At 44.1% G+C, this 138534-nt stretch overlaps 1 protein-coding gene and 1 long non-coding RNA gene across 4 annotated transcripts; one reads left to right on the top strand and one right to left on the bottom strand.

Moving 5' to 3' along the window:
• Positions 1–16841: 16841 nt before the first annotated feature.
• On the bottom strand, positions 16842–77320 carry aldh18a1 (aldehyde dehydrogenase 18 family, member A1). Of its 3 annotated transcripts, none has more exons than XM_078564967.1 (18): positions 77262–77320; positions 69471–69586; positions 68066–68289; positions 67082–67231; positions 62141–62245; positions 61798–61950; positions 46122–46215; positions 43223–43347; positions 39650–39794; positions 38290–38363; positions 37506–37605; positions 34738–34958; positions 33219–33356; positions 26660–26855; positions 24218–24339; positions 23553–23739; positions 22539–22634; positions 16842–17791 (listed from the first exon to the last, which is right to left on the bottom strand). In XM_078564967.1, the coding sequence occupies exons 2-18, from the start codon at positions 69556–69558 to the stop codon at positions 17616–17618; spliced, it is 2394 nt and encodes a 797-aa protein (XP_078421093.1). In that variant the 5' UTR covers positions 69559–69586; positions 77262–77320; the 3' UTR covers positions 16842–17615. The 3 variants fall into 3 exon arrangements, with proteins under 3 accessions (XP_078421093.1, XP_078421092.1, XP_078421094.1); XM_078564966.1 differs by lacking the exon at positions 77262–77320 and adding an exon at positions 70320–70425; XM_078564968.1 differs by lacking the exon at positions 77262–77320 and adding an exon at positions 70320–70425 and having other exon boundaries at positions 46122–46212.
• Positions 77321–107038: 29718 nt separating this feature from the next.
• On the top strand, positions 107039–113764 carry LOC144694491 (uncharacterized). Its single transcript, XR_013579764.1, has 2 exons — positions 107039–108652; positions 111435–113764. It is a non-coding gene; the product is annotated as an uncharacterized LOC144694491 (long non-coding RNA).
• Positions 113765–138534: the final 24770 nt, after the last annotated feature.

Raw genomic sequence — 138534 nt, 5'->3', positions numbered from 1 at the left:
ATCTCCTAACTTCCTGTACTGAGCTTGCAGGTCCTCATCCCTTAGTTTACCTATGTCGTTGGTACCAATGTGTACCACGACCACTGGCTGTTACCTTCCCTCCCCAGAATGTCCTGCAGCCGCTCCATGACATCCTGGACCCTGGCACCAGGGAGGCAACATACCATCCTTGATTCACGTTTGCGGCCACAGAAGCTTCTGTCTGTGCCCCTAACTATTGAAGCCCCTATCACTATAGCCCTGCCACTTGTTTTCCTCCCGCCCCTCTGAGCAGCAGAGCCACCCACGGTGCTGTGAACTTGGCTGTTCCTGTTTTCCCCTGAAAGGCCATCCCCTCCAACAGTATCCAAAGCGGTATATCTGTTAGAGAGGGGGATGACCACAGGGTACTCCTGCACTACCTTCCTGAGACTTTTACTGTTCCTGTTGGTCACTCATTCTCTTTCTGCCTGTATAATCTTCACCTGCGGTGTGACCACCTTGCTAAACATGCTATCCACGACTTGCTCAGCATCACGGATGCTCATCAATGAGTCTACCCGCAGCTCCAGCTCCGAAATCTGGTTAGCTAGAAGCTGCATTCGCACACATGGTCACCAGGGACACTGCAAGCATCCCTCATTTCCCAGATCCTGCAGGAGAAGCATATCACGGGTCTGAGTTCTCCTGCCATGACGTCCCTCTCGATTAAGCTAGTTACTCCTTTAAAAAATACGCTATCTCGGGGCCTTATTTATGTTAGCTAGGAACCTTGTTTCTTGACTAATTAAGAAGTACTACTTTATACTTTTTTTTTAGCTCCTACCTCAGTATTAAGCAATGAATTACTTTAATAGATTGAAAAAAAACCTCACCAGGATTTACTCACCAATCAGCTGCTTTTTTAAAAAATCCACTTTCAGAAGAGTGTCCCTCGTAGGTCTGGTGCACTCCTGAAGGTCCTGCCTCTCCCTCTCTCTTTTTTTTGGTTTGAGTAGGAGGGAGGGATGGAAACACTACAGCAATGTAATGTTTGGGGCTATTCCATTCTTTGACAGTGGGTCCTCCTCGATTCCCTTGAGTTGCGGCGATTGCGCTGACGTCTCCCAGAATGCTTCTCAGTCAATTCTCACTACCGTCCTCTGTTGGATGCTCTTCCTCCTGTTGAGTGCAAGAGTCCTTCTCCTCGATCCCCTTCTGAGTTGCAGTGACTGCGCTGACTTATCCCTGAATGCTTCTCAGTCACTTCTCACTACCGCCCTCTGTTGGATGTTAAATCTTAACAAAGGAAACTATGAAGGTGTGAGTTGGCTATGATAGATTGGGGAACTTCATTAAATGGCATGACAGTGGATAGGCAATAGCTAATATTTAAGGAATAAATGTACGCATTACAACAGTTATACATTCCTTTCTGGCGCAAAAATACAACAGGAAAATGGGCCCAACCATGGCTAACAAAAGAAATTAAGGATCGTATTAGATCCAAAGAGGAGTGATATAAAGTTGCTAGAAAAAATAGTAAGCCTGAGGATTGGGAGCATTGAGAATTCAGCAAAGGAGGACCAAAAGATTGATTAAGAGGGGAAAAGTAGAGTATGGGAATAAACTTGCAAGGAACATAAAAGCTCCTTAAGTATGTAAAAAGAAAAAGATTAATGAAGACAAATATAGGTCCCTTACAGTCTGAAACAGCAGAATTTATAATGGAAACTAGGAAATGGCAGAGCAATTAAACAACTACTTTCATTCTGCCTTCATGGAGGAAGACACAAATAACTTTCCAGAAATACTAGGAAACCAAGGGTCCAGTGAGAAGGAGGGATTGAAGGAAATTGGTATTACTAAAACAAAAGTGCTAGAGAAATTAATGAGACTGAAAGTTGATAAATCCCCAGGATCTGATAATCTACAACCCAGGGTACTAAAGGAGGTGGCCATGGAAAAAGTGGATGTGTTGGTTGTCATCTTCCAAAATTCTGTAGATTTGGGAACTGTCCTGGCAGATTGGAGGGTGACAAATGTAACCCCATTATTTAAAAAAGGATGGAGGGAGCAAACAACAAAGATCGTATAGCCTAACATCAGTAGTAGGGAAAATGCTAGAGTCTATGATAAAGGATGTGATAACAGGACACTTAGAAAATATCAACGGGATTAGACAAAGTCAACATGGATTTATGAAAGGGAAATCATGTTTGAAAAATCTACTGGAGTTTTTTGAGGACGTAACTAGCAGAATAGATAAGGGGGAACCAGTGGATGTGGTGTATTTAGATTTTCAGAAAGCTTTTGACAAAGTCCCACATAAGAGGTTAATGTGCAAAATTAAAGCATATGGGATTGGGGGTAATATATTGGCATGGATTGAGAATTGGTTAGCAGACAGGAAACAGTAGGAATAAACGGGTCTTTTTCAGAGCTGCAGGTGGTGACTAGTGGAGTACCACAGGGGTCAGTGCCTGGGCCCCGGCTATTCGCAATATATATCAATGATTTGGATGAGGGAACCAAATGTAATATTTCCAAGTTTGTTGACGGCACAAAACACGGTGGGAATGTGAGCGATGAGGAGGGTGTTCGGCTTCAAGGCAATTTAGACAGGTTGAGCGAGTGGACAGATGCACTGTATGTGGATAAGTGTGTAGTTATCCACCTTGGTATGAAAAACCGAATGGCAGAGTATTATCTAAATGGTAATAGAATGGGAAATGTTGATGCACAAAGGGACCTGGGTGTCCTTGTACACCAATCACTGAAAGCAAGCATGCAGGTGCAACAAACAATTAAGAAGGCAAATGGTATGTTGGCCTTCATTGCGAGAGGACCTGAGTGCAAGAGCAAGGATGTCTTGCTGCAGATGTACAGGGCCTTGGTAAGACCACACCTGGATCAGTGTGCGCAGTTTCGGTCTCCTCACCTAAGAAGGGATATACTTGCCATAGAGGGAGTGTAGTGAAGGTTCACCAGACTGATTACTGAGATGGCAGGATTGTCATATGAGGGGAGATTGGGCTGACTAGGCCTGTATTGACTGGAGTTTAGAAGAATGAGAGGTGATCTCATTGAAACATAAAATCCTGACAGGGATGGACAGATTGGATGCAGGGATGATATTTCCTCTGGTTGTGGGGTCTAGAACATGGGGTCACAGTGTCAGGATATGGGGTAGCCCATTTAGGACTGAGATGAGGAGAAACTTCTTTACTCAGGGGTAGTGAACCTATGGAATTCTTTACCACAGAGGGCTGTGGAGGCCAAGTCACTGCATATATTTAAGAAGGAAATAGACTTCTGGAGTCTAAAGGCATCAAGGGGTATGGGGAGAGAGCGGGAATACAGCATTGAGATAGAGGATCTGTCATGATCATATTTAATGGCGGAGCAGGCTTGAAGGGCCGAATGACCTACTCCTGCTCCTATTCTCTGTTTCCATCTCCCAGGACATCACTGCAGGAGTTCCTCAGGGTAGTGTCCTCAGCCCAAACATCTTCAGCTGCTTCATCAATGAACTTCCTTCCATCATAAGGTCAGAAGTGGGGATGTTCTCTGATGATTGCACAATGTTCAGCACCATTCACGACTCTGCAGTAACTTATGTAATCCATGTGCGAATGTAGCAAGACCTGGACAATACCCAGGCTTGGGCTGACAAGTGGCAAGTAACATTCGCTCCACACAAGTGTCAGGCAATGTCCATCTCCAACAAGAGAGAATCTTACCATTGCCCCTTGACATTCAATGGCATTACCATCATCGAATCCCCCACTATCAACATCCTTGGGGTTTACCATTGACCATAAGCTGAACCGGACAAGCCATATAAATTCTGTGGCTACAAGGGCAGGTGAGAAGTTAGAAATTCTGTGGAGATTAACTCACCGCCTGACTCCCCAGAGCCTGTCGACTATCTACAAGGCACAGGTCAGGGGTGTGATCGAATACTCCGCACTTGCCTGGACAACTGCAGCTCCAACAACACTCAAGAAGCTTGACACCATCCAGGACAAAGCATCCTGCTTGATTGGCACCCCATCCACAAATATTCACTCCCTCCATTATCGACGCACAGTGGCAGCAGTGTGTACCGTCCACAAGATGCACTGCAGGAACTCACCAAGGCTCCTTCTACAGCACCTTCCAAACCCACGACCACTACCACCTAGAAAGACAGGGGCAGCAGACACATGGGAACACCACCACCTGGAAGTTCCCCTGCAAGTCACTCACCATCCTGACTTGGAAATATATCGCCGTTCCTTCACTGTCACTGGGTCAAAATCCTGGAACTCCCTCCCTAACAGCACTGTGGGTCTACATGGACTGCAGTGGTTCAAGAAGGCAGCTCACCTTCACCTTCTCAAGGGCAATTAGGGATGGGCAATAAGTGCTGGCCCAGCCAGTGAAGCCCACATTCCATGAATTAATTTTTTAAAAACTCATCCCCTTCCCATGGCACCTTTCCATGCAATCACAGGTGGTGTAACCTTGTTTCTCCTCACTGACCAAGGCCCAAACACTCCTTCCAGTTGAACGAGATTTTTACTTGCACTTCTTTCAGTTTAGCATACTGTATTTGCTGTTCACAATGTGATCTTCTTTTCATTGGGCAGATGAAACACAGACTGGGAACACCTTCGCTCAGTCACAAGTATGACCCTGACCTTCCGGTTGTTTGCCATTTTAATTCACCATCTTGCTCTCACACTCACATTTCTGTTCTCAGCTTGCTGCAATGTTCCAGTGAAGCCCAACGCAAGCTTGAGGAACAGCACCTCCTTCTGATTTAGGCACTTTGCAGCTTTCTGGAATCAACTTTGAGTTCAACCACTTCAGACTGTGAAAGCTGTCCTCCATTTTGATTTTTTATCCTCAAGTGCCAGTCTCTATCTTGACTTCATATTTTTGCTTTCAGACAGAGCTGACCTTTATTCTGCCATTAACAATTACTCTGGACCAATGCTGTTTCTTTACTTCAACCATTATCACTTCGTTTGCCTTTTGTTCCATGAATTCTTTGTCATTTCCACCCTCTTATCTGATCTTTCCTTTTGTTCTAGCTGACCCTCCTCCCTTTCTCAACAGAATAAAACCTGTCATATTTTGACCTCTTTAGTTCTGAAGAAGAGTTATATGGATTTGAAACATTAACTCAGTTTCTCTCTCCGCCTGCTGAGCTTTTTCAGCATTTTCTGTTTTTAATTCAGATTTTCAGCATCTGTAGGATTTTGCTTTTATTAATCATGATCCACATCTTATGTGGCTTATTCATTATCCCTCTTTACCCTCCTAAAATCTGCAATCTTTGAATAGGTTAACCATCCTGCTCCAATGCATTCGCTCCACTCTCCAGTTGGAGTGCCCTTGCTTAACTCCACCTTTACCTACCTAATTGAAGACAATAGATATCAAGAGAACAGAGCTAGGTGTCGAACTCATCTAAAGCAAACAAAAGCTGTTATCATAAAAGCCAAAGTGTAGGACAGATGATCACTGTTTCAGGAGACAGAGGCCTCTTTAGTGGTGTTAGGGCCATAGAAGAATTCTTCATAACTTGTATTTAAATGGCACTTTTTATTGTCGAAAAGCATCCCATGATGCTTCACAAAAGTATAACCAGACAAAAATCAATGTAGAGGAGATACAAGAACAGCTGTCTAAAAGCTTGGCCAAAGGGGTGGGCTTCAAAGACAGCCTTAAGAGAATGAGGCTGAGAGGTTTATAGATGAATTTGAGAGCTAAGGGATTAGTCAGCTAAAGACACAGCTGCTAACGGTGGAGAGCACAGAAATCTTGGGGCACTGTGGGGCCGGAGGAGATTACAGAGAAAGGGAGGGGAGAGGCCATGAAGAGATTTGGAAACAAGCATAATTTTAAATTGAAGGTGTTGCTGGACTGGGAACCAAAGTAGATCAGTCAGCACAAGGTCAATGGATGAGCGGGATAGTGCAGAATATCAGTTAAGAGTTCTGATGAAAGGTCATCAACTTGAAGACTTAACTCTTTTTCTCTTTCCACCAAAGCTGCTGGCCCTTTTATTATATTCATTTATGGGATGTGGGTGTTGCTAGTTACGTCAGCATTTATTACCCATCCATAATTGCCCTTGAGAAGGTGGTGGTGCTGAGTATATCCAGCATTTTCAGGTTTTATTTCAGATTTCCAGCATCTGCAGTATTTTTTCTTTTGTATGGTAGCTAGGAATATGTTTTTGTAATATGACAAATGATGCTGTTACTGGTAACACAATCAAAAACACTTGGGAGGTTTAAGGGTTAAGTGAACAGTCAACACAAAGGTTACGCAAGATGTTGCTGGAAAAGAACAGCATTTTACAGCTCAACTGTCCCTGCATCCCCATGAGCTATGATCTCACCTCATTTATACTGTTTCTAGTCAACAATTATCACAGATTACTGCATCCATAACTTTTTACCTATATTTCAAGTAAGAAATCTATCAAGATAATCCAGGTCTGTTAAGCATGTGTCTCTATTGTGATGTCTTACAATCTCGAGTTGCATAGAAAACATCACTGCATAGGTTAGAAATACATAAAGGGAGCTATGTTGTCAAAACAACAGTTTGGAGTGATAAATTGAATCTAAATGTAAGCCAATTAAAACTTTTTTATTCATTTATGGGATGTGGTCGTCGCTGGCTTGGCCAGTATTTATTTCCCATCACTAATTGCCCTTGAGAAGGTGGTGGTGAGCTGCCTTCTTGAACTGCTGCAGTCCATGTGGTGTAGGTACACCCACAGTGCTGTTCGGGAGTGAGTTCCAGGATTTTGACCCAGCGACAGTGAAGGAACGGTGATTTATTTCCAAGTTGCAATGGTGAGTAGCTTGGAGGGGAACTTCCAGGTGGTGGTGTTCCCATGTGTCCGTTGCCCTTGTCCTTCTTGATGGTAGTGGTAGTGGATTTGGAAGGTCTGTCCAAGGAGCCTTGGTGAGTTTCTGCAGTGCATCTTTTGGATAGTACACACTTCTGCTACTGTGCATTGGTGGTGGATGGAGTGAATGTCTGTGGATGGGGTACCAATCAAATGGGCTGCTTTGTCCTGGATGGTGTCAAGCTTCTTTTCTTGAGTGTTGTTGGAGCTGCACTCATCCAGGTAAGTGGGGAGTATTCCATCACACTCCTGACTAGTGCCTTGTAGATGGTGGACAGGCTTTGGGGAGTTAGGAGGTGAGTTACTCGCTGCAGGGTTCCTAGACTTTGAACTGCTGTTGTAGCTACAGTACTCATATGGCTAGTCCAGTTCAGCTTCAGGTCAATGATAACCCCTAGGATGTTGATTTTGGGGGATTCAGTGATGGTAATGCTATTGAATCTCAAGGGGAGATTGTTGGATTCTCTCTTGTTGGAGATGGTCATTACCTGGTACTTGTGTGGCCTGAATGTTACTTGTCAGCCCAAGCCTGGATATTGTCCAGGTGCATTTGGACATGGATTACTTCAGTATCTGAGGAGTCACGAATGGTGCTGAACATTGTGCAATCATCAGCGAACATCCCCACTTCTGACCTTATGATGGAAGGAAGGTCATTGATGAAGCAGCTGAAGATGGTTGGGCCTCGGACACTACCCTGAGGAACTCCTGCAGTGATGTCCTGGAGCTGAGATGACTGACCTCCAACAACCACAACCATCTTTCTTTGTGCTAGGTATGACTCCAACCAGCGGAGATTTTTACCCCTGATTCCCATTGACCCCAGTTTTTCTGGGCTTCTTGATGCCACACTCGGTCAAATGCGGCCTTGATGTCAAGGGCAGTCACTCTCACCTCACCTCTGGAGTTCAGCTCTTTTATCCATGTTTGAACCAAGGCTATAATGAGGTCACAAGCTGAGCGACCCTGGCGGAACCCAAACTGAGCGTCAGTGAGCAGGTTATTGCTAAGCAAGTGCAGCTTGATAGCACTGTTGATGACCTCTTCCATCATTTTACTGATGATCGAGAGTAGACTGATGGGGGTTAATTGGCTGGGTTGGATTTGTCCTGCTTTTGGTGGACAGGACATACCTGGTCAATTTTCCACATTGCCGGGTAGATGCTAGTATTGTACCATATTGGAACAGCTTAGCTAGGAGCGCAGCAAGTTCTGGAGCACAAGTCAGACCCCATAGCCTTTGCATTATCCAGTGCTTTCTTGATATCACGTGGAGTGAATGGAATTGGCTAAAGACTGGCATCTGTGATCCTGGGCACATCCGGAGGACGCCAAGATGAATCATCCACTCGGTACTTCTGGCTGAAGATTGTTGCAAATGCTTCAGCTTCATTTTTTGCACTGATGTGCTGGGTTCCCACATCATTGAGGATGGGGATATTTGAGCCTCTTCCTCCAATGAGTTGTTTAATCATCCACCACCATTCATAACTGGATGTGGCAGGACTGCAGAGCTTAGATCTGATCCGTTGGTTGTGGAATTGCTTAGCTCTGTCTATCGCTTGCTGCTTATGCGGTTTGGCACACAAGTAGTCCTGTGTTGCAGTTTTTCCAGGCTCGTAGCTAATTTTTAGGTATGCCTGGTGCTGCTCCTGGCATGCCTACCTGCACTCTTCATTAAACCAGGGTTGATCCCGTGGCTTGGTGGTAATTGTAGAGTGGGGGACAGGCCGGGCCATGAGGTTACAGATTGTGTTCGAGTATAATTCTGCTCCTGCTGATGGCCCACAATGCTTCATGTTTGCCTGGTCTTGAGTTGCTAGATCTGTTCGAAATCTGTCCCATTTAGCACGGTGGTAGTGCCACGCAACACGATGGAGGGTATTCTCAATGTAATGATGTCCTCGAAAAGGCTGTAAATCTCTGTACAAACATATTATTATTATTACATCTTGGCTAGAATCCTCAGGCTAGCGAGCGGGGGCGTGGCCCAATCGCCGACGTAAAATGACACGCGGTGACATCGGGCGTGCGTCCCGACGTCACCACGCGTCATTCAGATCTTCAGTTCGTGGGGAGGGGGGGGCACGTACCAAAGTTGGCTACGCACCCGCCGAACTGTCAAAGGCCTATTAAGGCCATTTAATAATCAATTTCAATAATTAACATGGCTGCCCGTCCAACCTTAAGGTTGCGGGCAGGGGAAGAGCCCAGGCGGCCTTTGCATTTATCATGAAACCTCATCCACGGCCAGGATGAGTTTTCATGAGGTTTTTAAACTTCAATAAAAATTTTTCATATAATTCATAGACATGTCCCAGCTCATGTGACACTGTCACATGAGGGGACATGTCTTAAACATTTTTTCTTTCCTTATTTAAATTTTTAAAAATCAAACTAATCGCCCTGAGGCAGCTCTGTGCCTCAGGGAGATTTCTGCCCTCTTTCGCACGCATGCACGAAAGAGCGCAGGCCTCGACTCAGCCCACTCCCCTAGCCCACACAAGGAGTACTCAGCGCTTCCGGGTACACGTCACGCTGGGCAGGCCTTAATTGGCCCGCCCATGAAAAATGACGGCGATCAGCTGCACGCCTGCCCACTCCCGCCCAGCACCCCCGACGGGGAGAAAATTCTCCCCGTTTCTAAAATTCTCATCCTTGTTTAAATGCCTCTGTGGCCTTGCCCCCTTCCTATCTTTGTAATCTCCTGCAGTCCTAACAACTACCTACATCTCTGCACTCTCCAATTCCACCTTCTTGAGCATCCCCGATTTTAATCACGCCACCATTAATGGCTGTGCTTTTAGCGGTCTGAACTCTTAAGTTCCTCCCTAAACCTCTCCGCCTCTCTCTTCACCTTTAAGAAACTCCTTAAATCCTACCTCTTTAACTAAGCTTTTAGTTATTGGCCTAATATCTCATGTGGCTTGTTTTCAATTTTGTTCCATAATACTGCTGTAAAGTGCCTTTGGATATTTTATTTTTATTATTGTGTTAAAGGAGCTATCAATTGGTTTGCAATCTTTAAAATTTTAAATACAAAATCAAAACGTATGGGTAATAATGTAATTAATGGTTTCATGTAGAATGATTTCCCATACTACTTCTCAATCTTAATCTCTAACATAAGATTCAGGCAACAAAGTTTAGGAGGAGTTAAAGCTTAGACGGCACAGAAAATGGGAGGCCAGCCATGAGAGCATCGGAATAGTCGAGTCTGAAAGTTAACAAAGACTCCAGGTCAAGGACACCTCTTTGGACTCTTCAGGAAATTAATTATAAGTTTAGCAAATGTTAAAAATCTGTTACATTGCTAATGTTGGTCCCCATCTCTTTTGTGTTGCTAAATTCAGACCGCAGATCCCAACATCCAGTATTGAATGGGTAGAAATTTCCTCCAATTAAATATTGGGAGGACTGAAATCCTTGTTTTTGGTCCTCACTCCAAACTCTGTTCCCTAACCACTGATTCCATTGCTCTACCTGGTAACTGTCTGAGATTAAGTCAGACTGTTCACAACCTTGCTGTCATATTTGATCCTGAGATGAGCTTCTGACCTCACAATCGCGCCATCTCTTAAGAAGACTGCCTATTTCCACCTCTGTAACATCCCCCGACTTCACCCCTTGCTCAGCTCATCTGCTGCTGAAACCCTCATCCATGCCTTTGTTACCTCTAGACTTGACTATTCCAATGTACTCCTGGCTGGTCTCCCACATTCTACCCTCTATAAACTTGATGTCATTCAAAATCTGCTGCCTATGTCTCAACTTGCAGCAATTCCCGTTCCCCTACCATCGCTGTGCTTGCTGACCTACATTGGCAATGTCTTGATTTTAAAATTCTCATCCTGGTTTTCAAATCCCTCCATGACTTTGCCCTCTCTCTGTAATCTCCTCCAACCCCAAAGTAATCTGCACTTCTCTAATTCTGTCCTCTTGTATATTCCCAATTATAATTGCTCCACCATTGGTGACCATGCCTTCAGTTGCCTATACACCAAGCTCTGGAATTCCCTCCCTACGCCTCTCTACTTCAGACACTTCTTAAAACCTAGCTCTTTGACCAAGCCTTTGGTCATCTGACCTAATATCTTCTTATGTGGCTTGATGTCAGATTTAGTTTTATAATTTTCCTGTGAAGCACCTCGGGACGTTTCATTATGTTAAAGGCGGTATACAAATTGTTGCTATTTGTCTAGCCAGTTTTTAGTCCATTTTAGGAGAATCTAACCCTTCTATAATATATCCATTCACAAGTCCAATTGGAAAGACTTCCCAGTAACTTACTCCAGTTTTCCACATTTTAAAAAACATCATAACATATTGCAAGATAGTAACCAAGAATGTTCTGATTAATTTTGATTCAAGTAGGGGAATTGGATAAATACCTGACAGAGAAAGAAAATCAGGGATTTTGTGAAGAGCAAGAGAGCGGGGCTAACTGATTGCTCTTCAAAGAGCTAGCACAGATTTGATGGGCCAAATTGCCTTCTATGAACCCAATTTTTTTTTAGAAAATGTTACACAGTTTATACACAATTCCATATGGCAATGTCAGAAGTTAGAGACTAGGACTCACCTCCTTACTCCACGTCCACAAGGCACATGTCAGCAGTGTGGTGGAATACTCTCCACTTGCCTGGATGAGTGCAGCTCCAACAACAAGCTCAACACCATCCATGACAAAGCAGTCCACGTGATCAGGACTCCCTCCATCACCGACGCACAGTGGCAGCAGTGTGTACCATCTACAAGATGCAGTGCAGGAACACACCAAGCCTCCTTCAGCAGCACCTTCCAAACCTGTGACCTCCACCACCTGAAAGGACAAGGGCAGCAGATGCATGGGAACACCACCACCTGCAAGTACCCTTCCAAGTTACACACCACCCTGACTTGGAAATATATCGCCATTCCTTCACTTTTACTGGGTCAAAATCCTGGAACTCCCACCCTAAAGCACTGTGGGTGTACCTACACCACATGGACTGCAGCAGTTCAAGAAGGCAGCTCACCACCACCTTCTCAAGGGATGGCAATAAATGTTGGCCTAGCCAGTGATGCCTACAGCCTGTGAAAGAATAAAATTGTGACCAAGCACGCATCGGTTTATGGAAACAATAACATATTCACCATTAACCATTCTGGAAGGTAATTAGCTAAAAGCAGTTTAGTTTCTCAGAAACACATTTGCTCAAAGGATAAATGGGGATTATCATTGACTGATTGCAGTCATTTTAAGCACAGACTGGTCTTGCCATCTGTGTCATGGATGCAGCTTGCTACTTCTTCCAGGTTTGCTTTCTGTGTGATGGAAACCCCTGGGTATGCTGTGTATAGATACTTCAAAACATTTTTTTGTCATTTTATTTTGGTGCCACCAGTGAGGGCTGGCCTAAGAACAGGACGCTTTGGAAGGCCAATTCTAAAAGGGAACATAAGTCATGGATATTGCAGACCTAACCCATCGCTCTGGGACACTGACTCTTATCATGGTCTATTCAAAATATAACTAAAAAGTTTTCCTCTATTTCCCTACCTGGTCAATTATTCCAAATATTTCTCACTTTCTATTCAGATAAGTTCTTGAGATCGGTTTAAATTGATTTTTCATGAATCTCCATGCATGTCCATGAGTAATCCAAAACTCAGTTGCTCATATCCTAACTCGAACCAAGTTCTATTCATCCATTACTCCTGCGCTCCTGTCCTACATCTGCTTTCAGTCTGACAATGCCTCGATTTTAAAATTCTTTAGTTCATACTCTAATCCTTTCTTGGTCTTATCTCTCCCAATCTCAAACAACCCTCCAAAATCCCTACACACTTTCAATTTTGGTCTTGTTTATTTCTTACTTCCTTTGCTCCACCATTGACAGCTGTGCTTCAGCTGCACGAGCCTTAAGCTCTAAAATCTTTTCCCTAATCACTTCGTGTCTCTTACCTCTTTAAGACGTTCCTTTGAACCTAACGTTTAACCAAGATTTTGGTCACCTCTCCTAATATCTCCCCTTTGGCTTCATGTCAAATTTTGTTTGATGAAGCTCCTGTGAGGTGCCTCAGGACATTTTATTACTTAAAAGTGCTATATAAATGCAAGTTCTTTTTGTAATCTGACACTGTGTGATTAAACAGGTACAACAGATCCACATTTATTAAAAAGTTTATTCTATAACAAATACAAAATATTTTAAAACCATCTATTGTTACTGGAATCTAGGCAGAGTAGAAATCAAACTGTATCCGAAACTCTCATACCCACTGCAGTAAGCACTGAAAGTCAGTACATGACCAAGAGGGAAGAGGCAATAGAGAAACAAATCACTTTTTAGGAGCTGTTGGCCAGTTAAATTATCTGGGAAATCTAGTTGCAGTTTGATGGATAGCTCCTTGAAGCTCTGGTGCAGTACTCTTGGTGCCATGCGTTCATGCATCCTAATTACCCAGATCAATTGGAGAAATTCAAATCCATCATTGCACTTCCACAAAACTACTTCACCATTAGTATCAGAAACTCAGTTCTCATGCCCCAATCCTACAAGATTCAGTAAACAACTCCTTACCAAAATATCCAAGAGACCTGACTGCTGCTTCTGTACTCGAAATGTGCGACTACAGAGGAATTTTTGCTTTGGACGCTGTGGCATTGTGTCCTTCAAAGAATCAGGTCTGTGACTTTTCAATGGAATCACCCAGTGGATAAGATTTAAATACTGCTTCTATTAACTGCACTCTCACAAAGGACTCTGGCTGTTAAGAGTAAATACTTCCATGTTTGGAACAGTTGTGGGTCATGCAAAAGAGGCTGTGTCCCCTTCTAGAATCCCTTCTAAGTTGTCAGCCTTGGCTCAGCAAGTAATGCCTTCGCCCAAGTCAAAAGGTAATTGATTCAAGTCACACTCATGAGATCTGAGCACAAAAATCTACGCCAAACTCCTATGCCATACCAAGGGAGTGCTGCACTACGAGAGGAGTCAGTTTTCAAAGGAGATGTTAAACCGAGGCCCTGTCTGCTCTTTCAGGTGTGTCAAAGATCCCATGGCACCATTTTGAAGAATGGCAGGGAAGTTACCCTTAGTGTACTGACTAATAATATCTCAACATCACAAAGGGAGATTTCCTGGTCATTATTACGTTTACGTTGGGGGGAGGTTGCTGTGTACAAATTGGCTACAGCATTCCCACATTATAACAGTGACTGTGCTTCAAAAGCACTTTATTGGCTGTAAAGCGTTCTGGGACATCTAAAGGTCATGAAAGGTGCTGTAGAAATGCAAGTCTTTCTTTCATGTGTTTATTCAGCACTCCAACCCCCTGGAAATGCTATGGTTTCATTCAATTGTGTGACTAACACAGGGAATCGAGTGGCATGTTTTTTGTCTTTTCACTTGCCCTAATAACCTGGGGCAGAATTTTCCTCCCGTCAGGGGGGAGGTTCAAGAGCGGGCATGTGGGGGCGCGCCTCCGATCGGCACCCCCGATTTTACCTGGGCGGACCAATTAAGGCCGCCAAGCGTGACGTCCGCAAGGAAGCGCTATGCGCTCCCTGTGCGGGCAGGGGGGATTTCCTAAGCCGAGAGTGCGGTCTTTCGCGCATGCGCGCCAAAGAGAGCACTCATCTCCCTGAGGCTAAGTGCTGCCTCAGGGAGATTGCCTACACATTAAAAAATATTGAAAACAGAAAAAAAAAATTTCCCTGACGTCCCCTCATGTGACACTGTCATGTGAGTTGGGACATGTCCATCACTTTCAGTTTCACTTTTATTAAAAATTTATAAATATATATGAAACCTCATCCCGCCCGTGGATGAGGTTTCATGCTTTTTCCAATGCCTGCCAGGGCTCCCGGCCTGCCCGCCAACCTTAAGGTTGGACGGGCAGGTCCACTAATTACATTAATTACTTTGTCAATGGCCTAAATAGGCCGTTGACAGGTCGGCGGGCGCACAGCTGATTCGGCTGACCCTCCGCCGACCTGAAAGTTGAAATGGGGCAGGGTGACATTGGGAGTCCCGTCCGACATCATCCCGCATCGTTTTATGCGTCGGCGAGCGGGCCCCGACCGGGAAATCCTGGCTCTGATTTCCACCAACTTCCCACAATAAATGGTCAAGCTTCCTAAGCTTAAGAGTTATAAAGTTTTTCCAGATTTAAGGGAGTCAGGCTGTAAGTTGGAGGATACCAGCTGGAGACTTTCCAAATTGATATTTCCGGATACATGAGTTTCTCAGTGATACTTGAATTATGCACAGGTTACTGACCCTGGAGAACTATTTACTTTCTATCCTTCTGATATAGGACTTCTATCTGCTCTCGAGTCCAGCCTTAAGGCCATTCGTTTTTAAGGTCATTTCGTAAGTTTCTCTCTGACATGGCATCATCAGAGCTTTGCACCAAACCCTTGTCAGGGGAACAAAAACAAAAATACCTGGAAAAACTCAGCAGGTCTGACTGCATCTGCGGAGAGGAATACAGTTGACGTTTCGAGTCCGTATGACCCTTCATCAGAACTAAGGAAATAGAGAAATGAGGTGAAATATAAGCTGGTAGAGGGGGGTAGGATAGATAGAGCTCGATAGGGGTCAGGGGAGCTTTGTTACTTTTCCCCCCCAAGGGTGGCATTAATAACATAAGATATAGCCTATACAGCCCTCCAAGTCTGCTACCCCATTCAATACAATCATGGAATGTCTTCAGCCTCAATGCCACTTTCCGACCCTTTCCTTATCGCCCTCAACTCCCTGAGTGATCAAAAATCTATCAATCTCAGCCTTGAATACGCTCAACAATTGAGCATCCACAGATCTCCGAGTTAGAGAATTCCAAGGGCAGGATTTTCCAGTCATCGAGCAGGCGCAGAGGGCAGGCCCGGGAGCGGCCGCGATTTCATGCCGGCTGGCCAATTAGCGGCCAGCCAGCATGAAAGGCAGGCTGAGAAGCTCAGCACTGCTGGGGTGGGGTGGGGGGGGAGGAGGGTGAGCGCAAAACTCTGCGCATGCGCGGGTGAGCAGGCAATGAAACCTCCCTGAAGGCAGGGAACTGCCTCAGGAAACTGAAGAATTGTACAATCAAAAAGAAAGATTTAAAAAATGTTAAAAACATGTCCTGACATAGAACTCAGTAACAGTAGCAGAAACATAATAAAAATGTCTAAAATTTAAAAAAAATTTTTTTAGAATTACTATTGGAAACCTCATCCCGCCCATGGATGAGGTTTCATAAAAAATCCAAAGGCCGCCTGGTCGATTTGTCCGCCCGCCAACCATAAGGTTGGACGGGCAGATAAAAATTGCTTTCAATTATTTGATTAAGGGCCTTAACAGGCCTCTTAATTGTTGGCAGGTACGCTGCTGACTGTCCCGTGTGCCCGCCGACCGACATATCATGCAAGTGCACGATGACATTGGGACACTCACCCGACGTCATCGTGCACTATTTTACGCCTGATCGAGTCGCGTGCACACCCACCCATGGGACGTAAAACCCTGCCCCAATTTTCTGAGTGAAGAATCATCTCCTCATCTCAGTTGTAAATGACTAACCCCCTTATCCTGGGAACATGCTCGCTAGTTCTAGGCTCTCCAACCAGGGAAAACAGCTTCTCAGCATCTATGCTGTCAATTCCTCTATTAATTTTATAGTTTCAATGAAATCACCTCTCAAACACCAGAGAATATAGGCCCATTCTGTTCGTAAGATAATCCTCTTATTCCAGGAATCAATCTAGTGAACTTTTGTTGCATTCCATTGCTAAGGCACATGTATCCTTTCTTAGCTATGGAGCCCAAAACCGTGCACAGGCTCCAGGTGTGGTCTCACCAAGGCCCTATATTAGTGCAGCAACTGTCTTATTCTTACTGCTTGCAATAAAGACAAACATACCATTTGCTTTCCTAATTGCTTGCTGTACCTGCATTTTAATTTCCTGTGATTCTTCTTGTGCCCCCTCACCCGGATGGTGTTAGATCTGTGCCTAACCAACCCCACATTCCCAGTGTTTTGCCAGATTAGGGACGAACGGCTTCCTTTCCTTACCTCTCCAAGTATCATGAGGTCAGGCTGTTCGCAGGAGTGGAGTAAAGTGCAGTTCAAACGAAACAACAGACTCATAGATAGGAAGCACTGGTGCCACGGACTGAATAATGGAAGCAACTTCAGAAATTCAGGTAATTGCTTAATCACATCAGTGTGATACGTGGACCCATTCACTATGATTTCAGAAGGAGTGCTTGTGTTGACAGCAATCTGATTGGTGTCATTTGGTATTTCTTCTTCAATTCTCACCTTCAAGCTTTTTGTTTGAAGTGTAATTCTCTAGTTTTTAACACACAGACTCTCTGTTTGATGAAGCTTGTCCTGGATACTGTCTCACTGCACAATAATCAGTTCACTTGTCACTTCAAGGAGAAAGTACCTAAGCTGTAAACACCATTACAAGTAGCAGAATGGAGTATTCAGAGACAGATGCTGGGAGCAGGCAGAGGAACAACCTCAGAAATGGATCTCAATGAAACCAAAAAAGTGGAGGGCATGTAGACTTAGCCATAGCTGATGCACAAGGAACACAGATACTCAGAGGTTCTGCTTATAAATGTACCTTAGTAAGAAAGCTGGAAAACAATGACTGACAGTGACAGGACATTCCCATGGGTAAATGTCTGTTGGTAGCATTTAAAGGGAAATGCTGGAGAGGTGATCAGCTGCTTGCAGGAAGTGATACCTTCTCCAATAAAGTGTTTTATGTTCTGTTCGGTACAGGTAAGTTTTCGTGTATGTAGCTCATGCTGCCTTGCTCTGCAAAGTCACACACTGCCTGCCCCTCCCCACGAAGCAGCCACTTGGTGGTCAGCAACCCTTCCAATCCCACTGGTCCACGGGCATGGATACGTGCAGTACTAATTCCAACTTCCGCACCTGAAATACAAAGAAAATGCAGCTTTGGACAAGAAGAATTTGATGTCTTCCCACTTAACAGTTGTGTAAATGCAGCTCCCCTCAGGAAGTTAGCAGTTCCATTATACACTGCAGGCCTGTACTAAGCGGGAGGGGGGAGGGCGCAGGGAGAGACGTGGGGTGTGGGGGGAGAGGTGGGGCGTGGGGAGAGAGGGGGGCGAGCGGGGAGAGGGGGGGAGCGGGGAGAGGGGCAGAGAGATAGAGAGGAAGTAGAGAGATAGAAAGGGGGTGGAGAGTGCCAGGGTGTATAGAGAGAGTGGGGGCAGAGAGAGAGAGAGGGGAGGAGAGAGGGAGGGAAAGGTTGTGGGGTAGCTCCGTTAATTAAGAATGACATTAATACAGTAGTCAGAGATGACCTTGGCTCAAAAGACCAAGATGTAGAATCAGTTTGGGTAGAGATAAGAAAAAGGAAAGATAAGAGGTCACTTCTGGGAATAGTTTATAGGCCCCCTAACGTTAGTTACATGGTAGGACAGCGTATACAGGAAGTAATAAATGGGGCATGTAAGAAAGGTACTGCAATAATCATGGGTGACTTTAATCTACATGTAGGTTGGACAAATCAGATTGGCAATAGTAGTCTGGAACACGAGTTCACAGAGTGTATTTGGGACAATTTCTTAGAGCAGTACATTCCAGAGCCAACCAGGGAGCAGGATATTCGAGAACTGGTCATGAGTAATGAGGCAGGATTAATCAATAACCTCATGGCTAAGGAGCCTCCAGGCAACAGTGATCGTAACATGACAGAATTTCAAGTTCAGTTTGAGTATAGGCCCAACATGCTGAACCTTTCTTCATAGGAAAGAATGCACTGCCTGGAAGTGTGGTGGAGGCAGGTTCAATTGAGGCATTCAAGAGGGCATTGGATGATTATTTAAATAGAAACAATGTGCAGGGTTACGGAGAAAAGGCAGGAGATTGGCACTAAGTTAAAAAGCTGAGAGCCGGTGCAGACATGATGGGCTGAATGGCCTCCTTCTACACCGTAACAATTCTGTGATAAGATAAGCCCCTCATTCAAGGAATGAGCCAAGTGAACATTCTCTGAACTGGTTCTAATGCAATTATATATTTTTTCAAATAAGGAGACCAAAACTGTACACAGTATTCTAGATGTGGTCTCACCAAGGCCCTATACAGCTGCAGTAAAACTTCCCTAGTTTTACATTCCATTCCCCTTGCAATAAATGCCAACATTCTGTGTCCCTTCACTTCCACTTGCTGTACCTGCATACTAACTTTTTGTGATTCATGTACCAGAACACCCAGATCCCACTGTACCACCAAGTTCTGCAATCTCTCTCCATTTAAAAAGTATGCTGCTTTCCTATTCTTCCTGTCAAAATGGACAAGTTCATATTTTCCCACGTTATACTCCATCTGCCAGATTTTTGCCCACTTGTGTAACCTGTTTGTTTCCTTTTGCAAACTCGCTACATCCTTTTGACAACTTATTTTCCTGCCTATCTCAGTGTCATCAGCAAATTTAGTTACCGTACATTTGGGTCCTTCATCCAAATCATTGATATAGATTATAAATAGTTGAGGACCCAGCACTGATCCCTCCACTAGTTACAGCTTGCCAACCTGAAAAATACCCATTCATCCCTACTCTCTGCTTCAGTTAGCTAACCAATCGTTTATCCATGTTAATATGTCACCCCTGCACCATGTAATCTTGTCTCGTGTGGTGACCTTTGACGTGGCATTTGATAAAAATACTTTCTAGAAAAACAAGTACACCACACCTACACGTTCCCCTTTATCCACCTTGCTTGTTACTTCCTCAAAAACTCTAACAGATTCATTAAACACAATTTCCCTTTCACAAAGCCATGTTGACTCTGCCTGATTAAATTATGATTTTCTAAGTATTCCATTGTAGCCTCCTTGATAGTGGATTCCAGCAATTTCCCTACGACAGATGTTAGGCTAACTGGCCTATAGTTATCTGCTTTCTGTCTCCCTTCTTTCTTGAATAAAGATATTACATTAGCTATTTTCCAATCTGATGAGACCCTGCCAAAATCTAAGGAATTTTGGAAGATTATAACCTCTGCATCTACTATCTTTGCAGCCACTTTTTTTAAGACTCTAGGATGCACGCCATCTGGTCCTGGGGATTTGTCAGCCTTTAGGTCTAATGGTTTTCCCTGCACTTTTTCCCTCCTGATGGTGATTGTTTGAAGTTCCTCCCTCCCGTTCACCTCTTGATTTTCAAGTATATTTGGAAAGTTTTCTACTGTGAAGAGAGATACAAAATACCTGTTCAATGCCTCCTCCATTTCCTTGTTTTCCATCATCAATTCCTCAGACTCACTCTCTAAAGGATCAACACTAGCTTTAGTTACTCTTTTCCTATTTAAATACTTGTAGAACCTCTTACTATCTGCTTTTATATTACTAGCTAGCTTTATCTCTATGCTTCGTTCTCGCTCCTTATTATTTTTTAAATCATTCTTTGCTGGTTCTGACCTTATCCGCTGGTACACTCTTAAGTTTGTACTCTTTGTCCCTTTCTGCCAGACTCTTGTTATCATTACCCAGTTCACTACTCTGCTCTATTACCTCATTGTTTCACTTTGATTTACTACACCTCCTCTCGCATGATCCCTCGCCTCCACTATTTAGGTTAAAGTGCTCTCTACCGCCCTAGTTACATGACTTACCAGAACACTGGTCCCAGCACAGGTTCAGGTGTAGACTGTCCCAATGGTACAGCTCCCACTTTCCCCAGTACTGGTGCCAGTGCCCCATGAATCGAAACCCATTTCTCCCACACCAATCTTTAAGCCATGCATCATGTCTCTAATTTTAATTTACCCTATGCCAATTGGCTCGTGGCTCAGGCAGTAATCCAGAGATCATTACCTTTGAGGTTCTACTTTTTAATTTGGCCCCTAGCTGCTCAGAGTCTCTAAGCAGAACATCTTTCCTAGTCCTATCTATGTCATTGGTACTATTGTGGAGCCTGTCCTGAACCCTGGCAGCGAGTAGGCAACACTGAAGTCTGGACAACACTGCCGTCTCAGCAACAGAGAACAGTGTCTAACCCCCCCCACCACTATACTGTCCCCAACTACCATGACATCCCTACTAACTCTGCCACCTCGCTGAATGGCTTCCTGTACCATGGTGCCGTGGTCAATTTGCTCATCCACCTTGCTTTCATCCATAAAGGCTGAAAGAACCTTGAACCTGCTGGGCAATTGCACAGGCTGAGAGTCCTCCTTCTACCTTCTGGATCCCCTTACCTGCCTCACTTGCAGTCACACCCTCCTGTTCCTGACCAAATCAGAAGACCCCATCCTAAGGGGTCTGACCACTTTCTGGAATTTTTTTTTTAATTCATTCATGGGATGTGGGCGTTGCTGGCCAGGCCAGCATTTATTTCCCATCCCTAACTGCCCCTGTTCAGAGAGCATTTAAGAGTCAACCACATTGCTGTGGGTCTGGAGTCACATGTAGGCCAGAACAGGTAAGGATGGCAGATTTCCTTCCATAAAGGACATTAGTGAACCAGATGAGTTTTTACGACAGTCAGCAATGGTTTCATGGTCACCATTAGGCTTTTAATTTCAGATTTTTATTGAATTCAAATTTCACCATTTGCTGTGGTGGGATTCAAACCTGGGTCTCCAAAGCATTACCAGAATACTAGTCCAGTGAGACTATGTAATGGCCTCCCCTTATGGTATGGGAAGCGCTTTGGGATGCTCAGACACAGCTGTGTGAATACAAATCTTTCTTTTTGAAATTCACACTTTGATACTTGGGTTCTATCCCAAAGTGAAAGTCGTTTTGCTCAGAAGAAGATCCCACAAGCAGCAATGACAGGAAATGACCAATTGAACTGGTGTTTGGTGGTGATGTTTGAGGGAGGAATGTTTGTCAGGACTCAGGACGAATTTTGTGACCTCCTTTTAGTACTTCCATAGTATTCCTTCTCAAACTTTTCTTCAGTTACATTAGATTGTGCTTCTTCAGTGTGTCTTCACAGCTCAGTGGTCAGTAATCTGGAACCATCTGTGCTCTACTTGCCTCACTTTTTACACTAGTTCAGCATCTGCTTCTTGGAGGGCACAGTGCTGTGGTGTTTGAATTCAATATAAATCGATGATAACCACAAAACCATTGTCGATTGTTGTAAAAATCCACCTGGTTCACTGATGTCCTTTAGGGAAGGAAATCTGTTGCTTACCTGATCTGGCCTACATGTGACTCCAGCAATGTGGTTGACTCTTAAATTCCCTCTGAACAAGGGCAATTAGCGATGGGCAATAAATGCTGGCCCAGCCGGTGATGCCCACATCCCATGAATGAATTAAAAAAAAATAAACAACATTGTGCACTTACAATTATGCAGTAAGATCACATACAGTGGTGAGATAAATGACCGGTTAGCCTATTGTTGGTGGCGTTGAGAGGAGGAACGCTCGCTAGAACACTAGGTTAACTCCCTCTTGCAGATCTTCAGTATTCACCTAAACACTGGAATGCACAGGCTTGACCTTGTTTTAATGCTGGGCTATGGAGAACTCTCAGTACTGCTCTGGAACATCAGTTTAGATTACACGCTCAGCTCCTGAAGTAGGACTTCAACCCACAACTTGTTAACACACACAGAGGGTGAAACCAAGTTCGTATGAGTCATTACTTCCCCATGCAGCTTTAAGTTTAAACTTTATCTTTGAGTGTGACTTACCAAGTCCAAAACGATATCCATCAGAGAACCGAGTGCTTGCATTCCAGAAGACACAGGCGCTGTCAACATGCTGCATGAAGTATTCAGCTGTCTCCTCTGGAAAACAAATTAACTTTCAATCATAAATTTAGCTCAGCTCCAAGTCAGCATAACATTGCAAGCCTGTCCAAATCTGCTTACAGTTGAGAGGGGTGTGAAATGTTTAATTGCTAAATGCATTTCTTCCTCATTGTTTGAGCACAATTCAGTGCTATGTCAGTGAATAATTTAATACAAAAAAACTTTGAACCTGGTTGTAACATTGATTTGAATAAGTCAGCCTGCAGCATGTTCGGGGGTGGGGTGGGGGGTGTGTTCGAAATTTGGGTGGGGCTCATTGGTATTGTCAGATTAATGCCTGGGTGAATTGAGCGTGAGGGGAAACCTGTTGTCCGCACGGAGCAGTCTGCACCCTTTGCATCAGGACTGTTTTGTTCCTCAAACTATCGATACAGCAGGGGAAGCAGATAAAACGGGGCTGATATGTCAGTTCTAGTTTACAGGGTTCCTACCCCTCTTCTCAATCCTACATCTCAGCCATTTTTTGGAATAGGTAATAGACCTTTCCACACATACACCCTCTTCTGATTTCAATTGCTGGCTCCTCTATGTTCTAATTCTGTTAAAGGGCTTGTTAAAGTGCTGGTTTGTTCTTCAATGTTTCAGTTTTGATGGAGGGCTGTACAGCTGAAACACTGACCATCAATTTTCATCAGTTGTATCCTTTAGCATTCTTCATTTCTTTTTCAGGTCTCTAGTATTTGCAGGAGACCTGAAGAAGAGTCATACAGACTCAAAACGTTAACTTTGTTTCTCTCTCCATAGATGCTGTCAGACCTGCTGAGTTTTTCCAGCATTTTCTGTTTTTATTTCAGATTTCCAGCACCTGCAGTATTTCGCTTTTATCTAGCATTTGATGGTTTAGTGTTGGGCATGAGGAACACAGAAATATTAGTATAAAGTGGTGTTACCTACCATTCTCTGTAACAATTGCATCAGTGTGAGAACTGCCATATTTATGTATGTGTCTGATTGCATCCTGCACATTGTCTACAACTTCAATACAACACTCCAGATCCCCGTATTCTAAACGAAGGGACTTCACTTCTGAGGGACTGAATGTCAGGTATGATGCAAACTTGGGCCCAGCATGAATTTTAACCTGTAAATACAAAGCATTACCATTCACTAGACATTGTGACATTGTTCTAAATTGATGGATCTCTTTTGCACAAATCATGATTGAAGGAAGAAAATAAATTTCCACATAACTGGATAAAACACAGCAAGTTTAGGGTTGTTATTGCAGGCCTAAGGTGAATAAGTCAGCCACTAACAGTCCTTTCCTTCTCAATATTTGCCCCATTCCCTCCAGCTGATTACACAGATCGTCACTGTAATATAGATCCAGGATTGGCAGTATCCATTCCATAACTTAGTTAAGTGGCCATTTTTCAGTTGTAACTGGTACGCAGCTGTCTGGCTATAGGGAGCATCACATCTGAGCCCAGTCCTGTCCTCATTCAATGTCCACATGAATAGGATGCCTGTCTCTGCTATATCAGCATTTCCCCAGTCCCGAGGATTTTAGTAAATCCTGTTTAATTTAAATGTATAATCATTTAGAATAATATCCTTACCTGTTCTACTCTCAGCATATCAATAATCTGGTCAAAGAAGGGCGTCCTCAGAAGATCTCTGTGGACTAACAGTGTCTCCAGAGCGTTACATGCTGCAGGGTAGTCACATTTGGAATCTCGGACTGGAAACAGAAACTGGTTTTATTAAACATTCAATATATTGTGGGCATTTACCTGCTCGGCCCACAGCCTATGACGGGAGCAAGCTGCCCCGTACAATCATGAGCAACTCACTGAATGGTATGCAGAACTCCTGGAACTCTCTGGGAACTGTGCTGTATATAAAGGGATTTGTTTTCCAGCTACTGGGCAGTGTTGTGACACCAGACACATTACAGAATGTTGCATATGCCAATAACAGCTTCAGAAATGAACAAGGTAAGTTAAGATACTCATTGAATGAATTTAAATCTATAGCCTTAGGAACAGAAGTAGCAATTATACATTTGGAAAAAGATTTGGATTGATTACGGAATTCAGCAGACAAAATGCAAAAGGAATTCAACACTGATCAATATGAAATATTGTATATGCAGTTAAAAAAAACCCTCAGCTCTGGAACTTCCTCTGAGTTATGAGGTATTGAAAACATGTCTGGGGAAACCTCAAATAGGAGACAGATATCGACTTGGATTCTACAGAACCTGCTAGACAAACAATTCTGAGTGTCCCACTGACCTGTTGACAATGCCCATACAAGTGAGCATACTGGAACCACCCAGATGTACAACGCTACTTTGCACAGTTCCACATAATTTGGCATCAGTCATGGCTCAGTGGGTAGCACTATCCTTGAGAAAGTTGTGGGATCAACTCCTGCTCCAGAGATTTGAACACAAAAATCTAGGTTGACACTCCAATGCTGAGGGAGTGATATCTTTCAGATGAGATGTTAAACCAAGTCCCTGTTTGCTCTCTCAAGTGAATGCAAGAACCTCAAGGCACTATTTCGAAGACGATCAAGGGAGTTTCTCCCTGGTATCCTGGCAAACATTTATCTCCCAACATTGCTAAAAGAGAGATTATTTGATAATTATCACATGGCTGTTTATGGGAGCTTCCTGTGTGCAAATTGGTGCCACATTTCTAACAATAGTACTTACACTTTGGAAGTACTTCATTCATTGTAAATGCCAATCTGTTTGTGAGACCCATCTACTGCTTCTTCAACACTATTCCCACTAAACTGCCCAGGCTCCCATGTTAGCTTATATTGTTATTGGTTCTCTTGCCTCAGGTACTGTCTGTCCTCCTTTAAATCTTCGTCATCACACCTCCTCAAACATCCTAACACTTGACCGCTCCGTCCTTGCAAACCTCCCCAACCTCCCTTTCCTCTACAAAGTCTTTGAATGTGTTGTTGCCCCCCAAATCCGTTCCCATCTTTCCCAAAACTCTATGTTTGAATTCCTTCAATTAGGTTTCTGCTCCTGTCACAGTACCAAAACAGCTCTTGTCAAAATCACAAATGATATCCTATGTGACTGCGAAAGGTAAATTTACTCTGCTCATCCTTTGACACAGTTTATCACACTGTCCTCCTCCAGCACCTCTCCACCATTGTCCAGCTGGTTGGAACATCTCTCAACTGCTTCCATTCTTATCTAACCAGTCTACCTGATCTACCTGCAATGGCTTCTCCTCCTAATCCCACACCATCACCTCTGGTATCCCCCAAGGGTCATTCTTGGCCTCCTCCTATTTCTCATCTCCATGCTGCCTGTTGCAGCATCATCCAAAAACACAGTGCCGATTTTCACATAAAATGCTGGTGCCACCCTGCTCTACATCACATCAAATCACATCTCTTGACACCTCATCCCCAATGTCTCTAAATTATCAGAGTGTTTATCCAACATCCTGTACTGGATGAGCAGAAATTTCCTCCAACTAAATACTGGGAAGACGGAAGCCACAAACGCTGCTCCTTAGCCACAAGCTCCATTTCTCTCCCTGGCAACTGTCTTGAGGCTGAACCAGACTGTTGCAACCTCGATGATGCTCCTCTCGCCTCCTTAAAACTGACCTCTTTGAAGAAGATTTTGGTCACCTGCCCTAATATCTCCTTATGTGGCTCGGTGTCCATTTCATTTGATAATGTTCTTATGAAGTACCGTGGGACTTTTTCCTAGGCACATGCAAGTTCTTGTTACAAAATCACTGGACCCTGAGACAGCTATATAAATGGAAGTCTATCTTTTTTTGCTATTGATTCACCACACTGCATGCAACCAGCAACCTTCCACCATGGTACTCAGAGACTTTGACACCCAATGAGTCAAGGGGAAAGTTAAAGGTTTTTTGTGGAGACAGGGGGATTGGAGGTGGCGTCATAGGACAAACTCCAATCTTTCTGTGATAATGTGCTCTCCAACCTGGACTGTCATACTTAAGAAAGGCCTGTTTTTCAGTCTGGCCCTACTGCCACCAGTTCTGACTCACCGATCTTGATGGCCTTTTCTAAATTAGCATTGGAATCCAGATACACATGGCAAATCCCCTCACTATGCCCGAGGACTGGAATGCCTTTTGATGCTTTTTGGATGTCTCGAACCAATTGGGAGGAGCCTCGAGGGATGATCAGATCGATGAGTTTGTCCAGTCTACAGAGATCTTCTACTTCCTCACGTGTGCTAACCTGAAATACGAAACACAACCCTTTGAGGATATACTCACCCGAAATCAATAGCTAACCCATTAGCCCATTGATTGTACAGAACGATAGAAAGTTCTGCACAGAAACACTGACCCATCAAATACACACTGGTGTTTCTCTCCATGAGTTACCCACCCAATCTCACTCCCAATCTCATCTCTCCTCCCAAATACCCTTTAAGATTCCACCCAATCCAATGCCACTTGCCTCACTCCCCACAGCCTTTGATATCCCAAGTCAAATAATTCCAATTTCAAGCAAATATTTAATTTTCTTTTAAAATATTTTGTTGACTCTGCTTCATCAATACTTTGTGGCAATGAATTACATATTCTATCCAACCTCTGTGTAAACATTTCTCCTAAACTTGCTACCCAGGAAGAACTTGCTATCCAGCCGAGGATAGAGAGGAGGTAACTGGTACACTAGAAGAACTTACAATCGAGAGGGAGGCATTGTAAAGACTATCTTTATTTAAAATAGATAAGGCACCAGGACCTGATGAGATACATCCAAGGATACTGAGGGAAGGGAGAGTGGAAATTGCAGAGGTACTAGTGATAATCTTCCAGTCTTCCTTAGACACAGGGGAGGTGCCAGAGGACTGGAGAATTGCAAATGTTACATCTTTGTTCAAAAAGGGGTGCAAGGATAAAGCTGGCAATTACAGGCCAGTCAATTTGACCTCAGCGGTAGGGAAACTTCTGGCAATTATAGTACGGGATGAAATCAAGTCACTTAGACAAGTGCAGGATAATTAAGGAAAGCCAGCATGGATGCATCAAGGGAAAATCATGTTTAACTAACTTGCTGGAGGTTTTTGAGGAGGTAACAGAGAATGTTGATAAAGGAAATGCTGTTGATGTGGCGTATATGGATTTTCAAAAGGCATTTGATATAGTGCCATACAACAGACTTGTGAGCAAAATTCAAGGTCATGGAATAAAAGGGAAAGTAGACACATGGGTAAGAAATTGGTTGATTGACAGGAAACAGAGAGTAGTGATAAATGGTTGTTTTTCAGACTGGAGGAAAGTTTGTAATGGAGTTCCACAGTTGGGACCCTTGCTCTTCCTGGTGTATATTAATGGCCTAGTCTGTGGTGTTTTTTTTATTCATTCACGGGATGTGCACTTCGCTGGCTAAGCCAGCACTTATTGCCCATCCCTGATTGCCCTTGAGAAGGTGATGGTGAGCTGCCTTCTTGAACCGCTGCAGTCCATGTCCTATAGGTACACCCACAGTGCTGTTAGGAAGGGAATTCCAGGACTTTGGCCCAGTGACAGTGAAGGAATGGCAATATGTTTCCAAGTCAGAATGGTGAATGACTTGGAGGGGAACTTCCAGGTGGTGGTGTTCCCACCTACCTGCTGCCCTTGTCCTTCTAGATGGTAATGGTCGTGGGTTTGGAAGGTGCTGTCAACGGAGCCTTGATGAATTCCTGCAGTGCATCTTGTAGATAGTACACACTGCTACTACTGTGCGAGGTGGTGGAGGGAGTGAATGTTTGTGGATGTGGTGCCAATCAAGCGGGCTACTTTTTCCTGGACGGTGTAAAGCTTCTTGAGCATTGTGGAAGCTGCACTCATTCAGGCGAATGGAGAGTATTCCATCACACTCCTGACTTATGCCTTGTAGATGGTGGACAGGCTTTGGGGAGTCAGGAGGTGAGTTACTCGCGGGATTCCTAGCCTCTGACCTGCTCTTGTAGCCACAGTATTTATATGGCTATGGTAATTTACATGATCAATGGTAACCCCCCAGGATGTTGACAGTGGGGGATTTAGTGATGTTAATGCCATTGAACATCAAGGGGCGATGATTAGATTCTCTCTTGTTGGACATGGCCATTGCCTGGCACTTGTGTGGCGCGAATATTACTTGCCACTTGTCAGCCCAAGCCTGGATATTGCCAGTTATTATAAAAGCAAAATACTGCAGATGCTGGAAATCGGAAACAAAAACAAAAATAGCTGGAAAAACTCAGCAGGTCTGACAGCATCTGCGGAGAGGAATACAGTTAACGTTTCGAGTCCATATGACTCTTCATCAAAACTAAGGAAATATAGAAATGAGGTGAAATATAAGCTGGTTGAGTGGGGTGGGACAGGTAGAGCTGGATAGGGGGCCAGTGATAGGTGGAGGCAAAGAAGAGATTGCCAAAGATGTCATAGACAAAAAGACAAAGGGGTGTTGACGGTGGTGATATTATCTAAGGAATTTGCTAATAATGACATTAAGGGTAGAAAGCAAAGCCAGTTATTGCTGCATTTGGACATGGACTGCTTCAGTACCTGAGGAGTCGCGAATGGTGCTGAACATTGTGCAATCATCAGCAAACACCCCCACTTCTGACCTTATGATGGAGGGAAGGTCATTGATGGAGGGAAGGTCATTGATGAAGCATGTCATGATTTCAAAATTTGTAAATGATACGAAGATTGGAAATGTTGCCAACTTTGATGGGGATAGTCTTGAACTTCAAAAGGACATAAATATGTTGGTGGACTGGGCAGACAAGTTCAATGCGGAGATTTCAACTTCCCCAATATTAACTGGGATAGACAAGGTGTGGAAGAATTAGAGGGGGCAGAATTCTTAAAATGTATCCAGGAGAGCTTTTTAAGCCAGCATGTAGAAAGTCCTACAGGAGGATCTTGCCAAAGTGGACTGGGAGCAGCTACTTGTAGGAAAATCTATGGGAGTCATTCAAAAAGGAAATAGTGAGAGTGTAGGGCCAACATGTTCCCATAAAGGCGATGGGTGGGACCAACAAGTCCAGAGAACCCTGGATGTTGAGGAATGTATAGGATTGGATAAGGCAAAAAAGAGAAGCTTATGATAGATATCGAGGGCTCAAAACAGCGGAAGCCTTAAAGGAGTATAGAAAGTGTAGGGGGTTACTTAAAAAATAAATTAGGAGAATGAAGAGGGAGCATGACAAAACACTGGTGGGTAAGATAAAGGAAAATCCAAAGGCATTTTATAGGTATATTAGGGGCAAGAGGATAACCAGGGAAACAGTAGGGCCCATTAGGGACCAAAGTGACAATCTGTGAGAGGAGCCGGAAGACATAGGTAAGGTTTTAAATGAGTACTTTGCATCTGTATTCACTATAGGGAAGGCTGATATAGGTATAGAAATCAGGGAGGGGGACTGTGATATAGTTGAACAAATTAGCATTGAGAGGAAGGAGGTATTAATGGTTTTAGTGGGCTTAAAAGTGGATAAATCCCCAGGCCCAGATGAGGAGTATCCCAGGCTGCTGTGGGAGGAAGGAAGGAGATTGCAGGGGCCCTGACATTAATTTTCAAATCCTCTCTGGCCACAGGAGAGGTGCCAGAGGCTACCCTCCGGACTTGCCTGCTCACCAGAAGCCCTCTGGTGAGCCCTTCTACCTGCCATTGTGAGCAGCCTTGCAAAAGCTGCCAGCGCTTCATTTAAACAGGCTACCAGATTGCCATTGGACCCGGCGGTCAGTGCACTCCCGCTGCCCGCCCAATCCCGCTATCCTCAGGAGTTGAGAAACACGCTGGGCGGGCCTTAATTGGCCTGCCCGCGTAAAATGGTGGCACGGACCCAATCACGGGTGGCAATCGGGTCCGCGCCCACCCGCTCCTGCTCGGCCCGCCTGACATGGGAAAAATTCTCCCCCTGAAGAACTTGTATGTTAGCTTTTTGTGATTCATGCATGAGGACCCCTAAATCCCTCTGCGTTGTAGCTTTCTGCAGTCTTTCTCCATTTAAATAATATTCAGCTCCTCTATTCTTCCTGCATAAGTGCATAACCTCACATTTTCCCACATTATACTCCATCTGCCAAGTTTTTGTCCACTCACTTAACCTGTCTATATCCTTCTGCAGACAAATTGTGTCACCCTCCCCACTTGCCTTCCCACCTATTTTTGTGTCATCCATAAACTTGCCGATAGTACATTCACTTCCCTCATCCAAGTCATTAATATATTGTAAATAATTGTGGCCCCAGCACTGATCCCTGTGGCACTCCACTAGTTACAGGTTGTCATCCTGGAAATGCCCCCCTTATCCCAACTTTCTGTCTTCTATCCTCTATCCATACTAATATACTACCCTCAAAACCATGGGCTCTTATCTTATTAAGTGGCCTTATGTGCGGTACCTTATCACATGCCTTTTGGAAATCCAAATATATTACATCTACTAGTTCCCCGTTATCTATCCTGCTTGTTACCTCCTCAAAGAATTCTAATACATTTGTCAGAATGATTTCCCCTTCATGAAGCCATGCTGACTCTGCTTGATTATATTATGCTATTATTATTTATATTATTTCTAAATGGTCTGCCATTACATCCTTTATAATAGACTCAAACATTTTCCCAATGACGTATGTTAAGCTAACTGGCCTATAATTACCTGTTTTTTTGTCTCCCTCCCTTTTTGAATAAGGATGTTACATTGGCAGTTTTCCAATCCTCTGGGACTTCTTCAGAATCTAAGGATTCTTGGAAGATTATTACCAGTACATCCACTATCTCTGTAACTTCTTCCTTTAATATCCTAGGGTGGAGCTCATCAGGTCCAGGGGATTTATCAGCCTTTAGCCCCATTAGTTTCCCTAGTACTTTTTCTCCAGTGATAGTTATTGTATTTATTTCCTCCACTTTTGCCCCTTGATTATTTAGTATTTTTGGAATGCTATTAGTGTCTTCTACTATGAAGACTGATGCAAAGTATTTATTCAAATCCTCTGCCATTTCCTGGTTCCCCAGTATTATTTCCCCAACCTCATTGTCTAAGGGGCCTATGTTCACTTTGGCCTCTCTCTTCTTATTTATATATTTAAAGAAGCTCTTACTGTCCATTTTTATATTACTTGCTAGTTTACCCTCAAAGTTTATTTTCTCCCTCTTTATTACTTTTTTGGTCATCTTTCGTTGGTTTTTAAAACTTTCTCAACCCTCTTGGCTTACCACATTGTTTTTTTCTCTTTGTCTTTGCCACATTGTGTGTTGCTTCTTTCGATTTGATACTATCCTTAACTCCCTTGGTTAATCATGGTTGGTTTATCCCCTTCCTAGAATCCTTCTTCCTCACTGGGATATATCTTTGTTGTGAGTCATGAACTATTTTCTTAAACATCTGCCATTGTTCATCAATTGTCTTTTCTGCTAAACTCCTTGCCCAGTCCACTACAGCCAACTCTGCCCTCATTCCTTTGTAATTACCCTTATTTAAGTTTAGCACAGTTGTTTACGACCCAAGTTTCTTACTCTCAAACTGAATGCTAAATTCTATTATGTTGTGGTCACTGTTTACTTGGGAATCTTTTACTCTGAGATCATTTATTAAACCTGCCTCATTACACATTACCAGATCCAAAATAGCTTGATCCCTGGTTGGATCCACAACATATTGTTCAGGAATCTGCCCCGAATACACTCTATGAATTCTTGCTCATGGCTGCCTCTACCAATTTGATTTTCCCAATCTACATGAAAATTAAAGTCACCCATTATTAATGTGCAGCCTTTTTTACATACCCTCATTATCTCCGATTTATTCTCTGTCCTACAGTATAGCTACTGTTTGGGGGCCTATAGACTACTCCCACTAGTGTCTTCTTCCCCTTGTTATTTCTTAGCTCCATTCTTATGGATTCTACATCTTCTGATGCAAGATCATTTCTTGCTATCGTACTTATTCCATCTCATAATAAAGCTACCCTGCCACCTCTTCCTTCCTGCCTGTCCTTTCAAAAAGTTACATACTCCTGAATATTTAGTTCCCAGCTTTGATCTCCTTGCAACCATGTCTTCGTAATAGCTATAAGATCACACCCATTAACCTGTATTTGTGCCGTTAATTCATTTATTTTGTTCCGAATACTTTGTGCATTTAAGTAAAGAGCCATTAATTTTGCCTTCTTACAATTCTTTTCCCCCTTTGACCCTATTTGCTGCTGTTTTTTTATGTTTGTATACTTTTCACAATCTCAGCATCCTGTTGACCTCAAGCGGAGTTTCAAGACCACGTACTTTCATCTACATCACCCACCTCAGCTGAAACCCTCATCCTGCCATTGCCATGTCCAGACTCAGCTATTCCTTTGTTCTCCTAGCTGGCCTTACATACTCTATCTTCACTACAATCTCAGCTTATCCAAAACTTTGCTGCCCATATCCTAAATTGCACCAGGTTCTATTCACCAATCACCTCTGTGCTTACTGACCTATATTGGCAGATGGTCAAGCAACACCTCGAATTAAAGACTGAGTTCCTAAATGCAATAGGATGAGTACCTCAATCAACAACATGGTCAGTTCCTAATCACTTAACCAAAAGTTTTAATCAGCACCTACCAAATGAACTGCATCCTTGACACCATGTATGGAAAGCGCTTCCTGGGTCAAATGGTGCAGGATGTGATTGCTGTGGGTTGCTTCTTTCCCTCCTTTCAGTAACAGGCCATTTCCACTTGCTATTGCCAGTGCAGAAACCTATAAAATGGAAATAAATACTTGGATTCCAAATCATTTTGAATTGCATTTGATTTAATACAGTGCTATCTGTCTAGACATGTAACAACAAATTTGCTCAGTTTGTTAAAATTGTTTCTTGTACACTGCCCACATTCCAAAAGGAAAAAAAACCCCAGCTCCCTTAGGGTACAGAACAAGCAGCTTGGGAGATTTTCCTACTTTAAAAATGCTATATAATGAAAGTTATTGTGTTGTTCAGCGGCAGCAGTGAAACTTTACCTATTTCTAAAAATTCTTAAAATATCATTTGGCTAAGTAACAAGCATGAGTACACTTGCTTGACATGAAGGGCTTTGTGGCATGCTGAGATGCTATATAAATTTAAGTTTCCTCTTATGTCTTATCATTCCTCAATATTAAATTCCAAATATGCAGAACAATCCTTGCTGTTCTATGTACTTCGGGTGTCCAGAATGCATATAGTTTACCAGATAGATGCCTTACCCAGAAACAATACAACCAATGATCTGTTTTCTATTCCTCTGTTAAAACTTGTTGGGAAAACAAATCTCTCAAAAACAAAAAGTCTAACACTAAATGTTCTCCAGCTATCAATTTTGAAGCCTCAAAATCTGTCAGGATTGGACATGAACTAGAGCTCTGCAGCACAATGGAGGCCATTCAGCTAGTCTGTGTCTGTGCTGGCTCTATGTTAATACATTACCCGGTGCTCTCCCGATAATTTCTCTTTCTCAGCTTAATTTTTCCTTAAAAAATGCAATGGTCTCTGCCTCAATGAATCCCTGTGCAAACTATTCCATGCTCCAATACCCATTGTACAAGGAAACCTCTCCTAACCCCGCTCATCATTTTCAGTGTTAATTTAAAATTTATGACCCCTCATCACCAAGCCCCCACCCCCAGAGATTTTCCCCAATCTCTATCAAACTCGTCATAATTTTAAAACCTTGATCAAATCTCCTTTGAGCCTAGTCTCAGCATTTCAAGTCTTTCATCACTATAGTCATCCATCCTTGGAATCAACATGGTGAATATACTGTGTATGTTCCCTGTGGTGTTAATTTTCATTCTACAATGAGATGCCCAAAAAGTGTTCACATTACTAGCAATAGCCACATCATGTGAATGATTTTTAATTTTATTTTAAGATTTGATTTTGGGATGAGGGTGATGCTGGTAAGGCTGGTATTTATAGCCCTCCCTTGGTTTACAAGCTCTGTACACAACCCACCAGAGCTTTCTTCCATAGCTCCTTATGACTCAGTATCTGTACTCTCCTGTATGGTATTCCTATATCTTAGTTTTACTACCACATATGATTCGGAATCTGACCCATTCTCCGCCTCCCCAACACATCCCATACCATATAGCTTTTCACCTGAGGGAGACAGTCTGGGCGAGATTCAAAAATCACCAACAGGACACCAATGGGAACAGTTATTTGCTCCAGATCCAATCCTTTTGCAACTCTGGTTCTCCGGATCAGCCGGCCCACACTGTCCTGAGCGGATGCTGCAATCTGATGCAGACCAATGGCCAAGCTGTTTAACTTCGCTGTAGTGAGGGACAATCGTTTTAACAGTGGCTGTGAAAGTCGACCTGCTCCACAGAAAGAGAAAAAGGTGTTTAAAAGTCATTTTTCATTATAATTCTCACCACGACTCTCTGAAGGTTAGTTATTACAAGCATGGTTTGGTAAGGAATCGATTTACTGCAAGCAGTGATCTATCTGATAGACAGAGCTAAGCGATCCAACAACCAATGAATCAGATCTAAGCTCTGCAGTCCTGCCACATCCAGTCATGAATGGTGGCGGACAATTAAACAACTCACTGGAGGAGGAGGTTCCACAAATATCCCCATCCTCAATGATGGAGGAGCCCAGCACGTCAGTGCAAAAGATAAGGCTGAAGCATTTGCTACAATCTTCAGCCAGAAGTGCCGAGTGGATGATCCATCTCGGCCTCCTCCGGAGGTCCCCTGCATCACAGTTGCCAATCTTCAGCCAATTCAATTCACTCCACGTGATATCAAGAAACAGCTGAAGGCACTGGATACTGCAAAGGCTATGGGCCCTGACAATATTCTGGCAATAGTAATGAAGGCTTGTGCTCCAGAACTTGCCCACGCCCCTAGCCAAGCTGTTCCAGTACAGCTACAACACTGGCATCTACCCAGCTATGTGGAAAATTGCCTAGGTATGTCCTGTACACAAAAAGCAAGATAAATCCAACCCGGCCAATTACCGCCCTATCAGTCTACTCTCGATCATCAGTAAAGTGATGGAAGGGGTTGTCAACAGTGCTATCAAGCGGCACTTGCTTAGCAATAACCTGCTCACTGACGTCCAGTTTGGGTTCCGCCAGGTCCACTCAGCTCCTGACCTCATTACAGCCTTGGTTCAAACGTGGACAAAAGAGCTGAACTCCAGAGGTGAGGTGAGAGTGACTGCCCTTAGCATCAAGGCCGCATTTGACTGATTGTGGCATCAAGGAGCTCGAGCAAAACTGGAGTCAATGGGAATCAGGGGGGAAAACTCTCCACTGGTTTCAGTCATACCTAGCACAAAGGAAGATGGTCGTAGTTGTTGGAGGTCAGTCATCTCAGCTCATCACTACAGGAGTTCCTCAGGGTAGTGTCTTCAGCCCAAACATCTTCATTGTTTCATCAATGACCTTCCTTCCATCATAAGGTCAGAAGTGGGGATGTTCACTGATGATTGCACAATGTTCAGCACCATTTGCAACTCCTCAGATACTGAAGCAGTCCATGTCCAAATGCAGCAAAACTTGCACAATATCTAGGCTCGGGCTGACAAGTGGCAAGTAAGATTTGCGCCACACAAGTGTCAGGCGATGACCATCTCCAACAAGAGAGAATCTAACCATTGCTCTTTGATGTTCGATGGCATTACCATCACTGAATTCACCACTATCAACATCCTGGGGGTTACCATTGATCCCCATCAGAAATTGAACTGGACTACCCATATAAATACTGTGGCTACAAGAGCAGATCAGATGCTAGGAATCCTGTGATGAGTAACTCACCTCCTGACTCCCCAAAGCCTGTCCACCATCTACGAGGCACAAGTTAGGAGTGTGATGGAATACTCCCCACTTGCCTGGATGAGTGCAGCTCCCACAACACTCAAGAAACTTGACACCATCCAGGACAACGCAGCCCGCTTGACTTGCACAACATCCACAAACATTCACTCCCTCCACCACTGACATACAGTAGCAGCATTGTGTACTGTCTACAAGATGCACTGCAGGAATTCACCAAGGCTCCTTCGACAGCACCTTCCAAACCCACGACCACTACCATCTAGAAGGACAAGGGCAGCAGATAGATGGGAACACTACCACCTGGAAGTTCCTCTCTAAGCCACTCACCATCCTGACTTGGAAATATATCGCAGTTCCTTCACTGTCACTGGGTCAAAATCCTGTAGCTCCCTTCCTAACAGCACTGTGGGTGTACCTACAACACATGGACTACAGCGGTTCAAGGCGGCAGCTCACTGCCACCTTCATAAGGGCAACTAGGGATGGGCAATAAATGCTAGTCCAGCCAGCGAAGCCCACATCCCATGAATGAATAAAAAAAAACTCTTGGTGCAGATTATGCCAGCAGCTCTCTGATTATCCTGGGTGACCATTCTTTGACAGTGAATTTGAACTTTAATATAATGTGAAAATATTGCTGAAGATTGGCACAAAGTGGAAGCACATACATAAAGAGACAGAGCACCCTGGTTTTGTATCATAATTAAATTAGTTAAACACAGGTTTGTACTGTACTGACTGCAGAATATAGAAACAATGGCCACAAAGGATTTCATTCTATGAAATTGGTGTGAGCAATCAATCTTACTATGTGTTGGTCTCACATCACTGCTTACACAGTTCGAAAGTTGAAAAGGTGTAAGTGAAGGGCCAAGGGCAACTTAGGTCACACTTATTTTATATGCTGCACAGCGTTGGGATACTGACTTCAACTGGATAATGAACTAGAATCGCCTGGATTCTATTTAAGTTTGGGAATACTCAGAGTGACAGATACACAAGGGCCCCTTGTTTTCCCAAGCCTCCCAGATTATATCACAGACAATAAAGTTAAAAATAAGCTCCTTGCTCTGACCCAAGGCCACTGCTTTCTCCACGTCTCTTTTGTTAGCTTTCAGGATCTCCTCTCGATTGTCTGTCAGGAGGTCAGCCAGCCGGTGGATGATATTAGCCCTCTGCACAAAAAAGAGAGAGGAATTACAATACAGATAACATGAAAGGCAGGTCATTAAGCCCAGGATTGTACCTGTGACACCCCAACTACCCCACGCTGAGGTCCATACTGTGGTCATACAGTCAAGGTGGGAAACATTGCAGAGGCTAAGCATTTCCTGGAAATAACACTGTACTATCCCTGTACATCTCCAAGTGCTTCATGTCCAAGCATTACTGAGTGTGATGTGGATGGGGTCAAACCTGTAACAGACCAAAGATTGACTGTGAGGAGGTTGTGCCTGATATAAAATGCATCTCAGCAATATTGTCTCATTCCTGAACATTCTGCCTGCCAATCCTCAACCCCCAACATACTTGTGAATGGGTGGGGAAGAGAGTGGATAATGGCAGGGGTGTTACTGTGCCATAATCGAAACTGTGGTCTCTCCACACCCTGAAGGAATCTAACTTCAGCCCCCATAGCCATTATCGCCTTCCAGCCAAAACATTGCAATTAGTTCTTGTACTGAGGCCATACAGACTTCACACGGTGAAATGTTGGGGTAAAATGAAAGGGGGAATGAACAGATGGTAACGCAAAATTCACAACAGGACCAACTTTAAAATAATTATAGACTTATAGAAAGCAGCTGTTGACCATGCCTGCCACAGACTGGGAAACAAAGAATTCAAAAGTCACTAACCTGGTCTGGCTGTAGAGAAGCCATGATCCGTCCATCAGTCCGTGCCATCTCTGCCTGTTGTTCAATGGTGGGGCCTATCAGAGAGAACAGAGACCACAATTACTAATCCTATCAGAAGGTTGATAAATTAAATATCTCATGTCCACTATCTGCGCATCACTATTATACAGCAGCAAAAAAAATGTCAAACCTAATAAACAATGCCCGCAAATTGAGATGGGAATTGGACACAGGCTGTCACTACGGCCCATGGCACTCACTGATCAGGCCTCCGTGTGAAGAATTGCCCCTCAATAGAGGATGAAGAAACAAAGGTGGAAACATGTCCTACTTTAATACATCCCACTTCAGAGACCAGACCCGTCATCCAGGCTGACACTTCAGTGCAGGACTGAGAGAATGTTGCTGTGTTGGAGGGGTCAGCTTTTTGATGAGATATTAAACCAAAAATCTGCTTACCCTTTCAGGTGGACAGAAAAGATCCCATACCACTTTTGAAAAACAGCAGGTGTGTTGGGCAATATTTATCTCAACATTATATTTCAACATTGACTTTATTTCAAAATTACATCATTAGCTTTGGGAAGCCCTGAGGTTGTGAAAGGTGCTATAGAAGTGCAAGTCTTTCTTTTTGCCTTTCTTTTTATTCTTTCATGGGATGTGGACGTCGCTGGCTAGGCCAGCATTAATTGCCCATCCCTAATTGCCCTCAAAAAAGTGGTGGTGAGCTGCCTTCTTGACCTGCTGCTGTGCACGTGGTGTAGGTACACCCACAGTTCTGTCAATTGACTTGTTTTTGGCGGTTTGATACAACTGAGTGGCATGCTAGGCCGTTTCAGAGGGCATTTAAGAGTCCACCACATTGCTTTGGGTCTGGAGTCACATGTAGGCCAGATCAAGTTAGGACGGCAGATTTCCTTCCCTAAAGGAAATTAGTGAACCAGATGGGTTTTTATAACAATCGACAGTGGTTTCATGGTCATCATTAGACCTTTCTAAAATTCCAGATATTTTACTGAATTCAAAATCCACCAATTCTCTGGATTACAAGTCCAGTGACAATACCACTGCGCCACTGCCTCCCCATGGAGTGAGTGTTTTTAAGGTACTGTCTATTGTGACCATGTGACAATTTTCTCATTGCTCATAAAGTATAATTTGTCTTTTTCTACTTTCTAATTTATACTTTCTATAATTGTTAACTCAACAACCATTTTGCAGAAACCCAAAACGAGTATGCTGTTTGGGGAGAGGGCATTATTTTCCTGAATCTGTAATTCATTGATGGATCCACTATGAATAGTTGAGGAAGGCGTAAATTTAACCTTTCACTTCTCACCACACACATTCACACACTCACCTGCGGGTTTGACTTCCGAGAAAAAAGTTCCAACTTTTTTGCCCTCTACGATGTCAGTGATTACGTGACCAGTCACCTTTGGGTGGGTCCCACTCGCTATGACCACAGAAGTCCCTCCTTGGAGAGCCCAAAGTGCTGCTTTCACCTGTAATACAGACATGTCGCATAAAGTATAAAGGGTGCCATACTTCAGGGTGTTAATTAAATTACCCGAGTGAAGCGCAAGCAGGTTACAGACAGAATACAGTTTCTAGTTGGTATCACTTATTTCAGAGAACAGGTTTATTGTTCAAATTTCTTCCAAATTGCTGATCATCCACTTGCACCATCTCTACCATACTTTACCTTCCCCGGTGGCCACATAAAAGTAAATCCCTTTTACTTTACAGCACAGGTGGCTGAGCAGTATCCAGTATTCATCAAATTCAGCCTATAGTCCAATTTGCAAACCAAGATGTACAGCAGAGAACAAAAATAAAATCACAATGGCGTCACCTCAGCCCAGAGGTCTTTACTACATGACCTCCAGCTGTCAACCAGTCAAGGCCTGTGGTTCAGGAAACAAATGGTCAGAACCCCAGTTACTTACTGACCAACAAGTGGATCCCTCTTAACTTAGACTAAAATTCAATCCACAGCAATGATAATTAGAAAATAACAATTCCACAATCTCATGTTTTGTTGTGGAGCAGAACCAGCAATCAGTACGTGCACAAGGAGACTGAGCGATCACCTGAAATCAACAGACAGGTCCAAATACCTCACTGCACATTCTGTTTGGGTGCCTGGTTACAACTTCCAGCTCTGAGCGTCCTAATACTCACTGTGCTCAGTGCTCCAGAACAGCAGCTCATTATGAACTGAGTGCACCGTTCTACTATTTCCCAGAGCATCTAACTTCAGTCAGACTGCATCCAAGGGGACCTCCAAGGGCTGCTCTAAAACAATTCTTTACAGAACTTGAAACAAAGATGCTCACCATGAATTTAGTTTTCTTCAATCCAGCTCAAACAACTCTATAGCTCCAAAGAGGAAGAGCATGCCCACTATCCCTGCAGTCTCTGCAAATTCACCAGGCAGCTGTGATACAGTACTAAATATGGTGTAAGATTTTCACTGTCTCTCAGAACTTAGTGTGGATCTTCAGCATACCAGCCATACACTGCCCAATTCTGCTCTGTTCAAATCCTCATTCCCTACCAGGTTACACAGTACTGACTGGACTGTCATTGAAAAAGACTATTGGAGAGAGAGAATTTTTTAATTCATTCATGGGATATGGGCTTCGCTTGCTGGGCCAGCATTAATTGCCCCATCCCTAGTTGCCTTGAGAACCGTTGAAGTCCATGTGCTGTAGGTACACCCACAGTGCTGTTAGGAAGGGAGTTACAGGATTTTGACCCAGCTACAGTGAAGGAATGGTGATATATTTCCAAGTCAGGATGGTGAGTGACTTGGAGAGGAGCTTCCAGGTGGTGATGTTCCCATGTATCTGTTGCCCTTGTCCTTCTAGACGGTAGTGGTCATGGGTTTGGAAGGTGCTGTCTAAGGAGCCTTGGTGAATTCCTGCAGTGCATCTTGTAGACAGTACACAATGCTGCCACTGTGCATCAGTGGTGGAGGGAGTGAATGTTTGTGGATGTGGTGCCAGTCAAGCAGGCTGCTTTGTCCTGGACAGTGTCAAGCTTCTTGAGTGTTGTGGGAGCTGCACTCATCCAGGCAAGTGGGGAGCATTCCATCACACTCCTGACTTGTGCCTTGTAGATGGTGGACAGGGTTTGGGGAGTCAGGAGGTGAGTTACTCGTCATAGGATTCCTAGCGTCTGACCTGCTCTTGTAGCCACAGTATTTATATGGATAGTCCAGTTCAGTTTCTGGTCAATGGTAACCCCCAGGATGTTGATAGTGGTGGATTCAGTGATGGTAATGCCAATGAATGTCAAGGGGCGATGGTTAGATTCTCTTGTTGGAGATGGTCATTGCCTGGCACTTGTGTGGCACGAATGTTACTTGCCACTTGTCAGCCCAAGACTGGATATTGTCCAGGTCTTGCTGCATTTGGACATGGACTGCTTCAGCATCTGAGAATCACGAATTGTGCTGAACGTTGTGCAATCATCAACGAATATCCCCACTTCTGACCTTATGATGGAAGGAGAATGAGGACTATTGGGGCAAGGTTGCATAAAATTGTCTTATATTTCCTTGAGTGCAGAAGATGGAGAGGTGATCTAATTGAAGCATTAAAATGTGAAAAGGATTCAATAATGTAGATATGGAGAAACTATTTTCTCTGGTGTGGTAATGCGGAACAAGCAACAATCTTAAAATTAGAGTTAGGTCATTCAGGAACAAAATCAGGAAGCACTTTTTTCACACAAAGGTAGCAGAAATCTGGAACTTTCTCTTCCAAAAGGCTGTTGATGCAGTGAGAGCTTTCATGGCTGAAAGCGATAGATTTTTGTTGGGCAAAGAAATCAAGGGGTATGTAGAAAAGGCAAGGGAAATGGAGTTAAGGTGCAGGTCAACCATGGTCTAGTTGAAGTTAGAGCAGGTTCAAGGGATTGAATGGCTAATTCTTGCTCCTAACAACTTCCTTACACTTAAGAGCTACCAAGCCACAAAACTGACGACACACGGTAGAGGAGAAGGTAATTGGATTACACATGAAGTAAACAAAGGTACAACACAAAGTGTAAACGATGAATAGATTATTCAGCAAGAAATTGAAATTCACGTAGCCACATGAGGTATACTGAAAGGCTGTAGGAATGACTGGATAAATAAATACACTGAAACCTTGAGGATGGGGAAGGAACACGGCAGACAACAAAAAAGAGGAGATAAGAAGCTTCTGAATCTCTGCTGTCTGGGTTTTTTTTTTTATTCATTCAGGGGATGTGGGCTTCGCTGGCTGGACCAGCATTTATTGCCCATCCCTAGTTGCCCTTGAGAAGGTGGTGGTGAGCTGCCTTCTTGAACCGCTGCAGTCCATGTGGTGTGGATATACCCACAGTGCTGTTAGGAAGGGAGTTCCAGGATTTTGACCCAGCGACAGTGAAGGGAACGTGATATATTCCCAAGTCAGGATGGTGAGTGACTTGGAGGGGAACTTCTAGGTGGTGGTGTTCCCATCTATCTGTTGCCCTTGTCCTTCTAGATGCTAGAGGTTGTGGGTTTGGAGGGTGCTGTCAAAGGAGCCTTGGTGAATTCCTGCAGTGCATCTTGTACATGGTACACACTGCTACTACTGTGCATAGGTGGTGGAGGGAGTGAATGTTTGTGGATGTCTTACCAACCAAGCGGGCTGCTTTGTCCTGGATAGTGTCGAGCTTTTTGAGTGTTGTGGGAGCTGCACTCATCCAAGCAAGTGGGGAGTATTCCATCACACTCCTGACTTATGCCTTGTAGATGGTGGACAGGCTTTGGGGTGTCAGGAGGTGGGTTACTCGTCGCACTATCCCTTCAATATTGAGAATGTTACAAACGTTGAAAGAAACTGAATCATTGAATGTTCACTATTTCTCCTGACTGCCATTCCAATCATATTCCTGTTTACAGCCTTTCTCCTACCTTAGCTTCCATGCCTCCAAGGCCCACTCTGGATTTTGTGCCAAAGGTGATAGACTGCTGGTCTCCAGGGTAAAAGGTATCGATAAGTTTAGCATCGTCCAATCCAGGCGGACTATCAAAAAGCCCTGAAACAAACAAACAAAAGCTCTTTTACTAACAAATTCTCAAAGACTCAATTCGTAAATACAAATGATCCAAAACCTACATAATTTGCAGAAGCAAGAACAAATATTGGAGTTTAATTTCAAAATTCTGATCCTTGTGTTCATAATTGCTCCATGGCCTCAGCCCTCCCTATCTCTGTAACCTCCTGCAGTTCCACAAGCCAGAGATCTCTGCATTCTTCCAATTGTGTCTATTATGCATCCCCAACTTCCTTCACTGCATCATTGGTAGCTGTGCCATTAGCTGCCTATGCCCTAAGCTTTAGAATTTTCTCCCTAAGCCGCTCTAGCTCTCTCTCCCCCTTTAAGATGCTTCTTAAAACCTACATCTTTGCTCACCTCTCCTAATGCCTCTTTATGTGGCAAGGTGTTAACTTTTAATTGATTATGCTCCTGTGAAGTGCCTTGGACGTTTTACTACATTAAGGCTAAAATTAAAATTTAACCACCAGACTTCCCCATCATGCAGAAGTGTGAGGTGATGCATTTTAGTAGGAAGAACAAAGACAGACAATGTAAGATAAGGGGTACAATTCTTAAGGGGTGCAGGAGCACAAGGACCTGGGTGTATATGTGCACAGATTATTGAAGGTGGCAGGGCTGTGGAGAGTGAAATTAGTAAAGCATATAGTATCTTGGTTTTTATTAATAGGGGCAGAGAGTACAAGAGCAAGGAGATTATGGTGAACTTATATAAGACACTCAGCACTTTTTTAATTCAATCACAGGTTGTGGGCTTCGCTGGCTGGGCCAGCATTTATTGCCCTCCCTAATTGCCATTGAGAAGGTGGTGGTGAGCTGCCTTCTTGAACCTCTGCAGTCCATGTGGTGCAGGTTCACCCATAGTGCTGTTAGGAAAGGAGTTCAGGGACTTTGACCCAGTGACAGTGAAGGAACGGCGATATATTTCCAAGTCAGGATGGTGGGTGACTTGGAGGGGAACTTCCAGGTGGTGGTGTTCCTATCTATCTGCTGCCCTTCCAGATGCAAGTGGTTGTGGGTTTGGAAGGTGTTGTCTAAGGAACCTTGGTGAATTCCTGCAGTGCATCTTGTAGATGGTACACACTGCTGCCACTGTGCGTCAGTGGTGAAGGGAGTGAATGTTTGTGGATGGGATGCCAATTAAGCAGGCTGCTTTTTCCTGGACAGTGTCAAGCTTCTTGAGTGTTGTGGGAGCTGCACTCATCCAGGCATGTGGGGAGCATTCCATCACACTTCTGACTTGTGCCTTGCAGATGGTAGACAGGTTTTGGGGAGTCAGGAGGTGAGCTCCTCGTCGCACGATTCCTAGCCTCTGACCTGGTCTTGTAGCCACAGTATTTATATGGATAGTCCGGTTCAGTTTCTAGTCAATGGTAACCCCAGGATGTTGATAGTGGTGGATTCAGTGATGGGAATGCCATTGAGCATCAAGGGCAATGGTTAGATTCTCTCTTGTTAGAGATGGTCATTGCCTGACACTTGTGTGGTGCGAATGTCACTTGCCACTTGTCAGCCCGAGCCTAGATGTTGCCCAGGTCTTGCTGCATGTGGACACGGACTGCTTCAGTGTCTGAGGAGTCACAAATGGTGCTGAACATTGTGCAATCATCAGCAAACATCCCCACTTCTGACCTTATGTTGGAAGGAAGGTTATTGATGAAGCAGCTGCAGATGGTTGGGCCGAGGACACCACCCTGAGGAACTCCTGCAGTGATGTCCTGGAGCCAAGATGACTGACCTCCAACAACCACAACCATGTTCGTTTGTGCTAGGTATAACTCCAACCAGTGGAGAGTTTTCCCTCTGATTCCCATTGACTCCAGTTTTGAGAGGGCTCCTTGATGCCACACTCAGTCAAACACAGCCTGGATGTCAAGGGCAGTCACTCTCACCTCACCTTGGGAGTTCAGCTCTTTTGTCCATGTTTGAACCAACGCTGCAATGAGGTCAGGAGCTGAGTGACCCTGACGGAACCCAAACTGGGCAGGTTACTGCTAAGTAAGTACCAATTGATTGATAGCACTGTTGATGACCCCTTCCATTACTTTACTGACGTTCAAGAGTAGACTGATGGGGCTATAATTGGCCGGGTTGGATTGTCCTGCTTTTTTGTACAGGACATACTTGGGCAAATCTCCACATAGCCGGGTAGATGCCAGTGTTGCAGCTATACAGGAACTGATGTCAAATCTTAGAGAGCTCAGAGTACTGTGTACATTATTGGGCTCACACAATAGGAAGGATGTTAAGGTTTTAGATACGGTACAGAGCAGATTCACTCCAATACTGCCTGGTATGAGGAAACAGGGTAAATAGAAGCAGACCATTTCCAGTGGCTGAGAGGCTGGAATGAGGGGCCATTGACACAAGATTAAATGTAAAAGATTTCAAATAGAAGACAGGAGAAACGCCTTCCATAACTTCACAACTCTCTGTGTGAAGTTTCGTCTGCTCTTTGTTTCAAATGTCTTACATTTAACCCTGTGTCCATGATACCTTGTCTGAACCCTTTAACCACCAGAAACAGTCTGTTTCTAATGCTGTGTCCAATGTCATAATTTTAACCTCCTCTATCAAATCACCCTATAATTGGTTAATTCAGCACAGACTGTGACCCTCTTGGCCCACGTAGTCCAGCTACTTACCAGCTGTAATTACTGAGTCAATGGCAGTGCCTGTGGTGTTACCGACTGACTCAACAGGCTACAGAAAAATGCTCGGACTGGCAATCTTGTCACTGGGCTCTTACCCACCTTCCACATCAGATAGGATAATCAGCATGTCTGCCCTCATCTCCACTGCAAGTCTTGCTGCCAGACTGTCATTGTCCTTGACACTAATCACCTGCTAGAACAGAAAAATTAGAATAAAGGACATGCTCTGCAAAATAAACCAAGCTGAAGTGCAGCCAGAAAACTTCAAGCTGAAAGAGAAACTGTTCCGAGGGCCTTAATCATCTCCCACTGTTTAATGCATCACAACCTCACTGGACTCTTACCTCACCACCTTATAGGAACATCAAGGGAATGGGATCTGGTCAGACTATAATCCTATAAAATGGATTCAGTGGACAAAAATCTACCAACTGAATTTTATCTGCACAATTATGAACATTGGATTTACTACTTAATGGCATTTTCACTCTTTGGCCTGAAGCATTCTTCACATCCTGAGTAATGGGCCCAAGTTAAGAAAAGGAAGGACCACAGAATTTTGGTTAACTCCTCTACAGTAACCTTTGCTGTAATTTTCCTTAAAGGTATTGCTTCTGGAAATCTCATGGACACACCCATGATTGTCAGTAAGTACTGATTCCCACTTTTCGACTTAGGGAGGGGTGCTACACAATCAATTAGGACCCTGTTAAAAGGTTCCTCAAATGCTGGAATTGGAATTAAAGGTGCAGGCTTAATCACTGCTTGAAGTTTTCCTATGACCTGACATATGTGACATGTTTGACAGAATTTGACTACATCTTATCGTAGTCAAGGCCAATAGAAAGGTTTTTGTATCTTAGCTTGAGCTTTCCTAATTCCCAAATGTCCAGCCATTGGGATTTCATGAGCCACTCTCAAAATTTCATTCCAGATGGTATCACTACTTGGTGCACTATTACCCACTTCTCATCTGCCTGAACACGAGGTGGTCTCCATTTCCTCATTAACACATTGTTCTTAATGTAATAACATTCTGGAATGTATTCTGCTTCTGTTTCAGAATAAGCAATGGTATAATTGCTTCAAGCCTGAATCTTTCTGCTGCAACTCCACTAAATTCAATAAACTAATCTCCTCAACCTCATCTTCTTTAATCATCTCCTCCTGAGTAATCTTTTCAAAGATTGATCCAGCCTACTGAATTTCAGCATCCTCCCCCGCCTTTTAATCTTTTAAATTCTCCCTCTTCCTGTTTAAACTTGTGTTTGTGATCTCTTCACCACACAATCTGGAAACAATCCAGGATGCTCTTTCTGTAAAACCTCTGTTGATTGTGTCTCAACAGGCTGCGTTATGACAGAAGGCATAGTCAATATCTGTGATCCAGCTAGATCATTCCCTAGAATAAATTGAACCCCTGCAATGGGCAATTTCTCCATTACCCCAACAATCACCTCTCCTGATTTCAAATCACTTTTTAAATTTACATTACACAATGAAATAGGTTCGACTTTGCCATGGGTTCCCTGGATTAATATTTTTACCTATAACAACCCTTCTGGACAATAGATGGCAGTATCCACAGTATCCCTTAAAATTTTGACATCCTTTCCCGCTCTTCTCTGCACATGGATATACTTTTTCACATATAAAATCTTTAAACAATCACTGCAATCAGTTTCTCATTTAACATCCAACAACTTGATCTCATATGTCCAGCCTTATTACAATGGTAATGTATCAGTTCCCTCCCTTCAACTCCACTTCCCACCTTTCCATCTTTAATAGACTGACATCCTTCAGCTTGATCCTTATCACTAACATTTTCACCATCACTAAGTTTTCTATATCTCCAACTTCTTTCCTGATTTCCAAATGACCCTCTTCCTACACTTAACCGTTCGTGTGAAATATCATACTTATCGGCTAAAACAGCAGCTTCTCTGAACTTTTTGCTTTGTCTTTCATTTAAATATGTCTTGATGTTTACTGGAATGCTATTTCTAAATTCTCCCATAATCATAACCTCTCTTACATTTTCAAAAGTCTTGTCTAACTTTAATGCCCTGAGCCATTGATCCCAGATTTTTTTTTTCTCTTGCAAACTCCACAAATGTCTGATGAGGTCTTTTCCACAAGGTTCTAAACTGATAAGCTTCAGGGACAAGCTCATAAGTATTTACATTACCTTCTTTACTACCTCGTAATCTGCAGACTGTTCCTCCGATAAACTAGCATACACATTCATTGCTGCACTTGACAAAACACTTTGTAATATGAGAGTCCAAGCATCTCTTGGCCAATTCAATTTCATAGATATCTTTTCAAATGAGGTGAAGCATCTTTCAACTCCATCCTCTGTAAATTTAGGCACTGACTGAAGATTTCTAGTTAAATGAAATTCCTCAAAGGAATCAAAGTCACCATCCGAATCACTATCTCTCCTTTCTTCCTTTATCCTAGGTTTCACTTTAGACAATTCATATTGCCTGGCTTCTTTCCCTCTCTGAAACTCTCTATCTCTTACCCCATCTCTTTCCTCAATTGCTAACCTCTCTCTCTGAAGTTCAAGTTTTCGCATTCCTAACTCTTGTAACCTTTTTATTTCATGCTCCTCTCTTTCCCATTGAAGCTTTTTTATTTCTATTTCTTTTGATCTGTCCTTTTCTTTTACCTTCTCTTTTCTTTCTAACTCGAGTTTTTTCATTTCTCTTTCTTTCTCCTTTTCTTCCAATTCAAGCTTTTGCCTTTCTCTATCTCTTTCGGTATCAAGCTGCTTCATTTGCAACTGAAGTCTTACTACCTCCAGCTGTGACAGACTAGTTATAGGTATCCCTTCCTCCAATTTTAAGTGCTGGATAAGTACTTTAACCATATCAGCCTTACGAAATTCCACTTTTATCTCCACCTGTACTTCATCTGCTAATTCTTTCAAATGAGTTTTAGTCAGAGATTTCAAATACTCCACAGATACATTTTCCACTCCCAGAAAAATCGTAGCAATTGCCAAAGCCATTTTGCAGTCCAACCACTTTAAAAGCCCTCAATATCAACCTCCTGAGTTCAGCATTCTTCTCGTACTCATATCCCTTGAATTCACAAACTCTAACCCAAACAAAGAATTTTAATAATCCCACAAAGAGCCCCCAAATTTGTTATGGCCACAGATGATGTTAATTGCTTCGCAAACCTAATCCCAGAGGGAAACTTGGCTTACGGACCATGATCTTTTTTTTTGTATTCTGAAAACGAGAAGGCGGCGTACCATTCTCAGCAGTGAGTAAGAAGTCCAGTAACAGTTTTAGGATTTTAAAAATTAAAAGTTTTATTAACAAGAATAAAAGAAAACTTAAGCACATAAGATTATAGTTGCACAATTCAAGGCCACCTGCTGCAATGTTCCAGTGAAGCTCAACGCAAACTGGAGGAACAGCACCTCATCTTCCGACTAGGCGCTTTACAGACTTCCGGACTGAATATTGAGTTCAACAACTTTAGATCATGAACTCTCTCCTCCATCCACACCCCCTTTCCGATCCCCCTTTTTCCAATAATTTATATAGATTTTTCTTTTCTCACCTATTTCCATTATCTTTAAATGTATTTCCATCCATTGTTTTATCTCTACCTTTTAGCCTACTTTAATCCCTTCCCCACCCCACCCACACTAGGGCTATCTGTACCTTGCTCGTCCTGCTTTCTACCCTTAATGTCACCATTAGCACATTTCTTAGCGAATATTACCACCGTCAACACCTCTTTGTCCTTTTGTCTATGACATCTTTTGGCAATCTCCACCTATCACTGGCCCTCTATCCAGCTCTACCTGTCCCCCCCCACCACACCGCCACTTAAACCAGCTTATATTTCACCTCTTTTCTATTTTTCCTTAGTTCTGATGAAGAGTTATTCAGACTCGAAACGTTAACTGTGTTCCTCTCCGCAGATACTGTCAGACCTGCTGAGTTTTTCCAGGTATTTTTGGGTTTTTTTTGGATTTCCAGCACCTGCAGTTTTTTGCTTTTACTCCCGTATAGATGTTTAACTATAAAAATTTAGTAATATTACCCAAGGTAAACTGCTGTCGCTTTAATAAAGGCATACCACATGACCTGTAACTCTCTTCCACTCTGCTGTGGAAAACCAAACTTCAGAATAAAACTGTTTTTTGCAGCCCAAGACTTTTCTGGCTTGAGACGTACAGATCCCATCTACAGTATCTCTAAAATACCCTTTTCTCCCCTTTCATCTCAGGTTCCATTGTTCTCACATCTGTTAGAAGCCTAAATCCTGCCAAATACAAGATCTTTCATGTTTCCATCTTTTCTTTGCTTTCGGGTCAATAAAATATATTCCCACTTCTATTTACCTATGGAACACCTGCAAGGTACAAACATGTTTCTTTACACCTCTGACTCCCCTTTGATATTCAAACAAACTCTCCACTTATCTAAATGTGCAAATCTTAGTTCTAACCTATTCACTTGTACCTCAAACCTAATCCTTTTCATGTTTTAAATCCCCAGACAACCTGCCTGCTATTAATCTCTGCCCAGCTTAATTAAATCTCTCTCTCTCACACACACAGTCTTCTCACAGAATAACACAATATTCCCCAAAAATGTAAAAAAATCAATTTCTCACAGTCTGGGGCCTCCTCTGGTAGGGGTAATTGTTGGTGCACAGGCAGATGTCTTCCTCCCCTTTCACCATGGCTCAAGATAGCTTCTGTGCTAACCTTTTTACTGGGCAACTTGATCCTAAGCTATCCATTATCACATCTTGCCCTTTCTCTCCAATCTCTTCTTTTCCACTGTCCCCGGCCTCTCATAATGGGTGCATTGTAGCCCCTACAACAAGTTAATTGCTAGTTTAAAATTACCTGGGCCTATGGTCCATCCACTAACCTTACAGGAACACAGAATTTAGCAGCAGGAGTAGGCCATTCAGCCCTTCCAATCTGCTCCACAATTCCATAAGATTATGGCTGATCTGGTTGCGGTCTCAACTTGACTTTCCTGTCTGCTCCTTGGCTCTCTTGTCTATCAAAAATCTGGCTAATTCAGCCTTGAATAAATTCAGTAACTCAGCCTTCACTGCTCTCTGGGGAGAATTCTACAGACTAATGACTCTCTGGGAGAAAAATTCACCTCATCTCTGTCTTAAAAGGGAGCCCTCTCATTCTTAAATTGGGCTACCTCATTCTAGTCTTCCTCCACAACATCCTCCTGGTGTCCATCCTGTCAGTTCCTTCAGGATCTTAAACAAAAACAGAACATGTTGGAAAAACTCAGCAGGTCTGGCAGCGTCTGTGCAGAGGGAAACAGAGTTAATGTTTCGAGTCGGTATAACCCTTCTTCAGAGCTGCCAGACCTGCTGAGTTTTTCCAGAATGTTCTGTTTTTGTTACAGATTTCCAGCATCCACAGTATTTTGCTTTCCCTCAGGACCTTAGCTGTTTCAATATCATCTCTCATTCTTCTAAACCCGAATGGGTATAGGTCCAACCTGCTCAACTTTATTTCATAAGATAAGCCCTTAATCCCAGGAATGAGTCCAGTGAACCTTCTCTGAACTGCTTCTAACGCAATTATATCCTTATACAATTAAGGAGACCAAAACTGCATATATCAGTCCAGATGCCTCACCAGCTGCAGCTGCAGTAAAACATCCCTACTTTTATATTCCATTCCCCTTGCAATGAATGTCAACATTCCATTTGCCTTCCGAATCACTTGCTGTACCTGCACACTAACTTTTTGTGATTCACGTACCAGGACACCCAGTTCTCCCTGTACCTCAGAGTTCTGCAATCTCTCTCCATTTAAATAGTATACTGATACAGTACCTCAAATCCAACTTTCCAAAAACTGGACATTCTTAAGCAGGCCACACAAGAATTTTAAACGAGTAAATAAATTCACTGGTTTGTTCGGGGAGTCGCTACATCAGCGTGCTGGCGTGTCGAGTCAGTTATCCACTTCACAGGCCTGATGTTTTGATTGGCTTGGTGACCCTTGACCCCACCCAACCCAGCTCGGAAAAGTTTAGTGGGTTATTGCATCGGCCCAGCTTTGCACACCCGTCGTTACCTGCGCTCTGCGTGGTCGGAATGACCCTTGACACCCCAAATGTTTTTTAATCATATCATTTGGTTTTCATGTGTTCCGTATTCACTGAATTAAGGGGTTTCAAATTCTTTCCCAAAATCTAGCAAGTTCCAAAAGCCAGCTTGAGCTTGCTCCCGATTTTGAGACTCTACCTGTACTGTTTTTCTATTCTTCCTGCCAAAGTGAACAAGTTCACATTTTTCCACATTATACTCCATCTGCCAAATGTTTTCCCACTCACTTAACCTGTCCATGTCCCTTTGCCTGATTTTCTCTTTCCCTTCTCTTGACAACTTACCTTCCTATCTATCTTGGTGTCATCAGTAAATTTAGCTACCATATATTCTGTCCCTTCATCCATGTAATTGATATAGATTGTAAATCGTTGAGGCCCCAGCACTGATCCATGTGACATTCCACTAGTTACGGCTTGCTAACTCAAAAAAGATCCATTTAGCTCTATTTTCTGCTTCCTATTAACAACCAATACTTTATCCATGCTAATGTGTTACCCCTCACATCATGACCTCTTACCTTTCATGTGGCACCTTATCAAATTTAAGATTTCACTCATCTTTGGGAAAGATTCTCAGAAAGGCAGACCTGCTGGAGATACATGGAGCAGGGAGAGAATAAATACAGCCCGGGGAGCGCGGCCTACATCACTCACCTTCGGGAAGAGCAGTCAGAGAGGTGGACCTGTCAGCTGCTTGGAACCAGCCCGCACTGAGTTCGAAAGGGGAGTGAAAAAAAAACAAATTGTGGTACCACAGGAAATAAGCAATTTGATTGTTTGGAGAATCTGCTAGCTGTTTGGTGAGTATCTGGTGAGTATCTAATAAGTGCTTAAGGTTTATTCTAAGTAAAACAAAGTAAACGTAAAAGTAATAAATTGAAGCCATGGCAGGACAGCTCGGTCATGTGGAATGTGCGTCCTGTAATATGTGGGAAATCGTGGATGTTCCCAATGTCCTAGACGAACACATGTGCAGGAAGTGTTACCACTGCAGAATCTTGAGCTCTGGGTTTCAGAACTCAAGCGGCGGCTGGAATCACTGTGGCACATCCGCGAGGGTGAGAGCTACGTGGATAGCACATTCAGAGAAATGGTCACACCCCAGGTTAGGAGCCTGGACATAGAAAGGGAATGGGTGGTCACCAGGCAGTCCAAGAAATCTAGGCAGGTAGTGCAAGAGTCCCCTGGGGTCCTGCTCACAAATCGGTTTTCCGTTTTGGAAGCTGGTGAGGACGCTGGCTCCTCAGAGGAGTGCAGTCAGAGCCAAGTTTATGGCACCACAAGTGGTTCAGCTGTACTGGAGGGGAGGAAGAGGAAAGGAAGAGCTATAGTGATAGGGGATTCTTTAGTTAGGGGAACAGACAGGTGTTTCTGTGGCCGTAGACATGACTCCAGGATAGTATGTTGCCTCTATGGCGCCAGGGTCAAGGATGTCATGGAGCAGCTGCAGGACATTCTTCTGGGGAGTGGGTGATCAGCCAGAGGTCGTGGTCCACATTGGTGCCAATGACTTAGGTAGGAAAGGGGATGAGGTCCTGAAAGCAGGCTTTAGGGAGCGAGGAAGGAGATTGAAAAGCAGGACCTCTAAAGCAGTAATCTCAGGATTACTCCCAATCCCACGTTCAAGTGAGTATAGAAATAGAAGAATTGAATGATTAAACACATGGCTGGAAAGCTGGTGTAGGAGGGAGGGCATCAGATTTCTGGGGCATTGGGACCGGTTCTGGGGAAGGTGGGACCTGTACAAACTGGACGGTCCACACCTGAACAGAACTGGGATGAATATCCTCGCAGTGAGGTTTGCTAGTGTTGTTGGAGGGGTTCAAACTCCCTGGGAATCTGAAGGCAAAGTCAGAGCAGGGAACGAGAGATGGAGAATTAGTGAGTGACTCTGAAAGATAGCAGAAGCACAGGTTAAAAAGTGTAGAGCACAGGGATTTGGCAGTGTTAAAAGGTATATATGTAAGGAGTAAATAAAGCCAATGAGCTGAGGGCACACATAGACACATGGCAACATGATGTCGTTGTTATAACGGAAACTTGGCTTAAGGAGCGGCAAAAATTGCAGCTCAATATCCCTGGATATAGTTTTCAGACAGGATTTGGGGGGCAGAGTGAAAAAGATGGGGGTTTAGCATTATTGGTTAAAGAGTCAATTACAGCTGTGAGGAGGAATGATATACTAAATGAGGCATCAAATGGGGACATATGAGTTGAGCTCAGAAATAAAAAAGAAGCAGCCACTAGGACTGCTAGGAGTATACTATAGACCCCAAATAGTGGAAGAGAGTTAGAAGAGCAAATATGTAGGCAGATTTCTGAATGCAAAAACAAAATAGGGTAGTAATGGTTGGGGACTTCAACTCCCCTAACATCAATTGAGATACAAACAGTGTGAAGGGCACAGTGGACACAAAATTCTTGAACTACATCATGAGAACTTCTTTAGGCAGCACATAACAAGCCCAACATGAGGGGGCGCAATTCTAGATTTAGTCTTAGGGAATGAAGATGGGCAAGTGGATGAAGTAGCAGTGGGGGACTATTTTGGAGATAGTGACCATAATACAGTTAGATTTAGCATCATTATGGGAAAGGGGAAAGACAGAACAGGAGTGAAAGTTCTAAATTGGAGGGGGGAGGGAAGACAAATTTATGAAGCTCAGAGGTGAGCTGGAGAGAATGCACTGGATTCAGCTATTAAAAGGGAAAACAGTGTCAAAACAGTGGGAGACATTCAAAAGCAAGATTCTACGGGCACAGTGGAGACATGTCCCCACAAAAGAAAAGGTGGTACTGTCAAATCTGGAGCTCCCTGGTTATCTAGGAGCATACAGGCCAAGATAAACCAGAAAAAGAAAGCTTATGACAGTCGTAAAAGACTTAAATACTGTAGGAAGCCTAGAGGAGTATAGAAAGTACAGGGCTGAAGTAAAAATGGAAATTAGAGAAGCAAAGAGAGGATACGAAAAAATATTGGCAGGTAAAATCAAAGAAAACCCAAGATGTTTTACAAGTACATTAAGAGCAAGAGAATAACTAAGGAAAGGGTAGGGTCTATCAGAGATGTACATCGTAACTTGTGCATTGATACTGAAGATGTGGACAGGGTTCACAATGAGTACTTTGTCTCCGTCTTCACTAAGAAGAGGGATGATGCAGGCATTCTAGTTAAAGAGGAGGAGTGTGAAACATTAGATACAATAAGCAAAGCGAGAGGGGAAATACTGGAGCGACTGACATCCTTGAAGGTGAATAAATCACCAGAGCCGGATGGATTTTATCCCAGGCTGTTTAAGGAAGCCAAGGAGGAAATAGCGGATGCTCTGAGGGTCATTTTCCAATCCTCACTAGATACAGGCGAGGTACCAGAGGATTGGAGGTCTGCAAATATTGTACCATTATTTAAAAAGGACGCAAGGGATAGGCCAGAAAATTACAGTCTGGTCAGTCTGACTTCAATGGTGGGCAAATTACTGGAAACAATTCTGAGAGACAGGATAAACTGTCACTTAGAGAGGCACAGGTTAATCAGGAACAGTCAGCATGGTTTTGTTCAGGGAGGATTGTGTCTTATTAACTTAATAGAATTTTTTAAGGAAGTAACAAGGAGGATTGATGAGGGTACTGCAGTGGATGTTGTCTACATGGGTTTTAGTAAGGCATTTGACAAGGTCCCACATGGCAGACTGGTCAGAAAAGTGAGACCCCATGGGATACAGGGGAAAGGGGAAAGTTGGATCCAAAATTGGCTCAGCGACAGGAAACAAAGGGCATGTTTTAGCAAATGGAAAACCGTTTCAGTGGTGTTCCAAAGGGCTCCTTGAGGGGACCCTTACTATATGTTGTATATATTAATGGTTTGGACATAAATGTGCGAGGTATGATTGGGAAATTTGCAGATGACACAATAATTGGCCATGTAGTTGATAGTGAAGAGGATAGCTGTTGCCTCCAGAAGGGTATCAATGGTTTTGTTGAGTGGACAGAAAAGTGGCAAATGGAATTCAATCCGGAAAAGTGTGAGGTAATGCATTTGGAGAGAGCTAACAAAGCAAGGGAATACTGAATAAACGGGAGGATATTGTGAGGGGTTGAGGAAATGAGCGACCTTGGAGTGCATGTCTACAGGTCCTTGAAGGTGGCAGGACAGGTGGATAAGGTGGTTAAAAAAAGCATATGGAATGTTTTCCTTTATTGGATGCGGTACTGAATACAAAAGCAGAGGTGTAATGATGGAGCTGTATAAAACGCTGGTTAGGCCACAGCTGGAATTTCGTGTACAGTTCTGGCCACCACATTACAGGAAAGACATAATTGCTCTGGAGAGAGTGGAGAAGAGATTTACTGGAATGCTGCCAGGACTTGAAAATTGCAGCTTTGAGGAGAGATTGGATAGGCTAGGGTTGTTTTCCTTAGAACTGAGGAGTGACCTAATTGAGGTGTACAAGGTTATGAGGGGCCTGTATGGGATAGACAGTAAAGACTTGTTTCCCCTACCTGAGGGGTCAATTATCAGGGGCATAGATTTAAGGTGACTGGTAAAAGGGTTAGAGGGGAAATGAAGAAAAACTTTTTCACCCAGAGGGTGGTGGGCATCTGGAATTCACTGCCTAAATCGTTGGTTGAGGCTGAAATGCTCAACTCATTTAAAGGGTACTTGGATCTGCACCTGAAGTGAAGGAACCTGCAAGGCTACGGACCAGGTACCGGAAAGTGGGATTAAAATGAATGGCTTTTTCATCTTTTTCTGGCCGGCACAGACATGATGGGCTGAATGGCCTCTTTCTGCGCCGTAACTTTTCTACGGTTCTATTTAAGTAATAGGGGAAGTGGTGGAGAAGTGGTATTGTCATTGGACTGGTAATCCAGAGACCCAAGGTAATGTCTGAATCCCGCCACGGCAGATGGTGGAATTTGAATTCAATAAAAAATCTGGAATTAAAAGCCTAATAATGATGATGAAACCATTGTCGATTGTTGCAAAAACCCATCTGGATCACTAATGTCCTTTAGGGAAGGAAATTTGCTGTCCTTACCTGGTCTGGCCTACATGTGACTCCAGACCCACAGCAATGTGGCTGACTCTTAAATGCCCTCTGAAATGGCCCAGCAAGCCACTCAGTTTTAGGGCAATTAGGATGGGCCATAAATGCTGGCCTAGCCAAACACACCCACACTCCATGAACAAATTTTTAAAAATTGGCAAAAGAAGCAACAGCAACATGAGGAAAAACTTTGTTTACACAGAACTGCCCGAGAATGTGATGGTGGCAGGGTCAATCAAGGCATCCAAGAGGAAACTGGATCATTTTCTGAAAATGAAGAATGCACAGGGCTACAGGGAGAAGGCCGGCAGTGGCACGAAGTGAATTGTTCATTCAGAGAGCCATGACAGACACAACAGGCTGAATGGCCTTCTTCTGTGCTGTAACCATTCTATGATAGTGAAAATCTGCCCATTGTGCCAGTTTTCACATGTACACTGATGACACCCAGCTCTGCCTCACGACCATCACTCTTGACTCCACCGCTGTTGATAAATTATCAGACAGCTGTATGTATGTAGCTTATCTGACATCCAGTATGGGATGAGCAGAAATTTCCCCTAACTAAATTGCACAGATCTTTAAAAGCTTTACTAATATAATTGAGTTTTTAGACAAAGCAACAGGGAAGGTTGATGAAGAGAATGCGGTGGGTTTTGCCTATATGGATTTTCAAAAAAGGCTTGGCAAAGTGCATTAAAGGCTGGTTAACAAAATTGAGGCTCATGGAATAGCAGCTTGGATAAATATCAGCTTAAGTACAGAAAACAGCAAGTTGTGTTAAATGGTTATCTTTTAGATTGCAAGAAGGTAGACAGTGATGTTTCCTAAAGTTCAGTGCTAGGACCACTGTCTTTTTTTGCTATATATAAATCACTTGGATATTGGAATACAGAGTAAAATTTCAAAATTTGCTGACGAAACCAAACTTAGAGGTGTGGCATTAGCATTGAAAGGGAGGGGGTATTTGTGGTTTTAGCAGGCTTAGAAGTGGATAAATCCCCAGGCCTAGATAAGATGTATCCCAGGCTGCTATGTGAGGCAAGGGAGGAGATTGCAGGGGCTCTGACACTAATTTTCAAATCTTCTCTGGCCACAGGAGAGGTGCCAGAGGACTGGAGGAGAGCGAATGTGGTACCATTATTCAAGAAGGGTAGTAGGGATAAACCAGGTAATTACAGGCCAGTGAGTCTAACATCAGTGGTAGGGAAACTATTGGAAAATATTCTGAGGAACAGGATTAATCTCCACTTGGAGAGGCAGGGATTAATCAAGGATAGTCAGCATGATTTTGTCAGGGAGAGATCATGTCTAACAAATTTGATTGAATTTTTCAAGGAGGTGGCTAGTTGTGCAGTTGATGTAGTCTACATGGATTTCAGTAAGGCTTTTGACAAGGTACCACATGGGAGAATGATCAAGGTAAGAACCCATGGGATTCAGGGCAATTTGGATCCAAAATTGGCTTAGTGGCAGGAGGCAGAGGGTGATGGTCGAAGGTTGTTTTTGCAATTGGAAGCCTATGACAAGTGGTGTACCGCAGGGATCAGTGCTGGGACCCTTGCTGTTTGTAGTGTACATTAACAATTTAGACGCGAATATAGGAGGTATGATCAGTAAGTTTGCAGATGACGTGAAAATTAGTGGTGTGGTAAATAGTAAGGAGGAAAGCCTTAGATTACAGGACGATATAGATGGGCTGGTAAGATGGGCAGAGCAGTGACGAATGGAATTTAATCCTGAGAAGTGTGAGGTGATGCATTTTGGGAGGACTAACATGGCAAGGGAATACACAATGAATGGTAGGACCCTATGAAATGCAGAGGATCAGAGGAACCTTGGTATATATGTCCATAGATCACTGAAGGCAGCAACACAGGTAGATAAGGTGGTTAAGAAGGCATATAGGATACTTGCCTTTATTAGCCAAGGTATAGGATATAAGAGCAGGGAGGTTATGTTGGAGCTATATAAAACCCTAGTTAGGCCACAGCTGGAGAACTGTGTGTAGTTCTGGTCGCCACACTATAGGAGGGATGTGATTGCACTGGAGAGGGTGCAGAGGAGATTCACCAGGATAATGCCTGGGCTGGAGCGTTTCAGCTATGAAGAGAGACTGGATAGGCTAGGGTTGTTTTCCTTAGAGCAGAGAAGGCTGAGGGGAGACCCGATAGAGGTATACAAAATTATGAGGGGCATAGATAGGGTAGATAGGAAGAAACTTTTCCCCTTAGCGGACGTGTCAATAACCAGGGGGCCAATAAGGTACAGGGCAGGAGGTTTAGAGGGCATTTGGGGAAAAATCTTTTCACCCAGACAGTGGTTGGAATCTGGAACACACTGCTGAGGGGTGGTAGAGGTAGGAACCTTCACAACATTTAAGAAGTATTTCGATGAGCACTTGAAATGCCATAGCATACAGAGCTACGGGCCAAGTGCTGGAAAATGGGATTAGAATAGATAGATGCTTGATGGCCGGCACGGACACGCTGGGCCGAAGGGCCTGTTTCTGTGCTGTATAACTGTATGACTCTAAGTGGCAGACAGAATTTAATACCGAGGTGTGGGAGGTGATGCATTTTGACAGAAGAGATGGGGAGAGGCAATACAGACTTAACAGCACAATTCTAAAGAGTATGCAAGGATTCTGGGGATTCATTTGCATCAATCTTTGATGGTGGCAGGACATATTGAGAGTGTGGTTAGAAAAGCATATTGAATCTTGGGCTTCATAAATAGAAGCATTAAGTACAAGGCTGAGAAGTTATGCTGAACCTTTATAAAGCTCTGATTGGGCCACAACTAGAGTATTGTGTTTAGTTCTGGTCACCATATGAGGAAGGATTTTAGGGTTGTTGAGAGGGTGCAGAGGAGATTTACCAGAATGGTTCCAGGGATGGGAGAAGTTAGCTACAAAGTTAGGTTGGAGAAGCTGGGCTGTTCTCCATAGAGTAAAGGAGGCTGAGAGGAGATCGATATAAATGCACAAGATTATGAGAGATTTAGATAAGGTAGACAAAGAAAAGCTGTTCCCATTAGCTGGATGGTACAAGGAATAGGAGATACAGATTTAATGTTTTGGGCAAAAGATACCGTGAATCTGTGAGGATAAAGTTTTTTTTTACGTAGTGAGTGGTAATGACTTGGAACTCGCTGCCAACAAGGGTGGTGGATCAGAGGTGATCAATGCTTTCAAAAGGAAATTGGATAGGCACTTGAGAAAAATAAGCTCTCAGGGTGACGGAGGTAGAGCGGAGGAACGGGACTGACTGGATTGCTCTACAGTGAACTGGCATGGACTCGATGGGCTAAATAGAACAGGTATGGTAGCATTGTGGTCATGATGTTACTGGACAGGTAATCCAGATGCTGGGATTAATCCTCTGGAGACACGAGTTCAAATCCCAGCATGACAGCTGGAGGAACTTAAATTCAATTAATTAATAAATCTGGATTAAAATGATCATGAGCCTACCAGATTATTGTAAAAATGCATCTGGTTCACTTTGTCCTTCAAGGAAGGAAATCTGCCGTCCTTACCCGGTCTGTGCTACATGCAACTCCAGGTCCACAGCGATGCGGTTAACTCTTAAATGCCCCGTGAAATGGCCTGGCAAGCCACTCAGTTGTAGGTGGATCATCACCACCTGCTCAAGGGCAACTAGGGATGGGCAATAAATGCCTTGAAGACCAATTACAAGAACAAATGGAACAAAAAGTATGGCCTCCTTCTATACCATAATAACCCAATGGCTCTAAATGGGAAGACCAAAGCCACTGTCTTTGGTCCCACCACAAGATCCATTTCCTTGCCATCAACTCCATCCTGCTCCCTGGAAACTGATCTGAGCCAGGCTTTTCACAATCATGTGTCCTATTTGATCCCAAAATGAGTTTCCAGCGTCATATCCAAACAATCATCATTACTGTCTATTTCCAACTCTGACTCTGCTTCACCTCATCTGCTAGTGAAACCCTCATCCATCCTTTTGTTACCTCTAGACATCCGACAATCTCCTGGCCAGCCTCTCATCTTCCATCCTACATAAACTTGAATTCATCCAAAATTCCGGCACTCTAACTTGCACCAAATTCCATTCACTCATCACCCCTGTCTTCACTGCCCTACACTGGATCTTGGCTATGCAACACCTCGATTTTAAAATGTTTATCCTAGTGTTCAAATCCCTCCATTCTCATCCCTCCCTATCACTGCAACTTCCTCCAGCCCTAAAATTCTCCGAGATATCTGCATCCTTCAATTCTAGCCTCTTGCACATTTCTGATTTTAATCACTTCTCCATTAGTGGCAATTTCAACTGCTGACACCCTAAACTCTGGAATTCCCTCCTTAATCTCTCTGCTTCTCATTCCTCCTTTAAGACTTCTTAAGCTATACCTCTTTGTCCAAGCTTTTGATCATCTGTCCTAATTTTTCTTGATGGCAAATTTTGTTAGATAACACTCCAGTGAAGTGCCTTGGGATGTTTTACTATGTTAAAGGAGCTATATAAGTGCAAGTAGTAGTAGTTGTTTTAAGAAAGGCTGCCCCCTTAAACCATCCCTGACAAATGCTTATAATTCTCCAACTCCACTTACCCCTTGCAGGTCACTGTTTGGTTCAGGAGGTGGAACCACAGCATCATTGGTATTGATTATTGGAACGATGTTCATTCGGAGAAGCTCATGAAGTGTGCTGCTCAAGTTCCGTCGTTTTTGCTCATCATGGAAATCTAAGTTTGTTACAAGAATCTGGGGATAAACAGCGAAGCATAATGTTCATTTCTTTTTCTCTATTCAAACCTAGTAATTTGGAAGGAACAAATCCAAATTGCAATTATTGAAACACAGATTATTCACAAACAGTTGTTAAAAAGTGTGGTGCAACAGTTTTAGCACAAGAATAATTTCAGGATAAACAAGAGACAAAACAGCAACAGACCTGAGCAGCACAAATACTGTACTGTGTGAACATTGCCTCGTACAGAGCCATTAAGCCACTCTGTCCAGCCGCAGCACAGGCACGAGCTTCCAGCACAGGAACTGTCTGTAAAGTTGAAATAAAACCTTTCATACACACACGGAATAGGTTGTTTGACCCAATCAGCCCACATTGGTATTTATTCCCTGCAAATGGAGCATCTTAATCTGATGTATCCATGTTCCTTGAGTTCACTTTCCTTCAGTCACCTAGCTATCTAAGATCTTTATGAATGCTGACCCTGGTGACTGCTTCAATCAGTTTTTTCAATTATGCATTCCACAGTTTCATGATCTTGTGCGTAAATGAAAAATCCTATTTCCTCTCTGAATCTTTTGCATTTAATCTTATATCCCTTACGTTCTTCAATCAGTGGCCTCTTTCTACTACATTTTCCCATCCTCTTCTTAATTTTAAATATCCTCTGTCAAATCACCCAATAATCTAACAAACACAATTATACCAAGCCAATTCTATGAAATTCAGAGCAGGCCTGAGGAGCTGAATGGTCTCCTCCTGTGCCAAATGTTTCTAAGTGTAGTTCAAATTATCACAAGAACTTGCATTCGTGTAGCACCTTTAATGTAGAAAATGACACGTATCATCAAAAACGGGAGTCAAGACAAAGGAGTTATTTGGAGGGGCAACCAACATTTTGAACAAAGAAGTGGCTTTTAACAAGGTTCTAAAAGATGGACTGAGAGGTTTAGGGAACAAATTCTAGAGTGTTGAGCCTAAACTGTTGGAGGCACTGCTGCCAATGCTGGAGAGTAGGGAGGAAGAATGCAAAAGAGGCAATAGCCAGAGGAGTGAAGAGTGCCAGGATGGGATTGTCAGGCTGGGTTACAGAGCTAGGGAGGGAAATGGACATGAGGGGGCTCAAAAAACAAGGGTGAGGATTTAAAATTTGAGCTGGTAGGGTCTAGAAATCAATATAGCTCCAAGAAGACAGGGGTGATGATGAAATAAAAGAAAGAAATGCTCAGAATACCCAGCAGGTCAGACAGCATCAGTGAAGAGAGAAATAGAGTTAACGTTTGAGATTGATGATTTTTCATCAGAAAGTTCAACAATGCAGATGAAAGGTCACTAGTAGGAAATGTTAATTCTGTTTCCTTTCTCCACAGATGCTGCCTGACCTGCTGAGTATTCCTAATATTTGCTGTTTTTATTTCAGATTTCCTGATTCTGCAGTATTTTGCTTTTGTAGGGGTGATGGTGAGCTGGACTTATTGTGAAGTAGGATATAGGAAACAGAGGTTTGGATGAGCAGGAATTTAAACAGGGTGGAAGATAGAAGTTCAGCCAAGAGAATATCGGAATAGAGAAGTCTTCATGTGACAAAAACATCGATTACAGTTTCAGCAGCAGGGGGACAGAGGGTAGGGGCAGAGAAGGGCAATGTTACAGAGTTGGATGTACGATGGAGAGAATGTGAGGTTGGTAGCTATGCTCGTAAAATGCTGAGGTTGCGAACAATCTGGTGCAGCCTGAAACGGTGGCCGGGGGGATTGGGGGGAAATGGCTAAATGGCTAGGGTATGGAAGCTTTACTGGGACCAAACACAATGTCTGTGCCATCCCAAAGTTTAGCTGGAGGAAACTGTGGCTCATCCAAGTCTGTGTAGCAGTGTGATAATGCAGAGATAGTGAAGACATAAAGCTGGGTGCAGTCAGCATACATATAAAGCTGCCCCATGCCTGCAGGAGGATTCGCCAAGGGGCGGCATGTAGATGAGGAAAAGGAGGCCAAGGATGGGGAACACTTGAGTTGAGTTACAAATCTCCAGGACCACATGGCTTCCATCCCAGGGTGTTAAAGTTAATAGTGAGAACATTGCAGGTGCCCTAACAATAATCTTCCAAAATTCTCTCAATTTGGGAACTCTTCCTTTAGATTGGAAAATTATATACGTCACCAGCTATTTAAGAAAGGTGAGAGGGGGAAACCTGGAAATTATAGACCTGTTAGCCTAACAGCTGTTAGAAAATTATTAGAATCTGTAGTTAAGGACAGGGTAGCTGATCAGAGAGACAACATGGATTTGTAAAGGGTAGGTCATGTCTGATAAACCTGGCTGAATCTTTTTTAAAGGGTTGACTAAATTAGTGGGCAGGAAATGTCTATGGATGTTATTTATATGGACTTCCAGAAGGCATTTGATAAAGTCCCTCTTAAGAGGCTGTTAGCTAAAGCTGGAGGTTTAAACTAAAGGTTTAAGCTAAAACCTAAAGGTTTTCAAGAACGTTGCCAGGGTTAGAAAAGTGTAGCTACGAGGAGAGATTGGATTGGTTGAGGTTATTTTTCTTAGAACAAAGAAGGCTGAGAGGTGACTTGATTGAGGTGTCCAAAATTATGAGGGGAATAGATAGAGTGGACAGGATAAAATTGTTTACCTTAGTGGAGAATTCTAGAACCAGGGGACATAGATTCAAGATAAGTGGCAGAAGGTGTATGGGGGACATGAGGAAGAACTTTTTTACGCAGAGGGTAGTGGGTGTCTGGAATTCACTGCCCAAGTTGGTGGTAGAGGCAGAAACTCTAAACTCTTTTAAAAAGTACCTGGATCTGCACCTTAAGTGCTGTAAGCTGCAGGGCTATGGGCCGGGTGCAGGAAGGTGGGATTAGAAAGGGCACCTGGGTGTCCTCGGGCTGGCATGGACAAGATGGGCCAAATGACCTCCTTCTGTGCTGTAACTTTTCTATGGTTTTATGGAACTGAAGGCAAATTATGACTTGGTTAAGAAACTGGCTGAGTGGCAGAAGACGGAGTTGGGATAATGGGCAGGTACTAATATTGGCAGGATGTGGCTAGTGGTGTCCCGCAAGGATCTGTGTTGGTGCCTCAACTATACACTATCCATTAATGACTTAGATGATGCAGTAGAAAACCACATTTCCAAATTTTTCAATAACACAAAGATAGGCAGCATTGTAACTGGTAGAGATGGAAACATAAAATTACAGAGATATTGATAGATTAAGTGAATGGGCAAAACTTTGACAAATGGATTTCAATGTAGGCAAATGTGAAGTCATCTACTTTGAACCTAAAAAGGATAGAACAGGGTACTTTCTAAATGGTGAAATGCAAGAAACAGTGGATGTTCAAAGAGTCTTGGGGATCCAAATACACAGATCATTAAAATGTCATGAACAGATACAGAAATTAATCAAAAGGGCTAATGGAATGCTGGAGACTAGAATCCAAAGGAGCAGAAGTCATGCTTCAGCTATACAAAGATTAGAACACACTGTAAACAATTCTGGATCCCACGCATTAGGAAGGATATATTGATCTTGGTGAATAGATTTACCAGAATGATTTTTGTTTTTTCTCGTTCATGAGATGTGGGCGTCACTGGCTAGGCCAGCATTTATTGCCCATCTGTAATTGCCCTTGTTACGTGTAGGCCAGACCAGGTAAGGATGGCAGATTTCCTTCCCAAAAGGACATTAATAAACCAGATTGGTTTCTTGTTGAATTCAAATTCCACCATCTGCTGTGGCGGGATTCAAACCCAGGTCCCCAGTTAATTACCTTGGGTCTCTGTAATACTAGTCCAGTACAATACAACGATGCCACCACCTCCCCTAAGGGTTAAATTACAAGAAGAAATTATACCAACTAGGGTTGTATTCCCTGCAATTTAAAAGGTTGAGGAGTGATTTGATCAAAGTTTTCAAGACATAAGGGGAACAGATAAGGCTGATCGAGAGAAACTATTTCTGCTGGGTGGGGAGTCCAGGACTAGGGTCATTGTCTAAAAATTAGAGCCAGACCTTTCAGGACTGAATTTTAGAAAACCTCTTCATGCTAAGAGTGGTAGAAGTTTGGAACTCTTCTGCATATTACAATTGATGGTAGATTAATTGTAAATTTTAAAACTGAGATTGATAAGATTTTTGTTAGCCAAAGGTATTAAAGATATGGATCAAAGGCAGGCATATACAGTTAGGTCACAGGTCAGCCACGATCTCATTGAATGGTAGAATAGGCTCAAGGGGCTAATCATCTCATCCTGTTCCTATCCTGATGATGTAACAACAAGGTGAGGCCATGTGTCAACCAAGTTTCAGTTAAATCCATGATAATACAATCATCCACACTGAGGTCATAAATGACAAAGACTTTGATTGCAAGTAAACAGACATTCTGGAAGGAAATGCAGAGAAGTGAAAGCATTGATCATCTGATGCAGCATAATTGGGTGACAAGGAGAAGAGAGGAGAGGAGTGCCCGAAAGGGACCAAATACAGGAAAACTGATATAGAAGAAATTAGCTTGGGTCTGGAGCAACAGCCAAATCTGTGCACGGAAACAGGGAACCAGGTTACATGAGCATGGGAGAGATTAGGAGATATGGCCTGGTGTAAACAGAGAACAGGGAGGAGACAATGGCTTATTAACACTGCTATCTGTCTTTGTAGCCAAATTCCAATCCATGTGGCTACAATCCTTTTAATATGGGGCCAGTAGTTACTTGTCGAAGCACCCTCTCTATCCTCCCCTGAATTCAGAGGAGTCCAAATAAAATTTATCTGATTTCTCCCTTTTGGATTATTTCTTTCTTTCAGCCATGTGCATGATGAGAGCCCCTCAATGCTCGCCACTCCCAAGAGTCGGGCATGGAGCACGAACTCACCCTGCTCTCTTTGCTCAATTCTTTTCAATGTTGACACAAAGCATGTAAATTGAACTTGATGTTCTTCTAAAAGGATGGTAGGTACTGACTGTGTGCAGCAGGTCAGACACTTGAATACTTTGCTTATATTTCTCAAAACTTTGTAGTGAGCTGAGAGACAAAATAAAAGCTAAACTGTGAGAGAGAAATCAACACTGTTTTCATATTTCTCCACATACTAAGTTGCTTTGAGTTGTAAGTCTTCCACTCAGCTCACCATGTCTTTCAGCTGGTTCTGTCCTGAGTGCAGTGCCTGTCGCACACTCTGTGAAAGCAAGATTTCATGTCGAAGGCGTTGCTTGCCAAAAGCCACGGCTCCACTCGTCACAATCATCATCTCCCGACCTTGGTTCTGCAGGACAGATACCTTAAGCAGCAACACAAAGAAAGTTACGAACTATTATTCTTGAATAAGCAGGTCATTTATGAAACAACATAGCACCTTTACTTACACAAAACACCTAAGGTACTTCACAGGAATGTTATAGAGTCAAAAAGTCATTTACTGCAAGGAAGGAGGCCATTCGGACCATTGAGTCCATGCCGCAGAGCAATCTAGTCAGTCTCACTTCCCCGCTTGATCCACATAGTCCTGTAGGTTAATTTCTTTCAAGCGTCCATCCAATTTCCTTTTGAAATCATTGATTGTTTCCACTTCCACCACCCTCGTGGGCATAGCGTTCCAGTCATTACCACTTGCTGCATAAAATGGTTCTTCCTCACATTCCCCTTCCATCTCTCGCCCAAAATCTTAAATCTGTGTCTTGCATCATGAGCTAATGGTAAGAGTTTTTCCTTTTCTACCTTATCCAAACCTTCAGAATCATGTGCATCTCTATCAAATCTTCCCTCAATCTCCTTTGCTCTGTTATCAGAACAAAATTGAGACTGAGCCAAAGGAAATAACAAAACTAGTGACTAAAAGCTTGGTCAAAGGGGTAGGTTTTAAGGAGGATCTTAAAGAAAAAGAGAGAGGTGGAGTCTACTCCATAATAATTATTCTGCAGCATTCGTTACCAATTGTCTCATCCTCTGGACAATATTTAAGTATTGGCTCTCAGTTATCTCTGCAATCACCTCCTAACCTTGGAACCAGCAGCAAAAGCTTCTCTTCCAAGTTTTTTTAAAAGTAGGAGTTCTCTTACAGCACGTTCACACATTAAATAGACTCACCATCCCTGTCACTGTGTTCTAATCTCACCTGCTCGACAATGGAAGCAAGCCGCCCAAGAGCGAGGCCGCACTCGTCACCTCGGGTCACCACCGCACTGCCAAGCTTTACCACAACGCGCTTGGCCTGCTTCAGCTCACTGCGATGGGCAAATGGTTTCCCTGGAGTGCGCCTTAGCGGAATAGTGAGAAATGGAACATTGCTCCAGTGGCGGGCAAGTGGTTTATAGGATGCTGATCCATAAGTTGGCCAGCCTAGAGAAAAGAGAGAGAAAAATTCAGATCATAATCTGGAAACAGTAGTCAAGAAACAAAAAAAAAAATCTTCCGAGAGTAACGTTATGTGAAACAATGGTTATGGTTCACTCTTTTCAATGTAACATCAGAACTACCATTTGAAAATGAATTTTTACAACTAGAAGGAAGAAATAATGGAAACCAAACCCCACCCCCGAACAGGTCTGATTTGACCTCTGATCTTGTAAAGCACTTAATGAGCAATTACTCAATTGGAACCATCATGACAGATAAAATCAAAATATTGCAAATCAGCAGGTTAGGAAAACAGAAGTTAATGTGCTAAGTGGCACTCTATCACAACTGGCACAGTAAAGTTGGAGAAATTGTTTAAAGGACTGACCAACAAAGATAGGAGAGTGAACGGTGCAGACCAATAGTTAAAGTATACACCACCTCCTTTCACACACTGTGGTTTCATAAAATAAACCCAACATCTGCAACACCAGTGTGAATGGGGAGCCCTGCGGTCCACTGAACAGCATACTCCGCACTTAATAACGGTCTGAAAATGCCTCCTTTAGGAGCTGGTTTCAAAACAGCCTTCTGCCTGTCTTACATAAAAACGTAAGAAATGGGATTATTATCCTAGCTCTTTTGCATCTGGTGGCTCAGGAATTGGTTCGCGAAACTTCTCACACAGATTCCTTGTAGGACAGTTTCAGCCAACAGACAGAGAAGGGATTCACATAAAAGAAAATAAAACTAATAAAAATAGAAAGTTCTAAAAACATACAGCAGGTGCTTCAGTTTCTGAAAAGAGAAGTTATTGTCTTGAAAGGCACTGCAATATTCACCTGTTTTTATTGATATTTCCCTGTGTGTTGTATTAATTCATTTAATGCAGCTGAGCATCATAAATAGGATCTGGGATCACACTCACATAGCTGAATAACCCTAAAGGTAAGTAAACTCCCCCCTTCCCCACAAATATTAGAGTCTGGAGGTCCTGTAATGCAGTGTTTAACTGTGGCCCTTTTAAACTCTAGTTAACCAGGGGAAATGCTTTAGAATTTTTAAATGTTCTGATACCATTCAATCTGGGTCACACTGAATCAAAATTCATCTTCTGAAGTGATTGTGACTCATCCCTAGCATCAGATCCAAAAACACAACAAAACTTTAAACTTAGTGCTCACATTTAGTTGGCCACAAGCCTGCTTTAGACAAGGTTGAGTTGAATGTGGCAGCTCTGAAGTGATTGATCAGGCCCATTTTACACAGCATGATGAGGAATGGGCAGCAACGTCAATACCTGCAATAGAGTAAAAGCAGAGCGTGAGCACAAACTATCCAGCAATGAACTGTCCAACTATTGTGCCACTACAGTAAATGTATTAACACACAAACTAAATGCTCAGATAATATTATGAATTAGACTTCTAATGTCAATGAGTTTTCTACAAATAGTTGCAGTATTCAGAGAGCAGAGTATTTAAAGCGAATTTTTCAGAGGCTGTGCAGCTCCCATTTTCTTTTTTTAACAGCGGAGAGGGTGGGGGGGTGGCAGTGATGGTGCAGCAAAGGAGGCCTTCCAGTATTAAGCAGATGTCTCTGAGGTAACACTTTAGAAGTATACAAGATGTGCAGTGGGATTAAGATAGTAAACCTAATCAATACGTCAGGGTGAGAAGTCACAGGTTTGGAGGCAGGTTTCAGAGAGAGATAACCATCAGATGGGTGAGGTGATCTGAACCTAAGCTTATTTAACAATCAGCTAGTTGCTGTGATGATGAAATGGTAGGGTCAGTATTCAGTGAGCAGGAGATTGAACAGGCCACAGCCTTCCTCTTGTGATCTATATATTGTTCGAAATATTATACAGCAGTGATTCACACAGAACATTGTTACATGCAAACATGCATTGAGTTTTAAAGGGTGAACCTGTGCACTCTTCCTTCACCTGCAGTATTTAAGAATTACTGTAAATTCTAATGACTTTTTATTGAGTGTATCAGCATTTTAAAAAACAATTCCACATCACCTACCAGAGATTTTGGCCTATTTTTTTCTTCTGCAAAGGTTTCTCCAATAATAATGTTAATAAAATGAACAGAATCCAGCTAACAACCTTCTTCTACTGAATGTTTGTGATGGAGTGGCACTTGGATTAAATTCAAACAAAGAAATTCAATCAAAAAAGTGCAAAGCAACACCTCCAAATCTAAGCAGCCAATCAGGCTATGCCTCTGAGCTGCTTCCTGTGTGTCAAGTGGAAGTGATTTCAAAGTCCTCCCACTGCCCAGTCAACAGCTGATGAAATCCAGCAAAGGAATTGCAAACATAGCCACGTGGGCCACTCCTAGAAAACGGGCAGCTAGCAGAGCTCACCAACTTTTATAAAAATGTCTGCATTTAACAATTATTTCTTCCAATCTAGCAGTGTGCAAGTTGATCTTTTTTCATGTACAAGGCAACAAAAAAAAATCAGGCAGGAACAAGATGGTCACAGAAAATGACAGAGTTCCATAGATTCAGCAAATAATGAAACCTTATGATTAAAAATACAATTCTTATAATATATTGTGAATTTCCCAACCTCACTTAATGAGTTCTAGCTGTGTCATAAAGCTCTTATAACAATTCTGCCTCAAAGTCCAATCTATTCTTCAAAAATAGAAAATGTAGGGAGAAAACAGATTAGTGTTGCAGGTCTATATATTTATACCATGATTTTGTGCTTCGGTCACAGACATATTGAAGCAGAATTTTACCCAAATTTATTTTCAACTCTGTGCTTTTTTTTTTACTTTTTGCAACCTGCATGCTTATCTTTCAATTTAGTTCTGATGAAGTTCTGAAAAAATTAACCATTTCTCTTTACAAATGCTGACTGGCGTTTGCATTTATAGCACATTGTTTTTATGCAATTTCCTTCCTAGTTTTAATGTTTCTGCTTTAAATCTGTAGATGGCGCCCAAGCTCTATCCCTCATCTAACTTGACGAAAAGCTCCATGTACCCTTATCCCAGCTCACCAGAGTTGCTAGCTATCCAGTTTTGGACCAGTGAAGTCCGTTTATATTCTTATTTCTGTCTTATGATGTGCAAGCATTGGGTATTCAAATGTTGCATTTTTTTTATATAACACCTTGTAAAATGTCTCATGTTGCTTCAAAGCAGTGTTAGCAACGAAAAAGACATTGGTAATGAACAAAAGGAGACGACATTGAGACAAACCAGGAGGAATAGTTCTCAGAGGGTTATAGATTAGAGGAAGTTACAAAGATGGGGAACAGCAAGGAAGCCATGATTTGAACAAGAGGATGAGAATTTTAAAATCAAATGTTGGGCTTTTTAAATTCTTTCACAGGGTGTGAACGTTGCTGTCTAGGCCATCTTTAGTTACCCTTGAGATGGTGGTGGTGAGCTGCCTTCTTGAACCGCTGCAGTCCATGTGGTGTAGGTACACCCACAGTGCTGTTAGGGAGGCAGTTCCAGGATTTTGACAGTGAAGGAATGTCAATATAGTTCCTAGTCAGGACGGTGCGTGGCTTGGAGGGGAACTTGCAGGTTGTTGTGTTCCCATGCATCTGCTGCCCTTGACCTTCTAAGAGGTAGAGGTCACTAGTTTGGAAGGTGCTGTCAAAGAAGCCTTGGTGAGTTGCTGCAGTGCATCTTGTAGATGGTACACACTACTGCTATTATGTGTTGATGGCGGAAAGGAGTGAATATTTAAGGTAGTGGATGGGGTGCCAAACAAGCAGACTGTTCTGTCCTGGATGTCAAGCTTTTTAGTGTTGCTGGAGTTTCATTGTTATGGCACTGCCGATGGTAAATGGCACAGCTGATGGTAAATGGCACAGCTGATGGTAAATGCCAAGTTGTTCAAGTCCCAAAGGGAAACTTGAAATACCTGCCACAATTTGTTTTGCAATTTGTATAAATTTTGAGATGGATGCCCCGAATTCAGTACTAAGACCACCAGTCTTATAGGTTTTTACAAAACTAGATTAAACATTTATTAAAAGAATAGACTTTAAATACATACAAAGATGTACAAATTACTGTGATAATTTCTAATTCCCCAAATCAATCTAACTGCCAGTTACATTTTCATTAAGGCAATAGTAAGACGCACAGATTTTAAAAGACCCAGGCAAAGAAGCATGATATCCTGAACAAGTCGACTTCCAAGTGAGTTTTCTTAACTTCAATCCTTTGAAGACAGTGGCTTGAGGCATAGATGCTGAAAGCTTTTTCACACATTTGTGAGATCTTAAAAATGCCTTCCTTTACACACAGCCCTTGCTCTTTCTTTATATGTATTTTCCTCTTTGAATGCAAATACCCATTGTTTCACTATGTCTTTGGACACTATTTCCCTGATAATAAAACCCTGTCATAACACTAAGTTTTACCAGTAACCTTTGGGAAAAATAAACACACCGTTTCTAAACTTCACCTGGCTAGGTGACACATTTCAATCCTCCTTTGAAAACAATCCTTGACGCCACAGTTAAATGTCACCTTAATGTCAAAGATAATCGCTCTCACCTCACCTCTTGAGTTAGCTCTTTTGTCCATGTTTGGACCAAGGCTGTAATGAGGTCAGGAGCTGAGTGGCCCTGGTGGAACCCAAACAGAGGGTAAGTGAGCAGGTTATTGTGGTGTAACTGCACTGTCGACGATACCTTCCATCACTTTGCTGATGATCAAGAGCAGTGGGATGGGGCAGTAATGGCCAGATTAGATTTGTCTTGCCTTTTGTGTACAGAACACATCTGACCAATTTTCCACGTTGTCGAGTATATGCCAGTGCTGTAGCTGTGCTGATACAATCCCATGAATCCAGCCTTACTTTGAAATCTGCCCAGTTTTGCACTCGCAAACACTGGCAACATCATCACACTAAGAATAAATCTTATTCATCGAGATGGAAAAGCCAGTAGGTTTATTTTATTTTACATTTGAAGTCAGATGATACACAAATATTTTAAGGGCAGTAGAATAAAAAGTGTAGTATATTACTTTGGCAAAGTACTGCTGCATCCCTTTAAAATAACTGCAATTGTATAGGTTTTGATGAGACCATGCCTTAAGTACTGTGTATAGTTTTCGTCTCCTTACCAAATGAAGGATATACTTGGCTTACAGGTTTCATTAGATTGATTCCTGGGATGAGAGGATTATGCTATGAGGAGAAATTGAGCGGATGAGGCCTATATTCTCTAAAGGAATGCTTCCCAAACTATTTTCCAATGTGACCTCATTTTGACACTTGAAAATTGAAGTGACCCCAGCAAGAACAAAATAGCAATAAAACAGCATAATAGCATTCAGTATATAATTATTAAAGTTCATGTATTATAGATTAACATGTAATAATACATCATGTAAATATGAAAGTCTGAGTAGTGTACAAATGTTATTACGTACTTATGTAGGTTTTCCAAGCTCTCCATATTCCCCGGTGACAGAAGACTCAGTGAAGGCCCTCTTCGCCCCCACCCCCACATTGTAACTAACCCCTCTCCGCGCACATACTCCCAAACCTGCTCTTACCCTGTTCACTCACTCAGTAGCCCCTCTTCCCAACCCCCCTCCCCACACTAACTCACTCACACACACACGTATACACACAGCAGCCCCCACTCACTCACAAACTCAACAGCCCCTCTTCCCAGCAGCCCCCACTTACTCAATAACTTAGCAGCCTCTCTTCCAAACCTCTTCCTTCCCCTACACATATACACACACCAGTCCCTCTCCCCTTCCCCCTTTAGGTCTAGTTACCCATTCCTATGAAGCAGAGTTGCTATCCTGGGTAAGGAGCCTGTACAGCAGGCAGACAGAAGCACAGTAAAGTTTGAAGCTGCCATTCATCTTCCTGGCTCAGCTGCATGACCTCCCGGTTTCCCTGCACTCTGGACACAGTCAGACTCTGTCAGCCTCTGCCTGCACCAAATCGGTGCACAAACATCCCGGGCCTCCTCAGCACTCGCTCCTAAGGTCAAAGGGCACTTCAGGGTCACTGCCCTTCCCTTGCTGATGGCAGCAGCAATCCAATGGCTCCAGGAATATCCCGGCAGAGCTCCAGAATGGGCAGTCTACTCGCCACAGTTTTCTTTGCTGCCTCAGAAGAGTGGAGGTCATGACCCAAAATGTGATTTCCATGACCCCATTAGGGGTCACGGCCCACAGTTTGGGAACCCCTGCTCTAGAATTTAGAAGAATGAGGGGTGATTTCATTGAAGCACCGAATTCCTAAGGGGGTTGACAGGGTAGATGCTGGGAGGATGTACATGGGGGTCACAGTCTCAGGGTAAGGGGTCAGACGTATAGGACCAAGGTTAGGAGAAATTTCTTCACTAAAAGGCTGCAAATCTTTGGAACTCTGTATTGCAGACAGCTATGGATGCTAATTGATGAGTACATACAAGTCAGAAAGCAAAGAAACTTCTGTAGCCAGGGAGTAGTGGGAGTATGGAGCTCGTTACAGAGTGGTTGAAGTGAATATGATATTAATGGAAAACCAGACAAGCAAGGGAGACAAGTAGATAGATGGTTATGATGATAAATTTAAATGAGGAAAAATGGGAGCACGCAAGATTGGAGCACAAACACCATAATGGGCTAGTTGGACCATATATATGTTTCTGTGCCATATATCCTATGTAATTCTACGTGATAATATTTTGAAAATATGGGGATCAGGCAGGAAGGTGGAGTTGAGGCAGTAAGCCATGATCTTACTGAGTGGCATATGCCTGCTCTTATTTTTTATGTTTGAAAATTCAATTGTAAAACACAAGCGTAGTTCAGTCAGAATGTTATTGTTGCTTGATTGTGAATTTTGCAAATTATAATTTCAAACTCATTTTCAGATCCCAGTCAGAAGCACCACGCATGAACTACCTGGGCTCCCCACCCCGCCCTGCCTCTCTCCCGCTCCCTCCCTCCCCCCAAGCTCTCTCTCCCTCCCTCCCTCTCCTCCTGCACCCCCCACTGGCCTCTCGCTCTCTCTCTCTGCCCCCATGGGCCGCTCTCTCTCTACACGCACGCCCCCCACCGGCCTCTCTGTCCCTGCACCCACCCCCTCCTCCCCCCATCTCCAGGTCTCTCTCTCTCCAACCTCCCGACCCCCAACTCCCCGGGTCTCTACCCCCCAACCTCCAGCTCTCAGCTCTCTCTCCCTCCCTTCAGCTACCCCACCCGGGTCTCTCTCTCTCTCACCCCCCAACAACCCCCGGTCTCGCTTTCTCTCTCCCCCCTCCGGGTCTCTCTCTCCCCCCCATGCCCCCCCAGCTCTCTCTCCCTTTCCTAACCCCTGGCTCTCTCTCTCTTCCCTTCCTCTGCCTGTATCTCTCTCTTCTGCCTTGGCTCTCTCTCTCTCTTCCCGCCCCCCCCCCCCCCCCCCGCCATTTCTCTCTCTCTCTCCCCTGTCCCTCCCACCCCGCTTCTCCCTCTCCTTCCCAACCCCCGGGTCTATAGCTCTCTTTCCTCCCCGCCCCCGGATCTCTCTCTCACTACCCCCCGCCAGATCTCTCCCCCTCCCCAACCCCAGCCGGATCTCTCCCCCTCCCGCCCAACACCCGCCGGATCTCTCCCCCCCACCCGCGCATCTCTCCCCCCCACCCCCCCGCGCATCTCTCTCCCCCCCCCACCCATCTATCCCCCCCCGCCCATCTCTCCCCCCCGCGCATCTCTCCCCCCCCACCCCCGCGCATCTCTCCCCCCCCCACCCATCTCTCCCCCCCCACCCATCTCTCCCCCCCACCCCCGCGCATCTCTCCCCCCCTACCCCCGCGCATCTCTCCCCCCCCACCCCCGCGCATCTCTCCCACCCCACCCCCCCCCGCGCATCTCTCCCCCCCCCACCGCGCATTTCTCCCCCTCCACCGCATCTCTCCCCCACCCCCCTCCCAGCCGGATCTCTCTCCCCCCCCCTCCCCGAGCCAGATCTCTCTCTCTCTCCTCCCCCCCTTTGCAGGATCTCTTCCCCCCCGCCCCACCTTGCAGGATCTCTTCCCCCCCACCCTTGCAGGATCTCTTCCCCCCCCACCCCTTGCAGGATCTCTTCCCCCCGCCCCTTGCAGGATCTCTTCCCCCCGCCCCTTGCAGGATCTCTTCCCCCACCCCCCCCCCCCTCCTCTTGTGCAGGCTCTCTCCCCCCCACCCCTTGTGCAGGATCTCTTCCCCCCCCCCCCTTGTGCAGGATCTCTTCCCCTCCCCCTTGCAGGATCTCTTCCCCCCCCCTTGCAGGATCTCTTCACCCCCACCCCCTTGCAGGATCTCTTCCCCCCCACCCCCTTGCAGGATCTCTTCCCCCCCACCCCCTTGCAGGATCTCTTCCCCCCCACCCCCTTGCAGGATCTCTTCCCCCCCACCCCCTTGCAGGATCTCTTCCCCCCCACCCCCTTGCAGGGTCTCTTCCCCCCCACCCCCTTGCAGGGTCTCTTCCCCCCCACCCCCTTGCAGGGTCTCTTCCCCCCCACCCCCTTGCAGGGTCTCTTCCCCCCCACCCCCTTGCAGGGTCTCTTCCCCCCCACCCCCTTGCAGGGTCTCTTCCCCCCCACCCCCTTGCAGGGTCTCTTCCCCCCCACCCCCTTGCAGGATCTCTTCACCCCCACCCCCTTGCAGGATCTCTTCACCCCCCCCCTTGCAGGATCTCTCCCCCCACCCCCCCCCCAAGCCGGATCTCTCTCCCTCCCCCCCCACCCCAAGCCGGATCTCTCTCCCTCCCCCCCAATCCGGATCTCTCTCCCTCTCCCCCCCCCACCCCAAGCCGGATCTCTCTCCCTCTCCACCCCCCCCACCCCAAGCCGGATCTCTCTCCCTCTCCCCCCCCCCACCCCAAGCCGGATCTCTCTCCCTCTCCCGCCCCAAAGCCGGATCTCTCTCCCTCCCCCTCCCCCTCCCCCCGGATCTCTCTCTCTCTCTCTCTTCGCTTCCCCCGCCCGGGCCTCTCTCTCTCTCTGACACACTCACCGTCGCCGGGTCTCCGGGAAGCCGCTCCCGGCTGCCATTGGTCAAGGGGCGGGGCCACGTGCCGCACGGAAAGGCGGGAAGCCCGGGGCAAAGGTCACGGCGGCAGGTGAGGAATAAACACCTGGAGAGGTAACGGGGGGGTGGGTGCTTGGAGATGGCGACGGTGTGGATTGAGCATTGGGTCAGAGTACAAGATTGACACACCTGATGCTTCACCTCCCTCCCACATACAGTAGTTGGGAGATGGTGGTGTCGTCTCTGGGCAAGTCATTCAGAGACCCAGGGTAATGCTCTGGGGACCCAGGGTTTGAATCCCACCTCAGCAAATGGTGAAATTTGAAATCAGTAAAAAATCTGGAATTGAAAGTCCAATGATGACCATGAAACCATTGTTAACAAAAATAAAAATACCTGGGAAAACTCAGCAGGTCTGGCAGCATCTGCGGAGAGGAACACAGTTAACGTTTCGAGTCCGTATGACTCTTCAACAGAACTAAGTGAAAATAGAAGAGAGGTGAAATATAAGCTGGTTTAAGGGGGGTTGGGACAAGTAGAGCTGGATAGAGGGCCAGTGATAGGTGGAGATAACCAAAAGATGTCACAGACAAAAGGACAAAAAGGTGTTAAAGGTGATGATATTATCTAAGGAATGTGCTAATTAAGGGTAGAAAGCAGGACAAGCAAGGTACAGATAGTCCTAGTGGGGGTGGGGTGAAGGAATCGAAATAGGCTAAAAGGCAGAGATAAAACAATGGATGGAAATACATTTAAAAATAATGGAAATAGGTGGGAAAAGAAAAATCTATATAAATTATTGGAAAACAAAGGGGGGGGGGGCGAATGGAGGAGAGAGTTCATGATCTAAAATTGTTGAACTCGCTATTCAGTCTGGAAGGCTGTAAAGTGCCTAGTCGGAAGATGAGGTGCTGTTCCTCCAGTTTGCGTTGAGTTTCACTGGAACAATGCAGCAGGCCAAGGACGGACATGTGGGCATGAGAGCAGGGTGGAGTGTTGAAATGGCAAGCGACCGGGAGGTCTGGGTCATGCTTGCGGACAGACCGAAGGTGTTCTGCAAAGCGGTCACCCAGTCTGCGTTTGGTCTCTCCAATGTAGAGGAAACTTTTTTTTTCCCAATAATTTATATAGATTTTTCTTTTCCCACCTATTTCCATTATTTTTAAATGTATTTTCATCCATTGTTTTATCTCTGCCTTTTAACCTATTTCGATTCCTTCACCCCACCCCCACTAGGGCTATCTGTACCCTGCTTGTCCTGCTTTCTACCCTTAATTAGCACATTCCTTAGATAATATCATCACCTTCAACACCTCTTTGTCCTTTTGTCTGTGACATCTTTTGGTTATCTCCACCTATCACTGGCCCTCTATCCAGCTCTACCTGTCCCACTCCCCCCCTCCCCCCACCCCCCTTAACCAGCTTATATTTCACCTCTCTTCGATTTTTACTTAGTTCTGTTGAAGAGTCATACGGACTCGAAACGTTAACTGTGTTCCTCTCCACAGATGCTGCCAGACCTGCTGAGTTTTTCCAGGTATTTTTATTTTTATTTTGGATTTCCAGCATCCGCACTTTTTTGCTTTTATGAAACCGTTGTTGATTGTTATAAAACCTATCGGGTTCACTAATGCCCTTTAAGGAAGGAAACCTGCCATCTTTATGTGGCCTGGCTTACATGTGACAGCAATATGTTTGACTCTTAAATGCCTAGCAAGCCACTCAGTTGTATCAAACCTCTAGAAAGTCTAAAAGGACTGGATGGCCTTAGGCACTGGAAAAGGCAGGGGCAAACTCAGCCCTGTCGTGTCTGCGAAGTCCTCCTTACTAACATCTGGGGGCTAGTGCCAAAATTGGGAGAGCTGTCTCACAGACTAGTTATGCAACAGCCTGACACAGACGACAAATTCAACAGGTAATAGGGAAGGCAAATGGAATGTTGGCCTTTATTTCAAAGGGAATGGAGTATAAAAATAGGGAAGTCTTGCTAAAACTGTACAAGGCACTAGTTAGACCACACCTAGAATACTGTGAATAGTTTTGGTCCCCTTATCTAAGGAAAGAAATACTGGCACCGGAGACAGTCCAGAGAAGGTTCACTAGGTTGATCCTGGGTATGGAGGGATTTTCTTATGAGGAGAGGTTGAGTAGGTTGAGCCTGTGCTCATTGAAGTTTAGAAGAATGAGAAGCGACCTTATTGAAACTTATAAAATTCTTAGGGGGCTTGACAGGATAGATGCTGAGAGGTTGTTTCCCCTTGTGAGAGTGTCTAGGACCAGAAGGCATAATCTCAGAGTAAGGGGTAGCCCATTTAAAAAAGAGATACAGAGGTATTTCTTCTTTGAGGGTAGTGAATCTTTGGTTTTCTTTACTGTAGAGACTGGGTCATTAAGTATATTCAAAGCTGAGATACATATTTTTAATCAGTAAGGCAATCAAGGGTTATGGGGAAAAGGCAGGAAAGTGGAGTTGAGGATTATCAGATCAGCCATGATCTCATTGAATGTTCGAGCAAAATGGATGGGCCGAATGGCCTACTTCTGCGCCTATATTTTATGGTCTATGACAGCACAAATTGAAGATAATCACAAAAAGAATTATAGGGAAGTGCAGAAGGAGGCCATTCAGCCCATCGGGTCTGCACTGGCTCGCTGAAAGAGCATTCCAGCTAGTCCCACTCCCTTGCCTTATCCCGTAACCTTGCACATTCTTTAGAAAGGAGGTTCCGCTGAAAGAATTTGAACAACTAGGAGCTAAATTAAAAGACAGAACATCCAAGGTAATAATCTTGGGATTACTACCTGAGCCATGGGCAAACTGGCATAGAGTAAGTAAAGTCAAGGAGTTAAATGTGTGGCTCAAAGATTGGTGTGGGAGGAATGGGTTTCAGTTCATGGGGCACTGGCAACAATACTGGGGTAGAAGGGAACTGTTCCAGTGGGATGGGCTTCACCTAATCCATCCTGGGACCAGTGTCCTGGTGAATCAAATAACACAAGCCCTGTAGAGAGGGCTTTAAACTAATTACAGGGGTTTGGGGGGGGGGTTCTGGAAAGGGGATATGTCGGCTTACAAAGCAAAAGGATATGGCAGCATTGCAGGGCAGCTATTTAGGTAATGATACCCAGAGTGTGACTGGAAAGGACAGAGTGTACAAACATTAAAAAAACAGCAGGAAATAGGGTCAAAGGGGGAAAAATATGGTAAAAAGGCAAAATTAATGGCTTTTTACTTAAATGCACATAGTATTCAGAACAAGATAAATGAATTAACGACACAAATAGAGGTTGATGGGTATGATCTTATAGCCATTAGTATGATAGCAAGATCTTGGTGTGCAGGGGACAATTTCAAAGTTTGCAAATGATACGAAGCTTGGGAGAGTTGCGAACTGTGAGGAGGATGGTGGCAGTGCATTCCAGACCCGAACCACTTGTGTGAAAAAGTTTTTTCTCACATCATATTTGCTTCTTTTGCAAATCACTTTAAATCTGGACACCATTTGTTGAGAACAATGTTATTCCTACGGGATGGCGGCCACTGCCTGGAAGTGTGGTGGAGGCAGGTTCAATCGAGGCATTCAAGAGGACAATAGAGGATTATTTGAATAGAAACAATGTGCAAGGGTACGGGGAAAAGGCAGGGCAATGGCTTTAGGTCATAATGCTAATTTGGAGAGCTTGGGCCAGATGACCTCCTCCTGTGCTGTTAAAATTCTGTGATTCTGTGAAATTCTGGTGAGTATGGCTATGTCAGGCTGTTGCTTGACTGGACTATGGAATAGCCCTCCAAATTTTGGTTCAGCCCCCTCCCAGCTTTTTTTAAGCTCTGAAGAAGTCATATGGACTCGAAACGTTAACTCTATTTCTCTCTCCACAGATGCTGCCAGACCTGCTGTGTTTTACCAGCATTTTCTGTTTTTATTTCAGATATCCAGCATCTGCAGTGTTCTGCTTTTATCTCACGTTTATCTCTTCTGAGTCTGAACCTGTGCGCAACTGCCTCATCTCTGCTCAACTGCTAATGGCGGAGACCCTGATGGCACAAAAGCCCTTCACTCTAAAATTCTTTTCTCACTGGCCTGCCATGTCTCCCCTTAAAACCTATCTCCACCAGCGTTCCTTTCACCACCTCCTGTCTAAGTTTCTATTTGATCATTGGAACTTGGTCGTTTCTTTTCAGAATTTTTAGTGCTTCAGTTTTAAATTAGAAAGCTGTACTTGCAGTTGGATTTTCATGGTGAGGGTGATGCAGTGAGTTGTCACTCAGATTTACTGTGCTATGGACAAGAGGATAAAATCATCCAAACAAAAGCAAACTACTGCATCTGCTGGAAATCTGAAGAAATCAGCAGGTCAGGCAGCATCTGTGGAGAGAAAGAGGGTTAATGTTTCAGGTTGATGACCTTTCATCAGAACAGTTCTGATGAGTTCTGGTGATGGATAAAATTCATCCCTCAGTTCACTCTCAGTAAATTTTCACCTCTATGGCTGTGAGGAGAGGTGATTTTATAAAGAAAATGTTTGACTCTTACACCAAATGGGAATAACAGAAATGAAACCTCATGAAAGATGGAGGGAGTGAATATATTTACATACAATCTATTTCTAAATGTGTGACCCACTGATGTCAGATTATTGGTATTACTGTCTAGAAGTTATTTTTAAGCATCTATATTTCACTTGTGAAAGAACTCAGTGTAAGGATCTTGGCTGCATCTAATCAGAAATCGAATCCTATTCTTAGGAATGAAGGAAATATTAAATGAGACAATAAAACTCACGCAGCTTTTTGGTAAATATGTTGAATAGGTATGAGCACAGTTCTAAATTCAACCGACCTCTGTGGAAACAGAGGAAACAGCTGGTTACAAAGAGGAAGAAAATTTACTCAGCACTGAAACTCTGAACTCAGTGGAATCAGAGCAACAAGTGAGAGTTCTCTCTTTTATGGGTAACATTTACTGAAGCACTCCTGTGCAGCTTTGCTAATGCAGAGATTTGAACAGGATAGGATAGCAAGGAGAATGTTTTTTCTATCCTTTGGTTTGTGGTTCATATGACTTAGATTTTGTTTGTTTCAACATTTCCTTCAGGACTTAGCATGTCACCAACAGCAGCAACAACAAGAACTTATAATGTCTTTAACATAATAAAACGTCCCAAGATAGTCTCAGTAATGGTGACCATGAAACTATTGTCGATTGTCGTAAAAACCCATCTAGTTCATTAATGTCCTTTAGAGAAGGAAATCTGCCATCCTTACCTGGTCTGGCCTACTTGTGACTCCAGACCCACAGCAATGTGGTTGAATCTTAACTGCCCTCTGAAATGGTGTGGTAAGCCACTCAGTTCAAGGGCAATTCGGGATGGACAGCAAATGGTGGCCTTGCCAGCGATGCCCACATCCCATGAAAGAATAGATAAAGATACTTTACAAGAACCACATAAAGAGATATTAAGTCAGGTGACCAAAAACTTCATGAAAGAGGAAGGTTTAAAGGAGAATCTTAAAGGAGGAAAGTGGGGTAGAGAGGTGTAGGAGGGAATTCCAGAGCTAAAGGCCTGGGCAACTGACGATGTGGCCACCAATATATTAAAATCTGGAATGATCAAAAGGTCAGAATTAGTAGAGCACTGACATCTTGGAGGATTGTGGGGCTGAAGGAAATAACTGAGATAGGTAGGGGCGAGGCCATGGGGAGATTTGAAAACGAGAATAAGAATTTTAAAATGAAGATATTGCTTGACGAGGAGCTAATGTAGGTCAATGAGCATAGGGGGATGGGGAACGGGACCTAGTATGAGTTAAGATATGGACAACAGAGTTTTGGATTACCTCAAGTTTATAGATATAGAATATGGGAGATCAGCCAGGAGTGCATTGGAATAGTAAAGTCTGGAGGTAATGAAGCCAGGAATGAAGGTTTCAGCAGCAGATGAACTGAGATGGGGTGACGTTGGCCAATGTTACAGAGGTGGAAATAGGTGATCTTAGTGATGGCGTGAATATATGTTCGGAAGCTCAGCTCTGGGTCACCTGACACCAAGGTTGCAAATGGGCTTAGTCTCAGACAGTTGCTAGGGAAAAGGATTTGTAAACAATGGCTTCAGCCCTGTTAATATTTAATTGGAAGAAATTTCTGTTCATTCATTACTGGATGTCGGATAAGCATCCTGAAAATTTAGCAACAGTGAAGGAGTTGAGGGGGGTGATGGTGAGATAGACTTGGGTGTCATCAGTGTTCATGTGAAAACTGATGCTGTGCTTTTGGATGATGTTATCAAGGGAAAGCATGTAAATGAGAAAAAGGAAGAGATCACGGATAAATTCTTGGGGGACAGTAGAGGTGACAGTGAGGGAGCAAGGGAAGAAGGCATTGCAAGTGATACACTGCCTACAATTAGATAGATAAGAATGGAACCAGATGAGCAGCCCCACCCAACTAGACAACTGGTGATACGTTAGAGAAGGATGGTGTAGTCAACCATATCAAAGGCTGCTGACAGATTGAGAAGGACAAGGAGAGAAAGTTTACCTTTATCACATGTGTAATTTTGAAAAGAGCCATTTCCGTATTGTGGCGATGTGTAAACTTGATAGAGGGGCTTCAAGCATGGAGCTCCAGGTTAGATGTGCATGGATTTGGGACATGACAACATGTTCAAGGAATTTGGTGAGGAAAGGACGGTTGGAGTTGGGACTGTAGTCTGCAAGGATGATGGGGTCAAGAGTTGATGTTTTGAGGAGACCATAAGACATAGGAGGAGAAATTAAGCCATTCGGTCCATCGAGTCTGCTCCGTCATTCAATCATGGCTGATAAGTTTCTTAACCCCATTCTCCCGCCTTCTCCCCGTAACCTTTGATCCCCTTACCAATCAAGAACCTATCTATCTCGGTCTTAAATACACTCAATGACCTGGCCTCCACAGCCTTCAGTGGCAATCAATTCCATAGATTCACCACTCTCTGGCTAAAGAAGTTTCTCCTCATCTCTGTTCTAAAAGGTCTTCCCTTTACCCTGAGGCTGTGCCCTCGGGTCCTAGTCTCCCCTACTAATGGAAACATCTTCCCAACATCCACTCTATCCAGGCCTTTCAGTATTCTGTAAGTTTCAGTCAGATCCCCCCTCATCCTTCTAAACTCCATCGAGTATAGACCCAGAGTCCTCAAACGTTCCTCATATGTTAAGCCTTTCATTCCTGGGATCGTTCTCATGAACCTCCTCTGGACCCTCTCCAGGGCCAGAACATCCTTCCTGAGATACGGGGCCCAAAATTGCTCACAATATTCTAAATGTGATCTGACCAGAGCCTTATAAAGCCTCAGCAGCACATCACTGCTTTTATATTCTAGTCCTTTCAAAATAAATGCCAACATTGCATTTGCCTTCCTAACTACCAACTCAATCTGCAAGTTAACCTTAAGAGAATCCTGGACTAGGACTCCCAAGTTCCTTTGCACTCCAGATTTCTGAATTCTCTCCCCATTTAGAAAATAGTCTATGCCTCTGTTCTTCCTACCAAAGTGCATGACCTCACACTTCCCCACGTTGTATTCCATCTGCCACTTCTTTGCCCATTCTCCTAACCTGTCTAAATCCTTCTGCAGCCTCCCCGCCTCCTCAATACTACCTGTCCCTCCACCTATCTTTGTATCATCTGCAAACTTAGCCAGGATGCCCTCAGTTCCTTCATCTAGATCATTAATATATAAAGTGAAAAGTTGTGGTCCCAACACTGACCCCTGCGGAACTCCACTAGTCACCAGCCGCCATCCTGAGAAGGACCCCCTTATCCCCACTCTCTGCCTCCTGCCAGACAGCCAACCTTCTATCTCTGCTAGTACCTTGCCTCTAATACCATGGGCTCTTATCTTACTGAGCAGCCTCCTGTGCGGCACCTTGTCAAAGGCCTTCTGGAAGTCCAAGTAGATAACATCCATTGGCTCTCCTTTGTCTAACCTGCTTGTTACCTCCTAAAAGCATTCTAACAGATTTATCAGGCACGACCTCCCCTTGATGAAACCATGCTGACTTTGCCCTATTTTATCATGCACTTCCAAGTATTCTGGAATCTCATCCTTAATAATGGACTCTAAAATCTTACCAACGACCGAGGTCAGGCTAATCGGCCTGTAATTTCCCATTGTTTGCCTCACTCCCTTCTTAAACAGGGGAGTTACAATAGCGATTTTCCAGTCCTCTGGGACCCTCCCTGACGCCAGTGATTCCTGAAAGATCACCACCAACACCTCCACTATCTCTTCAGCTATCTCCTTCAGAACTCTGGGGTGTAATCCATCTGGTCCAGGTGATTTATCCACCTTCAGAACTTTCAGTTTTCCTAGCACCTTCTCCTTGGTAATGGCCACCATACTCACCTCTGCCCCCCCAACTCTCTTGAATTTTGGGGATGTTACTCATGTCTTCCTCTGTGAAGATTGACGCAAAGGACCTATTCAGTTCCTCCGCCATTTCTTTGTTCCCCATTATTACTTTTCTAGTAAGAATATCAAACTGAAATTGGACATGATTAACTTCATATACTAATTGTGGAGTTGGTTTAGTCTTCCCTGAACTTGTCTCAGCATTTTCCCTGAATATCTTTATAGCCCACCTGTTGAAATAAAACAAAATATGAACTAGCCAGATGCCGCACTAAAAATGATCAAACCCCGCTATCAGACAGCTTTGTAAGTGCATATTGAACCATCAGTAAACCAAAGTCCACTTTCATCTCTTTGACATTGAAACGAAGGAACAGAATGATACTGGGATACTTTAGGACACTGTGGCATAGAATACCATTGACCACTGCGGTTGGGAACTGAGAACAATGTATTGGCTGTGCAGGGTGAAGTGGTCACTTTAGAATAAGTTGGAGAGGTTTCATATACACCATGGTGAATACATATCAGTATACCTTTGTGACACACTCAAATTTGTTCAGATCTCAAACAGTTTAGTTCATTGAAGACTAGTCTGGCATGCATTTTCAAAGGTATATACCCAGCTTCTGTTATGTTTTCAAATTTTCCAATTCAGTTTTGATAAGAACATTTTCTTAATTTTCTTCTGCGTTTTCTTACCCTGCCTGCAGCAGAGCTTTGTCCGTGTCGTTCTCTGCCAGCTGCTTGCTCCGCACTGCCACCTACTGTTGCAGTTCAGATACCGTGTCTAGATTTCCAAAAAGAAATATTCCTGGGATTTCTGGAAAGCCTTTTGCCTTTCTGGCCCCCTCGTGTGGTTTGCTTGGGTAATGTCTTTTTCCCTTTTGTAGTTTTACTGAGGGTTTTCTATTCTTTAAGCTCTTTGTGCTCCACAACTTGAAAATGAAAATATTCAAAGGCTTTTAATATTTCATCGAAGCTGGTTGAGGATTTATCAATACCTTGCATTAGGTTTACTTTTTCTGTAAGCTCACCAAACCAGTATGAAAAGGTATTAATCTGGACTTTTTCTAACTGTCTACTTAGACCTGATGTACTCCGATAGTTTAAAATTTCTCTTCTCAAGGATGCTCAATTTTGTGATAAAAACAAAAAACGGCGGATGCTGGAAATCCATAACAAAAACAGAAATACCTGGAAAAACTCAGCAGGTCTGGCAGCATCGGCGGAGAAGAACAAAGTTGACGTTTCGAGTCCTCATGACCCTTCGACAGAACTAAGTAAAAATAGGAGAGGGGTGAAATATAAGCTGGTTTAAGGTGGGAGGGGTGGGGGGTGGTTGTAGGGACAAGCAAGCAGTGATAGGAGCAGATAACCAAAAGATGTCACAGACAAAAGAACAAAGAGGTGTTGAAGGTGGTGATATTATCTAAAAGAATGTGCTAAATCCCTTAGCACATTCTTTTAGATAATATCACCACTTTCAACACCGCTTTGTTCTTTTGTCTGTGACATCTTTTGGTTATCTGCTCCTATCACTGCTTGCTTGTCCCAACAACCATCACCCCCCCCGCCCCACACTTCTCCCCCCCACCTTAAACCAACTTATATTTCACCCCTCTCCTATTTTTACTTAGTTCTGTTGAAGGGTCATGAGGACTCGAAACGTCAACTTTGTTCTTCTCCGCCGATGCTGCCAGACCTGCTGAGTTTTTCCGGGTATTTCTGTTTTTGCTCAATTTTGTGATTGATCTGAGCCTTGGATAAGTCCGAATTGATTTGGAAGTGTAGAATTCTTATCCCTGGTCAAATTGTTTAAAAGTGTAGGTTCTGCTTTAAGAGCTTGCAGAATTTCAAGACGGCGTTGCCCTTCTCTTGGAGACAAAGGGATTTCCTGCAGCTGCCAGTTTTGGCAGGTTCTGCTACAATGGCAATCACACTCAGCTTGAAAAAAAATTTCAACAATAGCAGCCTGCAGAGTTCACCTGGCTCAGCATTTTACATTAAAGTCACAAATTCATCAGATTCTGTCTTTTGCTTGCCTTTGGCCGGTTTAAAAGGTCGGAATTCTCCCGGAGTATTCCATTATTTATTTTTTCCATTTTGTAGTGAGCTTTGACGCCACACAGGCATGGGGTTGGGTGTCAGGTACGGAGTTTTTTTTCCAACTTGTACTCCTGACTTAAATTTTTAAAGATTTCTCTGAACTTGCTGTCGCCTGGAGTTTTAAAAGATTTAGCTCACCCTCCTGACTCTGCACTCTGGGGTTTGAAGCTGGACTTCCAAAGGAGCTGTAATGGAGGCTACTGCTGCAGTAAATAATTTTAAATGTCTGCCATCAGCTTCTAAGCCTTTCTTTGGAGCTCTTTTTTTGCAATTTTTCCTCCGCGCCTGTGCTTCTGGAGCTTCTTTTCAGGTCAGACTGCTTTGATGAATTTTTTTCCCTCAGTCTTTCAGCATTTTAGTTTTTCTCTGCGTTTTCTATGAGGTTTTGGATTTTTCCGCAAGCTGCCACCAGGTTGTAGGGTGTTGCTTACACCTCGGTAAGTTTGATGAAGTCTTCATAGTCTTTAGCAGGTTAACTGTAAGTCTTTATTAACGACGAGAACTATTTACAAATATACAGTAAAGGATACAAGCAAGGAACTGTCTCCATGTTTGGGTCTGCACACAGCTCTGTCCAACACCACACTGACCCTGGGTACAGGTCATGTGTTCTCTCATATCACTGTGGTGGTACTGTACTCAGTCCCATGTTAACCCTATATGTGCCAGACCCTTATACTACAGAAATGATTGTCGTAAAAACCCATCTGATTCACTAATGCCCTTCAAGGAAGGAAATCTGCCATCCTTAGCTGGTTTGGCCTACATGTGACTCCAGACCCACAACAGTGTGGTTGACTCTTAACTACCCTCTGAAATGGCTTAGCAAGCCAGTCACTCAAACTACTAAAAAGTCTAAAAGGAATGGAACCTGATGGACCACCTGGCATCAACTTAGGCACTGGAAACAACAACGGCAAACTCAGCCCTGTAACCCTGCAAAGTCCTCCTTACTAACATCTGGGGGCTTGTGCCAAAATTGGGGGAGCTGCCTCACAGACTAGTCAAGCAACAATGGTAAAAATAGAAAATGCTCGAAAAACTCAGCAAGACTGGCAGCATCTGTGGAGAGAGAAACAGAGTTAACATTGAGTCCGTATGACTCTTCAGAGCTAAAGAGAAGTAGAAATGTGATGGATTTTAAACCGTTTAAGAGGGGGTGGAGCAAGATAGAAGGGCAGGGATAGGTGGGAGCTAAGGAGAGTTTGACAAAGATGTCATAGACACAAGACAAAAGGAGTGTTAATGGTAGTGGTAAAGACTAAAGAAGATGCTGATAGTGGCATAAAGGAAGAAAGCAGAATGTGTTAATAGCAGAACAAGGGTCAGTACTCTGTGAAAGCACAGCATAGAACCAAATGACAAATGGCCCTGTTAGTGGGGAGGGAGTTTAGGGGGAAAGGAAAAGTAAAGTAATAAAGAAATAAATAAAAAATAAAACTTTAAAAATTGGATTAAAAAGGAGTAAAGATGGAGGACAGAGTTCATGGTTTGAAGTTGTTGGAGAGAAGTAAAAAGCGTCTTATTCACTGAATCATAACTTACAGACGATGAACAGAATTTTCCATTCTGGAAAGTAAGTCCGGTGGCGGGCAGGAAACTCGGCATCATTCCCGTTGGGTGGCAGGGCGGGTTCTCAAATCAGATTGTCCACTTTGCAGCTCATTAATTATGCATCAGGGAGGAGCTCATTGAATCTTGTTGCAAGGCAAGCAGGGATTCGTCCAGCCCACCGTTACCTCATGCGGTTGATGGTCCAGGCGCCATATTTAAACGGCACCCACAGACACATTCACTCTCTGCAGCCCAGGACTTGTTCTGGCGAATGAAGCAATGGTCCCAAGAAAAAACAAGCCCTCTGCCCCCAGGATCAGCAACATGCCCCTGGAGAGACTCCTCCAGGCAGTCCAGGACTAGCGGGAGGTCCTCTTCCCTCAGGATGGGAGCAGGAGGTCCACCAACAACACCATGCCAGCCTGGGAGCAGATCCCCAGGGAGGTTAGCGTATGTGGACCTCAGAAGAGGTAAGTCAATCTTCTCACTCCAAACTTACACTCCCATAAGGTCATCAGGCAGTCTAAGGGTTACAGTCCACAGGGATCTCACACACTACCAGCAGAAGGGACCTCAGCATTGATTGTCTGACAGACACTTTAACATCACCATCTCATGTAACATCCTGCACAAAATGGAGTCTTCAGCCCTTACTGGGGAGCACTCAGCACACACAGCAGGCATGCATGCTTCTGAACTGCTCTTTCATCCATACTGCCCACAGTCAATCCAAAAGGGAGGTAGGAGTGCCAGAATTGAGGCCACTCTCCCCTATGGGGAGCAGGCGACAGAGTTCACTGTAGAGGACACCACTGTTACTGAGGGGAGGCGAGATCGGTGTTCCCAAACAAGTCAGTGAGGTCCATGCAGTAGACATCCACCACACTTGTCAACGACTGAGTGACCTATAATGTAGATGCCTGTCGACCCATTGACTAATTATCTCTCTTCTCTATTCCAGCCAGCAACAAGAAAGTGCAGAGGCAGAACACCAGCCAGTGCATCAGCTCCAGCCCGCAGACCACTTCAAATGACGATCCTGAGGGAGCATCCGAGGAAGACCTGCCTTGAGTTCACCGGAACCCTCCAACAGATACACACACCTTGGTGAGATCTAGTTCTAGACCAGGCTCAGGGTCACTATCTAGTGAGCACCTCACAGCAGGGGGAGGCATTGACAGCCAAGGTCTCTGACACTGCTGGAGACCAGACCCCTGCTGAGTTTGAGTCTGTTCACGAGCCTCTGGAATTGGTCCTCAGAGAAAGATGGTATAGCAGGCAGGGTTGCCAGAGGCCGTCACCAGATTAGAACGAAGGCTGGAGGAGTCCATCCACGTTCTGCCTGATGTCGTGGCTCTGGCATGCGAGTGCATCGAGGCCACTATTGCAAGGGTGGTGGCCACTGGTCCGGCAGTTTCTGCCGGATGTGCACTCTGATCTGCACACCATAACTATAGCCAAGATTGTGATCCATCAGTGGCTAGGCGAGAGGCATACAGGGCACCTCAACCTCCCTCCAGGTGCCCTTTCTCCTCAAGGCGTCAGGGAGGATCCTTGGGCACCCACAGGGAGGAGCAGAGTCAGACGGACACACTGGGGCAATCCACACAGGAATCTCGAAGGTTGTCTAGCCGCTCGAAATCTCCACCTGTGATCCCATCAACCTCCGGTCAGGCCGAGGTGGGTGCATCTGCCCCAGAGCAGGAGAACCTTAGCAGGCTGGGGGCCTCCAGGCCTTGGAGGATGCCCGCCAAGGTCACTTCAGACAACAGCACTTAGCAGTCAGCAGGCTGCCTCCACCTCTGCTGTGGATGTCAGGGTTGCACCTAAACTTAGCAGCAGGGTTAGAAAAATCAAGAAGCACTGAGGGCACAACGGTGGCACAGTGGTCACTCAGTGTATATACTTTGCACCTTTGTAAATATATTTAGCCTCTCTCCATGTCTCAGCTGCTGAATGGCTCTTCCATGTGATGCAATGTTCCACAGTCACCCAAGGGTAACATGAGCCCCAACCCTCTCAAGTATCTCCCATCGTGTCCCTCAGGTTGATGTTGTCGCACTCAATTTCAGCTCAGTCAGTCACCTTAATGTCCACATAAGTGAGATGAACAAAGCCAGTTTGTGTATGAACATGGCAGTTGGACAATCCTTATGTAGGCCTTGAGTCAGAGGGTCATGTAACATGGCTTGAGTTTAGTTCTTGGAAGTTTATCTCTGATCCTGATGCAGCTGCACTGAAGAAGTCTATTCTCTGTGTGTGTTATAGCATTGATCACAAACCACCTTGGAGTCATTCCAAACAAGTGCACTTGTCAATGGCCTCCAAAGATGGTCAGGTTGGGGTGACAGCTTAATTAATCACTTAGCCTTTCTTGGCTGCTTGATGCGTTAACTTGGTACCGCCTTTAAGGCTGAATCTCATTCCCTTATTAATTTCCACTCTCTTCATTCATGATGCAGAGCCATGGAATACTTTTCACTTGGTAACTCTTGAACTGTCTGCTAGATGGCAATGTGTCTGTGATGTTATAGGTTTGTGCCTAGCCTCATGATGCTGGCCTATTACATGTGAGGATGCTAGTTTTCACCTGAAGGTCTGGCTAGCATGGTTTTACAGAAACCCTGTGCTAGCTTTCATAAGGGAAATCAACATGGATCTTTGAATGTGACAGTGCCATCAGCGTTCTAGGCTTCCTCGTGCACATCACACTCTGGTAAAATGAAAATGTAAAGGACTGTAATGGGATCGCAAAATCACACGCGCAAGGTACAGACCGTACCCAACCAGCCCGTGTTTGCATAACTCAAAACAGTGTCCAACATTAGATGTGACTCTGCAATTGGACAACGTTTGCTAATTAATCCTCAAGGCGCTAAGAATTACGCTGACAACCAATTTAAGATTGTCAGTTGAGCTAGCAGTGTGGCGTATTTGCATATACTGGACGCTACATATATTAATACACAGGGCCCTGTTCTTTGCAGACAGAAAGAACATGAAACTGTGCCTGTTTCAGCTAAACAAAATAAAAGTGACAGCCATTCACTGACTCTTTCCTCAGGACAATGCCTTGACCAATAAGGGTCATGCTGCCTGGTTTAAATTTCAAACAATGCTTGGCAGTGAACTGTCAGTCACCATCACTGGTGCATTCTCCATGGCAATGCCTTTACCAGTCAGAGTCCACTTGCCAACCAATTAGCACTGTCTTCACATACAGTATAAATTGTTGCATTCCCCTTATATTGGTATCCTTGTGAAGTGTCCTGAGTGCAAGACGAAAAAGTTTGACATGTCTCTTTTTTCAGCAATACTCAAATTCTGTACTACCAAATAACTATTTAAGGGTTTCACGGGCATGTCTGCTGTGTCTTGCTTGTGCAATGGCCTCATCCTGTGGGGTGTCATCCTCGCCCTCTTTGATATCACCCCTTTCCGTGTCCTCCTCGTCAAAGGAGACTTGCAGCTCGTCCATGTCTCCATGTGGCAACTCATCTCCCTTTGCAGCACCAGGTTGTGTAGGGCACAGCTAACCACAATGATGCAGGACAGCCTCTGTGGAGAGTACTGGAGAGCGCTGCCGGATCAGTCCAGACATCTGAAATGCATCTTTAACATGCCAACGGTATACTCAATTAAGAATTTCAGAATGAGCCACATTGTCACAACTTCACCAGTTCATCCTCCACCTCTGGGACGAAAACGACATCCCCCAGGATCTCAAGAACGTGACCATCATTACTATCCACAAGGAGGAGGACAAACTTGTTTGTGAAAACTACAGGGTGATTTCCCTCCTGTCCATCGCAGGTAAGATCCTGGCCAACATCCTCCTGAACCACCTTCGCTGAGGAGATCGCCCCAGAATCCCAGTGTGGCTTCCGACCATCCCGGGTACTGTGGACATGCTCTTTGTGGCTAGACAGACCCAGGAAAAATGTCAGCATCAAAATCAAGAATTGTTCCTCACCTTCATCAACCTGACCAAGGTGTTTGATTCTTTAAATCGTGAAGCTCTATGGATCGTCCTCCAACGCTTGGTTGCATGTTGAAGTTTGTCGCCATCCTGAGACTCCTGCATGATAACATGACCGCCACCGTCCTGAGTGGAGGATCTGAAACTGACACCTTTCACATCCAGACCGGGGTCAAACAAGGTTGTGTGATCGCCCCCACCTTCTTCACCATTTACCTGATCATCAATGTCCACCTCATCCGAGGTGAGCTACCACCTGGTGTCAGCATTCAGTATCGTCTGAACAGGAAGCTCTTTAACCTTGGCCGCTTCCAGGCAAAAACAAAACTCACCATCATGGACATATACGACCTTCAGTTTGCTAGTGACTGCTGTGTGATGGCTCACTCTGTACAGGAGATGCAAAGGACACTTGACCTCTTCAACACCTCGTATAAAAGAGGCTTGGTCTGTCCTTAAACATTGCCAAGACGATGGTCCTTCACCAACCTTCCCTGGGCAAGTTAAGAATCCCCCATGCCACCCATTTAGATGGGGTGGCTCTGGAGTATGTGCAACACTTCCCTTATCTCAGCAGCCACCTCTCCCAAGTGACTACTATCGATGAGAAAGTGCAACACCACATCAGCTGTGCCAATGCTGCCTTCAAGCTGCACCATTGTGTCTTTGACAATAGGGATCTTTGCAATTCAAACCTTCTGGTTTATAAGGCCGTTGTTTCGCTACAGTAAAGGTCAACACATGGACTGTCTACCGTCGCCACTTTAAGATCCTCGAGAGCTTCCATCAGATTACATCGAATCCTGGCGATCAAATGTGAGGACCACTGGATTAACGCGAGTGTCCTCGATGAAGCCAGGAATACTAGCATTGAAACCCTGGTCTTGCGGAACCAACTCCGATGGATGGGCCATTGTGTCCGGATGCCTGAAGACCACCTCCCTCACAGGTTCTCTTTTCACAGTTCTCCGTTGGCCAACACTCAAAAGGAAGGCCAAAGGAAAAGGTATAACGATACGCTGAAGGTCGCTACAAGCACGTAAGTATTAACACCACTGACTGGGAGGAGAATGCTGCCGATCACTGGACATGGCACCACCTGGTCCATCAAGGCGTCAGCCACTTTGAGGCTCAGCGACTCGACAGTGAGGTGGAACAATTGACGCAGAGGAAGGAAAATGAATCCAACCCGGGGCTGCAATTTCCATTCCCCTCCACAATAATGTGCCCCAACTGCGGAAGAACATGTGGATCCAGAATTGGGCTCCTCATCCATCTGAAGTCTCACCAAGCCTGATGGACGTCATCCCCGATTCTGAGGGACTGCTGATGACAGTGACCTCTCTGAAGCAGTTTGTGGCTGCTGAGCAGGTGTCATTAGCCATATCTTTTGGGCGCAGCCTTTATCATTGATAAGCCAACCCTGAATGCACTGAGGGCTTTCGAAGATCTGTGGCACCTAGGAGTGACTCAAGATGTAAGAGCCGTGCGAGCTCCCAGGGTACCTCGCACATACCTGCATTATCTGCTTTCAGTGATCTCAGTTCAGCTGCACATTGAGAGAGGGGAAGGGCCCATCACCGTCTGGCTGGGCTCAGGGAAGAGCCTAAACCTGAGGAACATGGGCCAGTGGAGCCTTGTGAAGACCCAGAAGCTGAGGAGGCGTTTGGCACATCCAAGCCAAATCTTAGTGGCTGCTGCCAGGAAGCTCTTAAGGCCACATGCGTGCAGTCAATGGTACCCTGCACGTGTGGTATCCTGGAGATCGCTGCAAATCCCATTGACCAGGCAGCCTCCCTGGCTTTATATGTGGTGAACTGGACCTAATTGTGTGCCTTATTGAAAAGGGCATCTATGACCTCCCTTATGCATTTATGACTCAAGGATTGCAGAGATCCCCAGTGGAGCCCTGGAATGAGCCGCCTGCAAAAAAATTGAGTGTGGTGGTCATCTTTAGAGCCATTGACAATGGATGGCCTCCCAGTCTGTGCTGCGTCAGATCCTCCTGAAGAATGTGGCAGATATGAACCACCACACCCCTTGACTAGTGAAGGTGTCTGCAGCACTATCTCTCGCTCATCTCCAAGTATGGGAGACATCTTCTGTAGATCCTGGGGCACATCAAATGCCTCCTCAGCTTCTGGGTTTTCATGGGGCCCCGCTGACCCATGTTCCTCAGGTTGCGGCACTTCCCTGAACCCTGCCAGGTGGCGATGGGCCCTTCTCCTCAGTCGCATCCAAGCCATGAAGGCGGCAGCTTTGGCTGCAGCCTGCATTCTGCACTCTTCCTTGTTTCTGTGGGCAAATAGATTAGAGACATAATTGTACCTTACCCTGCAATGATCATCTTCCATCACCAAGCTAAGAAGCCATTGTGAAGCACTTGGGCTGCCCTCATTCCATACATGTCATCCCCAGGTCTGCCCATGCAGCTAATGCACATTCATAAGGATCACAGATGGCTGTGCCCACTGCCACCCCCGCCCCTCCCATAACATGACAGCACATTCACAAAGAGCCTTGGATCTGGCTGAGTACAGCCATGTGCTAACAGCCTCAGTCAAGGAACTGTCAGGCTGCCTCTTTTTGACTAGACTACAGCCCAGCTTTGCACTAATTTAGTGACTGTAAACGTTCAGCCCTGTAAGCCCTGAACATCCCAATTTTAATGTGTAGAGTTGTCTGGAGCATGTTGTATTTGTCCTGAAGCTGTGCCCCCTTAATAATTTGATACTTCTTACCTTTCCACATTCCTCGGTGATGGACGAATAGTCAATCAGACCAAATCAATTGTTGCCCCAAGTTCTAATGGGTTCTTGCAGAATGTGCATCATGAGGTTCCCAAATCCTTCAAGTGGCATTTGACTCATCTTAACATCTCTCAGCTGAACCTTGATCTCCAGGTCTTCAGCCAGTAATTATTAGGGTGCCAAAAGTGCAGTCATTCACTCCTCCCACATGCCCTCAGACCCCTCTCCAGCAATTTCTTTTTGCAAAATTACTTTTCTACTGCATCATTCCATCGGCTGTCAGAATGGTGCTGCTACATTTCTACTTCGAGACCAGCTTACAACCTCATCCTATTACTGTCCAAGTCCTGCCTATCCTTCTTGATTCCTACCATGTCCAAGTTTCCATTCCTCTGATCACTCTCCTGCCTCCCCCTTTAACCTTGGAGTCCACCATCATTGGTGTCAATATTCCTCCCCTGAACTGTTTTCTCTCAATGTCCTCATGCCCCACGTCGTCCTCACCCCTTCCAACTTGAGGCCATATGCAAAGTGACCCCCCCCCACCCCGCCCCGCCCAATGAGACATCAACCACCCTCACCCCACTTGCACTTACCAGTTCCTCATTTACGGGCTGCAGATGCCTCCCCTGACCATGACAGTGCCATCTGCTAGCCAATACCAAGCCACCAACCCCCTTGATCCAAATGTGTGGAAGATTGACCACCCCCTGAATAGCATACTGTGCACGACTGAACTACACAGACAGGCCTTCTCCCTCCCTCGGCTGAGACCAAGACATGCGTGCAAAGCATAGCCCTGTAGCATGGTCCGCACAACCCCAGAACTGACTCACTTCTCTCCACTCTTCTCTTAGACCCTCCCCCATCAGGTGTCCATGTCCACAAGTTCCCTCCCTTGCTACACTCCTGCCACGATTCCTGCCGCTGGCAGGACCATAAAATTCTATGAATGTCCCAGACACCACCTACACCATCCCTGGGTATGCCCTGCCTCATTGGCAGGGCAGACCTACCATATGTGGCATGGTGGTATAGTCAAGAGGGTGTTGTCCTGGGAGTCCTCAGCATTGACTGCGGACCCTATGAAGTGTCATGGCATTAGGTCGAACAAGGGCAAGGAAACCTCCTGCTGATTACCATGTACCGCTCACCCCACCCCCCCCAGCTGATGAATCAGTACTCCTCCATGTTGAACACCAATTGGAGGAAACACTGAGGGTGGCAAAGGCACCATTACCAAGGGGTGGCTCGGTAGCACCACTACTGGCCAAGCCCTAAAGGACTCAACTGCTAGCCTGGGTCTGCAGTAGATAGTGAGGGAACCAACAAGAGGGAAAAACCATACTTCACTGCATCCTAACCAATCGAGAAGGACAGCGGCGGCAGGAGATAAAACTGGCAGTAGAGAATGAGGCCAGCAAATGGAGAGTGGACCTGCGTTAGAAGGGCAGCAGCGGCGGGAGATAAAAACCGGCGGCAGAGAGCCCCTTCAACCTGTTTCTACCTGTCAGAGCCGAAGTGTGACGTCAAAGGAAAACATGTAGGTGATTGGTGGGTATCTCCTCCCTGTCTCTTTTGATTGGCCAAGTGGTTTAAATCAGGAGATGTTATTACAGCTGAAGAGTACAGTTAAGAAATTCACTTTTAAAATATTTAACATCCAAATTAATTAATTAAATAGAATATAGATGGCTAGGCAGCCAATGTGTTGTGGTTGTAGTACATGGAGCTGGTGGACGCCGGTGTGATCCACAGCGACCACATCTGCAGCAAGTGTTGGCTGCTCAATGAACTTTGGCTCAGAGTTGATGAACTGGAGTCCGAGCTGCGGACATTGCGACACATCTGGGAGGGGGAGAGTTACCTGGACACTGTTTCAGGAGACAGTCACACCCCTTAGATTAATTACATCAAACTTGGACCGTGGTCAGGGACAGGAGGGTGTGACTGTGAGCGAGGCAGGTATGGGGATCCAGAATTTAGTTTTGGAGGATCCTCAGCCAGTGCCCTTTTCCAATAGGTATGAGATTCTTGCTCCCGGTGTGGATGAGGGCACAGACTGCAAGGAGGATGAGTGAACTGACCACAGCACCATGGTAGAGCGCCATTCAAGTGAGGGAAGAAAAGAGAAGTGTAGTAGTAATAGGGGATAGCATAGTTAGGGGAATAGATACTGTCCTTTGCAGCAAAGACAGAGAGTCCCAAAGGCTGTGTTGCCTATTTGGTGCCAAGTTAAGGACATCTCTTCTGGGTTGGAGAGGAACTTGGAAGTGGGAGGGGAAGGATCCAGTTGTCCTGATCCACGTAGGAACAGATTGCATAGGTAGGACTAGGAAAGATGTTCTGCTAGGGCCTATGAGCAGCTCGGGGCTAAATTAAAAAGCAAAACCACAAAGGTAATAATCTCTGGATTACGACCTGAGGCACGTGCAAATTGGCGTAAGGTAAATAAAATTAGAGATGCGTGGCTCAAAGATTGGTGTGGGAGAAATGGGTTCCGATTCATGGGGCACTGGCACCAGTACTGAGAAAGCTGTTCTGTTGGGACGGGCTTCATTTGAACCATGCTGGGACCAGTGTCCTGGCAAATCATATAACTAGGGTTGTAGGTAGGGTTTTAAACTAATTAGTGGGGGGAGGTTTCAATTGAAGAGAAGTTTTAAAAAATCAAAAAGAATCGAGAGAGCAGAGGTGCAGGGTAGTGAAAAGGCGAATAATAAAGCGTGACAAAAAGGGGCAGAAAATATAAGCAGAAGAGTGCAGCAGAAATTAGAACCAGAATGAGTAATCATGGTAAAAGTCAAAGCTTAAGGCTCTTTATCCAAATGCATACAGCATTTGTAACAAGATAGATGAGTTGATGGCACAAGTAGAAATAAATGAATATGACTTGATGGCTATTACAGAGATGTGGTTGTAGGGTGACTAAAACTGGGACCTCAATATTCAAGGGTATTAGACATTCCAGAAAAATATGCAAAAAGGAAAAGGAGGTGGGGTAGCTTTGTTAATAAAAGGAAGGCATGAGTGCAGTGGTAAGTCGTGATATAGCTTCAGTAGATTGTGATGTAGAATCAGTTTGGGTGGAAATCAGGAATAGCAAGTGGAAGAAGTCACGGGCGGTAGCCGTCCATAGGCCCCCAAAGAGTTGCCTCACTGTAGGACAAAGTATAAATTGGGAAATAATGGAGGCATGTAAGAAGGGTGCTACAATTGTCATGGGTTATTTTAATCTGCATATTGTTTGGACTAATCAGATTGGCAGGGGTAGCATGGAAAATGAATTTGTAGAGTGCATCAGGGATTGTTCCTTAGAGCAATACTTTGCAGAACCTACTCAAGAACAGGCTATTTTAGATCTAGTAATGTGTAATGAGGTAGGATTAATAAGAGATATCATAGTTAGCGATCACAACATGGTAGAATTTCAAATTTAGTTTGAGGGTGAGCAACTCTGGTCTCAAACCAGTGTCCTCAGCTTAAATAAGGGCAATTACAAAGGTATGAAGAAAGAATTGTCTAAAGGAGGCTGGGAAAATAGATGAAGGGGAAGGTCAGTGGATGAGTAGTGGCAGAAATTTAAGCAGATATTTTCTAATACTCTGCAAAAATTTATCCCGGTCAAAAAGAAGGACACGATGAGAAGGATGGACCACCCTTGGTTAACAAAGGTGGTCGAGGAGAGTATCCAATCGAAGACTAAGGCATATAAAGCGGCGAAAACTAGTGGTAGGCCAGAGGATTGGGAAACTTTTAGGAATCAACAGCGGATGACTAAAAAGCTAATAAAGAGGGAGAAAATTGATTATGAAAGTAAATTGGCAAGTAATATGAAAACAAACAGCAAGAGCTTCTACGGGTATATAAAAAGAAAGAGAGTGGCCAAAGTGAGCGTGGGACTCTTGGAGGATGCAACTGGAGAATTGATAATGGGGAACCGGGAAATGGCCGATAATTTAAACCAATATTTTGCATCGGTCTTCATGGTGGAGGACACTATAAACATCCCAAAAATATCAGATAAGCAAGGAGCTAATGGGAGGAAAGATCTTGCAACAGTCTCTATCACAAGGGACAAAGTATTTGAGAAACTAATGGGACTAAAGGCAGACAAGTCGCCAGGACCTGATGGCCTACATCCAAGGGTTTTAAAGGAAGTGGCTGCAGAGGTAGTGGAGGCATCGGTCGAAATATTCCAGAACTTACTCGATTCCAGGAGGGTCCCAGCAGATTGGAAAACCATCAATATAACACCCCTGCTGAAGAAGGGAGGGAGACAAAAAGCAGGAAACTGTAGGCCAGTCAGCCTAACATCTGTCATTGGGAAAATGCTAAAGTCCATTATTAAGGAAGAAATAGCAGGACATTTAGAAAAGCTTAACGCAATCAAACAGCATCAACATGGTTTTGTGAAAGGGAAATCATGTTTGACAAATTTGCTAGAGTTCTTTGAGGATATAATAAGCAGAGTTGAGGAAGGGGAACCGATAGATGTAGTGTATTTGGATTTCCAGAAGGCATTCAGTAAAGTGCCACATAAAAGGTTATTGCACAAGATAAGAGCTCACGGTATTGGGGATAATGTATTAGCATGGATTGAGGATTGTTAACACACAGAACACAGAGTCGGGATTTTTGGATCTTTTTCAGGTTGGAAAGACGTAACTAGTGGAGTGCCACAAGGATCAGTCCTAGACCCTCAATTATTTACTATCTATATTAATGACTTGGAGGAGGGGGCAGAGCGTAATGTATCCAGAGTTGTGGAGATCACTGCAAGTATTTAAAGAGGAAGTAGATAGATTTTTGAAATATCAGCGAGTTGAGGGCTACGAGGAGCTGGCACGAAAGAGGAGTTGAGGCATGGGGCAGATCAGCCATGATCTTATTGAATGGTGGGGCAGGCTTGAGGGACCGAATGGGCTACTCCTGTTTCTTCTTGTACCCGCCGCAGATGCATCTGACCATGACAGCGTAAGTAGGAGTGACTAACGGACAGTCCTTATGGAGACGAAGTCCCATCTTCACATTGAGGATACCCTCCATCGTGTTGTGTGGCACTACCAATGTGCTAAGTGGGATAGATTTAGCAACTGAAACCTGGACAACCATGTGGCGCTGTGGGCCATCAGCAGCAGCAGAATTGTATTCGACCACAATCTGTAACCTGCTATGACCAGGTGAGAAGGGGTGAACTGGCTTCACTATTCAACCTCCTCCATTGGTCAAAACAAAGGTTTAAGTTTCTTTTTTCTCCAGGATATGCCTTTTCCAAATCCAAATGTATTTAACTATTTCGGCCTGTAAGCAGTAAGGAGCCAATGAAACAAGGCTTCCTCGAGTCAAAGAGAGAGCAAAATTTATAAATCACTAAACCCGAAGAAAATAATAAAAACGCGACGTCAAGCATTCAGTCCTCATTCAAATATATGTGTTCTTTGATTGTCCTTGAGGCATGGGTTTTAGACTCTGTGGCCAATGATGGAGGAGCCCAACACATCAATGCAAATGATAAAGGCTGAAGCATTTGCAACCATCTTCAGCCAGAAGTGCTGAGTGGATGATCCATCTCAGCCTCCTCCGGAGGACCCAAAGCATCACAGATAGCAGTCTTCAGTCAATTAAAATTCACTCCATGTGATATCAAGAAATGGCTGAAGGCACTGGAGGTTGCAAAGGCTATGGGCTCTGGCAACATTCTGGCAATAGTATTGAAGACTTATGCTCCGGAACTTGCCGCACCTCTAGCCAAGCTATTCCAGTACAGCTACAACACTGGCAATGTGGAAAATTACCCAGGTATGTCCTGTACACAAAAAGCAGGACAAACCCAACCTGGCCAATTACTACACCATCAGCCGACTCTCGATCATCAGTAAAGTAATGGAAGGGGTCATTAACAGCGCTATCAAGCGGCACTTACAGCAATAACCTGCTCACTGATGCTCAATTTGGTTTCTACCAGAGCCACTCAGCTCCTGATCTCATTACAGCCTTGGTTCAAACATGGACAAAAGAGCTGAGCTGCAGAGGTTAGGTGAGAGTGACTGACCTTGACATCAAGACTGCATTTGACCAAGTATGGTATCAAGGAGCCCTAGCAAAACTGGAGTCAATGGGAATCATGGGGAAAACTCTTTGCTGGTTGGAGTCATACCTAGCACAAAAGGAAGATGGTTGTGGTTGTTGGAGGTCAATCATCTCAGCTCCAGGACATCACTGCAGGAGTCCCTCAGGGTAGTGTCCTCAGCCCAACCATCTTTAGCTGCTTCACCAATGACCTTCCCTCCATCATATGGTTAGAAGTAGGGATGTTCACAGATGATTGCACGACGTTCAACACCATTTACGACTCGTCAGATACTGAAGCCATCATTGTCCAAATGCAGCAAGACCTGGACAATATTCAGGCTTGGATTGATAAGTGGCAAGTGACATTCACGCCACACGTGTGCCTGGCAATGACTGTCTCCAAGAGAAAATCTAACGATCACCCCTTGACATTCAATGACATTCCCATCACTGAATCCCCCACTATCAACATCCTGGGGGTTACCATTGACCAGAAACTGACCTGGATTAGCCATCTAAATACTGTGGCTACAAGAGCAGGTCAGAGGTTGGGGAATCGGTGGCAAGTAACCCACTTCCTGACTCCCCAAAGCCTGTCCACAATCTACAAGGCACAAACCAGGAATGTGATGGAATACTCTCCACTTACCTGGTTGAGTACAGCATCACTCAAGAAGCTTTAAACCATCCAAGGCGAAGCTGCTCGCTTGATTGGCACCCTATCCACCACCTTCAATATTCACCTTCAAGTTCCCCTCCAAGCCACTTACCTTCCTGACTTTGAACTATATCGCTGTTCCTTCACTGTCGCTGGGTGAAAATCCCTTCCTCACAGCAGTGTGTGTTCCTAAAACACATGACTGTAGTGGTTCAAGAAGGCAACTCACCACCACCTTCTTGAGGGCAGTTGCAGATGGGCAATAAATGTTTGTCTAGCCAGTGACGCCCACATCCCATGAACGAATGAAAGAAAACTCTCCACTTGCCTGGATGAGTGCAGCTCCAACAGCACTGAAGGAGCTTGACACCATCCAGGACAACGCAGCCTGCTTGATTGGCACCCCATCCAGTCAGGAGTAATTTTACTATGAGGGGAACAATATTTATGCAAAGGATTCAGAATGAGAACATTTGATCTAAGTACAATTGATAGCCATTACAGAGACATGGAAGCAAGATGACATAGATTGGGACCTGAATGTTGAAGGGTATGTGATTTTTAGGAAGGACAGGAAGCTAGGAAAAAGGTGGAGGAGTGGCTCTGTTAATTAATGATTCACATGTTAGAGAGGGATGACCTAAGCTCAGGAAACCAGGATGCAGAAATGGTTTGGGTGGAGATGAGAAATGATAAAAGCAAGAAATCACTTGTGGGAGTAGTGTACAGGCCTCCTAATTGTAACTACACGGTAGGACGGAGTATAAAAGAAGAAATAACGGGAGCTTGCCAGAAAGGTACAGCAATAATCATGGGGGATTTTAATCTACACATATACTGGAAAAATCATGTGGACAAAGGTAGCGTAGATGAGGAGTTCATAGAATATTTTTAGGTTATCTTAGAACACCACATTCTGGAGCCAAGCAGAGAGCAGGCTAAAATAGACCTGGTATTATGCAACGAGATAGGATTAATTGATAACCTCATAGTGAAGGCACCCTTGGGTACCAGTGATCATAATATGATTGAATATTACATCCTGTTTGGAGGGAGAGAAAAGTGGGTACAAGACAAGTATTTTAAACTTAAATAAGGGCAATTTTGTGGGAATGAAAGCAGAGCCAGCTAAAGTGAACAGACAATTGAGGTGAAAGGATAGGTCAACAGATATACAGTGATAGATATTTAAAAGGGATATTTCAGAATACATAGAATCAATGCATTCCAATGAGAAAGAAAAATTCCAAGGGGAGAACCCATCAAAAAGATGGTATCAAACTTAAAGAAAAAGCATATAATTGCGCAAAGACAGGTGGCAGGTCAGAAGATTAGACAGAATGTAAAGAACAGCAAAAAATGACGAAAAGATTAATGAGGGAAAAGTTAGGGTACAAGAGAAAGCTAGCTAGAAATAAAGATGGATAGTAAGAGTTTCTATAGATACTTAAATAAGAAGAGTTAAAGTGAGTATTGGTCCTGTAGAAAAAGTGAGTCTGGGGAATTAATAGTAGAAAGTAAGGAGATGGCAAATGGTTTGAACAGGTATTTTGCATCGGTCTACACTATAAAGAATACAAGTAACATCCCAGAAATAGCTGTAAATTAGGAAATGGAAGGGAGGGAGGGAGGAAGGAACTCAAGATAATTACAATCACCAAGGAAGTGGCACTTAGTAAATTGTTGGAGCTGAGGGCTGACAAATCTCTGGGTCCAGATGGACTTCATTCTAGGGTCTTAAAAGAAGTGGCCAGAGAGATAGTGGATGCGTTGGTTTTAATTTTCCAAAATTCTCTCGATTTGGGGAAGGTTCCATTGATTGGAAAATAGCAAATGTAACTCCATTATTCAAAAAGGGAGGGAGACAGAAATCAGGAAACTACAGGCCAGTTAGCTTAACATCTGTCATAGGGAAAATATTAGAAGATATTAATAAAAATGAGAGAAGGAGGGAAAGGGAAGGAAGGGAACAGAAAAGGAGGGAGAGAGGTAGAGAGAGAGAGAGAGAGAGAGACAGGGTGGGAGGAGAGTGAGTGGGACAGACAGGGTGGGGGGAAAATCAATAATAGATGAGAGAGAATGGTGAGGGCAAGAGGGCTGAGGCTTGAGGGTAGGGTGTGTCGGCCCGAGGTTTGAGGGGGTGTTGGGGACAGGTCTCGCGACTTGGGCGGGGGCTGACACAATCCCATGTAGGTACATTTCCGGCAGGCCTGAGGGGGAGGGGAAGGGTCCAGGCCATCAGAACTGGGTGCTGGGTGTTGCTGGCTTACGGAAGAGAAAGTGGGATCTGGGAAGGACTGGGATGAAGGGAGGGTCTAATGACTTGGACTAGACAGGTTTCAACAAGAAACAGATAAACTTTATTACAGAGAGCTTTTCAGATGCTACATGCTCGATCAAGACCCTCGTCACGAAGCTCCATCCCTGGATTATCGCACTTTGGGCTCATTGGTCGGAGCCTCCAAGAACCCTGACAGACAGCAGGAGAGGCTATACCTTCAGTTACTACATTTCCTCCCACTTTAATTTTTTACATTTTCTATTTACAGAGAACACTTGAATGTCCAACAACATATACATATATATAACTTCAGGTGATTAAAGATTAAGTCTGAGGCGCTTTCCTTATTTGGTTAGAGCAGTGTAGCTCTACCACTTGAGGTTCTTCCACAGGGTCGACCTGATCAGGAACTGCAGCACGAGATACATCATTAGAAAATGGCAGTTCAGGAATTGACAACTCTAGAGACATTGGACATGTCCATTCTAGGTCGATCTGTCATGTCAGGGATTAATGGTTTGACGTTAATCACAGGCAGAATAGTTGTTGTTGGAATGTCTCTCTATCACGAATATGGTCCATGTGGTTTTGACCAATTCTGTCTTCCACCTCCACCTGGAAGGATAAGGGACCCGCCTCTGAGATAATTGTTCCAGGAACCCAACAAGGTCCACCTCAAAAATTCTGCACAAATACTGTGTCTCCTACAGTGAATGTGCAAGCTTTGCTATGAATATCGTGATTCAATTTTTGAATACTCTACTTCCTCTCTACGTTCCTCCCTGTGTTTGGCAACATCAGACTTAACCTTATACGTAGGCGGCATTTCATCAATAATTCAGATTGTGTTGAACCCGTAGTCGAATGAAGCATTGTACGATAACCAAGAAAGCGGGGAAGTCGAGTTTCTAGAGTACCTTCTGATAACCTCTTCTTTCCAGATTTGAAAGTTTGCACAGCTCTCTCAGCTAAACCATTTGACGAGAGATGGTATGGGGCTGTTTTAATATGTCTGATTCCATTTAAATTCATGAATCTCTGAAACTCTGTATTGGTAAAAACTGTAGTTACCAGATACAATGATTTCTGGTAGGCCATGTATACTAAAACAATGACACAGTTTTGATAGTTGCGCTCGATGTCAGTGATCTGACTTCATATACATACATCCATTTAAAATGTGCATTTATGGTCAACAAAAACATGGTACCTAAGAATGATCTTACATAGTCTATATGTAGTCTAACCCAGGGTTGACCAGGCCACTCCCATGGATGTAAGGGAGCTGAAACAGGCAACTTTTGTTGTTGCTGATAATGGAGACAGTGCTTGACCATGCTTTCAATGTCACTGTCAATGCCTGGCCACCAGACATAGCTTCGTGCAAGCATTTTCATCTTTGATATGCTGGATGCGCTCTGTCAAGAGTGGTGCTCTTCCTTGCAAAAGGATGACAACTCTTGATCCCCACAACAAGATTCCATCTTGACAACTTAACTCTGTTTTTCAGGCATGGGATGGCTTCATCTCTTCAGACACAGGTGAATTTGGACCTTGCAAAACAAGGCCTCTGACTTGCGACAAAATTAGATCCCTATTTGTCCAATTTCTAATTTGCTTTGGAAACACAGACAAAGAATCCAAGAAATTCAGCACCAGCACTACTTGTGGCACTGGAGCATATGCAATGCTATCTAGTAATGGGAGACGACTGAGTGCGTACACATTTGCAATATGTAAGCCAGGACGGTGCATAAAGGTATACTCCTATGCAGATAATATCAAAGCCCAATAATGTATTCTTGCTGATACCATTGGCGGAATGGCCTTATCACTGAATAAACCCATTAACGGTTTATGGTATATTTGCAGCATCCAGTGCTCTTCATTCTAGCTCCTTGAGCTCTAGTGTCGGGTTAGCCTTTTCTAATCTGATTTCTGTCTTTTCTTTTTCTGTTTGCCTCAGAGTTTTGGTTTGTCTTTCACTTTGATTTCACAGTCGACCAAGTTTCTTTCTGGTGAAATCTTAACTTGGTTCAATTCGGTATTTGAGCTACCCATGGCTTCATTATCCACTCGCACCTTGGAAAGTTCTATGACTTTTCCTTCTAATGCTCTTTTGTTTCATTCAGCAGATTCTTCAGCTCTTCTGTTTCTTTGTATTTCTTGGCTTCCTCCTGGAATATTGAACATTGTTGAGTCTTCTGTGCCAACCGTTACTTCAGTTTGTTAAGGGTGGCACTAAATTCATTTTGTTTCTCTTCATGATTTTCCAGAGGAGCCAACTGACCAGAGGGATCCTTGAAGCTTATGAAAGTCCTTCAATTCTCCCAACTAATCCCAAAATACAGGAACTCCCCCTGTTCTCAGGTGAAATATTTCAGACTAGTCAAGGTTGATTTTCTGTAACCAGTCTCGGTCCAGAAGACTAGATCCTTCTTCTGTCACTATTATCACTGGAAGCTGGGTTGTCCATTGCCTTAAAGACACAGACTGTGGTGGTGCCCTTTACCTGTCTAGATTCTCCAGTGTATGTCTTCAATTTAGTGGTTGTCTGCTCCAGGTTCAATGGCTGGGTGCCTTCGTTTAGGTATTTAAATGTGTGTTTTCCCACCACTTTGAGGCTCCCGTATCGCCATTATTAGTGGCTTCCCATTAACCTGGATCGTGACAGTGATAGGTTTGGTTTTTACAGCGGTGGCATTATAAGAGGGAATAAATGTTGGTATTGGCAGCTTCAGGTTCTGCTGTATTTTTCAATCAATTATGTTGGTTTGCTGCTTTAATGGGCTGTTTCGACTTCACCCTGCATTGCCTTACGACGTGACCTTTCTTATGGCAGTAATGGCATTCTGCCTCCTTGAATTTGCAGGTCCATGGTCACCCCTACATCTATAACAAATTAATCTTGGAGTCACTACTGAAGTGCTTCTACTAGGCCTTTTTGTGTTTCTAAACAGTAGACAATGCCTCTTGCTTCACTGCCGTGTTTCTGGTTTTTGCACCACGCCCAGTGGTAGGTTCCCGCCCCATATGAAGAACGGCGCCATGCTGTATATGTTGCAAAGCCTGCGAGTCCCTCACAGCACTTTTCGTGGTGAGTGATATTTCCAGGGTGCGCTTCAAATCAATGTCGACCTGAGTAACTGGCACCGAATGGTGTTGTCGTGAACTTCACAAACTAATTGGTCCCTCAACATATCATTTAGTGTGTCCTCAAAGTCAGTGTTCAGTCAACTGCTTCAACTTTGCTACATTAGGTTGCAATGGACTCTCCCAGGGCCCTAACTTTGGAATGAAACTTAAACTGCTGCATTATTACAGATGGCTTTGGCTGAAAATGCATTTTCATGAGGTCCACCAATTCATCAAAGGACTTAGAATTGGGCGTGTTCGGGGCGACAAGCTGTGGATTATATTGTATGTCTTGCTACCACACTCAAAAGGATTGCTTTCTGCTTTCCTTCCAGTGATTTTGTCCGCTACGAAATAAAAACCAAGGCACTCTACATACAGGCCCCAGTCCTCCATAGTCACGTGGTAAGGATTGATTCTGCCGAAGAGCGGCATGACTGGTGAGTGGTCTTTTCTTTTTTCTTAAGATTCGATGTACTCATGTTTACAAGCAGCATTGGAGCTACTTTACCCTCATCACCAAATGTAAAGACTTCACAGATTTCAACAAGAAGCAGATAAACTTTATTACAGAGAGCTTCTCAGATGCTGCATGTTCGATCAGGACTCTCGTCAGGAAGTCCCGCCCCCCCGGATTTAGGGCTTATTGGTTGGAGCCTCCAAGAACATCACATGACCCTGATAGACAAGGAAAGGCTGTACCTTCAGTTATTACAGGGGTACACTGCAAGACTGTGGTTTTTAAGCTATGCTTTGGGCAATATATTGGTTTCTTCTAAAATAAAATATTCTCATTATCTTTCTAATCTTTCACTTTCAGGCCTAACCTTGCTGGGATGTGTGGTTTTCTTGGGCAGGCACAGCCTGGATGTCAGGGAGGACCCCACCCTGGGCTACGGTGATTCCTCCTGGCAGCTTGCTGAGCTCCTTATCATTGCTGATGGTGAGCTGCAGGTGGTGGAGGCTGATGCGGGCCTTCTTGTTGTCCCGGGCCACATTGCTCACCAGCTCGTGGATCCCAGCGATCAGATACTCAGAACAGTGGCCAAATAGACAGGGGCTGTTAGGAAGAGAGTTCAGGATTTTGACTCAGCGACAGAGAAGGAATGGCGAGTCAGGCTGGTGTATGTCTTGGAGAAGAATTTGGTCTTTCCATGAATCTGCTGCCACCTTGTCCTTCTAGGTGATAGAGGTCACAGGTTTGGAAGGTGCCATCATGGAACCTTGGTGAGTTGCTAGCTTTTTTATTTTTTAATTTATACTTTTAAATTTAATTCCACTGCACTGTTACTTCCCAAAAGGTGCCACATTTACTTTGTTACTTACACTTTTGTCTATTTCTTTATCGTGCCACCTCCCCCACCCCTGGAAAAGAGTCCATTGTTTTTCCCTAGAATTGGTGAAGGCCTATATTTCCTTCAAACACAGAAGATCGCTTCCACAACCTTGGCAAGCCATGATGGCTTGAGCATTTTTGAGTGTTTTTAATGAATCCTAATCGGACAGGTTTTCAAGCTTCAATGCTCATGCCAAATTACACCACCTGAAGTCAAATTAGCAGTGATTGCTTACAAACTTTTATAAATGCTGAATCGATGTCACATCTTTCAAGTAGGGTAATTTGCACACAGCTCAAAATTAGTACTTCTGAGCAGGAATCTGGCGGGTGCTGTCCTTTAGATGAGGTGTTAAACTAAGGCCCTCAATTCCATCTCAAGTGGATGGACATGATCCAAGGGTACTATTCGAAAGAAGTCACTTACACTCCCCAGTGTGCTGGCAAACATTTCTCTCAACCAATATCATTAAAACAGATTCATTATTACATTGCTGTTTGTGGGAGCTTGCTGTGCACAAATTAGTGCTGTGTTTCCTACTACAATATAAGTTGTAAATTACTTTGGAATGTGCTAAGTTTGTGAAAGGCCTTTCTATTCTTTTCTATAAACTTTCCTAGCTATAAATGCATGTTATTTTCAGTTTTTTATGCTTTCAGTAGAATCAGTGCCTAAATAAATGATAATGGAAAGATTTATAACAAACATTTTTAATCTGAAGTATGTAGAAGTTCCAATTGTAGTCCAGCATTTCTTTTCCAGTTTGAGATGATCAGAATTCAGCGATAGAGGGAGTGATAGAAGGAATGAGTATTGTGGAGAATGCTCAGAAGTATTCTAATTAAACATCAAATGCGGAACTTTCTGAATTACTCCAGCCTCTCCCAACTTTGCATTTTCAGTTTTGAACATCAGTTTAAAACAAATTATTTGTCTGATATTACTGTATAATGTTACTAACAAGTGTCCAGTTATGTATGTCTGCAGACATACCACAAGTGCTACACATGAAGTCGTCTCTTGCCAGTGTCTGCTGACGTGAAAATTAAGTACAACAGATGCTGGAAATCTGAAATTAGAACAAAAAAATTGGCAGGTCAGGCAGCATCTGTGGAGAGAAAGAGTTTCAGCTCGGTGACCTTTCATTCGATCCCAGCTGAATGGAAGGATTTATAACAAAGGTTTTTAATCTGAGGTATGTAGAAGTTCCAATTGTAGTCCAGCATTTCTTTTCCAATTTGAGATGATCAGAATTCAGCGATAGAGGGAGTGATAGAAGGAATGAGTATTGTGGAGAATACTCAATATTCTCCACATATTGTGTGGAGAATAGATTTATTTTCTTTGCACCAGCCTTTGATGATATTTTATATTTTAATATATCAACGCATATACCCAAGAAGGAAGATTGCTGCATCCCCAAGGACATGCTATACAGGGAGGTAGCCCGTCTCAGGAGAAAGCAGGACACAAAAGCACTGATTCAAGGATGATGTCAAAAGAGACGAGAAAGCCCTCAGCATCAAATCACAACAAGTGGGAAACTCTAGCTGATGATTGGTGAAACTGGCGACACCAGCTGTGGCAGGAATTTGCCACCAAGCAGACCCCAGCTCTGCAAACAAGGAGTCAGCTGGGATCGAATGAAAGGTCACCGACCTGAAACTCTTTCTCTCCACAGATGCTGCCTGACCTGCCAATTTTTTGTTCTAATTACAGATTTCCAGCATCTGTTGTACTTCATTTTTACGTCAGCAGACACTGGCAAGGGGCGACTTCATGTGTAGCACTTGTGGTAAACTTTGCCGTTCCAGAATCGGCTTGTTCAGCCTACGATGATCTCATCTAACTTCAAAGTTCTGAGGCTGCATTCCCATTATTTCTTACAGATGGAAGGATACCAAAAAGTCAACATCATAACATTAATCTTTGATTCCAATTAACCTGGAACAGTCGAATCAATGAATTATATTGCCACTGAGTGACTGCAAAAGAAAGATTTGGATTTATAAAGCTCCTTTCATGACCACTGGACTTGCCAGAGCACTTTACAGCCAAGGCACTACTTTTGAAGTGTAGTCACTGTCATCATGTAAGAAATGCAGCAGTTTGCATGCAGCAAATTTACACAAACAGCAATGTGATAATGACCAGACAATCTGATTTTGTGATGTTTATTGAGGAATAAGGATTAGCCAGGTAACTGGAGATAACTCCCCTTCTTCTTTGAAAGAGTGCTGTGTGTCCACCTGAGAAAGCAGACGAGACCCTGGTTTAACTACTGACTCGAAAGTTGGCACCTCTGACAGCGCAGCACTCCGTCAACCTAGATTTTTGTGTTCAAGTCCTGGTGAAAAAATACTTGGAGATTATGTGAGCGATTTTAACTCTGAGTGAGTTAAAATTACCCTCCCCATTTGAATTGTTTACAGAGTTTTGAGAAAAGGAGGAAATTATCTCCACTCCACAGGCATGGAGATTAGCGAGGTGCCTGATTTCTTAATCTCACACATCACCAAGACTCCACCAGGCTGGTTACATTTTTTTTTGCAATTTGGAACCTGTCTTTCTACAATATGGATACTCCAGATAAAGTTTTAAAGAAGGATTTTCCAGAGCATTTAATCCTTACCTGAACACTGATCGAAAGATCCATAGATGTTTAGAGTTCAGGTTGCATCTGCAAATAATCATCTGATTCAAAGTTTCTATGAGAAATGAGTTCAGCTGCCTCTTAAAACCTTTCCTGTGCAGACTGCTTCTGGTTCCTGTTGGAGGTTCAAACAATAATTTGTTGCTCTAGTCTACTTCCATGCAATTCATCTGTATTCAGCAAGATAAGCAGAAATTTGCACAACTTTCATTGTAGATAGTTCCTGTTTATGCAACAGAAAATGTTAAGAGTTTTGTTTATGGAACCATCCTCTTTCAGTGGCTGGGCAATGTTGGTGATAAGTCAGCCTTCTCACTTCACTTACAATTCCGAAGCTATACCTTTTCTAGTCACAGAGCCTTTGCTATCTTTCCTCAATAGACTTACAGCACATCATCATTTAGAATCCTGTGGCATAATTATTGAGTTTTCTTGCAACATACAACCAGCTTTCTTCCAAATAAAAAATACTTAGATATGAAATGCAAAATTAAAACCAGCATCTTTATTTACAATTTAGTAGAAAACAGTGCAAATGGCAATGCAGTCCCCATATGGTTTGCCCACTGGATGAGGTGTGCTTCTGAAACATAACTTTCATCATATAATCATAAAAAGCTTACCGCACAGAACCACATACCCAAATCACCAGTGATTGAAGTAAATCAACATATGTACAAAGTTCACAAACTTCATTCAACTTGATAAAAAAAAATCAAAAAACAGTAATTTATGCATTATAGAGCATGCATAATTATACTAAACTATACAGTTTCCAACACAGCAAGCCCTACTTGTCTCTGAAGAACTCTGTCTGCACTGAGTGTTTTTCTGGCAGTATGGACACAGCCTTTGGACAACTTCATATTTAAGTATTCATATCTAAGTCACTTCCTTTGCAGTTCCAGTCTGAATGTAATTAGCATGCTGCTTCATAGGACAAAGAGGCCATTCAACTATATTGCAGCAAATTATGACAGAAATTTTTTCAGTAGCTTTTTTATTGGCTAGACGAGCTTCACCTTTGAAGGGGATTGTGTCATAGCCAGCACACCTATAGAAAACCAGACCCATCACAATCAGATGTCTGAGACTCAATCGTTGAGCATCCCAGGCTGTATCTTTTCTCTAACTCTTGCTCCCCTCGACACCCATTCAGGTTATTACATTTTTAAAACCTACCTCTTATGGCAGTGGTCTAACGATCTCTTTAGGGATCGCCTATTAGGCTGCATGTAGGCCTGGTATTGGCTGCCTTAGGGGCCTCAGATGTTGAGCTTCTTATTTGCATTTGTAAAGGATCTAACACCTGTTTCAGGCATGCGCTTTGGATACCAATTAATTTTAACCTTTAGCAATATGGTGGACGACATACTTGCCTGCTTCATAATGAATGTGCGCTTTCTGCCTACCATATTGGAGGCTTCATGGGTCTTTTGGTGCCAGACACTGCACTGCTGAATTTGTAAGCCATATGTCCCAAGCTCTCTAATTACCATGGAGACCTCAACAACTACTTGTATTTTTGTAGCATCTTTAATGTAGTAAAGCATTCCAAGCACTTCACAGGAACATATCAAAGTTTGACACTCAGCCACATTAGGGCATATGGTGAAAAGCTTGATCAAAGAATTAGGTTTTAGGCAGCATCTTAAAGGATGGAAGAGAGGCAGAGAGGTTTAGGGAGGAAATTCCAGAGCTTAGAGCCTAAGCAGCTGAATGCACAGCCATCAATGATGGAGATTTTGAAATCAGGGTGGCTCAATGTAGTTTAAGGGTCTGGCATAGAAAGGGTTAATGTGGGACTAGGTATAGTACTGCCCAGTGTGATGTAAAGAAACACTACCTGAGTCTAGAGGGCAGTCTTGGACTGGACAGAGACATGGGTTGAGGCAAGCATGGAGATAGCTCCTAGCTTACACCTTATACTGTATATATGTTTACAATTACCAGTGTGAATAAACACTTACTTATATAAACTATATAAGACTCCAAACCTCTTCATGAGACCTATCAAAATATATACATCTTACAACACTCGAGGCCAGAATAGAAGGAGTGCGGATATCTTAAATAAACGCACTAACAGACTGTGCCTTAGGCTATAAACTGCAGTATTGGCATCATCTGTCCCTTAATTCGAGAATGATGCCGACTAAGGATTGTGAATTTTTGCCCTCTGTCTTCATGTGACTCAGCAGAACGATTTTTGACCTGGGGATCTTTGGCCACATGGGTCAGGACCCCCCATGAGGTTGGGGGATCAGGACTGCAAGATTTGCTTCCTTTTCTTCCATTCCCCACCATTATTCTCCCTCATCATTAAGATGTTAGGACACAGAGTTAGAGGCCAAATTGCTACCATTCTGAACGATTGGTAGCAAGTTCCTCCCAGTTACTAAGGTCAATGCTATTGCGCTTCAAGGAGAGATTCAGAGTGTCTTTGAATCATTTTCTTTGCCCTCCCCTGGAAGGTTGGCTATTCGAGAGTTGAGAGATGAGGACCTAGTGGGGGAGACGATTATCAGCCATCCAGACACACTGTTCACATCATCACAGAATCACACAGTGCAGAAGAGGCCCTTCGGCCCATCTACTCTGCACCGACATGTGAGAAACACCTGACCTACCTAATCCCATTTACCAGCACTTGGCCCATAGCCTTGAATGTTATGATGTGCCAAGTGCTCATCCAGGTACTTTTTAAAGGATGTGAGGCAACCCGCCTCCACCACCCTCCCAGGCAGTGCATTCCAGACTGTCACCACCCTCTGGGTAAAAAAGTTTTTCCTCACATGCCCCCTAAACCTCCTTGAACTTGTGTCCCCTCATGACTGACCCTTCAACTAAGGGGAACAGCTGCTCCCTATCCACCTTGTCTATGCCCCTCATCATCTTGTACACCTCGATCAGGTCACCCCACAGTCTTCTCTGCTCCAATGAAAACAACCCAAGTCTGTCCAACCTCTCTTCATAACTTAAATGTTTCATGCCAGGCAACATCCTGGTAAATCTCCTCTGCACCCCCTCCAGTGCAATCACATCCTTCCAAAATGTGGCAACCAGAGCTGCACACAGTACTCCAGCTGTGGCCTCACCGAGGTTCTATATAACTCCAGCATGATCTCCCTACTTTTGTAATCTATGCCTCGATTGATAAAGGCATGTGTCCCATATGCCTTTTTCACCACCCCACTAACATGCCCCTCCACCTTCAGAGATCTATGGACTCACACACCAAGGTCCCTTTGTTCCTCAGAACTTCCTAGTATCATGCCATTCATTAAATACTTCCTTGTCAAATTACTCCTTCCAAAGTGTAACACTTTTCAGGGTTAAATTCCATCTGCCACTTATCTGCCCATTTGACCATCCCATCTGTATCTTCTTGCAGCCCAAGACACTCAAACTCAGTGTTAACCACTCGGCCAATCTTTGTGTCATCCAAGAACCTACTAATCCTACCCCCAACTCGTCAGCTATGTTGTTTATATAAGTGACAAATAATAGGGGACCCAGCACAGACACCTGTGGTACACCACTGGACACTGGCTTCCAGTCACTAAGGCATCCTTCTGTCATCACCCTCTGTCTCCTACAACTAAGCCAATTTTGAATCCACCTTATCAAATTACTGTATCCCATGTGCATTTGCCTTCTTTATAAGTCTCCCATGTGGGACCTTGTCAAAGGCTTTGCTGAAATCCACATAAACAATATCAACTGCACTACCCTCATCTACACACTTGGTCACCTCCTCAAAAAATTTGAGTCAAATTTGTTAGGCATGACCTCCCTCTGGCAAAGCCATGCTGACTATCCCTGATCAAACCTTGCCTCTCCAAGTGGAGATAGATTCTCTCCTTCAGAATTTTCTCCAATAGTTTCCCTACCACTGACGTGAGACTCACTGGTCTGTAGTTTCCTGGCTTATCTCTACAACCCTTCTTAAATAGCAGAACCACATTAGCTGTTCTCCAGTACTCTGGCACCTCCCCCATGGCCATAGAGGAATTAAAAATTTGGGTCAGAGCCCTTGTGATCTCCTCCCTTAGCAGTCTGGGACACAAATCATCCAGACCTGGATATTTGTCCACATTTAAGCCTACCAACACCTCCAATACCTTGTCACTCCCTATATCAATTTGCTCAAGAACCTCACAGTCTCTCCCCCCAAGTTCCATACCTTCATCCTCATTCTCTTGGGTAAAGACGGATGTGAAGTATTTGTTCAACACTCTAGCGATGTCCTCTGGCTCCACCCATATATTTCCCCCTTGGTCCCTAATGAGCCCTACTCTTTCCCTGGTTATCCTCTTTCCATTGATATACTTAGAATATCTTGGGATTTTCCCTATTATGAGCTTTCTCATATCCCCTCTTTGCTCTCCTAATTGCTTTCTTAAGCTGCACCCTGCACTTTGTCCTATACTAATGCCTGCACTGATTTGCTTCCCTTGTACCTGCCTCTCTTTTCCTTCTCATCCTATCCTGAATATCTCTGGTCATCCATGGTTCTCTGGGCTTGTTACTCCTTCCTATCACCCTAGAGGGAACATGTTGAGCCTGTACCCTCCCCATTTCCTTTTTGAACACCGCCCCCCCCACTGTTCCTCTGTAGATTTCCCCACAAGTAGCTGTTCCCAGTCTACCTTGGCCAGATCCTGTCTTATTTTACTAAAATCCACTCTCCCCAATCCAAAACATCTTGTGGGAGTTTTGCTGAATGCTCATGGAGCTGACTTCAAGAAGGACTCCAGCGTTTGTTCAATGGTCCTCCCACTGAATCCAGAGGATGCAGCACAGGCTTTGCTGATGGAATTTCTCTAGTGCTCTTATGTGTCGCTGATACACAGTCCAGGTCTCACTGCAGTTCAGGAGTGTAGTGACAACAACTGCTCTGTACACAAGGACTTTTGCTTGACTTGCGGAGCTCTTTGTTGTCAAACACTCACTACCCTAGTTTGTAGACGGCTGAACTGGTGCACCTAATCCAGTGATGGATCTCCTAGTCGATAATGGTAACCTTTGGAGAGAGGTAACTGTCGAGGTATGAATCATGCTCAACATATTCTCCTTCAACACATTGGAGGTGGAATGTTTGGCTGACTAGGTGTGGGTTGACATAAGAGTTTTGTTTTGGCAACATTCAAGGAATTTTCCATCTAGACAATATTCAATACTGACACCAGAGGAAAGTTGATCTTTGATGAGGTGAACAGCCAGCATCAGGTAGATTGTGAATAATATCTCAGAATTGTTACAGTGCAGAAGGTGGCCATTTGGCCCATCGTGCCTGCACCGGCTCTGAGCATTTTAAGTTACTGCCAATCTCCTGCCTTTTCCCTGTAACCCTGCATATTGTTTCCATTCAAATAATCATTCAATGCCCTCTTGAATGCCTCAATTGAACCTGCCTCAACCACATTTCCATACAGTGCATTCCAAACCCTAACTACTCAATGTGTGGAAAAAGTTTTCTTGCACCTAGCATTTGCTTCTTTTGCAAAACACTTTAAAACTATGTCCTCTGGTTCTCGATCCGTTTACGAGTGGGAACAGTTTCCTCCCTATCTACTCTATCCAGACCCCTCATGATTTTGAAAACTTCTATCAAGTCTCCTCTTAGCCTTCTCCTCTTCAAGAAACAGTCCCAACTTCTCCAATCTTTCCTCATAACTGAAGTGTCTCATCCCTGGAACCATTCTCAAACTTTTTCTGCACTCTCTCCAATGTGTTCACATCTTTCCAATAGTGTGGCACCCAGAACTATACACAATACTCCAGCTAAGGCCTAATCAGTGTCTTATATAAGTTCATTATAACCTCCCTGCTCCTGTACTCTATGCCCCTATTAATGAAGCCTAGAATACTGTATGCATTAGAAACAGCTCTCTCTACCTGTCTTGCCACCTTTAATGACTTATGTACATATACACCTAGGCCTCTCTGCTCCTGAACACCCTTTAGAATAGTAGCCTTTATTTTATACTATCTCTCCATGTTCTTTGTACCAAAGTGTATCACCTCACTTCTCCGTATTGAACTTCGTCTGCCACCTATCTGCCAACTTCACCAATGTGTCAATGTCCTTTTGAAGTTCTACATTGTCCTCCTCAGTTTAAAATTCTCCCAAGTTTTGTGTCATCCGCAAACTTTGAAATTGTGCCCTGCACACACACATATACATTGTATATCTATATACACCACATCAACGGCCTTTCCCTCATCAACCATCTCTGTTACCTCTTCAAAAAACTCCAGCAAGTTAGACGTGACTTTCCTTTAACAAATCCATGCTGACTCTTGTGACTTTTAATTCTATCCTGAATAATTATTTCTAGAAGTTTCCCCACCACTGAAGTTAAACTGACTGGTCTACAATTGCAGGGCAGATCTTTACAACCTTTTTTGAACAAGGGCATAATGTTTGCAATTCTCAAGTCTTCCAGCACCTCCCCCGAATCCAGGGAACATTGAAAGATTATTGCCAGTGCATCTGCAATTTCCACTCACCTCCTTCAATATTCTCAGATGCATCTCATCCGGTCCTGGTGCCTTATCAACTTTAAGTATCGACAGCTTATCCATTACCTCCTGCTTATCAATTTTAAACCCTTCTAGTGACCGAGTTTCCTCCTTTGCCACCATGGCCTGGGCAGCATCTGCCTCGTAGGTAAAGACAGATGCAAGGTATTCATTTAACACCTCAGCCATTCCTCTATGCCTAAATCCGCTTTTTGGTCCCTAAATCGGTCCTACTCCTTTTACCATCTTTTTACTATTGATATGCTTATAGAATACAATGGGGGCTATCACATCTTTGCATGGATTTTGAAGTTGTCTGTTTCAGATCTCTCAATAAAGACAGTTGTAGTCATATAATAATGAAACAATTGTAGGACTAAGAAGTAGTTTTTAGGACATCAAAATCTTTGGAGCACAATCCAGACACTCGCAATTTACTGAGTCAAATGCTTCGGTCAGGTCGATGAATGCAATGAAGAGTTCCTGGTGGTGTTCTTGACAATTTTCTTGGATTTGTCTGGCAACAAAGCCCATGTCAGAGGTTTCTCTGGAAGGTCTAAGGCCATGTGCATCTCTGGAATGGTTTCCTCTGCCACAGGGAATAGATCATAGGTTTATTATCAATAACAGATAAGCTGTGGGAGTATAGTTTGTGGTGGTTTATAGAACATATCCATTTTTGTTCAAATACAGAAACGGATAACCCAGTATGACCCCTTGTGAATAGCTTTCACAACACTGGACCTGAGGCACTGACTTTTATCAACAGTTTCATGTGAGAAGAGAGGGACCAGAGGGGAGGAGTAACAGTGGCATGGCAGCAGTGAGAGCAAGAACAGAGAGAGATCAGCAGGGAGCATAAACAAGTGGCAGCAGCAGCTGCGAGGACAGAGTAAGACAAACGGCCAAGTGCATAGGTTCAGAACCCACCGGCCACATTCAAAAATAACCTTAGTGTGACATCAAAGAGAAGTAGGTGATTGCTGAGCATTTTTCTCATTTCTCTCTAACTAGGGTATTCATTCAAATTAGGCGTTTTGAAATTTAAAATAATCAAAGTTTGCTTAACCATAAGTGAATTAATAAGTGCATAAACACAGAGGTCTAGAGGTAGTTACTAAAATTAATATAGTTTAAACAGAGTGCTAACTGGGAACATGAGTTTTTTTACATTGTGGATGGGCAACTGAGACCTGTTGCTTGCAATTCCCGTGCTATGTGGGAACCTCAGGACACTTCCAATGTCACCAACAGTTCTGGCTCAAACTCAATTTCCAGGCTTGAGGGGCAGCTGGAGTCACTGCGGAATATCAGGGACGATGAGAGTTTCTGGATCATATGTTCCTGGAGTTGGTTGCCCCACAGGTAGTGAGAGTTCAGGATAGTAGTGGGTGGCCATCTGGAAGAGTAGGAAGAGGCAGGTATTACAGGAGTCTTCAGGGTGTGTGCCAGTCAACAGATACTCAGTGTTAGAGACTGCTGAGAGGGACTGAAATGCTGAAGGGGTACAGTCCAGACCATTGCACTAATGGGCATGGGACTATACAGGAGGGAACAGCAAAGTGTAAAAATGCTGTTGTATTCAGAGATTCCATTGACAGTCGGGCAATCTTTAACTGTCATTGTGAGACCCGCATGGTGTGTTACCTCCCTGATGCCAGAGTAAAGGACATCATGGAGAGGGTGCAGAATATTCTGCAGGAGGGAGGGAGTGAGCCAGATGTTGTGGTACTCATTGGTACCATAAACATAGGGCAGATATTGAGGTCCTACAGTCAGATTCTCAGGAGCTAGGGAGGAAGTTGAAAAGAAGGAACTCGAGGGTAGTAATCTCTGGGTTACTCCTAATGCCATGTGCTAGCCAGAGTAGAAATAGGAAAATAGGCAAGATCAATGTTTGGTTTGAGGCATGGTGCAGGATGGAGAGCTTCAGATTCTTGGGGCATTGGGACAGGTTCTGGGACCGGAAGCATCGATTCAAAAGGGACAGGCTGCACCTTAACAGGACTGGGACCAATATCCTCATGTCAAAGTTCACTTGTGTGTTTGGGAGAGTTTAAACTAAATTGGCAAAGGGATGAGCACCAGCATATAGAAGTAGAAAAAAGGAATAGGTGCATAAAGTGAGTGTGTTGGATAGTACTAGAGAAGGCAGTAGAACCATATTAGATAGGAGCAGACTATGAGGAATGCAAAGACAAGGTTACAATGCATGGGTGTAAATGCACAAAGTGTGGTGAATAAGGTTGGTGAGCTACAAGTACAAATAGCTGTGTGGGAATACAATGTAGCAGCAATAACAGACACAGCTTAAAATGGTGAAGACCGGATGCATAAAGATATCTAATGTTCAGAAAAGATAGGAGGAGGAGAAAAGGGAGGTGGGGTGGCAGTATTTATTAGGGAAGACATTGCAGTGTTGGAAAGAGGGGCATGTTCTTGACGGGCAAGAGCAGAACCCATCAAGTTAGAGTTCAGAAGCAAAAAAGATAAGGTTACGCTACTCAGGTATTCAATAGGCCTCCAAATTGAGAGAGTGAGAGAGAGAGGAACAAATGTGCAGGGCAAGAACTACAGAGTGGTGATACTGGGGGACCTTCATTATCCAAATATCGATTGGGATAACGTTAGAGTAAAGGGTAAGGGAGGGAATTTCTGAAATGTGTTCACAAGAACTTCCTTGATCAGTATGTTCTCAGCCCAACTAGAAAGGAGGCATTAAAAACAAAAACAAAACTACCTGGAAAAACTCAGGTCTGATAGCATCTGCTAAGAGGGATACAGTTGACGTTTCGAGTCCGTATGACCCTTCATCAGAATGGTTCATCAGATGGTTCTGATGAAGGGTCATGCGGACTCGAAACATCAACTGTATCCCTCTCCACAGATGCTGTCAGACCTGCTGAGTTTTTCCAGGTATTTTTGTTTTTGTTCTAGATTCCAGCATCCGCAGTATTTTGCTTTTATTATGGGAAGGAGGCATTGCTGGATCTAGTGCTGGGAAATGAGGTGGACTAAGTGACTATGGGGGAAACACTTGGGCAAGAGTGATCATCATATCATAAGGTGCAGATTAATAATGAGAGCAAGAAACAATCTAATATAGAACTTCTAAATTGGAAGAGGGCTAATTTCAATTTATGCATGAGAAGGGATCCAGCCAGAATAAAACGGAACTAGAGACTGACAGGGAAAACTGTGACAGAACAATCTTTTGCTTCAGGTACAGGCTAGGTACATTCCAATAAGGGCAGAAGATAAGGGAGTCAAAAACAGGGTTCCTTGTATGATGAGGGAGATAGAGATTATGACGAAACAACAAGGGAGGATTTATGATGCATGTTAGGTGAACTCTTGAAGAGAAAGCCAGGTCAAATACAACAGGTTGTGAAGGAAGGTGAAGAGGAAAATAAAACTGGCAAAGAGATTATGAGAATAGAATGGCAGTCAACATAAAACGGAACCTATAAGTCTTCGACCAGTATGTAAACAGTAAGCAGGTGAAAGAGATGGAGTGGGTCTTATTGAGGAAAGAGGGGGATGTGTGCTTAGAGATGCAGGGATGGGCTAGAATACTTAATGAGTTCTTTGTATCAGCATATACTAAGGAAGAGGAATCTGACAAAATATCAGTAGAAGCAGAGATGGTGGAGGCAATGGATAGTATAAAAATTGAAAGGGAGGTGGTACTGGAAAGGCTAGATATGCTCAGGTTAGATAAGTCACATGGTGCTGATGGCTTGCACCCCATGTTGCTAAAGGAAATTGGGGTGGAGATAGCGCAAAGGCTTACCAGAGGATTGGAGTGGAAAATGTGACACCCTTTTTCAAGAAAGCACCCTGTCTGGTCCTGTTACAATTTTATAGATTTCTATGAGATCCCCCCTCATTCTTCTGAACTCCAGCGAATATAATCCTAACCAACTCAATCTCTCCTCATATGTCAGTCCCACAGGAATCAGTCTGGTAAACCTTTGCTGCACTGCCTCTATAGCAAGAACATCCTTCCTCAGATAAGGAGACCAAAACTGCACACAATATTCCAGGTGCAGTCTCACCAAGACCCTGTATAATTGCAGCAAGACATCCCTGCTCCTGTACTCAAATCCTCTCACTATGAAGGCCAACATACCATTTGCCGCCTTTACCGTCTGCTGCACCTGCATGCTTACCTTCAGCGACTGGTGTACGAGGACACCCAGGTCTTGTTGCACATTCCCCTCTCTCAATTTAAAGCCATTCAGATAATAATCTGCCTTCTTGTTTTTGCTACCAAAGTGGATAACCTCACATTATACTGCATCTGCCATGCATTTGCCCACTCACTCAGCTTGTCCAAATCACACTGAAGCATCTCTGCATCCTCCTCACAGCTCACCCTCCCACCCAGTTTTGTGTCATCTGCAAATTTGGAGATATTACATTTAGTTCCCTCATCTAAATCATTAGTATATATTGCAAATAACTGGGTGCCCAGCACCAATCCCTGCAGTACCCCACTAGGCACTGCCTGCCATTCGGAAAAAGACCCGTTTATTCCTACTTTGTTTCCTGTCTGCCAACCAGTTTTCTATCTATCTCAATACACTACCCCCAATCCCATGCGCTTTAATTTTACACGCTAATCTCTTATGTGGGATTTTGTTGAAAGCCTTCTGAAAGTCCAAATAAACCACATCCACTGGCTCCACTGGCTCCCCCTCATCAACTCTACTAGTTACATCCTCGAAAAATTCCAGTAGATTTGTCAAGCATGATTTCCCTTTTGTAAATCTATGCTGACTCTGTCCAATTCTGCCACTCTTTTCCAAGTGCTCAGCTATTAAATCTTTTATAATGGACTCTAGAATTTTCCCCACTACCGATGTCAGGCTGACTGGTCCATAGTTCCCTGTTTTCTCTCTATCTCCCTTCTTGAAGAAACTCCCTCGCTAGTGGAAAGCTCACAACAGGACACGGTGGTGTCTTGTGATATTTAAGGCAAATTTCACACTGAGCAGTGATTTTTTCAATAAGATCATCATATATTGACCCTCCCGCATCTTGAAGCAGAGTCTTCAGTTTCTGTCATGCCAAATGTGCAAACTGCCTATGTAATTTCCAAATGACCTTTCTGTCTACCAAATTCTCATTTTTAGCAGTTAACAAAACTTCATGAACTTTTTGGATGAGAAATCTCTGGCTTCCTTAGTGGCAAGCCGTAATGGCCTGACCGAGTAAAGTTCCCAAACATGACTGCTTTATCATTCTTCATATCTAGCGTCACCTGAGCCTTCATTGCAGATCGACTCAACAATAGCAGTATCTCGCTTGAAACTGATAAACAGATTGATTCCCGCTATCTTACAAGGGAGGACCATCCGTTTGGAGGATGTTAATATATTGTCACCTCCAAACCTGAAGCAGGTAGAACTTTCATACTCCTTGACCTTCCGCTGGTCTGCCTCATCGAGAGGCTCAGATAGCAGTCAAGCCAGTCCATGCCACACACTGTAGAAGTGAAACGCTGTCCAGAACTGCACAGTTGAAGGAATCGACCATCAAGATACTCATCACCGGATTCAAACTCAGTGATCAATACAATTCCATCATGGCAGTCATCATCATCACTTTCAGATAATCCATCTCGTGGGTCACTTCAAAAACAAGATTCCTTCGCTGTGGGCAGTTCATTGCATAATGATACTGGGAATCACACCGAAAACACTGATTAACCATTCCCCGTGCATTTTTTGGGTTTAAACGTCTACGGTCACCATCCCAGACGTGCTTTTTGTCCCAACTCTCAAATTGACTAGGGTTACGACCATTTTCAGACCTCTTGCCATTAACTCCATCTTTGTATTGGAATCTGCATCTATTATTTGGTCGGCCGTGAAATTCGGTCACCATTGAATCCTCTATCCTTTGTTTTACAGCATAGTTGTTCACATTTCCTAAGAAAGTGGCAGGGAATGATATTCCCCAGAAATTTTTTTAGGGTGGCAGCCACTTGATCTAAGAGATTCTTTCCCCTGGAACTGAACCCCTGTTAGTACTAAAAGACTAACAACATGGGAAATGCAAGCACAGTAATTTAAATGCTAATACCAATTCTGGAATTTCAAGTTCAAATCACTGTAGTCTCCTGTACTATTTATCAAAATCCATGATATATTCTTCCATGGACTGATCATTTGATTTCCTAAACCAATCAAAGAGCATCCAAGCTTCGTACGCTTCCAATAACTCATCCTTTTTGTAGAACTAATCCAAAAATTGTATCAGATGGTTTAATCCCTCTTCATGATCCAAATCATTCACTTTCCACTTTGAAAATACTTTATTCCTTATTTTACTTTTGGCTGGTAATGATAACACCAAAGCCATACCTTGCTTCTTCCAAGGTATAGCAGTAACCCAGGTACATATTCAACTTCAGCCTTCCATTGCTGATAAGGTTCAGAGTCAGAAAAAATTGGAGGATAGTCAAAGCTTGTGATTTTGCACCATCCCTCCACCATTCCATAACTTAAATTGTCAGCAACAGTACACTTCTTTTCCCTCAGAGGACTGAGACAGAAAGCTTCATATACAGCAATCAATCAGCAAAGCTTAAAAACCATCCTCTGCTACCATGTTACTCACAATAAGAGGTTGTGGTGGAAAAATTAATCCAGGCCTGGTCTCTTGGTTAAAGTTGATTTATTTCCAAGACAACTCCTCAGTGCTATTAACTTCCTAGTAGCTTCCACACAAAGTGTTCCAGCTGTACCTTTTTATTCTATTCAGTTGGGATAATTAATGCCCATCACCGTTTAACTACCAATTGGTTTTAACAAGATGATTGCCATATTAACAAGAGGTGTTACGTTGAGGCAAAAGTAAATAGGTTAGATCTAACATTTGCATTTTTAGATAAGTTGAGAAGTTGTTTGAATTTCAAAGGGGAGTCAGAGGTGAAGGAAAATGTTTCCATCTTGGAGGAGTCCATTAGTAAATAGTAGTGGGGATATTATACTTTTATTGACCCAAAAGCAAAGACAAAATGGAAACATGAAAGATCTTATATTTGGAAAGATTTGAGTTTTAAAGGGGTGTGAGAACAATGGGACTGAGATGAAAGGAAAAAAAAGGCATATTAGAGTTACTGTGGATAGCTGTTGGAGTAGAGATGGCTGTATAGCTGTTAAGCTGAAGATAACTAGAGCTGTCTGAACTCTTGAGAAGTCTTGGGCTGCAGCAAGCAGTTTTACTCTGAAGTGGATTCTGTACCGTAAAGTGGAAGAGGGTAAAGGTCATGTGGCACACCTTTATTGAAGCTACAGCAGTGTGATATTACTGGATTTTTCATATTTCAACATATGTGAGGGAGTGTTGCCAGGAAGGTGTTTACTTGTGGGTTTGACCAAGTGGAGAGTTTTCGGGGGAATGTTTATAAGACTAACCGTAAATGTGTAACTGTAATCTCGTGTGCTTAAGTTTTCTTTTTCTTTGTTTATAAAACTTTTATTTGTAATTTTTCAAAACCCAGAAGTGTTACTGAAGCTCTTACTGCTGAGATTAGCACGTCTTCTTCTCATTTTCAGAATACAAAAAAAAGGTTGTGGCCCGTAAGCTAAGTTTCCCTCTGGGATTTGGTTTGTGCAGCAATTAACATCGGCTGTGGTCATAACAGTAAGATTAGGGAAGGTTTAGTTCAGGTAGACAGGGGGAAAACCCTTCCCATTAACTGATGGTCCAAGGACTAGGGGACACAGATTTAAGGTTTTGGACAAGAGATGCAGGGGGAATGTGAGGAAGAATATTTTTACTCAGCGAATAATAACTCACAACCCACGAGGGCAGTGGAGTAGGAAACAATCACTGATTTCTAAAGAAAATTGGTTGGCACATGCAGGCCCATGGGCATTGAGCTGAGGAGTGGGACTGACTGGATTTCTCTGTGGGGAGCTGGCATGGACTCGATTTATTTTTATTCTTTCATCGGATGTGAGTGTCACTGTCTAGGCCAGCATTTATTGCCCATCCCTAATTGCGCTTAAGAAGGTGGTGGTGAGCAGCCTTCTTGAACCGCTGCAGTCCATGTGGTGTAGGTACACTCACAGTGCTGTTAGGGAGGGAGTTCCAGGGTTTTGACCCAGCGACAGTGATTGGCCAAATGGCCTCCTTCTGTGCTGTAAATGACTCTATGACTCTAGGTTCTTTGCCTATTCCCATTTCTCTTGCACGCCTCAGAAGAGTTGCTGTGCTGGGAATGTGTTCCTTGAGATATAGAAATTTTTGAAGTTTGAAGAACAGCTGTAATTTTGGAAATCACATAATGCGGCAATCATAACTACATGGAAAGTCACCTTTTGTACATGAAGTTTGTGGGTCCATGTCCGAGAGTCAGGAGTGTCCCCTGCATAATGTCATCCTTCGGAAGGATTTGGAATCCTATTGATTCCTTTTGTCACCCAGATTGGGTTATTTGTTTAAGCAAATCAGGTTTTAACCCAAGAATTGCCATAATGAAAAGATGCAGCAAAAATTCACCATGCACAAAGTACTTATATTGCCCAACTTGTAATATAAATATCATTAATAGGACTTGATATACAATGAATCACTGTAAACAACATAGCATCTCAATCTGAGCAGAGTTTTATCCATAAAAGTTTCAATGGGGTGGTGCTGAGTTTCCTTGGACAAATATTTTCACTTAGTTTATCAAGGAGAAAGAAACAGAAACCTGACTGTTTTCTTCAGTCAGCACTATGATTTGGGCATACCATTCTGTCAACTTGCCTACCATCACTAAGATAAAAGCAAAATACTGCAGATGCTGGAAATCTGAAACCAAAACAAAAAATGCTGGAAATACTCAGCAGGTCTGAAGTGAAGTAGAAATGTGGTGAAATATATACTGTTTAAAGGGGGGGTGGAAAGGTGAAGCTGGATAGTAGGCCAGCGATAGGTGGAGGCAAAGGAGAGATTGCGAAAGATGTCATAAACAAAAGGTCAAAGGATTTTTGAAATGTATTTCCATTTTATTCATTGTTTTATCCTCAGCTTTTAGCCTTTTCTTTTTTCCCACCACCGTCCCCTCCCCCCACCCCACCCCACTAGGGCCATCTGTCACTTTCCAGAGTGCTTACCCTGGTCCGGCCATTACCACATTCTGCTTTCCACTCTTAATGTCACCATTAGTACCTCCTTTAGCCAGTACCACCACTATTAACAACCCTTTGACCTTTTGTTTATGACACCATTCGCAATCTCTCCTTTGCCTCCACCTATCACTGGCCTTCTATCCAGATTCATCTGTTCCGCACCCCACCCCTTAAACAGTGTATATTTCTCCACATGTCTACTCCCCTTCAACTCTGAAGAAGATCCATTCGGATTTGAAACGTTAACTCTGTCTTTCTCTCCACAGATGCTGTCAGACCTGCTGAGTTTTTCTAGCATTTTTAGTTTTTGTTGCCTACCATCACTGTTACTTCCATTCACTCTGTCTGGTCCACTATGTGCATTTCCTTCTCTGGTAAAGGTAGGATCAGTAATAGCATTCCTGCCTATTCAGGCGGAGCAGGGGTTGTACACTACTCTAGAACTTGTGGTTGGCCTCCAGCGGGAACCTGATGTCCCACTGGGAACTGTGGGCACCAATAAAACCTTCTTGCCATAGAGGACTAACGACCCTGTCCTCCATTACCTGCTGTAAGAATGGTTATGACCATAGAAGGAGCGTCCATGTCATGGCCTATCAGACGTTAATCAACTTGCAAATCCTTCCACTGCTTCTCACAGCTCTGCAAGGGAAGATCATGAAGATAGTAAAGCAACAGACATTGGAAATTTCTGTTTGTGTTCTTGACTGTTAGTCAATCCTATGTCAAGGGTTAGAGATTAGGACAAAGCCCCTGCTGCTGGCCAAAATAATCACAATCTTTCACACCCTGAACGCACTTGTCCTCATGTTGATGTTTTTGTATTGTATGTTTCTCCTGAAACATTACTCAAACATCAAGCTGGTTATTCTCAGCACCAAGCAGTTTCAGAGAGTATTTTTTGTGTACAACCTAAATCAGGAACTATTGCACTATCCACTTCAGCTTTAACATTAAATTTCACTGGTCGGATATTTCACAGCAGCCTCAAGTGGGCCTGTCTTTTTGCTTGTATTTAGACTTAATACTTAGAATCCTTGGAGAACTGCAACTTGTCCTAATCTCTCTCTCTCAATGTTGGTGGATTTATAAACTATTGTATAATATCCTTTGAACATTGTGAACCTGTCTCTTCAGCTTAGTATTTAAATAAACCTGAATTTTTTTCTGGGATGCTTGAGTTTACCCATGTTGAACCACATCTACATTGGAAACGATACTTTCTGCTGCAGATCTATCTGGAGTATTAACTGTTGTTTCAGTTTGTCCAATTTTCTCAAGAGTTACTCAAAGGTCCTTGTCGTAGAGCGTTCCTTTTCTTTTGCTTTTTCTACCTTTTTCACCCTGTAGGAATTGGTTCTTGGTCTACTACAGGGAAATGAGCTGTTTGGTGAGTATCTGGTAAGCAGTTAAGTTCCATTCCAGTCCTAAGGTTTAAAATAGTACAAGAATTGATGGTAAAGTGAATGAAATATATAAACAAGGAAACTAAATAAGTGAATAATAAAATTAACTCATTATTAAAACACATTAAGGATGGCAGGACAGGTGATATGTCAAGGCTGCAGCATGTGGGAGCTCCTGGATAATATTATGATCCAGGGCAAACACGTCTGCAGTTAGTGTTTGCAGCTTGAGGATCTTCAGCTCAGAGTCATTGAGCTGGAGGCCAAGCTGCAGACTCTGCGACACATCAGGGAGGGGGAAAGTTACCTGGATGCTTTGTACCAGGAGGCAGTCATACCATGTAGGATAGGGTCTTTTGATTTGGTCAGTGGCCAGGGACAGGAGGGTGTGACTCCGAATGAGGCAATTAAGGAGAGCCAGAGGGCAGGATTGCAGGAGCCTCAGCCTTTGTAATTGCCCAATTGGTTTGAGGTTCTCTCAGCTTGTTTGGATGAGAGTGGGGGCTGCAGGGTGGATGAGAAAACCGACCATGGCACCGTGGTACAGGAAGCAATCCAAGTCGGGGGGAGCAAAAAGGAATGTAGTGGTAGTAAGGGACAGTATTGTGAGGGGTATTGACACTGTTCTCTGCAGCAAAGAGCAAGAGTCCAGAAGGCTGTGTTGCCTGCCAGTGCCATGGTTTGGGACATCTGCTCAGGGCTGGAGAGGAACTTGCAGTGGGAAGGGGAGGATCCAGTCATTGTGGTCTATGTAGGTACCAACAACATAGGTAGAACTAGGAAAGAGGTTCTTCAGAGAGAACCAGGGTGCCACAAAATACTGGGAGGGATAGATAGCACTAGTATAGAGAATAGTAAGTTAATAGTAAAGTCAGGGTAAGGGAGAAAATAACAAAATCTAAATCAGGATTACCATGCATATATGTGAATGCACGGAGTATAGTAAATAAGACTGTGGAGACACAGGCACAGATTGCCATGTGGCAATATGATGTTGTGGCAATAACAGAGACCTGGCTCAAGGAAGGGCAGAACTGGGCGTTAAATATTCCCGGGTGCAAGATGTTCAGAAGGGATAGGAAAGGAGGAGGGTGGTGGTATTGGTTCAGGAGAGCATTGCAGTGCTGGAGAAAAAGGATGTCCCAGAGGGTTCAAGGACAGAATCAAAAGGATGCAATTACATTGCTCGGTGTAGTCTTTTGACCACCAAATAGTGAGAAGGATGTAGAGGAATAACCTGAAGGGAAATTACAGAGAGATGCAGGCATTATAGAATGGTTATAATAGAGGACTTTAATTACCTGAATGTAGACTGGGACAGTGGTAGTGTAAAGGGCAGAGAAAGGCAAAAGTTCCCAGGTTGTGTTCAGGAGAATTTTCTACAGCTGAATGTGTCCAATCCAACAAGAAAAGTCGCACTGTTGGACCTGGTTCTTGGAAATGAGGTGGGCCAAGTAGATCAAGTGTCAGTGGGGGAACATTTAGGAGACAGTGATCATTGTATTGTACGTTTTAGGATGATGATAGAAAAGGACGATATGCAATCCAGAGTAAAAATAATTAACTGGACAAGAGTCGACTTCGATGCGGCAAGAACGGAGCTGGGCCAGATAGACTGGAACGAAAGATTGGCAGGAGAAACTGTATCTGAACAATGGGCTGCCTTCAAAAAAGAATTGGTTTGGGCACAGTCAAGGTATATCCCAAAGAAAGAGAAAGGTAGGGCAAACAAATCCAGAGCTCCCTGGATGAAAAAGGAGATAGAAATTAAGATAAAGAAGAAAAAGTGAAACACACTGACAAGTGTCAGGTAGAAAATACAATTGAGAACCAAGAGGAATACAGAAGGTTCAGAAGGGAGGTGAAAAAGCATATTAGAGAAGCGAAGAGGGATTATGAGAAAAGACTGGCAGCCAACATAAATGGGGATCCCAAAGTCTTCTATAGACCTATAAATAGTAAAAGTGTGGTAAAAGTAGGAGTAGGGCCGATTAGGGACCTAAAAGGGAATTTACACATGGACGAAGGGGCCATGGCTGAGGTATTAAATGAATACTTTGCATCCATCTTTACCAATGATGTAGATGCTACCCAGGCCATGGTGACAGATGAGGAAACTCTGTCACTATAAGGGTTCAAAATTGACAAGGAGGAAGTGTTGGATAGACTGTTGGTACTTAAAGTTAACAAGGGCCCTGGTACCAGATGAGATGCATCCAAGGATATTGAAGGAGGTGAGAGTAGAAATTGCAGGGGCACTGGCCATAATCATTCAGTCTTCCCTACACTCAGGGGTGGTGCCAGAGGACTGGAGAATTGCAAACATTACACCCTTGTTCAAAAAAGGTTGTAAGATTTAGCCCAGCAATTACAGACCAGTCAGTTTAACTTCAGTGATGGGCAAGATTCTAGAAACAATTATTCGGGATAGAATTTGTAGTCACATGGAAAAATATGTGTTGATAAGAAAGAGCCAGCATGGATTTCTAAAGAGGAAATAGTGTTTAACTAACTTGCTGGAGTTTTTTGAAGAGGCAACAGAAAAGGTCGATAAGGGTAATGCTGTTGATGTGTTGTATATGGACTTTGGAAAGGCATTTGATACAGTGCCAGACTTGTGGGAAAAGTTATTGCTCATGGAATAAAAGGGGCAGAAGCAACATAGACACAAAATTGGCTGAAAAATAGGAAGTGGAGAATAATGATCAATGGATATTTTTCAGATTGGAGGAAGATTTGTAGTGGAGTTCCCCAGGGGTCAGTATTAGGACCCTTGCTTTTCTTAATATTTATTAATGCTCTAGACCTTGGTGTGCAGGGGACAATTTCAAAGTTTGCAGATGATACAAAGCTTGGGAGTGTTGTGAACTACGAGGAGGACGGTGTGGAACTTCAAGAGGACATAGACAAGTTGGTGGAGTGGGCAGATAGGTGGCAGATGAAGTTCAATGTGGAGAAGTGTGAGATGATGCATTTTGGTTGGAAGAACATGGACAGACAATAAATAATAAGGGGTGGAATTTTGAAGGGGGTGCAGGAGCAGAAAGACTTGGGTGTATATGTGCATAGATCATTGAAGGTGGCAGGACAGGTGGAGAGAGCAGTTGATAAAGCATATAGTATCCTGGGCTTTATTAATAGGGGTATAGAGTAAATGAGCAGGGAGGTTATGCTGAATTTACATAAGACCCTCGTTAGACTCAGCTGGAATATTGTGTACAGTTCTGGGCACCATATTACAGGAAGGATGTGAACACAGTGGGGAGAGTGCAGAAGAGGTTTACAAAACTGGTTCCAGGGATGAGAAACTTCAGCTATGAGGGAAGATTGGAGAACTTGAGACTGTTCTCCTTGGAGAGAAGAAGGCTGAGAGGAGATTTGATAGAGATGTTCAAAATCATCAGGGGGCTGGACAGAGTAGTTAGGGAGAAGCCGTTCCCGTTCATAAAAGGATCGAGAATGAGAGGGCACAGATTTAAAGTGATTTGCAAAAGAAGCAGATGTGACGTGAGAGAAAACTTTCACACGAGTGGTTCGGGTCTGGAATGCACTGCCTGGAAGTGTGGTAGAGGCATTCAAGAGGACATTAGATGATTATTTGAATAGAAACTATGTCCAGGGGTACAGGGGTAAAAGGCAGGGAAATGGCACGAGGTCATAATGCTCATTCGGAGAGCCAGTGCAAACACGATGGGCCGAATAGCCTCCTTCTGTGCCGTTAAGATTCTGTGATTCTGTATGAGAAGCTAAGCACTAAATTAAAAAGCAGAACCTCAAAGGCTATAATCTCTGGATTATTACCTGAGCCATGTGCAAATTGACATAGGGTACCAAAAATTAGAGATATGAATACGTGATTCAGAGATTGATGTGAGAGAAGTGGGTTCCAGTTTGTGGGGCACTGGCACCAGTACTGGGGAAAGTGGAGGCTGTACCATTAGGACAGTGTACACAGGAACCGTGCTGGGATCAGTGTTCTCGCCAGCCGTATGACTAGGGAAGTAGAGAGGGTTTTAAACTAAATTTTGGGGGCAAGGATTCAAATTTGGGAAGATGTGGTAAATCAAAGAATATAGAAAAGACAGGAGAGAAAGGATTTAACGTGGGAAATGATAAACAGACCATGACAGGAAGGGACAGCGAGTACAAATCTAAGGCCAGAATTTTACATCTTGTGGGCCCAACCCGACCAGACGTGAAATAGCACAAGATGACGTCGGGTGAGCATCCCAACATCATGCCGCACGTGAGCAATCTTCATGTCGGCCGGTGTGCCCTGGGGTCAAAGCCGCGCCTGCCAACAATTAAAAGGCACTTTAGGCCATTAAAAAGGCAATTGAACCCAATTTTACATTGCCCGTGCGATTTCGCGATCGTCGCATAGGCAGCCAGGCAGCCCACTTTTAACAAAACCTTATCCAAGCGCAGGATAAAAAGGGTCTGCAGCATTACCATTGTGAGGAGTTTAGGAGATAGTTTGCTGCTGGTTGCTTATTTGAACTTGACAGCTTCATCTCTGTTCTAAGCTTCAATCTTAGCATTTCTAGGCTTCATTTCAGGACTCATTGGTGTCTCCAAGGCCTCCAGAGGATTTTGAACGTGTTGTCCCTTCCAGGCACCAGGCAGCCTTTTGTTACCCTCGTAATGGGGATTGTGCTCTCTGTTGGTGGCACCTCCTCTGAGGAGGAAGAGAGGGGCAGAAGGGAGAGGAGGCCAGGTGTCCCAGTGCAGCTTCCAGGGGAAGGACCGACGGGAGGAGAGGCGCAGGCACAAGGGGCGCAGGGCCAGCAGGTAGTCCAAGGTGGAAGGGGCCACAGAAGATACCACTATCCTGCTGCCAGGGTTTACAGGCGGCGATGCAGCTACCTCTCGAGGGAGACTGTGACCTCCATTTGTCAGATGATTGGGCCTGAGATCACCTCCAACTGTGCCAGTTCCCATGCCAGTGGCTCTGAAGGTCACAGTGGCCCTCAACATCTATGCCTCCAGCTCTTTCCAGAGGTCAGTGCAGGATCTTTGTGGAGTGTCCAATCAGCTGTCCACAATTGCGTCAAGTTGGTGACTGACGCTCTGTTCAGGCGAGCAAAGACATTTATTCATTTCCATATGGATGAGACAAGCCAGGCTGAGCGAGCCAGAGGCTTTGCAGTGATTGCTGAGTTCCCCCACATCCAGGCTGCAATCGACTGCACACATGTGGCCATCAAGGCACCAGCGGGTCAGCCTGGTGCCTTTGTCAACAGGAAGGGCTTCCACTCAATGAGCATCCAGATAGTTTGTGACCACAAGACGCAGATTCTTCAAGTCTGTGCAAGGTACCCTGGCAGCTTCCATGACACTTACATCCTCAGATACTCACAGGTGTCGAGGCTATTTGCTGCTCTAGCTTGGCTAGATGGATGGCCGTTGAGTAACAAGGGCTATCCATTGAAAAGGTGGCTTATGACGCTTCTCTGCCACCCAAGAACAGAGGCAGGGCAGTGTTATAATAGGAGTTAAGCCTCCACAAGGACGGTGATAGAGAGGACCATGGGTCTTCTGAAGATGTGTTTCCGATGCCTGGACCATTCAGGGGGAGCAGTACAATACCCCCCAGAGCGGATATGGCTGATGGCGGTTGCATGCTGCGCTCTCCACAATCTGGCACTAGCAAGGGGGACCCCACTGGAGGAAGAGGATCTTGAGGCAGCTTCACAGGCCACAGATGGTGAATCCAGTGGTGAGTCAGAAGAGCAGTCTGGTGAGGAGTAAGCTGAGGGAGTGGAGGCAGACCTCTGGACCCTTCAGGGACACCAGGGACGCTTTGATCCAACGCTCCTTCAGCTAGGCTGCCAAAGATCTGCTTCCACCTCATGCTAGAGCTGCCACCTCCATCCCGGATGTTTGAAATGACCTTTTTCTTTGAACCCAAAGTCCAATCAGTGCCTGTGCAATAAAGTTTAGAGCCATTCACATCCAGCTGAGATACTGGCGTGTCCTGCACCTACAAAACAACTGAAACATACTCAGGCCATTAAGACAAAAGCAAAATTTATATCATGTTGACACTCACATCAATTGAACACACCAGTAAACATATTAACAAAACATGGCAGAACAAAATATCACTTGTAATCATGGTGCCTTAAACTTATGTTTGCAAGTGCTGTGTCTTGATGCTCCCCCGTCATTAGTAGTGGCATTGGAGGCAGCCTGCTGATTGTGCTGTCCTGTTGGCCTTGATGACCTTGGTGGTCGTCCACTGGCCAGTGGAGCCTGTGCTGGCACCGCCTGGGGGTGGGGGGAGCAGCCTTATCAGATGCCATGGTCACCGGCAGAGAGGCGGAGTAGCTGCTGCCATCATCCAGAGCGCCGAGAGGAGCCCGCAGAAACGACAAGCAGCTTGTGCGCCAACATGAGGTCGCTCTGGACCTCCCTGCTCGCAGTCAATGGACAGGAACCTAGCTGACATACTGGGTGCCTCATCCAGCTCCCACATGGACACTGACCACCTGAGCTCAGTGCCTGTGTGAGGGTTTGGAGGTCCGAGCACAACCCCAGGAACCCCTGATTCTGTCCCTGGAGCTGCCTCTCCATGAGAGCCGCCACTCTCTCAATGGAGGAGGCAGTGCGCTTGGCCATGAGGGTCAATGCAGTGCTCATGCTCTGCATGGACTCCTGCACAACAGAGACCATGGCACACATACCCTCACGGATCTCTTCCAAATCCTCCCGCACATCCCGCTGGGATTCCAGCATCTGCTGCCTAATGGACGACTCCAGAGGCTGATCATTTGCCCTCACATCAGCATTGTCCTTGCCTCTAGCAATCCTCCGACTGCCGGCACCCTGGGCACTCTTTGCCTCCGCTTGCTCCTCAAGTGAGTGTGAAGTGCCCACACCGCTATGCATCAACATTCTAACCGATGATCTAATGCCTACCAAGGTGCTGGTATCTACTCTGGTGCTTGGTGCAGAGAGCGGGTGTGACTCAGGTGCATCTAAAGCCCAGTGGTCCTCTGGTGTCAAGGGTGACTCTTCGGGGTCCTGCATTCATGGGCGAGCTGGTAACTCTAGGGGAGAACGACGATATGTCATTAGTTTAAGTCACCACACTGCCACTGTACATGCCAGGCACCCTGGTGAGACAATGGAGATCTGCATCATGGTCCCATCATCTTTCAATGATCAATGGGGACTCCAGGTTTGAGGCTCCCATTAATGATGAGACTACACAAGAATGTTTGCACAATCTGACACCCTCACCTCTGTACACTGCACTGTTACCTTCATCAGAGACCCCTGCCTCTCCTCTCCGGCTGACCAAGGTGGATGGCGTTACTCCAGCTCCAAGGTATCCATCTCATACCTCGTCAGAATGAGGAGGTTTGTGGGGGCCGCCGCCTGTCTTAGTTCTTTTGTTGGTGTTATGGCTTCTTTTCTCCTGAAGTGACAGAGGAGCTGCTCTACCAGCAGCGCCATTGCAGCCTGGCAAACCCCTGCCTCTGGGACACCTTGCCGGGCACATCCGAGTCGTGGCCCTCGACCTGCAAGGCACCCAGGCCAAGCAGCCAGGGCTCACCCTCTTGGCTGGCACCAGTGTCAGTGACAGTTGGCACCCAGACTCTCCCCCCTAAGCTCCACGCGGGGATGGCCAGCCCTTAACACTTCTCCACACTGATCCATGCCAACTCGGTACTCTCCCTTGCCGCGTGCAGCAGATTGATGAACCTTTTGCAACACTTCACCCATGTGCGCCGCACAACGTCGTGGCCACTGACTTTGGCTTCCACCTCCTCCCAGGCTTTTTTGCTCAGGTGCAGTGGCCTCCTCCTGGCATCCCTGTGTACTAGAGTGTCCTGCCTGACACCGACCTCCTCCACAAGGACCGCGAGACACTCGTCTGAGAAATGGGCAGCCGAGTGCCCACTCGACTTGCCCTCCTGCCTGCTGCTGGTGAGGCCATTGTTTGTTTGAATGAAATGGTTTCCTGGACAGACTCCAAGGATTCTCCCCTCTCAGCCATCATGGAGCTGCCTCTGCTGGTTTTAAAGCACCCGCCAGGTCGCCATTGGACCCGGTGCCCGACAGGCTCCCACCCCTACCCCCGCCCGACTCTTCCTGACCATTGAGAAGATGCGTTTCACACTGGGCGGACCGTAATTGACCATCCAGCGTGAAATTGCGTTTGCAACGTGATCTCAGCTGGGAGCGGATTCCGCATCTGCTTCTGCTCCCTCCGACTTGGCGTGCGCGCCAAGCGTGAAATTCAGGCCTAAGAGTAAATCAGAGGTTAAAAAAAAGGACAAAACTAAAGGCCCTGTCTCTGAATGCACATCGCATTTGAAGCAAAACAGATGAACAGATAGAACTAAATAATTGTGATCTGACAGTCATTACAGAGACATGGCTACAGGATGACATAGATTGGGACCTGAATATTAAAAGGTATGTGACATTTAGGAAGGACAGGAAGCTCGGAAAAAGTCGGGGTTGGGGGTGGGAGGGGAGGGTGGATCTGTTAATTAACAATTGTGTTAACACATTAGAGGGGGATGACCTAAGTTCAGGAAACCAGGATGTAGAAACAGTTTGGATAGTGATGAGAAATGATAAAGGCAAAAAGTCACTTGTGGGAGTGGTGTACAGGCCCCTTAATCGTAACCACATGGTAGGACATGTAGAGTATAAAAGAAGAGATAATGGGAGCTTGTCGGAAAGGTACAACAATAATCATGGGGGATTTTAATTTATATATATGGAGTGGAAAAATCAGATGGGCAAAGGTAGCGTAGATGTCAAATTTATAGAATGTTTTGGGGATAGTTTCTTAGAACAGCATGTTCTGGAGCCAACCAGAGAGCAGGCTATACTAGACCTGGTGTTGTGCAACGAGATAGGATTAATTAATGACCTCATAGTGAAGGTGCCCCTAGGTAGCAGCAATCATAATATGATTGAATTTAACATTCAGTTTGAGGGAGAGAAGAGTGGGTCCAAGACTACTATTTTAAACTTAAATAAGGGCAATTATGAGGGCATGAAAGCACAAATTGAATTGTCAAATGAGGTTAAGGGATAGGCCAATGGAGGTTCAGTGGCACACATTTAAAGGGATATTTCAGAATACACAAAATAGCAAAAGAAAAATTCCAATGGGACGTCCCACCATCTGTGGATACTAAAAAAGTTAAAGACAGCATCAAACTTAAAGAAAAAGCAAATAATTGTGTAAAGATGGGTGGCAGGTCAGAAGATTGGACAGAATATAAAAAAACAAAAAATGACT

The sequence above is a fragment of the Cetorhinus maximus genome, chromosome 20, assembly GCF_964194155.1.
Source record: "Cetorhinus maximus chromosome 20, sCetMax3.hap1.1, whole genome shotgun sequence".
NCBI lineage: Eukaryota > Metazoa > Chordata > Chondrichthyes > Lamniformes > Cetorhinidae > Cetorhinus > Cetorhinus maximus.
Note: the sequence above shows the minus strand (reverse complement) of the source record. Positions and strands in the feature narration are given on the sequence as shown.

Coding starts and splice junctions, on each gene's coding strand:
- aldh18a1 (XM_078564967.1), bottom strand. CDS start 69,558: ATGCTGTGTAAAATGGGCCTGATCAATCACTTCAGAGCTGCCACATTC. Junction 46,216..61,797: donor CAAACAGTGACCTGCAAGGG/GTAAGTGGAGTT, acceptor TTTCTGTTCTAG/CAGGTGATTAGTGTCAAGGA. Junction 17,792..22,538: donor TGGATATCGTTTTGGACTTG/GTAAGTCACACT, acceptor TTTGTATTTCAG/GTGCGGAAGTTGGAATTAGT.